This window comes from Anopheles moucheti, chromosome 2 (assembly GCF_943734755.1).
Source record: "Anopheles moucheti chromosome 2, idAnoMoucSN_F20_07, whole genome shotgun sequence".
In the NCBI taxonomy this organism is placed as follows: domain Eukaryota; kingdom Metazoa; phylum Arthropoda; class Insecta; order Diptera; family Culicidae; genus Anopheles; species Anopheles moucheti.
The window spans coordinates 68,621,438-68,743,333 of NC_069140.1; the positions used below are offsets into that span (position 1 = coordinate 68,621,438).

At 41.0% G+C, this 121,896-nt stretch overlaps 7 protein-coding genes and 1 non-coding gene across 10 annotated transcripts; 4 read left to right on the forward strand and 4 right to left on the reverse strand.

The window, feature by feature from the left end:
* The first annotated feature begins 30,120 nt into the window (after positions 1-30,120).
* Trnal-cag (transfer RNA leucine (anticodon CAG)) lies at positions 30,121-30,203 on the forward strand. Its single transcript has one exon. It is a non-coding gene; the product is annotated as a tRNA-Leu (tRNA).
* A 10,319-nt stretch (positions 30,204-40,522) lies between these two features.
* On the forward strand, positions 40,523-60,666 carry LOC128297051 (uncharacterized). Its single transcript, XM_053032605.1, has 4 exons — positions 40,523-40,970; positions 58,686-58,821; positions 59,496-60,006; positions 60,083-60,666. Exons 1-4 carry the CDS (start codon positions 40,898-40,900, stop codon positions 60,293-60,295), a joined length of 933 nt encoding a protein of 310 aa, XP_052888565.1. The 5' UTR covers positions 40,523-40,897; the 3' UTR covers positions 60,296-60,666.
* A 960-nt stretch (positions 60,667-61,626) lies between these two features.
* Positions 61,627-62,682, reverse strand: LOC128298315 (ubiquinone biosynthesis O-methyltransferase-like). Its single transcript, XM_053034065.1, has 2 exons — positions 62,438-62,682; positions 61,627-62,361 (listed from the first exon to the last, which is right to left on the reverse strand). The coding sequence occupies exons 1-2, from the start codon at positions 62,680-62,682 to the stop codon at positions 61,719-61,721; spliced, it is 888 nt and encodes a 295-aa protein (XP_052890025.1). The 3' UTR covers positions 61,627-61,718.
* Positions 62,683-63,087: 405 nt separating this feature from the next.
* Positions 63,088-66,181, reverse strand: LOC128304912 (nucleolar complex protein 2 homolog). Its single transcript, XM_053042158.1, has one exon. It carries the CDS (start codon positions 66,061-66,063, stop codon positions 63,184-63,186), a length of 2,880 nt encoding a protein of 959 aa, XP_052898118.1. The 5' UTR covers positions 66,064-66,181; the 3' UTR covers positions 63,088-63,183.
* Positions 66,182-66,461: 280 nt separating this feature from the next.
* On the forward strand, positions 66,462-67,520 carry LOC128296795 (ubiquinone biosynthesis O-methyltransferase, mitochondrial). Its single transcript, XM_053032279.1, has 2 exons — positions 66,462-66,595; positions 66,657-67,520. Exons 1-2 carry the CDS (start codon positions 66,543-66,545, stop codon positions 67,462-67,464), a joined length of 861 nt encoding a protein of 286 aa, XP_052888239.1. The 5' UTR covers positions 66,462-66,542; the 3' UTR covers positions 67,465-67,520.
* On the reverse strand, positions 67,422-68,107 carry LOC128296796 (uncharacterized). The gene is made up of 2 exons (XM_053032280.1): positions 67,967-68,107; positions 67,422-67,900 (listed from the first exon to the last, which is right to left on the reverse strand). The coding sequence occupies exons 1-2, from the start codon at positions 68,074-68,076 to the stop codon at positions 67,558-67,560; spliced, it is 453 nt and encodes a 150-aa protein (XP_052888240.1). The 5' UTR covers positions 68,077-68,107; the 3' UTR covers positions 67,422-67,557.
* A 328-nt stretch (positions 68,108-68,435) lies between these two features.
* Positions 68,436-72,907, forward strand: LOC128306534 (coiled-coil and C2 domain-containing protein 1-like). Of its 2 annotated transcripts, none has more exons than XM_053044072.1 (5): positions 68,436-68,616; positions 68,709-70,841; positions 70,913-71,064; positions 71,669-71,804; positions 71,896-72,907. In XM_053044072.1, exons 1-5 carry the CDS (start codon positions 68,557-68,559, stop codon positions 72,013-72,015), a joined length of 2,601 nt encoding a protein of 866 aa, XP_052900032.1. In that variant the 5' UTR covers positions 68,436-68,556; the 3' UTR covers positions 72,016-72,907. The 2 variants fall into 2 exon arrangements, with proteins under 2 accessions (XP_052900032.1, XP_052900040.1); XM_053044080.1 differs by having other exon boundaries at positions 71,714-71,804.
* A 158-nt stretch (positions 72,908-73,065) lies between these two features.
* On the reverse strand, positions 73,066-120,876 carry LOC128296902 (uncharacterized). Of its 2 annotated transcripts, XM_053032426.1 has the most exons (8): positions 120,816-120,876; positions 120,034-120,355; positions 102,032-102,091; positions 99,375-99,532; positions 91,202-91,520; positions 89,722-90,075; positions 79,448-79,657; positions 73,066-73,998 (listed from the first exon to the last, which is right to left on the reverse strand). In XM_053032426.1, the coding sequence occupies exons 2-8, from the start codon at positions 120,163-120,165 to the stop codon at positions 73,744-73,746; spliced, it is 1,488 nt and encodes a 495-aa protein (XP_052888386.1). In that variant the 5' UTR covers positions 120,166-120,355; positions 120,816-120,876; the 3' UTR covers positions 73,066-73,743. The 2 variants fall into 2 exon arrangements, with proteins under 2 accessions (XP_052888386.1, XP_052888387.1); XM_053032427.1 differs by lacking the exon at positions 79,448-79,657.
* Between the last annotated feature and the right edge of the window lie 1,020 nt (positions 120,877-121,896).

A 121,896-nucleotide genomic window follows, 5' to 3' on the forward strand; every position in this document is an offset into this window, starting at 1 on the left:
TCTTCTCCTTTCACCGTGCAAGATCCATTTGAATCCTATTGGCGATCAATTTAGCTCAATTTTGTCTGCCCAGCTCCGGCAGCTAATGGATGGTTCGAAGGTGAATGTGTGAATGTTCTGGCTTTCCTGGCGAAAGCCATCCTCACGATGATCTTCGTATGCTTTTACCACTTTTTTTGGGGCTGCACGGTGAAAGAAAGAAACTTTCACTAGACCGACGTCTCATCTTCGGGCCGGTGCACTTCGCGGGATATGGCACATTTTATTGTCTGAGTGTCACATTAGCAAAAGAAGATGAAAGAAACAAGAATCCGCACACACTCTGTACCGACGACCACACGGTGCGTTCGGCAAGGGTTTCGAACGAAAGGGACCCACGTTTCTGGTTGCCCACCCAGCGCGCCGGGGTCAATTGTCGTGTAAATTTTGGGTGGGAGAAGGGTATGAAATATCGTTCGCCATTTGATGCGATTCCCGATTAACGCCTCATTATTTAACTCCCCCACTAATTAGCGAACGGATGGTGGGCAGTTTGACCAACATGATCATTGATAGCGGGGTAGTAAGGCCAACAAATAAGAACCGAGCGATGGTTGAATTCGAATTAATCGGTTATCGGAAATTTATAAATGGTATGAACTGGATGTAATTACATTTTCCTTATGTATCATAAATAATGCAACACAGACGTAATCCAGCTTGCACGCATGATCACCCGTGTATCAAACATGAGGTGTAAACATAATAACGAAATGTTTAAAAAAAAGTTTCACAATTTTTTTAAACGCTATAAACGGTAAATGCTTTAATATATTCTAGTTGTTGTATTTTCATTTTTTTTTCTTTAAACAACAAAGAGAAGAATTAAATATTCAATAAATACATGTTAGCCTTCAGCCTTCATAAAAATATAAAGATATTCCTGTGTTAGTTTTAGAATATGTTTTTGTAATAAACTTCATCTTTGTTAGAATGCATTTGATGTAAGTAAGTGTAAGAGTGTTAAGTTTGCTGTTTGCTGATAAGTGTTTGAGTTTGCCATCGTAAGATAAAAAAAATCAGCGATAGTCTCTCGTATAATACAACTTCCTACTAAAATTTAACATCCTGAATAAAATCCCACGATCGTGCCGATGGAATATATATTTTTCTTGATTCGAAAGGAACGTATCTACAAACAAAAACAAAAAAAGTACATCGGTTCAACACACCGACCAAACAGCTGTTTACCTTAAATCATTGAGTGCAAAAAAAGTGAAAGAAAGGTCAGAGCGCATCCATCCAGCCCAAGAGAAGGGACACATCAACCCGAACATCGGCTTCGGCAGCAACATCATACGCCTCAGCAGAAGGCAGCTTTAAAGTGATAAATTAAGAGTCTCCAATCTGTGGGCCCTCCTCCGTGCCGCTCGCTCGCTGGGACAAGCAAGCGATCCGTTTTTTTTCGTGTTATTTTATTTATTTTTTCGGGCACAACTCTTTCACAACCTTCCCATCGCATGGCACGCTCACAGCAAATGGCGCCATGCTAGGCAAACAGCATTCACCCTTTTGCACCCACCAACACGCCAAACTCGATAGCGCGTTGCAGAACCGTGGCAAACTTCTTATCATGTTTGGCGGCATGTCCAAATGGTGGTTGAACAAAATTTTTGCAAAACTAGTTCCTCTCTATCGTAACGCGACGGTGAACACGCCCGCATGAGGGATTCGTCCGGAAGGTGCGGGAAGAATGGAATGGAAAATGAAATAAATCGAACTCGACTACGAATAATGTGGTTGCTAATTAAAACCGGTCAACTTGCTGAACTGGCACAGTTCCGCGCCATTCGATATCCAGCCATTTACAACTTGAAGGAGATGAGCGAGCGGCATCTTATGACTGTTATGGAACGGTTATGTCCGATGACGCGGAAAGGGCGTTGGTGGTGGATGCGAAACAAGCGCACGAGTACAAATCAATTTACAATTTAAATACGGCCCCTTTTGCTCAGATCCCATAGCATTCGTTATAATTTCTATGTTGCTCGTTCGGTTCGATCGTTTTAACATGATCATCGCAGGTTGATCAGCTGGGTATGGTTATTCGATAAGGAACAGCAATACTTAATCGTTGGAACTATTAGTTTACATTGGATCGTACATTAAATCGGGTTTTATCTTTTTGTTGCTTATTGACATTTCATTACGTTACGTATTTTTATTCTAGTATAATATGAAAAAAGATGTTTAACAGATCCAAAAGAAAGAAAATGTTAAATGGCCGATGAGTAACAAGCAAATGTTTCAAAAATTCAATAAAGAGATAAATCAACATTATCATACCGCTCATGTATTTATTTACATTACATTCACAATTTTATTTTAAATAAGAATTTATTGAAATTAATTAAAGTAATTTCTGTAGCTTTAATGATTTCTGTAAATACATTTATTTGCTTCTGCTCAGTAGAACAATAGCTAAATGTTAGGTCTTGTTTTTCGCAAAACTCTCATCTCGCTTTTCTTTCCCAGGCATGCAACAAACTGCCACACACCAAAAACCATCATGTCACGGTAAATCATGAGCGAACAAGCTCATAAAGTTTAACCCGCGCGAGTATTGCCCATTGGTCACCAGCCCGATTTCAATCCCAATCCCGTTTTTGTAGATGGATGGGTTTTCGCTCCAGCAAATAAAGCGAATGAATTGATTCGCAACAGTCTAAAATGCGATTACATCTTATTTACGGGCTTTACCGAATCGATCGTATTCGCTCCGGTACCGAGCAGTATTCCCGGGGCGTTACTCGATCGAGCGGAACACACACGAACTACTCAAGCTGTTTTGGGTAGTGTTTTTTTTTGCGTTACTGATAGGTAAAAGACTTCAACGTAGTACACGCGAGGAGCGTATGCATCCGCGTACCAGCGGAGGCCGAATACAAAATGGTCATTAGCATGACGTCCAAATGCTTCCTTCTCTGGTTCCTTACCGCTCACCTCCCCCCTTTACATGGGGTTTTGTTTTTGTTTTCTTACTGTGTTCGAGTGAAACCCTTGGTCGATGTCTGATCGAATCCATCATCATGGGATCGAGTGGAGGAAAATTCCCACAGTAGCAAGTGGTAGACAAGGCGCCCAGTGTGTAACCTCTGTAACGGTTGTGGCAGTAGAAAAATAAAAATCAAATAGCATCCATCAGCGGTAACAGCAACAAAAGCCAGTTCAACAGCGCGCGTCTTTAGTCGCGTCAATGAAACAGTAAATTTGCGTGCCAAAACTAATTAACTCACCATCCACCCGTTCCCACTTTTTTCTCGCAGTTCGATGTTTTCTTTCGAATGATGCGTCGTAAAATGAAAGAAAAAGTCTTTCCTGAATATGCTACGACAAAGTTGAGGTGCTCTCGCTTGTGTAAAATAGGATAACCACCATTGCCGGCAACCGAATCCGAATCGATTTGGGCCTGCGCTTGGCGGAAGATCGAGCGAATCATATTCGCGCTCGGAACGCTAAGGTGATGATTTTTTTTTGTGTGTGCAACCATCTGCTATTGCAACGCGCGTAATATGACTGTGATGATGATGATCGATGACCAAACTGTTCGATTGAATTTTTAAACACACCATAATGAAGCGTAAAGCGTTTGGCAAATCACACCTGAGCGGACAAAATGGCCCTATGCCGGATGTTGAAAGATGTTTAGATACTGAACATTTACACATACGTGTATGAAGCTTTTCAAGAAAAAGCATACTTATGTCAACCGATTATATAACGGGAAAGTTTGTTGGTATAGGTTCCGATTGATTTTTGTATGTTTTAGTTGGTAAGGAAATGACGTTTAATAAATGGCCTTTCGGAAATAATTAAAAGCATTAAAAATATATAAAATAGCAAAAGAAACTCTTTACAAGATACAGATGTGAAAAATTTTAAAGTTACTTCAGTTTTATTATTTAAGTTGTATACTTAGACAAACTAAGCAAGTGTTATTTAAAAAAAAAAACGATGTTTCAAAATGAACTATTTATTTAAAAATTTCTATAAATCATAGCATAATATAGCAAAATTCAACGGCCAAGTACACTAGGGATAAGGTGACTTTTCACTGTTTCGAGAAAGAAATGTCATCAAATGAATGTGAATTGTACAGTAGATTAGGTTATCTTTAGTTCTAGCCGTTCTTCTTGAATAAAAAAAGGCAAAACTCATTTTCATTTTAAATATAAGTAAGTAATTTTGTCTCTTATGTTATCAGCACATAAACATTTATTATATCTTACCCAAATTTTATTTTCTAGGCCTACAACTTATTCCTTATAGAAATATAAAACTTTTTTTTTCTTGCTAATGAAAGTTGCTACAATTTCAATATTGAGTGAATCACCTTAACCCAGAAGCCAATAAGAAAAGACTTTTGCGTCTTCACACCAACAGGGAAACCGCTGCTGCCGTTAATCGCCCATCACGGCAACCGTTTCAGCTAGCTGAAGTGTGTTTTTGTCGATTAAGATTCAAAATATGACCATTTAAGATTATTACCAGGCCGGCCACCGTGTGCCTGCCAAGATTCCCGGATATGTGTTATCTGGGACGTAAATTACACGACCCGGCCCGACACTAGGTGCTAATGGTTGCACGAGATTGGGTAAGTACTTCGAGGGGGTTTTCTCTTCCTTTTTTTTTCTTCTACTTCACCATTAGCACACGATAGATCGATCGTTCGATAACCTGGCCGGTGCGAAGGTCTTGCGGGTAGTGTGGCTTGTCCGGTAAATGTGTTTGCCTTCCGTGTACGAAAAGCCAATTCGTGGCATTACCGTGCCGGGTTTTGAACCGATCGAAACCGTTCAAGCCCTTAAGTAGGGCGTGTGAGCCAACCTTTTCGTTGTTGCCGTTGTTTATTTTTTTTTTGTGCCTGCACCTTCTTTCGTACTGTTCTAATCACGCCGCACCGTTTGCATTTGATCCGGAATCGCTCACCTGCGGACTGTACACATCCACACAGGTCCGGATCGGTTAGCAATCAAGTCCTCGTGGTGGACCGCGCCCTCGTACACCTTAAGAGGGCACTCTCGCCTCTTGCACGCCTTGGTGAAAGGGGGTTCTTGGTCAGCTTCCGCGCTGTGGCAACGGCCTCGACCATCGGTATTGACAGCTGAGAGTAATTGACTTCAAAGTGCGCACGTTTTTTTTCTTCTTCTCTCGAACGCCGGCCCCACAGGGTTGGACTGATGGTGACCGCCAGCGGTTCCTTCGACAGTGCACAATGAATAAAACAAAAAAAGGCTTCCCCAACCCAGTCACAAACGGCTCCTAGAGCACACTTCTGGCTTCGGTACCGAACCCCGACTGGAGTGGAGTGATAAGTGCAACCCATTCGATGCAGTGCGCCCGTCTGTGCTCAAACCTGGTGAAGGTTTCTTCGAATTCAATTTGCATAGTGTGTAGCGTAGCCCTGGTTGGAAATTGCTCCAGTTTTAAGCCACGAGTAGCCACACCGGCTGCGAACTGGGAAGTTCACGGTCATGTAGCATGCCTGCCATGGTTGGCTTAAAAGTCGCCAAGAATATGGCCACCGCAACAGCTGAAACAGGGCGAGACGTGTAACTGTGTGTTCTGTAATGCCTCTTTTCGCTGTGGCACCCCTAGAAAAATCACTCTATACTACTTTTACTTCTGCGCCGGTCTGTGCGCATTTGCAGCTAATGTGGATTTATACTCCTCGGCTGCGGTTGTCTGCGTGTTACAGGTGAGCCTTAAGTCGATCTCCGTGCAATGCCGAATACTGGCCATAACAATCCAATCCGATGCACAGCCGGGTACCCGAGCTTGAATCACTGCTGCACAGGCTACTGGATTTGGCAGCGACGTAAGCTATTGCTGGCCATTTTTTTCCTCCATCCTAATGCACGTTTGGAAAATTTATTATTTAATCCCGGCACATATCACCATTAAACACCGTTCTAGAGACAGGCAGCACTATTTAATCGTGCAACATTGTAGCGCAAACTGAAAGTGATCGCGATTGGAAACGAGTAATCACGACGGTAAAACAAAACACCAGATTGACCACGTGCTATGACTGATTTAAGTTAAAAGCTTACCAGCAAGCTAAAAGCTAAAACAACACATAGTTCAAGGCATTTTAGAGCTACTGTCAAAAGAGCTGTTGTATTTAATTTCCGCCATTATTATATGATGCTTCTACGCTGAATGGTTCTAATTATAAAATATTGAAATGTGCCTAATTGAGTTTACTAATACTTTTACTAGATAAATTACTTCGAAAGAAAAAATGATCAGACTGTTCATTTTTTGTTTCTTTTATTACTTTTAATTTGAATATGTTTTGTAAAGAAACTAAAAAGAAGACAATTGTAATTAAATTGAATTCAACTGTCATAAACTGTGTTAAAATATCTTTCTTTCCTCTTTGAGTACACCTCATAAACAAATCATTGTCGACTCCTGCGAAATGGATGTAAAGTATGTTCTCGAGCTCGTTCGAAACTAATCTTGACAACACGCCCAACATAATTTATATTGCGTTCCAGCTAAACGATCGCCATAACGATCGCCATGTAAACAAAACAACAGAAACGAAACGTAAAGCCGCCAACCGTGCACGAGTAATGGACGGACCATAAATCATGCTTCTAACCATTTCCCGATTCTCCGGTCAATTGATATTCATCGCTAATGGGAGAAAAACGACGATCAATCACAGGGATGGCTTAGGTCTAGGTCTAACTAACTGCATCACCTAAAGCTGGCCTAAGGGTTTGAAGTGAAGCAGTAAAGTTGTTCTTAAGGTGCGTTTAGTACACGGCACGCATACATATAGTGTTCCTTCTCGAGGCTGCGCCCACGATCGAATTCACCGAAAACACACCCTTCCATTTACTAACCGACTCATCGAGAATTGCACCCAATGAAGCTAAGGATCGGTTGAAGATCAACTTGCCGCTGCGTCTACTCATCCATCTCCCCAACTGCTCGTCCTGCTCATAATTGTGGTCTCGGAAAACCTTGCAAGCCCTTCGACTGGTTGTGTAAGAGGAAGAATACGTTTGACACGCAAATCAGTGCTGTCAAAGTCGCCAAGGAAGCCATCATGCCATTGCCATTGCTGTCGCTTGCAAGAAGCCGAAGGCGCCCGTTTCGAGGACACAGCCTAAGCAAATGATGTATTAGATGGTGATACCTTAAGCACAATCGTAGGGCTTGGTCACAGCTATGCCGCATGCCATTTTGCGCATACGGCGTATGATAAAACGAGATCTGTATTTATATGCGACTGTCAATTCAATACAAAAATACCAGACAAACTCTTAGTTAGATCATTCAAATAAGACGTTTTTGAGCACTTATTACAGCTTGTGCTTTTATTTTGACCAGAGTTAAATTGAAATATTATTTGTTTATAACGGAAATGGGAAAATGGAAGATCAATAATGGTTTCGAATAATGGTAAATGGTTTCGATAGAGAGATCGGAATTATATTTGAAGCAATACAATTGCTGTCCGATTTTTCAACCACAGGGAATCTTTCTTTGCATGTGTTGGTGTATTCGGCCAGAGATGGCAATTATTTTTTTTGAGAAGAAAAGATTAGCCAACTTTGATGGACAACACAAATCTTTTGCATGCAATCTTTTGTTAACCGCTTAGATGTACTGAGGAAACGATGTCTGATATCATAGCCAGAAAACGGTAAACATACTCATAAATAAATTTGTATCATTTGAACACGTCACACGGGCGAATCTGTATTTATTGCTACTGTATGTGATACGGGTAAGATTTTCAGTTAAATATTTGTACCTTGTAACCATACCTTGCAAATTAGTTGAATTTTATGACACAAAGTAAGGTAATACCGAATATGGTTAGGGAAAATTCATCTAAATCGGTCAGTCTCCATGTGTCAAACTTACTTACCATTAGTATCAACTTTCAAGTATTTTATTATAGTACTTTATGAACTCAAGCCCAATGTGCAAATTTAACAGAAAAACGCAAGCTATTGCGGCACCGAAAATCATAAATAAAGCATTTAATACGATATTGGATATCGCTAAATTGACTTTTATAAACGTTAATGAAACCAACTGGCCCAATTTTAAGATAAATGGTTCTGATTGGTTAATAATAATGGTTGATTTAAGATAAATTAATCATAACAGAAGTGCCACTCTTTCCACCCCTCCTCATTATAAAACGATCCAGTGATCGCGGCGCTCGGTGTTACTCGTCACTATTATGAATGCATCAGGAAGTGACTGTTCGTGTATGTTCTATCAGATAAATACTGCGAAACTACATCTCATTAAATTTTATGGTTTTGTTATTATGAGTTTAATATCTAAATTCTATCCAATCTGCATACCCACACCATCGCGTTAACGGCAAGGTGTGGAAAAAGAAGGACAACCTTGCGAAACCGGTCATCAGACGGACAGAATCCGCGGCCGTGTCGGGTTGGCAGGCGGGTCAACAGGCTGGCGCACCGCGACAGAACTAGATCAGAACCGTCATCGAGAGTGTTCGGGTTGACAGTACGCAGCGTGCGCTCACCGGTTGGTTACCCGCCGGCAGCACCGACAAGAACGACGACATCGACGATAAGATCGCGTGCAATACGCGATTAACCTTTCGCGTCTCCGACTGACCAAAAGCGGGCGTGCGCCCGCTCACCCGACTGCAGGAGCGGCCGTGCCACAGCGTTATTCGAGACAATATTTGATCGATGGAAAGAGGTTGTAGATCGCTTTCGCGATCGCGACTGCACTGCAAGGGACTGAAGGGAGTGATTGGAGCGGTTTGGGTGGACAAGCTGGAGTGTTAAAGAGTACATCTAGTGCGGTGTCTCGGTGGGCATAAAGCTTTAGAACCAAGTACTCGTTGAATCATTCATTTCAGCACATTCTCATTTCATATGAGGTGCGAAATAGTGATGCCTATGTTTTTGCTCTCATATTTATTTATTTGTTCAATCATTTCCCTTCCTAACGATTCAAATACAGACCGAGTAGAATATTTTCCATCTGTTAGTTTGACGGTGATCGCGGTTCGACTGAGCATAAATCTTTTATTTATATACGATTATAATTGTCCTTCTCCGTAGCGGGTGGAGGCGTTGGTTGACAACAACATCCACCGAGGTTCACAATAGGCTGATGAATGGGGCGCCACATATTGCAAAAATAGGGTCATGAGTGGCGCCCGCTCCACTCAAGCAAGCTGTCGAATTGCAAACGCCATAATGCCCAAAGCATTATGCAAACAAATCGAAACCTAATCTGCGCTGCATGGGTAAGGAAGGGTGTCTCACTTCCTTTTTTTTTGGGATATGGAAGTTGAGTTCGATCATCAGATGTTTCTGTTTTTATTAACTTGCTGAAAGTAGAGTTTTTTGCGCAAATCTTGAAAACTCTTCTTAATTTTGTTGATAAAATATAATAATAAAAAATATTTATGGTTTATATAATGGATAATTATTTCTCAAAAAATAGTTTAATAAAAACGTTTATCTGTATGAACAATTAAATTAATGTCTAATTTAAAATTGTGGTACAATTGTTACCATAATTGCTTATTAAACCTTTGAATTTCTCGGAGTCACTTAGTTGTTTTTTTTATTCTAAAATATTAAACAATTTTTCAATCCAAAATCTTCTTCTACATGTCCACCACGTCACATATAGTAGGTTAAAATTAGACACATCAAGGGCTGGATTAGATTATGATAATTTCTCATATTTATTTGCAAGATAACAATATTGTTTGAGCTTCTTAAAAAAATTCTACCTTTATCATATAAAAGGTAATTGAATGAATATGTGGTCAACTTACAGCAAATATTTATAAACGGGGAGGCATTTCCGTTACATTTAGTATTTTACCAAAAATAGACATCTTTTAAATCGAGCATGCATACACTAGCGAGAAAGGATTACTTTCCATAAATTTTGCTCCTACCACAATTTGCAAACGTTTCAAGCATATCACCCAAAAGCCCTTTTACACGACCATGAACATCATTATGCACACCGTTAAGCCAAACTACATTCAAAACGGATGAGTCGATCTGGTTTTTCCATCGTCTCCCTTTCGGAACTTGGGAAACTTTTAAGTATAAAACATCCGTGAAATTGCGATAAATAATATGTCGAGGCGAAACCAATGCAAACCAAGGCAAGCGAGCGGTCAAACGAATAAATATATTCACCAACTGGTAAGTTTATTTCGTTTACCAGCAGAGGCAGAATGCAAGGCAAGAATGCAGGAGTTTAGTAACCCTTTCTCTTCCTGACGAGTAAGGTAAAATTTGTAAAATTATTAGTATTATGTTATGCAAGAACCATTCAGAAAATCAAAGTACGAAGCAACTCTTACGAGCTGCTACTTGTGCCTATCTGAGTGCTTGAAGTAATAAATAATATTTATAAAATTCTACAGTAGTTTGAAATAATTCTGCTAGATTTTAAATATATTAAAGAGAAAGCATCGTCTTGTTGTCAGTATTTGCATAATATTGTATAAAACTCCAAACAGAAGTGATTACTGTTCTCTTTTCACAAAATGCTTCCTTCAAAAAATTATAAAGCGTATCACTTTCCGACACTTTATCCATGGATTTTGGCTTCATTTGCCTGTTTTATTGTTAGCCGTTGTCGCTGTTTTGTTGGTCATTTGCAAAATATGTGTATCACGCTTCGCCGGAACGGGACTACAGCGAACACGGAGCAAAATCATGATGTTAAGATTTAATTCCCCATCGTACCGGACTGCCAGTCCTTGCAGTAGTATAATAATTCATGAGTTGCATTTATGAACAATTGGAACGGCGGAGTGAGCGTATTCAAAAGACCACTCCATGGAGCAGGAGATGGGGATTGAATGAAAAGTTCCAGTAAAAAGAGAAGAAAAAAAACTCCAACCAGCATCCGCACGCTAACTGCACGACCATTGTGCATCGGGCAGGATCACGGACTGAAACAGTTCGGTAGTTCCCCGAGGACGGATGGACCGAACGCGACAAACACGTCCAGGTTTGTGGTTGGTAAGCGACGTTTCTTCGCGATCCGTACACCTCCACCCGGTCCGGGATCGTGGCTTAGCTTCTTAATGTTTTCTTAAGCCACTCCATTCGGTGGTTGGTTCGTGCCGGGAGAATTTGCTCGATGCTACCACTATTACCGACACCGCCCGCGGAAACAAACGCCGTCCGCCTGTGGGAAGCGGGTTTTGGTCCCGTTCGCTAATGACTCACCCAGCACGTGCTTGAAGGGATTGGACAAAAGTCACATTGGAACCCGAAAGCACAAAAATAAAAAAAAACTATATGGAAAACATGAAACGTTACACCCGACGCTGGCTGGTTGACCAGACAAAAATATGAAAAAGGTTTTGCTCCAGTTTTCCTCTCACTTTCGTTTTAAAACGCTTGTGCTTTCTTGTGGTAACGGTGGTGCGACTTTTGGAACGGTTACATTATGCTGTACGTCAAAGGGCAACCGGTAATGGTTAATGCAGCTGGAAAGGTGAGAAAATGTAACTACATTCACTGTGCTCTAAGACATGCCTTACTTCAAAAATCGTTTGATTCTCTTATTGTGCATACTAAGCATATTGCGTGAGAATGATTAAAACGAATTCGTATAAAATAAATATAGTAAATAGTAGTAGGAAAAATAGTATAAAATAATGTTCAATGGGTAAATCTAAGCCAATCGTTTAGTCAAATGACTGATTCTGGATCTATTTGAAAAAACATTCCAAAATTAATTAGAATCACACTATCCGAAAATTATTTTCCAAAGTTTCATTTAGGTTATCTAAAGATAAATGAATCTACAAAGTATTATTCGTTATTTTTTTAGTGAAAATAAGTGTCTCGCTGGATATATCCATCTTGCGTGACACTTCAACTTGAAGAGTCTCTATTGACTCACTTTACTTTCTGGAGATTTTTGTTGTTAATTTTTCGTTCATAGATTCATCCAAAGAAAATAAAACAGACATAAACGATGATTTTCTAATTTACACTTCATTCATTACACCTTATAAGCCAAGTGTCTTATCTAATTAACCATTGGAATTTTTAATTCAAATTAATTATTAATTACTGACGATTACATCACCGCTCTCCATCTTTTCATGTACACGACCATCAATTGAAGGCATAGGAAATCGCGCACAAAGCCAAAGTGCCACTTAAACGCCACCGCATAGTGTAACCGCAGAATTCCTTCGTATACAAATCATCTTAGTACGCCCAAAGCGCATGTGCCCAATGACGATATGTCGAGCATATGTGGTCCTTCTGACCAGTTTAGCCGATTCGGCGAAAGAAGTATGCTTTGGCCACCGTCATCACTATCATCATCATCATTACCATCATCGTAGAGTCCAGCAGAGCTCGTGCGATCTCGCCATCTTGCAAGCCTGCGTAGGTAACTGCGGCGGGCGGCGAAACCATAAAAGCCAAATCAATCACTTATGGGATTTAATAACGCCACAAAGCTGGTCCGAGCCAAACGAGAATCGAAAATGCGGGCAAAGAAAAATGGGCAGAAAACACACATAGACAAGAAACCTTCGCATTGCATTATGGAAAGAGGAAAAGCTAAACCTGACCACGAAGGGAGCAAACGCACACCACACACAGGTATCGCCTTCCCGATCAGATGGTCGCGTACTTCTTGTAAGTATCCGCACACGCTACCACAGCAGCAAGTTGTGGTTTTTGATTCGTTTTTTTTTTGTTTCGGTCCCTTCAGCCACCACTCAATCTCGCGTGAAGAACACGAGCTCCCGCGAACAGTATCCCTCGCTGAAGCAGACACCTTACGAAAGACACTTCAACAATCCAACAATCCAGCGAACGATAACAGATCTGGACTGCATGGTACGAGCAGTACGAGTGCCAGTAACCGACAATGAAGAAAAAGGGCGCAATGGAAAGCCCGATAGAGAGACGATAGCACGTTGAAACTATTATTAATTAAATAAAATCAAATTACATTAATCAGAAGTATGTTTTTAATTCCTACACTTTCCCGCGCGCGATTAAAATCGATCGCGAGCTCTCATTCAAAAAGGCGTAACCACTTTATGTCAAAAGTGGGCATTCTTGGGCAGTACACTACGTTTAGCCTACACAGTTGAGGTGCTCAGTGACGAAGCAGCAGCAGCGGTTACCGACTGGTGGGCCGATTGCTTTCGAAGATTGGCTCCCGATCGCCGATTGCTTTGATATAGACCTGCCTCTACAAGGAGTGTTTAGTGGATGTTTTCGGGCGTCTAGCTCTCGTTCGGACCGGGGTGGACGTCGAATGAGGTTAGGATCGTTCAGAATCGACGATCGACGGCAAATTGCCGGTAGCACCAATCCGATCACTTATCATCCAACTGTCTCCGTGTGTCCGTTTTTGGGATTCCGACGGCCCTAGCGGCTTCTTTTTCAACCACCTTTGCCGCTGGTCCCCATGCCTTCCCAAGCGTCCCCATCCGCGAATGAACCGCCCCGTCCAGGAACACTTGTCCCCACCGGTTTGCCAACGATATCGCTCTAAATTGGCTATAACTTAATCGGTTGTTAATATGGCGCACCGCAGGTGGTGCACCGGACCGGACTTTTGATACCGTGCCGAGAGTTTCGCAGCTGTACAGGAGGACTTTGTCTCGAGCCACATTTTAACTGGTGCTAAAACAGTCCTGTCTAGTGTAGAGCCCGTTATCAAAGATGAAAGTTTTGGCACGCACGAAATCATTCTCTCGCAGTGCACGATCGCTTTTAATAGAAACACAGCGTTTGCGCACGATTGGGTGAGAAAACTCCACGGAAAGTTATAAGCGAATTAATGGAATGTGTGCACAACTCAGGCGCATGTTGGAATTTAGAAGAGTGCTGTTGGATAATTGGAAAGCATGCCGTATAAGGTGACGATAAACAGTTTCAACCTTTCAACTTACCTTATGGGCCAATGTGTCTCAACCAGTACCAAATGCGCCCTCTGGCGGATTATTGATGTTGAAGCATTCAGACGCGAAAAGGTAGTGTGAGCAATGCTTTGAGCGTCTACTATCCGTTGATTCTTTCACATTTCATCTAACGCACCTATCGTGGGACGGTTTAACGGCTTCGAATAATTATTATTGATATCTTTATGATGAACCTGTCATAATACCTGTCATCAGCTGTCATAAAAGTGTTAGCAAAGTCGTTTTAAGATACCATTCGGTGGATTTTTTTATTCGCTCTCTTTCCCTCTCTGTTTCGCTTCCTTCCATTGTCACCTGTTATCTTTTTTTTTATTTCCAGCGCCGCGATGCGTGTGCGGTCAAGCGAACACCCGTGTGAAGTATGTGCGGCCGGTGTGACACACGCTCCGCACTTATCGTGCGTTAAGGTTCTTCGCATTTTCCGCCTGTCGTTAAATTATAAAATTATTACCATTGCCCCCTGTCGCAGTGGACCATCAAACGGTGAAGTGTTGAGATGAAGAGAGATGAAAAAACTTTGATCGTTTTCAGGTGCATGAGCGGTCTCACTTACAGGTGTGACGTTCTTGAAGCGGTAGTTTCATCCGAAAAACGTATGAAAAACGAGTCTCTTCTACGAATGACCATGGCCCTTTAGTCAGTGCTTAAGAAACAGAGCAAATTTAATCGTCTCCTATAGCCGGTTTCCCTGTTTCTACTATTCCACGTTTAAGACACACCGCCCGTTGTGGTTTGTCGCTCCGTTTAAAGTGTCGTAATGGCTTTTTACTTGCATTACGGTTTGAATTTTTTGTCCCCTTCCTTTTTTTGCCTTGCCTTCCGCCTAGTCGTTCTGAGCAGAGGATTTAAATTTAATGACTTACTCTAATGAATTATTCAGACCGACCACGCGTAGGAACCAACGTGTCGATCGCAGCGTGTGCTGGGGAGTGTATATCCACATAAACACGTTGGATTTCAGAGAAGCAACAGCAACAACAAAAAAGCTGTAGGGTGTGTTCTACCGGGCGTCTTAAACAACGAAACTACATTCGCAGATCGACTGTAAGAAGATCGTAGGACTTTTACTTTCGCGCTTGGGTGCGGTTCTTCGATGAGGAGTTGGCAACACTGTGGAACAGTAGTTGCGCTTGGCTGATGTTCGAATCCTATTAACTACGTGCGCATATTGTTTCACCAACGAACCATTACTTCCTTTGGCTTTGCGGGCCGAAAACAAAGCGAGACATTTGTTTTAATAAGTTTGGATGTAATCCAAGATTGAACACGACACATACTGAGAACAAGCTGCTTTCTATAATCCCTTCCTGGAACCTAAGGTACTCGAATATGCATATGACCTCTAAAAAATCAAAGAGAAGTGTTTAAATAATTTAAGTACCATCTTAACATTTTCAATAATAATTCGCATTAATACTACTGATTATCTCAAAAGTCTTGTTGTGCACGAGTGATAGATCCATCCGGAATGATGGCGGAGTTATTAAACTCAATTTACTGTACTATCTTTTACGTTTAACACAATTGTTATGTGATAAAAGCACATAAACACACTTTATGCCTTAGCCCAATAATTCATTCATCATACACCATGTGCTATTAGTAACTGCAAGTTTAATCTGGTTAATTATCACTTCATTAACACTATTCTTTTTCTACATGAAGTTCTTATCTCAAATGCTATGTTAAAACACTTCGCAAAGTCTTGCCAACTTCTATATGCTACAATCGGAAAAAGTGAAAACATCTAAACGCAATCGACACCTACATGGTAATCGGTGCGATTTTTTCCTCCTCTTTGCTTCATGACGTTTCGTTTACGATCACTTTTTGCGAGCTCATTATTCGGAGTAAATGGAAAAGACGGCGTCTAATTGCTATAATTCCATGTATGCTGCATAAAAAAACCAAGAGCTCAAGGTCATAAATTCCATTAATTTTGGAGGCTATCATTGCGTTTCTTTCCGAGTGTATTCTTTTCAATTTTGTAATGAACGAAAATAGTATGGAAAATATTTAAAAACATAAGTTTAATTACAAAAAAAATATAATATTCGTTTTGAATTCACTGTTCGTATAACTCACTTTTTCATTAAAATTTTTATATTAAAATTGGGTGTTCTTCTTGACGTTCGTATCTCCAGAAATGTGTTTAAAAATAACATCCCGCAGAAGGAAATCATTAAAACCAATCGACCGAAAAAAAATGACCCAAAACAAGAGATTGCGTATCTGATTACCATGCGTCGTGATCAAATCTTCTCGAACCATTTAACGAATCGATCTTACGGAAGGTTAATTGAGCCGTTTTGTATGTGCCCGTAACGCTTCAACAGCTTGCTTCACAAAATAAAACGGACCAGCGTTTCGTTCGTATCTCCGTCTGGGTTCATCACAACTATCAAATGTCACGCGGGCAGGATGTGGTGGCAATCCTGGCTGTAGCGGGAATCCTTGGCGCTGTTTTTGCCAAGCAAAAGGTGACGTTTTGTTGGTTCGTTAAGATACGGATCTACCCGTTTAGCACACGCGCCACAGCGCGGGCGACGTGAGTCACTACATTCGGTGAGGTTTGAAGTAGAAGCAACACTGCTCAGAAAAGCGAACTGACGTTTCCCACCCTTGCATAGGCCTATTTTTATTCCCCCTCTTGTCGGTAAATCGGTTTTCATACGGCGTGTTTGGCGATCGGTTCAGTCGAGGGACTCGAGCATTGGGGACCCACAAATCGTGTCAGCCGGGATGGGAAGAAGATCATCTTCGTGATGATGCCGGCGATGAGCGCCAGCGCCCCAAAACACTCAAATCCCAGCCCAGCCCAGCCGTTCCCAAAAACGATACACGGCACAACACGCCTTCACGGCATAAGGTCGCGCTGTCTGTTAGGATCGTGTCGTGAACCCTCGTCAGCACCATCAGCGATCTATGGCGCGAACTTGTGCGATCCCACGCCCCGCGATCTTTCGTGTCGTTTATGTGGCCTTTCTTTCCAAACCCGCCTCCCAAACGCCCGGCCGCCATGCACCGTGTGTCGTTAATCAATCAATAGCTGGCGCGTCTATGGCAAGGGTGGCAGCACGACCCATTCTCGATTCCGGCCCATGCAGACACACCAAGAAGCGGCCCCGAGAAGCGATCCAAAAATTACATTAGGTTACATAAATCTTTAGCTTATTAAAAACGAGTTAAGCTTTCCGTTTCGTTTCACCCGCTTCTTGTCTGCTGCTTCCATTCTCTTCGTCTTCTATTGCTTGGGAAAAAGTTACCCTTATGATGGGAGCCTATTCGCAATCACCCTGCGTTCCATCTTTCTTCGAGTTGAATCTTGCTGGTGCTGAATTGATCGGAAAGGCGCTTCCCTGCGTGATCGGATGGGTGTAAACGGCGCGGTATGCAACTCCCAGCAACCTTTTTAGACTACAGGAGAGTAATGAGTTTTCTGGTGACCATGCACTGAAGATGACACATTTCAAAAGGTGGAGCTGCTGCCTACTCTTCGTGTGTTGGGTCACCAAGACCCACAAGAAAAAAAATTGTCACACGCATCATCTCGTCACATACAACAAAAATTAAACACCTCTCGCACACTCAGCACCGTCCCTTTATACACCGAGCAACAAGCAGCAACAATTTTGTGGATGACCCCGACCAACTCAGAAGCCATCGAAAAAAATGCTGTTACTGTTTACGATATTGATCAGCATCTGGCTGCTGCTTCGCTTCACTGAGGTGTTTTTTTTAAACCCGCGCATAGTATTAAATTGCATCTCGTATGGAAGAAGCTGCATCCACATGAAAATAAATGACTGAGAGTGAATTTTATGACAATATTCAAACCACTCGCCGGAAACTGAAGGACGTTCGACAAGATTCATCGTTTGAATAGCGTAGTATTATGCTAATTATATTTCTTCTACAAATACATTTTATCCATTAAGGATGTACAACTTCGAGCGCTCGTTAGTTATAAAACTTGCTTTTAAGAAAGAATATGTGCAAAAGTTTAATGTATAACAAAAAACATGAATTAATATTCACTCAATGCTAAACATTCTCAACTAAAGCCATGTTCTTTTGTTAATATTGCGGTATAGAGATAATTAGATTAAATGTATCTTGATTAGCTTTTCTTCAACATTTTTTATTGACCAAAAGCTATCAGTTTATTGGCGGTTGTTAACAGACGAATTATATCCATCGATAACGACATAAATCTCCCATTGTCCCTGCCAAATATTTTACCACAATTAGTCCCATCCTAATACCCCATAAATCCCATCGGGGGCAGGTCGGTTCGATTCAACGACAGCCGCACACGCGAAAAGAAGAAGTGAACGCAACCAACCACGATCGTCTTGATAAATGTTCGCTGAAAGCAGAGAAAAAAAAACACTCTCGCATAAGAACAACAACAACAAAAAATCATGTCCCCTTTCGGATGTGAAAAGCCACGAGCAATAAAATCGATGGATCTTCTCAATTTTGCAAACCAAGCAAAAAAAGGCCGAGGCACATCCTCAGCAATATCTCGCCGAATGACAAAAACCCACCAGTTGCTCCGTGGGCAACGCTGGCACTAGATCGATTGGGGCAAAATTGTAAACGGGTGCTGCTGTTACTACTACCGCATCAGCAGCAACGGTGCTACTCTGTGGGTCAGCGAGGGAAGCAACTCATGGGGTGATAAAGTCAACGGTTATGAATATTCATGCCGTCGTGCTTTCGATGCCGATGCAAAGGCAATATACATATTTTGTGAATAACTAAATCTGATGGATGATGAGTAAAGCGAACGGAAAAGTGCGACCCGAGCGTGAAGATGAAGGAAAATTGCAAGAGAAATAAGGGAAAACCTGCATCGGAATAGTGACAAAAACTGTTGAGAGTGAGTTCTTCTTGTGTGCTGCAAAGTTTGGCCGGTTTCACCTCGGCTTCTGTATGCAACGAAGATCGAGCAAGGATGGCAAATTAATATCAGCAAGCTAACGGTGTCCATCGGTTGTAGGTCATAAGATAAGATGTTGCAAATGGAACATATGAAATCATTTTTTAGACGATCTTAAGAATTTTATAAGATGCAGACATCTTCATCGGGAATATTGAAAAAGTAACAAAAAGGATTGTGCAAACATACCTTGAATATTAATGTGGGCTTAAATGAGTGCCACTGGTTTCCTGATGAAAGATGGTTTGTTAAATAATTTAAATTGTTGCAGGAAATTATAACTTCAAATCGATGGTTATTCTGTATTCTACAATATTGTTAATTTATGCCATAATAATATCAATTAGGTTCAAAATGGAAAATGTCATCAGATTACATTAGTCTCATGTTTTCATGACATGTGCATTTGTTTATTATATTTCCAAAAGTATACCATTTAAAAGAAGATTCGTTTAGCATATTTTTCGCTTTGTTAAACGTTCTTATTGGAGATAGGGATATGATCAAAATTGACTATCCTTTTCAAAACCCACCTTGGAAAACCCATCACTTTCGTTTCAAAACGTTCCTCTGCGTCTTGAACATAGTGGGTTCAATTTTTTTCTGTTTTTTTGGTTTGGATTCCGGCTAGTTCTCTAATCCGCCCATTATCGTGCGTACGATGCAACCTTCCGCCAAGCCTTCCACCGTCACGTCTGAGCTTGTTGGCAGGCTGGCTACCGCAAAGGTCATTTTTAATGGTCACTTAGGAGGGCAACAAATTTTCGAAAAAAGGGGAAAAAACGAAGAATGAGAGGGTCGGGCTTAGTGGGAGGAGACGACACAACCATCTCCTCCACGGGCGCTAGTACGGCGTGGTAATGAGTTTTTGGAGGAGTGTATGATAACAAAAAAAATCTCGACTTCCATACGCACCGACGCTGATGAAGCAAAATAATGGGCACTTCGGTGTGTTCTGTGCCCTTGACGCCAAAGAAGCTCTTTTTTTATCCGCTCGTTCTTACCTGAAACATATTAAGCGACGCATTTGGGGTTGCGATAATGAATTAAGAGATGTGTCAAAATTTCATGCCAAATTTTCCGTCTATACCCAGCATCTTGCAAAATAGAATAAACCATTCCACCGTGTGCATGCTAGGCGTTTGCAAAAATGATGGACGAAATTGTGCAAAAGCTCTGCTCGCAACACGGCGCTTTATACTAATTCATCTTCTTTTAAGCTGACAGGTTGCCCCTTTAGGATTTGGCCCCCTGTCATGAACCGTTTAACCCCGAACGCTGCTAATAAGCAGCTGCAACCAGCGCCGACGATGGTAGGCCCGGAAGAAATATTCAAAAGAGGCAAAAACACACTGAACCGATCGCACACGTTTCGTACGTTTACATACGACCGAGTGAATGCATACGCCGTGAGGTTACGCCTGAATAAATCCGGCTAAATCGGTTAGGACCGGACCAGATTTCTTGGTGCAGTGACTCTGTTACTATTTGGATTGATTTTCTTCTCGCTTTTACGTTTGCATTAGGCTTTGTGGTTTTCAGTTTAAACTCCATTTTTATGTCCCCTATTTGAGAAGCCTTTTTTTTCACCCGATAATTCAATAGAAACAAAATTAAGCTTCCAAACTTCTGAAGGCACGGAACTGTCATGACTCCGTTCGTTGTATTCCACACGAGAAAAAAGTACCTCACGAGCTCACGAGAAAGCATTGATTTTGCTTCGTTCCTACAGCAGCACCCACCAACCGTCTACCGAATTCTGCATCAACTCTGCAGCAAAAAAAAATCAAAGAAATATAAACGAAAATCTAATCACGACATTCATCTTCTAATGTAATTAATGCGAAAACGTGTCGTTCGCGTTACGCCGACGATGATGACGGTGACGATCGTCCGCAACCGCCCGCATCGCGAACCAGGGGATCGGCCCCATGAAGATGTAGGTGAGTTTTAGCTCGCAGATGTATCCCACCAGTCGAAGATTGCTTCCAGTTTTCGGGAGGGCCTCCACAGCGCAGCCCGTCGAAACGGTTCCGTTTTGGATTGAGCTGGGTTGGGTCGGGCGGTGATTTTGTTTCGCCTCGGTTCTGCCGCCTTTTAAGCAAAACGGGCACACCTTTCGCCTTTTTCATACGTTTTTTTTGTGCCAGCTTTGGTAATGGCAGAACTCGTATGTGTAGTAACTGAGGGGTTAAGCTGTGGTGTACATTAGCGATGATGTTATAGCGGGTAAACAGTGGATTAAGTTGCCGCCCCAGAAGTTTGGGTGGCAACTAAATACCCGAACAATTAGTTAATGTTGCGGGAAGGAACGGGCAGGAGCGTTTGTTGACGATTAACAGCTGAAATAAGTGTCTTAAGTGCATACAACACAAACGTTTATATAAAGTTTTATAGAACTTTTCAAAAAAACATTTTTGTGGAATGTTTTTGGTCATAAATTACATTTTTTTAATACGCTCGGGAGTAAATTAATGATTTATTTTTCGTGAATCTCTTCAAATAAATCTCTGGAAGTGAAATTTGTTTGTTCGTTTTGCCTTTGTCGAAATTTACGAAACCACTGAGATATGCAAAAGTCTTTTTGCTTGGGTTATGTATAGAAGATCCGCTCCAATGAGAAGCTTTAAAATTTGCACAGTTAGCAAACATTATTCAAGCCATAAAATATGCATGGCTTTGCATATATAAGTTCTTTTATATCATTCTTAAAAACATATGAACGAAATCTCACAGTTAAGTATTCGGTATCGAGTAGGCTTAGCAGCTTAGCTTGAATTCCCTTTAAACAAACTCTTTTCCACAAGTAACCCCAATATAAGCTTTAGCATGAAAAAAAATTGATTTTGCACATTTTGTTCAGTGAGTTCAGACGGTTTCAATACAAAAACATCGCAGAATGATATGCAATATTTTTCTTTTGGACCACCGTAGAGAATTTTAATTGTATGAAGGTGGTCCAAGCTGTAAGCGAAAGGCAAAAACATACCACTTCGAATGAGAGCAAAATCACCTGCGTAAAATCTCACCTTCATCGTCTATCGTGTGGATCGTACATAACCGCGAGCTTCTTTTTACAGGTTCACACAGAGCTAGAACGAACACTTCAAACATACGTACACTTTGAACCGGCCTGGTACTTCAACTACAATGCGTTCTTTATCAACCAATCATAATGGTCGAGTGACAGACGATCGTTTCAGTGCAATTATTGATATGCATATTTCAAGATCAAGTGTGTGTTTGTGCCGCTCAAGACACTTGGTTCACCTTTCAAGGCCATCACCAATCTGCTGGTGTACCTAGTCAGCCAAATACTAGCCGGCGATGCCCACACTCTTTACTATCTTCAGGGCTCCCCTTGACTAAACCGAACGACAAAGACCCGACCGACTAATGAGAGTGGCAATTGTCAATTACGGATTGGTTGTGCCGTTTTATTTCATCGATAAACGCTACCTAATAATGACAGTCGTATTTTATTGTCACATATGTACGCCCGTTTGATCGTCTGTCCTTCGGTTGGTCCAGGCGCCAAGACGTCAGGTGGGAGTGGGTTTGGAAGCTGCCGGGTCTGGCAGGAACTCTGGCGTTCCGTAATCGTATAGCCACGAGCACGAGAACAGGTGGAAGGTTTCACCGACAGTGGCACATGGCACTGATTTTATTCAGCCCGATCATGATCATGAGTGTCCTCAGCCCCAGGGAGACCCAGCAGCTTGGCACGGTAGCTCCAGTATCCTTTCACCGATGAGGTGCCTTCGAGGAAGGACGAACGGGCAAGGGGAGACCCTGGAAACCTTGACCGTAGTAGACCGAACCATAGGCGGTAAGAGATCCGTTTGCGAACTGGGCAGGTTGCAAACAGAAACCTTTTGTGTTGCTGCACTGCTCCCTCAGAATGCTTGGCAGGAGTTTCGAGAACTCCGGCCCGAAGTAGCGTAAAGTTACCTCCACACAATAGAACAACAGCACTTACCATGTAAACCATTAAAATTCCAGTACGCCGTATCAAAATGATAATCCTTGTGCGGTGACAGTGACGATGTCCGCAGTATCAACCCCGTTGTGAGACTCCAGCGTTTTGGTGAACGATGGCGATGCTGACGATAATGATGATGAGGGAGGGAGAATCACCGATGACGATCGGTTACTGCAGCAGTACCGCATCGAAACATCCGGGAGAGTGTAATCCACGATTAAAGCAGAGGTCTAGTGAACCTGTGCCTGGTGCTAGCGGTAGTAGCAACAGCAACTGCACTATAGGAGTATGCGGATACCGACTGACAATCACCGCAACGAGATTAGCATTAACGGACAATCACACACCAACACGCACACTATTTGATCTCTCTCTTTCTCTTTCTATCTTAGCACATCGGATTCTGATGCAAGAATCTTCTCCCCGACCACACGCAATTTTCACACTTTGCAATCACACCGTCTAGCACGTTGTACCAGGGGTCAGTTGGGTTTGGATTTGGGTAACACGCATTTACACTCAGACACTCAAACGCTTGTAGCTTGTATCATTCAATCTCTTGTACGTCGAACATGTATCGTAAGTGACTTCCGACACTACTAGTCCTCTAGTTTGAAGGATTCTGACGCGGTGGACGATCCGTGAAAGTTGGTAGCAAAATACGCTGCGTGTGCATATTGTCAGCTTGAGACAGACAGTTGGTTTCGTTAATGCCCTTTTAATTGGTCACTGTCGTTTTGGAGCCTGATCGGGTCAGAGTGTACACACACCGAGGAAACGCGACGCTTCCAGAACCTCGAGAAACTGGCCAATACGGTTTTGTTGGAGCACGGGAAAGAATAGTAATCGCACACCTTAGTTCGTACCCGGTAGGAATCGAGGTTTAGCATACGAGTTTACCGGACAGGTACCGCTCGTTGGTACGGCAAGCGAGCGCAACGTGTCTGCGGACGACTGGTTGGCGGCAACTTGGCTAGAACGTTGGAGCGTTCGCGACCAAACGTTCGCGATCTTCGAGGTCTCCAATGTTTCGGTGGAGACCACAGTTTTTCACGATCCCCGTTCACACCCAGTAGTGCCCGGCCGTGGAAACCGGTACCAACGTGCGCGTACGTGAAACTAACTGCTAGCACGACAGCCTTCTACCTGCCTCCCTGCGCTTGCATGGGCCCTTTCATGTAGGGGCATGTATTATTATTCTTAAACCTCCCAGCAGCAGTAGCCGGAGTCTTTTGCACCATTGGCGGCAGGTTTTGTTGTTTGCAGCGGACACAACTGGTTCGGTGCGATTTGTGCAGTACCTTTCAAACAGGTTCGCTCCGATCGTGTGGCAAAGGCGCGTTAGAGTTGTTGCCTTCGCGTTGCGTTCAGATCTGCGTTTTTATTCAATTTTTTGTTTTGTTTTGGTGCTATTTTCAACGTTGAAAACGAGAAGGAGCACATGGGCCCCGGGGGTAGGACTGGCTTTTTCTGCGGCTATATTCAACTTCTACTACCGGAACTGAAGGGCTATGTTGCAGGGTTTCGATAACGGAAATCTTGCTTGAGCTTGAGATCCTACGGTGAAGAACGCCACTTTGGAAGTTTAGGAGGGTAAATAACTCTCACGCAGATACAAGTTTGAGAAGTTGAGGTTTGGATTTTACGCACACCAACACTACGCATAACAAACACTACTCTACACTCCTACGGGTCACTAAACGCTATCGATTTCCTTAAATCACTAATACTGGCCTTAATCGATAGTGAGTGTTTTATTTACATCGCGAAGCAGCAGAGAGCGTTGATCACCTCAGTGAATAATGTGGGGTTTATTTAAGTTTTATTTCTGTTTTTATACCACAATACCGCACAACATTAATCTGGCATGGTGCTCAAGGAGGGTTAAGACTTCACTAACCTTTAGTCAATCACTTAATCACATTTAGTATGCTTCGCATCATCACCACACTACTGCAGGTTACGCACATTATCCACCGGCATAAGAACACATTGCAAAAGGACAGAACCTTAGACAATCACATATCCTGGTCTAGAACACACATATTGATTACCATTCACTTTAACTCCAACGCTGCCATCAACACTAAACTACACGGGAAGGGTCAACATGCATCGTTTCGTTGAACCACTCCCTTCTTCGCGTTGCAGATTCGTTCCGTGCGGGAATGGAACATAAATTGATCCTAATTCATGCGATAATAACAGTAATCTTGCCAACCAGCCTCATCAGACGTCGCGGCCAGGCTACCGGAGATGCCGTAGTCTCACGAGGGCTTGGCCGGGCAGGTGGTCTGGCTGAAGCCTGACCGTGGTGTGTTACATGCGGCTCGTTTGCACTCACACTTTAATTGTTGTAATTGCAGGTATTTACGTTTTGGAAATTTGCATCCTTCACGAGCTTCCGTGAGCACTTGTGGACGAACGAGTGTGCATGTATGTTTCTGAAATCCGTTCCGTTTCACCGCACTTAGCAATTGATGAATGAAAATGGGTTTACAAGATTTTCAGCTGCTCCGAAGGACATTCGAATGAGAAGAACTTGCACACGATACAGATAGAACCGTTCACACTACGTTTGGGTTTGATTACTTTTCTTGTGTTGTTACAATGGCAACCTATAGGTACCAGTTACGAAGCCACAACAAATAACTTCAACGACGTGTATGAAGGAAACTCTCCATAAATAATTGAGAATTTTTTTATTCCATTAAGAATCGCTGGAGCTCAACGACTCCATGTTCTTTGTTCTTTACTCATAAAATTGGTAGAAAAAATGGAAATTTTCCACCCTTCGAATGTTCGAACTATATCCGTCCCGGTAAAGGCCGCGCACGTGACTGTCCGTTTACAGCGCGTTCAAATCACTCAGCGTAAGGCATATCGCGCGCGTAAGTTCATGATTGCGTTGAAAAAACAGCATGAATCACATGCAACCATAGCGGTAAGTAAAGGATGCACAAGGAGACGCAATTTTGGACGGGAAACGATGCAAAAGCGCGTAGTGGAAACCGAACCGCCACAAGCAAGCTTCACGCGAAACACGTCCTGCCGTCGCGCGGGACAGCTCAATACTGAAAATGAAAAGCGCAAAACAAAACACAAACCGCAAACCAGCCGACGACATGCGGCCGTACAACTCGCCCAGCCAGTGGTGAGCTGCACGAGCGAGCGAGCGGCGAACCTTCGAAACGAGGCGCTGCTAAGAGTTGTTGGTTTCGATCGTCTCGACCACTGTAGAATGGCCAGAAGTCAGTCAGTCGGTCGATCGGTCGAACGGGTCTGTCGTCGTGGGTGCAGTTGTTTGAAACGTTGGTACAGCTGGCGAGGGCACGGGGAAATGGAAAACTGTGAGAAAAAGCTTACCACCCGCCACAGGCGCACTCAGCTGAGCACACTACAGGTGAGACTTGCAGACTTCTCCACGAGCGAAAGGGAACAATATAGAGACAGCATCCATCGCGAGAAACGGAACGGTATCTGGCGCCGAGCTTATCCACTGCGGAGTAAGAGCTTTAAGCAAGAAGAAAAGCAGAGAACATGAGAGTAAGTTATTCGTTTCTTTGAGAAAGAGATTTGATATGGTAGGACAGCATACATTATTCTCCAGCATACAGCATCCATGTTTTGATTCGATGAGAGACTGACATACATCAGTTTGTGTATGACCGATCGTATATCTTTATCTCTCCCGAGCAACAGGGATGTCAGATTGAATCACAAATTTTAAGCAATTTAAATCACTTTTGATATGGAAACACCTTCGTACAACTGTTTAACATAAATAAGCTTCACTGATCGTACGACGAATGAAAAAAGTTATGCTTTAACAGCATAACGGCAAAAAATTAATATTTTTCGTCTTTTCCATTTTACTAAAATCCGTTAAACAATACTATAGCATGTTCGGTATGGGAAGCTTTATAAATATTTGATTGAATGTGAAGGTCACATTGAGATTTAAACATTTTTAATGTATGTCTGATGCGTTTACTTTCAGAATAATTATTAATTTGACACCACTGGAAAACTGCAATTTTATTCACTTTGCTTCAAAAGCGAATCCTAAACCACGTTGTGGTGGATTTAATTTTCTCTAAAAACCATTCGGATTGCTTTCTACCAGCCACGTGCTCAGATTTTAATAATAGTCCTATGCAATGGCCATAATCAGTGATGCATATTTTTTCAGTAAAACCTTGTTCGAGGTTTACAAAAGGAGAATTGTTATCAGCCAAATTATTAGATGAGTGTTATGACAATTGGATTACACCGCCAGACACCAGATAATGAAACCTCGTGAAACAATTATTTTATTTATCAAAGTCCTTACATTTGAAATCAAGCTCTATGATTCCATGATTTATATTGAAAATAATGTTTAAAAACCCAATGATCCAATGCCTAACGTTATGCACAAAACTTCAATCACATAAGATGTCAAATGCGTTGAATAAAAATACATTTCGCGGTTTCAACCGACCGTTGTCAGTACTAGCATCTTCAAAAACATCAAAAGAATAGCAAAAAAATATTCGATTTGCAATCCACATCAATGACACATTATTTACTTAATTACTACTAATTTTGAAGTAAATACCAGAACACCTCTGTTCTTAAGAACGATTAGAGAGATCATCAAGCTACATAAAGTCAAAGAAACCAAATGTTTGGGGCACCGACTTATAGTCAATTATGATTAAAATATCATCAATATCTCTTAGGAAGCGACAGGATGGTGTCAGTTATGTAATTCGTCGTTTAAAACTCTCCGCTTCTTATCCCACATCCAATGCTCCAGATGGAATGGAAAGGACTTCAATCGAAGCACGAAAAAAGGGTGGTAACCGACGATTGGGCGATGAGCGATGGTGTGAAACATCCGAAAGGTTCCAAAAATTTAGTAACTCCCGCTGTCACCTGTCCCACTGACAACTCCAACATAGCGGCGGAACATGATGCAGCATGATTAACGATCTTTGCAAACAGCTGAGTGCTTGACGTTCAGCGGAATTGCAGACCAGCAGCATCAACGGCAAGAAATACACACACAAAAATCACCTTGTGGTTAAGGGAAACACAGCAACAAAAAATGGACAACTCCCTTCTCTCGTGCCAAGGGTTCAACCGAGAGGTCTCGTCGACATTGACCCTACGATGTCAGCGTGTTGGCGTGGCAGACGGCTCCTCGGTGAGTGTTTGGCGAAGGAAAACCTTCATCCCTCAGCCCCCGTTCGGGAGAACCGGTTCGAGTGACGTTGAGATGGTACCAGCCTTTTCTTCTGATGCAATTTCTTGCCTGATGGATTCCAGCTGGATTCGCTCCCGCAGTCGCTGCTATAAACCGGTGCCGTTCCGAAAAGTGCCGTTTTAATGCTAATGATGACCATCGCTTTCGCGTCCTTTCACGCGCCACCGAAACGCACCACCCATCGCATTCCCTATCCCTGTCCTCTACGATACCTAATCGTGTTTATTCTCGTTGGGTGATCGTAGCTCGCGCTAGGTGTTTGGAAAGGTTTTTCTTTCACCGAAATTGATTCCGCCTGCACAGGCTGCACTTGGGTTGGGCAGAGGTGGATCTTCCTCCCGCATCTTAGATAGCCTTCGACGGAGTAAAAGAAGCGGCGCATAATCGAACGCGAGTCAGGGACGATCATCGCGACCGCGCCGGTTGCATCGTAGGTCAACGAGGTGAGCAAAATCAGCAAAGCCACTGCCAGTAAAGTGAAAGGGTACGGTGAGCAAGAAAACTGCGCGGGAAAATGGATAAAATTATTTGCTTATCAACTGTTGCCGCTCTTTCAGCTTCACGCATTACCTCTGCCGGAAGAGGTTGAGACTTGCACAAATCAGTAAACTTCGCACCAGCTACGCCGTGTGTAGGTGGACGAACAGGTTCCTTCGGCAAGCAAGCAGGAAAACCCGCTACGAAAGATGCACCGCTGTCGGTGAGAAAAGGGTACCTACTCCTCCGCATCCAATGGGCGAGGAAAAACCGGTTGTTTCTGGTTGGTTGTTTATGCGCCACTTTCCAAGGAAAAAAGTGTATTTGTATGTGTACAGTTTTTTTTTTCGCGATCTGCATTTCCTCCTAAATCCACCTCTCATGCTCTTTACATTTGGCTGATGATTTGATTAGGAGGAATGTTAGGCGGAAGAATACGGGCACGTTCTTTCACTGTGTGCCCTTTGAGAGCGGGAAGAAGCTTACTCAGGGGTACCATAAATAGCGGATTTTCAACGGGTGGATAGTATGCGTAGAATGCATGCGCGATAAATATACACCCGGGTCTCCGAGAGATGCTTCGCCATGGAATCAACCAGTACTTTACCACTGTACTGTAACGATTCAATGCAGAAAAAAGTTTGAAAATAGGCTTCCGCGTGGCTGTGTTGTTTGAACGTTTGCTTAAAATAGTCGACATAGTGCCGATTGCATCCTTCTGAAATGGATTTGATAAAATATTTGTTTTTAAATAGAAAATATTGTTTAAGAGAAAGTAATTTGATTTTTTTTAAGTTTAAAAATACATCAATGTTCTTTTTCCAATTCTGAAAGAAATGATAAAAGTTTCTGAAAATAATTTAAGAAAAATGAAAAAAAAAACAGTGGATTCACAGTTACTAAAATTTCTAAACAGATTTTATAAAACTATAGTAAAAAATGTAAAACGATGCTAAAATTAAATAACTTATTGATTAAAAGTATTTACCTTGATTATCAGCTGAAATAAATGACATGAGAGATATTCACATATCACATTATCAGCAATGATGTTTTAAGGAAAGAATCAGTTTACGCAAGACATGTAAGAATTGTAGCAAACGTTTTTCAAATTAATATATCCATTACAATTAAATATAAACCATATTGATGCTATAACTAATGAAATGTTGTTGTTTCATTCATATTTAAATCCACTCCTTCATATTCATTCCTCGCCATTCGTTCCGTAAAGTTCTAGTAAAATAACACGTTTAACACAGTAAAGTAACTTCTGAAATAAAAACCTTTTCGCACATTACGCATGATCTATTTCCCCAACATTTCCCCAGATGCTCCGCGTGCAGTACTACGAGTGATTGCAGAAATACTCGCGCTTTCGGGGTGATAATTTTAGACGCTAATCAAACAAGAGAGAATTCGGTTTTGCCTTACCGAATAGAATACTCATGTGATCATTGTAACAAGTCAGGATGGCCGAGCGGTCTAAGGCGCTACGTTCAGGTCGTAGTCTACTCTGTAGGCGTGGGTTCGAATCCCACTTCTGACAACTGCAAAACATTTTTTGTGTAAGCATATTTCAATAAATAATAATAACTTCAAATATTGTGTAAATACTACTGTAACAGTAAAGCAACGTAAAAGCGTGACATAAGAAGAATAGGATTTAGCGTTACAATTTGAATCTTGTAACTTGTAATTGTAACTTTTTTAATTTAATTTCTAACATGTTTAACTGGCATTACCAAACCTTCAACACTTATTATTTGATAACTTAAATTTTGTTTAAACTACAATAAGGTACATTATTCTAAATAAAAAAAAACACTTAGCAAACAATATAACAATTACAATTTCAAAATACTACTATGAATGTCGTTCTTATTAATGTAGCATATAGGAACGTATTTTTTAAAATTATTTTCCCTTCTATTGACCATAAGCATTTTTTAGCACGTTACTGTAATGAGACAAACAGTATTTCCTGCAACATTTCAAGATTGTTGCATTGGTAGTTCGGATCCGTACATTTCTTCCACGTTCGGGCTTTGCTTCTGCTGAACCGACAATTTTGATGGGAGCGTGGATGAAGTGCCACTTCTGGTGCTCCCTTCTCCACTTTGAAATCGTTCAAATGCACCCACAAGCTAGGACAAAACATATGAAAGCAACAGGTTGGTGATAGTCCGTCCGACGAAGCAGTAACCGAATAGTGTCACGCGCGTTAAAGCGCATGCTCGCTGAAAACGACGACACGAAGCAACCTCTACCAAGGTAAGCCCGCGTGTCAGTATATGCTGAGGAGCGATTGCATCAAGATCCAACTCGGTCACAAAGGAAAACCGTTTAATTTATCGACTATTAGCGGTATGGGTCGCTACTTCCGTCGTGTACGCATTGTTGATAGGAATGGTAAAGAAGCATTCTTTTCGTGCTGATGCTGTGGTGCATAGACGTGTATTGGAGGGAACATTACTTAAGTGTGCCCAGAAACGATGCCACCCAAAGAAAAGCCGGTCATATCAGCCGGACAGGACAAAGGAGTCTGACGGTGGTTTCGTTCGCCTCTGGTGAATTAAAAACATTTACCGCAACGATTTTTGAGTTGTAAAGAGTGATCATTAAAAGCAATCTCTTTGAACTTACGTCCGCTTAAACACATGCAATATTACTTTTTAGAAAAACATCAGCAATATATCATTTATACATCGGCAATAATTTCTTTATCTAGATGTGCTGTAGACGCATGCGACTATGAGGAATTCGAGTCACTAATTCCAAATCAGCAGAAGAACTTTGCAGATTGATTTGACACTTTGTTATGTTTTTATCAATCATTTTAGTTTAACAAGGCTTAACGAATTTTTATATTTCTATTTTTTTATAACTTTTGGATTAATTTATAATATTTTATTTACTAAATATTTTACTCATCATCAGCGTACCAGCGGGTTGTTTAATTATTAACAATTATAATCATAATGGTCGTAATGTTTCTTAGTAAAAACAAGGTTAAACTGATAACACATAACCATCTTCATGCTTTGAATAGAATCGTTGCGCTAGAAGTTTCTTTTTTTGCGGAACAATGCACCATTTTCGGTTGGCCCTAAATCGATAAGGAGTAGCAAAATTTCAAGTACATATTTGTAATTCATTTGTCGTATTGCAGATGTACTTGGGTTTAGCTTTCGGTGTTTTCCTCCCCTTTTGGTTGTGTACATGTCTTACGAATTGAACTAAAATAAAAATAATTTATAGTTTTTCCTACATTCTATGCATATGTGTAAAGCTTTATACACATGACTATTTGCTATAATTTTATATTCACAATATTACTGTGATTTGAAACCATCATAGCTTATTTTTGCTGCAATTTACACCACATTTGTATTCCACTTCGCTCGCTATTTAACATTCATCCTTCAGAAATGAATTTGTCAGCAACATTCATCGTTGGCAGGCTTGGTTGTTTTAACTTGCTCCATTCAAGAGAACTCCTTTTCCAGGAGAGAGTGAGTTTTGGTTTGCAGTTTACATTGCTCACTTCGCCCAGCAGAAGCATTCCGTTCCTGATAGCAAACACCCCAACCACACGCATCCTCCGGGAGGCACGATGGTACGTAAACGAAGTCAGTGCCACTGTATGTGGTAGAACTGCACAACAATGGCGACCGAGTGGGCGAGTGGGCGAGGTGCCAGTTGTGTTTACCTTGGTACGGTTACGCTTCGGGTGGCTGCACTTCATGGTCCAATTGAAGGTGCCCAACTCCAACTCCACACCTCCCACTCGCATTTCCTTCTTAGCCCCAACCATTCACGCATTGCAGTTTCGATGTACCTGCACACTGCAAATTCTGACCCGATGCATCTAACACATCGGTTTGGCTCGCCGCTCGTCTGGCGGGAAAATCTAATCCATATTTCAATTCGGCTTTGACTCTTTGAACCGCACCTTGGCTGCCGTGCCCGTCGTCTGGTCTGGCTTCAACTGGCCAACACCGGCGACCTTGTCCCAGGGCGTTGGGCTTCGATGGGCAGACGCATGAGACTGCCCAACTCTGTACGCGTGTGTAAATGCATCGATGCCACTGTGGCGAACCACAACTGGCATCCGGTGTGGGTCATACACACGAACAAACACACACAGGCACGCCGGACGTTGGTAGGAAATGCGTACTGGAAAAGCAATGCACTTTCACAAGCCTTACATCTCGAGCCGTAGTATGCACGGAGCTTTGAATTGAACTTGGTTTCGAGAACGTTAGCACGCATTTTCATGTACCACAGTTTAGCCTAGAGAAGGTTTATGCCAGAATACAGCATAAACAAAAGTGACCGCTGTTGGTGTTTTGCGTCCGTAAAGGATTCGGGGGTACGCCATGCGCATCACTGATGCAGCGCATACACATCTTGTTTACATGGGTCTTGGCTTCTAACGCATCTTTCGATGTTGTGTTTGCGTTTCTTCGTTGATGAAGCATTGCTCCCTTCCTTTGCGGAACAGTACCAGTCAATGAAAGGGCTGATGTGTATAAAATTAGCAAACAATGCCCATGGCGGTTGTTCTTTTTTTTCTAGATGCTTTGCTGTGTTTCGATGGATCAAATTGATTTGAAATGGGCACGAAATAAAAAAAAACTTTGAACCAGATTTTTCGGAACACCTTGGTTCTACCCTATGCCCCATCATAGTGCAGTGAAATACCAGAATCGTGAAAATTTCAGTGAACGATTTGATAGTTTCTAAAGTTTTTACACAATTTTACATAAATATTGGGACAGTTTCTGTATTTGGTTTTATTGCCCAGCATCAAACATACTAAATACCAACATTGCGAAATCTGCTCCGCTTTCCCACCAACGAGTATCAAAAATTTGTTCTTCAAATTGCATACATTTAGGCGCAAAAATCAAATGAGGGCTACGGTGACGTATTATCAGTATAATATCTATACAGCAATTTAAGTCGCTACATAAAATACATCAGAATATATTTCCACGCACCTCTCAATAGTTTTGAATAAAACAAAATCACTTTTTGGCAATCTGACAAATCTTTACGTTTTCGTATTTTTCTTAGCCTTTAAGTGACAAAACTAAAATTTGCCAAAAGCTCATCTCTATCTCTAATATACATTACTGCTTTATAACAACAAATTCGTGGAATGCCTTTAAATAATAATAAAATTTGAACATTCCATAATTTTAATTCATTTTTAATCTTAATGAAAATTTAATTATTTTAGGTTAATTTTAACGTACATATTTATGACTTTTTAAAATTATTATTCTTTAGCTTTGTTATTTTCTTATATTTATCAATTTTAAGTTCACTCACCAAAGTAATGATTAAAATTTACACGTTTTTTAAGTTGAGTTGAAGTTAATTTGGTTTTAATTGAAGCTTTCAGTTACTTTCGTTATATCACCATATCACCAAGCACTTCCGGTAATAGCACAGCCGTGCATTTCGTTGCTTACTGTTGCCTCAGCGCGCGAAGCGTCTGAGAACAGAAGCGAAAACAGCGTCTGAAGGATTTTTATGTGTGCCCGCCATAAGTGGCTGAACTAAAAAGACTTACAAATCCTCCACAGTCAACTGCTAACACCATTAAAAGGAAGCATTTCGTTTCACTATCGGCTTTCGTCACGCCGGAATGAACTCAGCTGCTCTTTTTTCCACCTGCAGAATGTTCGTTACAGTGAACTGTACAAGCAGCACATGGTGATGCTATACGTTGCATGATTCTGTGAAAAGCTCCACGCAAACTGTCAGCCGGGTGGAAAAATTTAGATATCCAAATTAAAGCCTCGTCTCCAAATCATCCCTCGGTCGGCGGTATTCCATTGCATTGCAAAGGACATCCAGTTAGCGCCCCAGAAGTGCAGGAAAAACTGCTCTTGGCATCGGATCGGGGATGTTCTAATGAGCGTAGGCATTAAACAGGAAACCGGAGATGCACATCGACTGCGTTTACTTTTCGTTAGCATCAGCTGAGCGGTTGACATGCTACTTGTGCCACATTCTAGTCACTCATACTTTAAAATTTTATTATACGGAACGTCTGCACAAAACGAATCGTTATTCGCGAATGGTTCGACTGAACGTTAAAGGTAGTGATGGTAGTGATCCTTAAATGGATGCTTAATGACCGATTGAATCTTAACCGATCGGACATTTTCAACACGTGCACCGACACGAGCACCACTGAATGTTACAAATGTAAGACAAATGGCTTTCCACTCGCAACCGGGCGCCTCCACCAATAGTTGCAATGATGTGTCGAAGTGATTGTGAAGAATAGAAAAACGGGAAAATTGAGTACAGGAACCATAAAACTTATGACCCTTGAACTAAGGATAAGAGCCCTCGGTTCGATTCGTCCTGCTTGCTAGGTACTAGGTTGGAAAAGCGTAAAGCACGAAGTGATTGGAATCGAACGATGTCCAACAGATTTCTTACTTTCACGGAACGACTTGAATAAAATGCATCGATACAGATCTACCACCAGTGTTATATACTGTTAAAGTGGATAAACTTTACACAAAGTTTTGGAGTCACATTTTTTTCGTTTAAAATCCCTTTCAAAGTTTTCACAAAGCTTTTTTGTCTTATAATGTATTTTTTTCCAAATGTCTTCTTTAAAAGGCACCGTTTGGGCAAGCAATTACAACCATAAACAACGATCGATAAGGCGATAAAGTCATCGGAGACAGCACCCATTGGTCGGTTTCGAGTTTGGTGGCAAATTTATGGTAATCAATTTGGAACCGTCTCGTGTAGAAGGTGGAGAAGTTATGCTTCTTCTCTTATCGGTTCTTCTATATACTCTGTCAGTTATTTCTACGATAAGTGTGCGTTCAAACTACATTTTTTACTCGCATTGAAGGGAGCGTACAAAGTTGGTGAAGCTTGCCGAATAATAAAGTTTGGTTCATCGTGTTGGTAGGTTAAGACAATTATTTTATAATTTCATTTAATAATGTTGCATGCGGTATGATATCTTTCAGATTACTGTTTATGTCATTGTGATAATAACCTGATGATGGTTGTTCTTTTAATGATGATTGTTTTAAATTACATTTAACGACATTTAAGTAAAGTCGGACACTTACGATTAAACAAGAAATTGGATATAAAATTATATTTTAGCTTTTCCCTTTCTCCAATATTTCAGATAAACTGTTCTGCTATAGTTAGTTCGAATTACATCAAAGTATTAGAAAAAAACAGGGGATAAAATGGTTGTGTCATATTTTTATTTAGTACCTAAATGTAGACCTGAATAAAATTGTTTTTCTTTCAATTCTTTCCATGAGAGGATTCTGATTGTTTGGTTATGATACTATTTAATATAACGGGTTTTATTTAAATTTAACTTTAATTTTAATTCAACATTATACAAACATATTTAAACGAACGTTATATTAAATATTATCATTGCTACATCCTTAAATAAAAAAAAAGTGTTCAAAAAAATGTACGCCTCAATTGTCTGATTATGATTGTCTTAATTTATATGCATCCGAGAGGTATGTAAAGTTACCAACTTTTTAAATTGATGATGGTTTTATAAATAGATTCCTACTGAAATTTAATGCTAAAAGCAGAACATCTATTTCGCACTTAATCCTTATTCTGCATTATGCTAAAGACTTGCTTCATCATTCTAAGAATCTAGAATCATCTCTTAGAAAATCGAACATTTCGAAAGGATACAAATAATTGCCGACTTTCTCACTACCTCCATGCCCGTAATTTCTTCATTTTCATAACTCCTTTACACCCTCGAAAAATTACATTCCTTTTTTCGCTACTAAAAATCACAGCATAGTGCAGTCCACTCGTTTGAACTCGAATCAAGCGAATCCATCCCTACTACGCCTTCCCTTCCGTTGACGTTGAAGTGTTAAGGTCTCCCTTTACAATGGTGTCTCAAATCGTACACAAGGTGTAGCAACTTTTAAAAACGCTCCAAATGCATCGCAGTGCTGAAGGGATATTTTGTAGCGAGCATGGGACGAAAAGGTCGAACGGGAAAATGATGGCGTTTATAAATCTTCCTACTAGCCGGAATCCGATGCTTCCACGTTGCGAACCATGGAGACAGCTGTATCGCACCGTCCATTTTTCTTTCCCGCTGCTTACTGCACGCGTAAACTTCTTACCATCTGAGCAACCCTCTTGCATCGAACAGGAGGGAAAAGTTTTTAATTAAAAGAAATTTTATGTTCCTTCGAGGTAGTTCAGCTTCCTTTGATTCCCGCCAAACTACGCTGCCAAACGGAGAGGCACTGCTGAAGGAGCACCGATCGCAAATTAGAGTGCAGCATTGTGGGAGGAATAGTGAAGAGAACAGACGCGAGACGGCAAGAAAAAAAATTAACGGATGATCTTCGATCCAGGAATTCAATCCGAACGCAGCGGCGGTCCGGTGTACAACGATGGATTTGTTGCTTAATTTTCCATGCAGTAATTACTGCCCCGAAGGAATTTGTTTCGTGGCGTTTCGTGAGCGGTAGGTCGTAAGGAAAGCTTTCGAGTAGTACAAAGGCATCAAATTCATTCTATGCTTGATCGCCTCCCGAAATGTGAACAAAGTTAAAAGTTGTTGTTTATCACAGGAGGAGTACTGTTTTTATTTAAAGAAAACAGTGTTTCCGGCTCTTTATTTCTTTGTAAAAGAATAAAAAAGTGGTTTACTACATACAAAGATGATTTAATGTTTTATGTAAATCAAAGATGTGAAAAGAACTTATTGTGATCTGTTCAACATTTATTATCTAAAGTAAACCAAAATTCTTTATTTTTGAAGTAAACAGAACCGGAGCAGAACAAAACATATTTCTTGTGAAAATGATGTTATATTATTGCATACTGTTTAGGCGCTTAAGCAAGAAACGTAGCAACTGCCATTTTACTGTCCCATGATTTAAATAATGCTTCGATCTGTGCAAAATAAAAAAAAAATCTATTTCATTCCATAAGGAAAAAATCGGTTTCCTTTTAAATATTATTCCTTTTTAATTATATTTGCCATATTTTCAAGCAGACAAGTAAATCAACCAAAAAATTAAAAACTTAAATAAACCTTAGCATTCACCATTTCTTTCATACGCAAATTCGTGCTTTAATGATTGATTCATGTCGTACCAGTATTTTTCCTTCCGGAAATCTTCCTACCCATTCCATTTCTTTTGCGAGAAATCATTCAAAATAATGAAGCACAATTCGTTACTTCCTCTGATACGAAACATAATGACCTGTAGGGTGATGGTAAAATAACAAACAACAACAGAAACAGAACAAACGCTGATTTATGGCAATTCGACTTACGAAGATAACGAGAATATATTATTTAATGCGTTTGAAGACGAACTTCGCTTTAAAACAATAGGTACATTAGAAGGTCTCCTTTGTAGTCTGATATATAAAAAATATGTGACAAAATACAAACAAATATGTCGTTCTGAATTATTTTCAGTTTTGCATTTCATCACTTATTTTAATAGATACAAATTAAGTTTTACGTCTTCCAACCCTATTATCACAAAACTTTTCATCTTTGTACCCCGAATTTCATCAATTCATACAATGGTTTTTCATTCACCTTCATACTTCTGATCCTGTTTACCAATTTTTCCTATCAAGACAAACACTTCACTGTCACTCTCATTATTGCAACAATTCTCCCTTTCAGGAGTGGTTGTGGTTCATTTTTCAACAGCTGACTTATTGGACATTGGATTTCGGCTTAGGCAACGATGGTCATTGTTGCGGTGCTACGCTGACATTGAGATGCCTATGGAGGCACCTTCAGCTAAAGTGGTGCATTTATGTCATTCTATGCATACCGAGCGTTCTGGGGCTGGTAAATTTATAGCCCACATCTCAAGTTCATTCCAGAACACGCAGCACATTCGTCTGGTTCGGTTTTCAGTACACGTCAAAGTGCCATTCAGATGCATAATCCTTGCATATTTATATACTCAAGCAGAGAGCCTATGCTTTTAAGAGTGACACTGTTGTAGTTTTCTCGGGAAAATGGCCAGTGAAACGGTGAATCCACTAAGGACGTTCCATCTACGCTCAGGACCCAAATTATGGTGGCTCTGTGTGCAACTTAATATGCATCCTTCTGTACGTTCGGTCCACCATTTAGAATGATGTCTCCCACCAACGATACAATCAGTACATCACATCTGTCGTGGGGTACATTGGCTTTAAAAGTGGTACCTTTTACACTTAGTGCTTTGGCATGGAGAATAGGAAAAGCTACACAATGTCAACAGTAAACGATTATGGTTTCGTTTAATTGTCAGCTATTTCTTGAATCGAGCAGAGATTTTCTATGCCAACTTTTGGTGAGTTCACGTTGACATGAGCTTAGCATGGAAGTGCATGTATCAAATAATACTTACTATCTGTCAGCTTGTGTGGCTCTGATGTAAGCAAGCATTTAGATACATTTACTTACATTTGATGTATGCTGTGTTTGCAAATGTTTGCAAAAAAGTTAAATAGTCGTTCATATCACATATAAAGGGAAATATGCATATAACAGTAACACATCACTTCAGCTTATACAGAACGAACCGTTTGATTACAGAAACATAAATAACCTCGTGTACAACTATATGATAATTATTACCTATTATTTATAATTGACAAATAAACAACATCTACAACAAGTATGTATTAGTTAACCTAGCACATGAAAAGGTGAGGCTGCAAAGGATCAAATCTAAAATAGTTTAAGATTGCTAATTCGGTAACGGCGTTAGCATAACGCTGTGCTACATATTTTCTTGTCGTTCGACGAAGCGACGATGATTCATTCCGCCCAACAGGGGTGTCAAACTCACAATCAGTTCAATTCATTACTCCTGAATACATGTGCAAAAAAACTTAAAAAACAGTCTAAAACATGTAATTAATCTTAAAACTAGTTTTAATGATACGAATTTTTGATTCTTAATTAAAGAATCATATTTTAATTTAAATTTGAAAATAATGCACAAAAACCAGTACTTCTCCGAAATTGCAATTTTTCCTTTCTTCAATCCTTAAATGTAATGTAAGTATGACATAAATCAACGTAGTAAACGTCAACGAAAAGGGAATGCAAAGTAAAATTGTTCTACACAATACGACTCATTTTAATTCAATTACTGATTGACACTAGCTGATCCGCCTTTGAACACTGTTTTATCTTATTGATAAAAAATGTGAATAAAACTGAAAGTTTACTCAGAGGACTCAATTGTGAGGGATTACTTCGTTTAAGAAACAAAGCTATAAGAAAATTATACACCCAATACAGTACAGTAGAAATGCCATTCAAAAATTCGAAGGTAGTGAACAGCAAACTAGTGAGTGTATATAGCAATAGCGTGTAAGGAATAGGTAAATTAAACAGCTGTTAGCACAGCCAACAAATAGAAGCAACGCGAAAGCGTTACAACCAAATCGCACGACTTGTCGCATGAACTCGGTAGGCATTGAAAATATAAATATTTCGTCGTGTTCATTTGGCGCCAAAGCAAGAGAGAAATAGCGGTTAGAGCGAGCACTTCGGAATTGTGTACAGCGTTTGGTCAAAGTGTGGCGCTTGGGAAAGCATCGATAGGAGCATTCCCTTAATAACAAACATGAAACTCAGTAACCAGTCTGGTGTCGTTGTGAACGGTTGACAGCGCTGCGTCTTCAAATACACTCAATATCAGTTCCACGTGTAGCACCGACATCTAGCCGAGGCAGCGTAGAAATTTCAAAACATAACGGCTTTTCGGTTGCAATTTATTGGCGTCATTACCGAAGAAATAAAGCTGTTGGTTGTTTGATCACCTTAACGAATAGAAGACTATTCCCGTTTGGCGTTGCAAACAGAGATGGATTAAAGTTTCATTTCACATCGACAACTATATTCGCGTACCAGTGAAGACCGTCAACTATTAGAAGCCATAAAAATAAAAGCTATCGGTGCAAAGCAACATACTAGTAGTTTAGTGACCAATCGATTGAAAATCACATGAATTCCTTATGATTTTCTATCGCTACCAGAACAAGTGTTTAACGATCGTCATGTGAGTGATCCGAATTTATATGGGTATAGTGATACAGAAAGATTAACTACCGATTTAAAGGCCACACCATCGATAAAGTGATTATAAAACGTGATTGCAGTAGCGGAAAGTGTTTGCAGTATTCAACCCAGGATTAGTAAAAGCTTCCTGCAATATGCTTCCTGTCTTAACAGATTTTAGTACATTTTTCAACAGACTTTGCATAGTGGTGACAGTATTTATAACCGGTAAGTGTCAACATTGCTCTAATATAAATGAGAGAACTAATGAACGTTATATGCATCTATGTTAATTTGTGAGAAAAATCTGAAGGCGAATGTATAAGATACACAAATAAGCCTTATCTTATCTTCAGCGTTCATCTGCAACGCAATACACATTATCAACTCAAGCTGGTAAACCGACGGAGTTCATCACACAAAGTGTTAAATATGTCATATTGCCTAAAATCCGGTTCAAAGCTGTTTGAAGGCCTTGACGTTTTTTTGGCAATCCACTGTGGCTCTATATATTGTGTTAAATAAAAAAAAAACTGTTACATGTGATGATGTTTGCATACCCAATTTCATCCCTTCTTTTTTCGACCCCCACATGATTATACCAATGATTTGCGAAGTTGTTTTGGGCCAGCCTCTGCGTAGTTCAGAAAACTTGCTTCTTGAAGACGAATGATAAGTGGGCCCATACTTTGGGGAATTTTGTTTGATACTAGCTAAAAGCTTGTTACACGTGCTAGCTTGAGTGACCATTCAAGAGTTTTATTCGCCAGGCGACAAGTTCATACGAAAGTACTGAAAGTAATCGCTATAACTATTGTTAAGTTTAGTCTACATTCCTCAGCACTAGCACTATTTTATAGAAAAAAGTTGCATTAATTTTTGTCTAAAATTTATTAGTTATTTAATCAATATCAAAAAATAAACAAAGAATCACGATGTTTGAGTGCCTTCCAGTATAAAAGCTCAAGCAACCGAAATTGTAGCTTCCTCCACTAAAATCGAAGGATCGTACGATCAATTGTGTAATTATCATTCGAACACAATCAACAGCTCACGCCACGCAATTCAATTGAGTTAGGAAATCCTACATCAATCATACTTCAACGTCTCCCAATATTCCCATATGTCTTACCTCTTAGGGTATCCCACGATGCGAACGCTTGTGCATTTGAAGCTGATAAGAACACTTATACACATTTTTTTAGCATGATGGTATCTGCACAGTCATATGATCAATAATTTAGCTAAGATCAGTAACGGTGCTAACTAGCTAATGCATTTATATTTTTATAACTTTCTGTTACACTAAAGTTGCTAATTTCTTTAAAGGGATACCTGTCAAGGGAGAGCTATCATTCAAAAAATATATTCTTTTTGGTATATTTTTGTTGTTTACTGTATATATTTTTATTTTTATTTATTGGAAATGTTTACGTAACATATCGACAAACGATCAAACTATTTCAGTTGATCATTAGTTGAAGATTTTGAATCCAGGACATCTGATTCTACTTTTATAAAAATATATAAGGGTATATCTCCCCTTACAAATAAGGAATATTCAAAATTCTACACAAAAACTATAAAAGGAAACACAGAATAATAAAAATTATATAATAATAGCTTATTCTAGTAATAAGTACAACAACATTTAACAATAACGGGATACTTACCGGGATAGCCGAAAAGCCGGATTACTCCGGAGTTTACAACGAATTCTACTCCGGATTAGACATCGGATTACTCCGGATTTGATTTCGGATTGCTCCGGAGACGACTCCCGATTTAAGATACCGTAAGACGACTATTTTTATGGAGTTTCCTTGCGGTTTTCAGCAATACGGACTGATCGTTTTTAATTACTACAAAAAAAAAATTGTTGAGAGCACATAATCGGTCGAATCGAAGCTACAGCCTGTGTTAATCACTGTTTCATTCACTATGATGATTATGAATGAATAATATGTCCTCTACTTCCACCTGGGAGTAGTTACATTCTTTATTTCTCCATATTTAGATTGCAGCTAACGTTCAAACAATGTGTCATTTACTAAGCTTTCTTGGTAGTGGTTTGAAAATTGTTTCACTGGTACACTCACAATATCACACTAAAGCGACACTAAACGTGCCAAAAGCCGACCAGCAATTGGCAATCAGTTTTAATTTCGTTTTCTGGCTAATCGCCAACAAACTCGGTGTCATACAAGCGGATGGTTAAGTCTTTTGCACACCAACTGCCGGTGCCGACTTGAGAGTCATCGACAGACAGTTTTAGCAACGATCATACCTGTATAATCCAAAGTTGACCGCCAGGGCTGCATAATCGAAGTCGTCTGATACTGTTCAATAATGAATGCAAGTCAGTGACCAACAAAAGTTTCAAAAAAAGCGTTTAACGCGAGAAGAAGAAGACTTGTAGCGAAAAGGAAAGGAATGTTGTATGCTGCTGAATGATACCAAACAGCCAATCACAACCCTCCCAGCAAATCGTACGATATAATGACGTCACGCTGTAGCGACTCACCTGAATCAACAGAAAATGTTACCATCGTGTTGGAGTTTAACATAACATCCATAAAACTGCGAAAGGAAGACTCGAAACGTTTGAAGTTGGTTTTATGGCTGAAAATGCGCGCGTCGGCAGTCCCGCTGGGCGAGCTGTGTATTGTTTTCGCTACGCTGTTTTTTCCGTTTTAAATGCTACAGCTTATGCTTTTTAGGTTATGCAGCAAGCCCTTGCGCACCCAGACAGCAGTGTGCAACTTTCGCTAGGTGCGGTATCAGATTTTTTGCACTACTGTTCCAATGCATACCGGTGTGGATATCGGTGAATGTAAGTCCCGACAGCCGTTGGTTGTCGGGTTTCAGTACCGTTCGATTCGTTATGGAACTTGGCGGTACGTATAGAGAAACATATACTTTGCGTTGGTATAGTTTACCGTGGAGGCGGCAAAGCTACCTGAGAACCTAACCACAATGGAGTCAAAGTGTTGCGATACACGGAAAGGTTTACGGAGAGATTATGTAAAAATTAGAACATATGTAAAAAAGCGTTGACATAGATATAATGAATTAGGATATTTTGTAAACTAAAGTAAATTACAAGGAATATTTAAAAGCCCCAAACTTTTTTTTGCTGCAAGAAATGTACGCTTGTTGAACTCTATCGCTCACAATATGGGAATAGGAACATTGTCCCCACCATTGCTCACCGTGCGAAATGTTTAAGTTGCTAAACTGCCTTCACACAAACACCACAATGGTGCTAAAGCTTTATGGAGCGCCCACCTTTCTGATCGGACACGGTGTGCAGGTAGGTTGCTTGTTCCGCTTTTTGGTCAGTCTTCCTTTCACGTCTACCAAGATCTCGCACTTCGTGTTTCGAACGAGTTGCGTGTGGCAAGTTCGATTAATGCTCACCGAAGCGAGACGCCGGTTTGGAAGCTAACAGCAGAAGTTTCGCTGGCCAAGGTCGGTCACAATTACTTACAGGAACCAGATCACTTGTTGATTTAAGCTGTTAGATAGATTAGTTACTAAATCATCCCAAGAGAACGAACCCTATTCTTCCCAATTAGCGTAGAGTTGGAATATGCAGCAGATGAGCAATTCACTTCACAAATTCTTTTGGCCAGAGCTACAGTTTGCCCGAGTGAAGAAGATAAGATAACTGATGTCGTATGACATTCCGTTTTGAGTGAAAAGGCCACTCTCATGGTCAGATAGCTCTCAAAACAAGTTTCTCTGGGTTCCACGCTATTCTTCGCGAAAAAAGTCATCGACCTCATCGAAAGTCATAAATGGTCAAGGAAACAAAACTTTTCTACAGTTTCTGCAGAATAAGTTTTCTACAGAATATAAAAAATCGTATAGGACGACCTTCCAGATCGCGTTGATCGTTCAAATAATGCGTATTTCAGTTCATGTGAAACATCTTGTACGTCTCAACACGTGGCTCCTATTACCCTGATCGGTTTGTTATGATCGATGATCGTACAGCCATGTCGTTCAAACCTGTTACGAAGGTGCGTTCGCTTGTTCGAGGTGGATCACTTCGTTACAAGGGCTGTTTACTTCGATCACGTGTCAGTGTCGGGCACACTCTTCGTATCAGATCTACTGCTCGGGATTATATCACTAGACTAGACTAGACAACAGTTCCTAATATCAACTATAAAAATATCTGCTATAAAAGTATACAAAACATTATTTCGTTTTAGCACCGAAAACAAAACTGTTTTGGATCTAGGGGCGAGAGTTCTAGTAAATATACCTGCCCCAAACTTCTACACCGTATACATTGCGCATTGTTCCGCATCATCATCCGAAGACTTTTCGTTTACTTCCTGCTTTACGCTCAGGTTTACGGTCTTTCAGGGGCGGCGACTTGTTGGTTTTTGTTTACATCTTTCGTTTGCGAAGTGATTGCGACTGAAAATAACCTTCTAACTGCAAACCGACAGCATCACCCCACCGTGCATAAACGCTGTGCCCTCGGAAGCTTTAACCGAGACTGCAAAATAAAACTGCGACGGACCCGGGTGACGAACATGTGGTGTGATTTGCGCAAAAGCAACCACATCTTGAATGAAGGATGGCAAACTTGAGGCAGTTTTCGCTTACAATAAGTGTTGACCGTGCATTTTTTTTTTCATTCTCCCAGTAGCTTCCTAGTGTGTTATTTCATCTCATTATTTTTTCCATTGATCATCACTGCTTGATTGCCATAATGATGCAAATATAATGAGAATATACAAAACCTTCAATGATCCCTATGTTTTCGAGCGGTTCAAAATAAAACCAAAAATAAAAAAATTGATTACTGACGTCAATGCTATCAAACGTTTGTAAATGGTTTAATTTTAAAATTTTCGATAATGTCTACAAATGTATTGATCGTTTTCATTACATTCCATCACTCATGCTCAGGAAGCTCAAAGAAAATATTCCAACCGGAAAAAAGATTGGCTACGGAATAACCACCGAGTAATGACCGCATAAAAAAAAACTTCGTTGAGAAAATCTACGGCGTCAATCATGCCAATTGAGTTTAATTGAATTAATTCAGCGTGTCCATATTCTCATCACCCATGAGGTACAATGCGAAGAAACTACGTAGTACGCGTAAGGTTTCAACAACAGCCGCCAGTTTGGCGTGTACGTCAAGCAGGTCATTGGTTTGGCATTGACCCGAAAAGAAAACCGTAACTGTCAAAAATGCAACCGCCTTGTTGCCGCATTCCAGACCCTTTTTTGTGGGCTCGACCACAAAAGGCTCCAATGCGTGAGGAGTACAGCTGCACCGTTCCTTTCTGCTATCTGTCGGGCTTCACCCTGAGCCATTCCAGAAGTACTGCAGTCGACGCGGGCATTTGCGTCAATGAACGATTACTTGTTAAGTTCTTCAACCAATCGAAATGACGACGAACGAAGGTACTCAAAACAAAATTCATCAAAAACTGTGTGAGTACAAACACCCTTTACGTCGAGGGAGAATCCCAACTCATTGCTATCCTCTTACCAGAACTGAGAAGACCTCTGAAGAAGACATTACGTCAATGATACTTTTGCTTACCTGGTTTTTCTGTCCATTCGGAGTCAGTTTAATCCGGTTCGTCTTTCTACGGGCATTCGATCATCCATGCGTCAGGTGTATTCACCTAACCTTGCACGTGGAATCCGTTGGAGTGTGCGCCTACCTATAAGTGTGTGTGCAATCGTGGACGAGCCCCCAGTCTTGATTGGTGGAAACACATCGTACGATATTTGTGTGACCGACATGCACACACTCACACACCATCTCGTTACGTTACCCCACTTCTTTTTATCATATAGACGGAATAACGCGTGTGCATGATGCACAGTGAAGTTGTATAGCGGAAAAGTGTGTTGAAGCACGATCGGGCCCGTACGACTATTGAAACGATGCTTTAATTAGATGGCAGCGACGCGCCAATTTGAATTTAGTTGCAGTCCGATGCACATCGGAGATCAACTCATCAACTCGCCACGCTGTTTCGTGTTCGCTACAGCGTGGATCGGATCGGTATGTTTTTGACCACGAGAAGATCGCACTGTGAGCTCCAACGTTGCATGGTAATGAACTGATCGCGCCGTGAGTTCCAACGTTACACTGTGACGTCTCGTTGGTGGGATGCAACATCGCAGTAGGAAGAGCACTGCAAAATTTAAAACCATTGGTGGACTTGACCTACCTTAACGTCTGCTTGGATTGCATTGTACGTTTGAGATGAAGGGCTTCAGATAATAGAATAGACGGATTATTACAAATTAAAGTTTATTGTAAAACAATTATTTCTAATAGAAGAAAATAATTATTTCATTAACTTCTTCTCAAATATTTGATGTTGTTTTTCTTCTATGTTAAGATTATGGTAGCTGAAAATAACGCTTTAAACAATGTTACAGTCTAGTTATTAGAATTGAATAGAAGTTAGCGTTATTAATCAGAGTCAAACTTATAATATTTTAATTTTATTAGTTATTTATTTTATTCTTTCACTAATATCCAAATACATAGTCTCAGGGTCAACCTGACTTAATTTAACTTACTCTTATCGGTAAACTGTCTCGTCATGTGGATCGTCTTATCGAGTAATTATTGTGTAATGTCGATTTAATCGCATACCGACTGGTTGAACCGGTTTAGCCAGTTTCAGTTGTCGACCGTAACACCTATATTTACAATTACAATCCCTTCCGGGAGATATTAACCCACTAATCCATCGATTTAAGTCGCTTAATTAATCGTTGCGAGTATTTATGGCTTATCTTGCCGCAATGAAAACAAGCAAAGCTTTTACTACTATTGTTGTTATTGTGCCTTGATTCAGTTCCTACGGGACGGTTGAAACGTTGTCATTCCTTCGCAGTGTGCTGGGAAGGAAGGTTGCAATAGGAACAGCTCGTCCGTACCACCTGATATAATTAGAGCACGCTCAGCAAACCAGCTTGTCTGAGCGACGTCCTGCAAACAACTACTGAACGTAGGAGAGTGAAACGATGGATGGAACTATTTTTAAACCGAAACCAATTTTGTTATAAGAGAAAAAAAACACACTGTTCACAGTGAAATTTTGTACATGAAGTGAATGATTTGCGATGACATGGTTTTGACAAGGGGCTGTAGACTATTGGCACGGTGAAAATTCTGACCCGATGGCGTAGGTTAGGGTTGTATAATTTTCACAAAAATCCGGAATTCGGTTGTCGCACCAGTAAACAGGCCTGTCTACGCCGTGGAGTGGGACAAAGTTCAGTTTTATCACAATTTTTTCTAGCATGCCGGTTTACGTCACATCGTATTGTGTTTTGCTCCTTGATTGGTACACATATGCAACTTGAAGCACGTGTACATACGTCGTTTGTCCGTGTAAACCGGTGCTAATTGAACTGTTTGTGCGAGAGAAAGAATCTAATAGTAATTGATTGCTAATTGATTTGATTAAGAGGACGGAAAGAGAAAGAGCACAGTTTTAATCTTAAACCGAATGATAAAAAAGTGTTATTCAATTTTGTCTATAGGGGATTTGCTTACTTCTAATACTGTAAACAGTTTTGTGCTATTTTTATACTTTTCCTTTCAATATCGTGCAGCCAGCCGAGAGAAACTGCCAGAAAAGCGCATGTGATGCCGTATGCCAGTATTAATAGCCTTCGAAGACAGCGAATCATTACATGTGGCCTAGTTTTTAATTTTGCATGACAGATCGTTCTGCAACATTGTACGTGTGGGAACGGTTCGCAAGGATTCATTCCATTTCATAATGTTTCCATTTAAAACTATACTAGTGCATTGAAATAGTGAAAATTATCGCTTTGCTTAACCAACGTTTTGGTCCATGGTGATGAAAAATGGTTTCAATTTCAGCTATTTGAATATCGCTTTGGGCATCTGGTGCAGAGGGAAGAGTCTCTGCTATACTTTTGCAGTAATAAATTTAATAAAATTTATGAAAAAAGCTTTTCCCAACATAAATTAAATGCTCTTTCACTTCAAGAAACCAGATTCGTCTTCAAACATCTAGTTTAAAATCCTTTTTTAATAAGAACAGTCTCCCTTTAAGTAGTTTATTATGCCGTAACACATCAACGAGCACGTATAAGCGCACATTTTGCATTCAGCGAAAGTCTTCAAACAATAAAGAGTACGAAGCAATTGTTTCTGGTGCTCCCATGCGAATGTGCTGGGCTACGTTTTATGCTTATAGTTCGTTTGAATGCAACTGACACTGTGCACCTTGCACGTTAAAGGGTGTTGAAAGCGAAACGATGAGTAAAACATTGAAACGGCGCTATTCATTTACACCGACAAGAGAAAGGATTTACAGGTTTTTTTCCATATTGCTGAGCTTACCGATTCATTCAATAGGTCCTCGATGGTTTCTCGGACCATTTGAAGGCCATCCCATTATACTGTGTAATGGGCATAGTTTATATTCTTTATCCTAGCAATGTTTCTTCCATCGACTTTAAATATGGTAGCGATGCTTGTTACATACGCCCTCGTTAAACAGATTTCAGCTCTTCTACTCGTCATTTCTATAAAGTATGTCCGCCTACATCCTTGGCTCGAATTGGAAATAGATTAGGGAACTGATCGTATCGCAAAGGATAATTAATGCACACAACCAGCCTTGATGGTACGCTGGATGCACGTTTACACTATAATTCTCACACGGTGAAAAGTGAAAAGCCCTACGCTCCCGAACAGGTGTCAACAAGTGGGAAAACAGACGCCCCTGGCGCGTGTATTTGCCTCGTACCGATAATAAAAGGTGCTGTTTCCTCGGTATGCTAAGCGTTTCAATGTGGTACAAATTTAACGGAAGCAAACCCCATCCTGGCAGATGTGCTACAGACGGTCATGGTGCGGCTAATGACAATTAGATTGAAATTACTACAAATTAATCGCATGCTTGAAATGTTCGCGTGTTAGGATGGAATGTTGCTGCCGACTGGAAACAATGCCGCAGCAACGCAATGGTTGATTTGGACGCTATCCGCTGTGTTTTTTGGGTCGGATGGAATGTGCTTCTGCACAGTTTAATATACGTTTGAAGAGAACATTCAATGGTCGGTGCTGACTGGTCGAAGTATTAAAGGGAGGAGACAAGTGTTCGGCATTCTGTGAAATACTGGGCGTCTCCATTCGATGGTCAAATTGTCTGCGTGGTTGGGTCGGAGAGAAATTCTTCGAATGGATGAGCAGACTGCACGCTACAAATAGTTGTGTTATTTCAAATCACTTTTATACCATCAAAGCAGCAAAGTTGTATAAGCAAATTGTGATAAAACCCGAACGATATTTAAAACATAAGAATGTTAATGGAAAACAATCCTGCCCTGAAATGTTTTCATCTGCTAATGTGCCTAAAACTCTTTTTAATGTACAGTTTTATGGGTTTTAATCCTCCTAATAGGATTATTTTGACATTGAAAAAAAAAATCACTGCAATGCCCTTGTGCATCTCGTGTGTTGCAGGGTGATTACAAGTAGAGCAAAAAGGTGCAAACACTTGGCACTCCGCTTCTGGAAAGGATTAAAAATTAACTCGTATCCATTTTTAGCACAAATAATGGAGCAAACAAAGCACAGAAAATTATCGTTAGCACCGGTCATGGATTAATATCTGCAACGCAATTGGAACGCAAACCGCTTATGAAGGGAATGAAAAAGAAAAATAAACATCTCGTTTTCACACCCCCTACTCCAGCGTGACGCAAACCCCAAAAGCGACCATTCGTTACAATTTGCTACACGACGACACCTTGACGATTCAAATCCAAATCCTTCTCCACCCACCCCCATCGGGGTTCCCTACACTCCCCCAATGCTCATCCCTTCCGTTTCGCATGATGTGGCAAATTAATAATTTATGCATTAAGTTTACATCCTGCACCTGCAGCAAACGGTACAAAGTGGACGAATTTTGCACCAAGCGGTCGCACTATTGCCGTGCAGGAACATGGTGCTGAACTAGCACGGTAAGGATAATCCAGGCTAGGTGAAAGAAGCGAGAAAGAAAAGCCGTTTCGCAGCAGACCGACGACCGTTGCGCGATGGGTTCACTCTGTCGACATGTACATCCGTTCGCCGGTGCTGAGAGCCACATGTGTTTCCGGCTCTGTTTTGCCTCTTCCGGTACGGGTAGGGACCGGGCTGAGATTTCGCGAACCAAACCAGTACTGGACAGGTTCTTGCATTGTATTGTTAGTAATTTTGATCCATTTCATCAACATAAATCCTTGTCCGTGGTGTGATTTTTTTTCTCTCTCACATCGAATGCCATTACTCAACCATTCATATTGTAAAAGAAATTATTTTAAACAGTGTTGCGCAAATTGCTTAGGTTCATTAAAATGGTTAAAGGTTAAGGGAAACATTTATTTATGCATCTCGTTTTTATTCGCTCCATTCAATGCTTTTTTTTTCGTTTTCCCACCATACACGAAATGGTGATGAATAGCTAATCGTCATGACTCGGCACTAAAAAGTGAGTTGGAGTGTAACAAAAACTCCATTTTTTTTTGTTTTGTCAGTGTTCATCACAACTTCGTAAAGTTTCAAAGTAATAGGCTTGTCTGTGCTGTGCTTCACCGGTGCTGCGTTGTCTTGGTGTTTGCAACTAAACGAAAACAACAAAAAATGGCTTAAAAAAGATAGAACCGAACGGCAAGTAAAAACCATAATCACCAAAACGGAAATGGTTTACGCCAGGGCGAAAACGATTAACATGCAACCCTGTTTTGAGCCTCGCTACTTCGAAGGTGAGTGTGGTCTGTTCGAAGTTGGTGAAGCGCTACCCTTCAACCCAGCTGTGGCAGGGTTTGTGCGGTAGTTTGGCTGCGATCTGAAGATCCGGATGAGAGCAGAATGTGAAAACATATCCATCCTGTTATTCGAACGTTGTACAGGTACGGGCTGTAAAAGGATGACATGGACGGAACCGGGTAAAAGTTTTCTAGTTTGTGGTTTTTTTTATTTAGCCCCATACTACCCTTTGGAACCGGACATGTTTTATGCAAGAAAGCCAGAATGGGGATACAAAAAAAAGGAATACTAAAATGGTTAGCTAGACACAGGAGAAAAAAAAGCCGGTAGAATTAAAAGCGGAAGGAAGTGGGAAAAAATGAGATGTCGGTATTAAAACGATCCTGTTTGCCCGTTAAACCGTTACTTGGTTTTAACGTCATTCGAGTAGCGCCTGAATGTAGATTTTTCATTCCACTTTCCAGTTGGCGTGAGGCCACTTTTCATCGCAATGGATTAAGTCACGCTGTAGCTGATCCTTGCTGGCAGCAGCAGCCAAACGGGCGAAGAAAGGTAGGAACCAAACAAAAACCCGTAACACAATTCCAATGGGGAAATGGCTACGATCAAGCGTTAATTCTTGTATGTTGTGGATGATGTTCTTTTTCTTTTCGTTTGCAAAACTAGATGCAAGGGAGCTATCGGTAGGTGTGAAATGGATTGCTCCATCGTATCATAAATATTATAGGCGAAGTTTGTTGCCTAATTAGATTGTGGTGTTGTGCGGCTTACCATTCTCTTCTGCTGGCCTGTTTTCACTTTATAGATCAAATCACCCGATATCAAGGATTACAGCAGGTGCTTAATGGGGTTAAAGGTATTATAACCGTTCTATCCCCCACGAAACCGGTTACGAAAGCTGACCTCAATTACACGACTCATTCTATTTCGGAGCAAACCCCTTCTTTTCAAGGCCAACTTCCGCGTAAAACCGCACCATTGTGCGGTTCGCATTGCCAGCGTTGCCAAAGTTCAACACGACAAAACAGAAAGACAAACAATTTTGCCACCCCCAGTTGCACGTTGCAGGTTAGGTGCAAAAGTTTTGTTCCCCAAAAACTACGCCTGGTATTCAAATTGCAGTGCTACGGTTTGTTGAGGCGTCTTGAATCGTTTCATTGCAGCGTCACCTGAAAAAGCCCTGACCTGCGGTGGTTGCTTTTAATCACATCACCGTAGTTGCGTCAGTTTATCCTTTGGAAACTCGGTTACGACCTGCACTGGATTGCGCTACCATTATCCGGGATCAACCGGGATGTTGCCAGTGATATACAAACATACAAACAGACCAGTTTTTGAAGCCAGAAGAAGGTGGCACAAGATCCTTGCATTTAAATGTATTTCGCATCTAACCGTTTGTTTGGTTTGCTGTTCGATATGCAACCACAAGCTCGGTGTCCGTTTCACCGCACAAGCAACACCGCATTAATGGAAGAATGGTGTGCAGTTTGCATACCGCTAGGCGCATTTGTCCTTATGATGCGCTCCGAAACGCTGGACCGCTGGGTGGCGGAAAGTTTTCCTCGGAAAAAGAAATGAAGCAACAAAAGCGGGTGAAAGTGGGCGAGTGACTTTTCCACCCACAACACACCCGGCCACGGAACCCCCTGTGCGCGGTAAAGCAGATGCGGCGATTTAGACGACCCGCCGGACTCGGTGAGCGATTTGTTTGCGGTGTATGGTGCAATTGATTTAAATTCTACTGCTCCATTGTAAAAGTAGCTTCCGCCGGGAGTCGTTGCCAATAGGGGGCCAAAACCCGTGACGGACAATCGGTATGCGAACGGGAGACTTCATGATTTTCCCCGATAACGTTCGATACTGAAGCCGAACAGTGTGCAAATGTTTGTCCTCAGCTGGTCTATGGTCCGGTGCACAACAACGAGGTGGCGCATAGGGGGAGGGTATCAGAAAACGGGACGTTGTTTGTGTTTGTGCAACGATGCAAAGGATGAACTTTGTGGTCAGTTTCGTTCGATCGTGGCTGAAAGTATCGGGAGGACAGGCGTTTGTGAGCAACATATTAAAGCGTTCCCAGCCGTACCGAAGCCAAGGACCGGCGAGGAGTTTCTCGGCGTAGAGGGCGTGAGGGCACGCCTGGTGCAGGGCAAGCACGCTTGACTAGTTTGTTGTAATTGTCCCTTGACGATGGTGACGTGATTTGCGATTCAATTGCAATCCAACTCCTTTACCGGCCCGGTTTCGCAAATGCAACATTTGCCCATCATTCGTGCATTAGCGTGATGGCATTGAATATGCAAAACTATCTGTCCAACGTGAATATTTCTGCTGCTTCCACTTACCACTTACCTCCCAAGCTCTCCACCAAGTCACCCCACTAATCCATGCGTGTGGTAAAGGAGGCACGGTGGTGACCATCGGTACGCAGACTGACGGTACCTTGATGGTCATATTTTATACGAAATCAAATGAACTGAAGCCGATAGTCGATGCACGTTGATTCAATGGGTCGTGTTAAACGCGTGTGTTTACTCTTCGGTTTGGTGATCAACCTGTCAAACCGAGCGTGCGATTATGTTGCAAACTAAGCTGATGAGCTCTGGTGCACTAATGACCTCGTCTAGTTTGGTACATTTTTGCCATCTATACTTTTTTTTTATTCATTAGTTCCTGTTCTGCGGTCATGGTCGGGGCAATTATTTTAAAATGTAGAGTAGTTGTTTGCGCAGCGGTCAGCGGTGGTAGCGGTGATGATTAGATGGTGTTTTGTTTGGACAAGCTGCACCAATCTACCAAAAAACGTAAACATGTTTCGAAAATGTGTTTGATGTCGGCGTTATGATAGATTACATTTTTACGAGCTTTGTTATGGTGTGATTTGGTAATTGTTAAAAGAGCACCAACATGTTCTGGTGTTACTTCTATTTCATAGAAAATTTTTAATGCTCTATGTTGATAACCTAAAAAATAAATAGTGAAAATTACTTTTGATCGAATCAAAGTATGCTTTTTGTGTCAAAATGTCGTTCGAATATCCATTGATGAATCTATTTGCATATATTTAGGCGCTTTAGTAAAAAATCTGAACTGTATTATGTTATCTGAAGAACATATCTACTGTAAACGAGCAATTAAGGCATCTCATGCTTGGAAAAATAGTTTCAAGTGTTCATCATTGATATTAAACATCACGTAGAAAGAGCTATTCAAAGGTTATTATTTGAATTCTAATAAGCGAATATATTGATTGATTTTCAATGTATTATTTTAACATCAAACAGTTTCCTCGGCCACCAACAACTTGTTGGTGAAATGAAAATGTTTGAACAAATGTGCTTGCGCGTATTTTGAAAGGATGGTTCATGTATGGTACGAGGCAGTACGTGTGAATGTTTGTGTGTTGTCGTTAAAATTATCAGCCAAAATGAGCCTTTCTATGGTAGGACTTCAGTAATTAAAATCACCCCAACAACCATTGATACATTAATCTACTTATAACCATCCTTACGCCCGGTAATTGAAACAGGCACGAGCACAACGCCTGTTGGCCGGCCGGTTAGTGGTATATTTTCTATCTGAAGAACTCGCCAAAGGGGATTGTGCTTTTTTTTTAACATACAGCGAACACCAAGGGGCTAACGCATGGTGACGAGTGTTGTGACGAGCGCGAGACAAACGTTTGCTTCGGAAATGGCCGCACTCTGATGGCCGTACAGCAGGGTTCTACAGCATGGGGTTGAGTGCAACAAAGTTCCAACGTTTTGTGCCATTATGTTGTGCATTCGTGAAGCGTGTGTGTTTATGTGTGTGTCTGTTGTGTCCATATTGCATATTAAATTTCCGCATCATTTTAATTTTACTCCACTGCACAAGTCACTGCACGACCCCGACCGATGGGGCAAACATTTGGGGTGAGAAAAGGTAAGCCGTGGACTCACATAATTGCAGCAGATCACTGCTGCTCAGCGCACACTTAACAGGCCCGGTGAAGCACTGCCCGGTTAAGGATATGCCATATTGAGGGTACATTTCAACCCAGGCTCATTGCAATTCGTCGCATTCACAGGTTTCGCAGAGATGTATGTGGTCTCTCGCCTGTGTAGCTGCGTTTGTGGCCGTTGCTGTTCTGTTCTTTTTTTCGGCGGTAGTCCCCAAACAGGTACGGCCACTGGCACGGCTCGATATTTCGCCAACAACTTCCCGTGGGGTGCATCCGCTATGTTTCGTGCTGAATATTCATTAATAATGGTTGCAGTTCATCGCTGCAAAACGGGCCGTTTTTCCAGTGCTGTCTGTACAAAAAAAATGTACACGAGTGGAAAGCCGAAAGATCGACGCAGTGGCACCAACCGAGGCCTTGCTCCACGCGCCAGAGAAACGGTTTGGGGTAAAGCAGGCTACACCCGGCCACCGGTTCGGGGCCAGCGACCTAGACGGACACTCGGGGAAAAGCTGGGTGCATGCGGATTGCATACGTTGCTGGGGCATTGTTGCGAAAATTTAAATAAATGATAGCAGCATGCTTAAGCCGGACGTACGGGTTTGTAGCTGTCGGGATCTTGATCCTGTGTGCAAAAGTAACTGCAATGGACCGCGTCCAAAGATTCATGGAAAAGGGACGAATTTTTTTTTTGTGGATTCAACAAGGGTAGAAAAATAATTTACTCCGTTTCGAAGCAGGGTAAGGAGGCACCGGTAATCGACCAAACGACGTGCAATCTGCCTGACCAAGCCAGAAACCGAAACTGAATTGTTACCGTTCATCAGCATCAGCGGCAGTAGTCTCCGAAGAAACCCGCAAACGATGGAAAGCAAAGCACAGCTCTAGTTAAGAGTGCGGCTGAGAAAAATAAAGGGAAAAACGTAACACCCCAAGGAAAGCATCTTCTGCTCGTGCAAACGAAGCTTCTTTGCGGTAGCTTGCTGTGCCCGCCTTACCGCACACAAATTATAATGCAACACATTATCTGTCAAACGATTCCACCAAGGATTCGCGTCCGCTTCCCTCCGGTATTTCGTGTGAAGTGGCGAGAATCATTTGCATTTGTTGCGCCATTATTACCGCGCGAAGGTGTGACGGGCACGAAGCTCAGCAGAAGGATAATCGTAAACCGTTTTTGCGGGATTCTTGAGGTGTTGAGGTTGACCGCTTGCACTGAAGCGGTTTGAGATGGTGGCCGTGCAGAATTTACGGAAAATGGAGATTTAATTGAAAAGCAATGATTGTTGGCTGGTTTAAATTAACGGTACGGGGGTGAATTGAAACAGACGATAATGATCGTTACAGTTGGAAAATCTTATCCATTGTACGAGTTTTACCCAACGACCATTTAGTTAACCTTTTTCGTTATGAAATAGATAACTCTTGAATTACAAATAGTATGTGCAGTAATAAACTTTGTTTAAAATATATATAAACTTATAAATAAAATTAATCTTTAAAGAATTTGAAATAAGCGATTAAATTAAAGAAGAAAGTTTTAAATATTAGAAAAGCCTTTATTATATGATTTGATAATATTCTGCATATTGCATATTGGCTGGCAATTTAAAAAAATTATATATTCAGAAAATAATTTAATTTGCTTCGCATCACCGGGGGCAGCCGATGGTGTATTGGTAGCGGCGCCGCGATCTTCGCACGATAGGACCGGTTCAAAATCCCATTCGGGCCAATTCTCCGTAGCAGTGACTGATTATCCGGCTACGTGGTAAAATTAAATCGGTACGGCCTCGGCCGATCTAACGAATAAAGGAATATAAAACTGTATTTGATTTCAATTTAAGAAAAATAACATTAGTATGTATTCATTCGTATTTTGAACCTGCAATCCATTTGTTACGTTATGTTATAATAAACTGAAAAATTCTAATTGATGTGTAGTAAGCAATAAAAAACACAGTATATAGTATAACAATGTAAGGATTTTCATGTATTTACTCGAAATAATTCTTACATCTTAGAAGATTTCCTACAATAATCCATTCTAACGTTTCTGTATTATGTTGGCAGGTTTTAGATACAAATTCTGTCCTTATTCTACGTACATCTGTGCCAACATACATTGACATTTGTTTTGTGATTGCATTCTTTTCCATATTTTTGATTACGTGTACCGAATCAGCAAAAGATCGGATTGCTTTCCGATCTACGAAATTGTGCAATCGGAACCTTCGCCCCGGATGCCACCAGATGAGCGTTAATGATGGAGTTTGATTTCTTTCATTTTGCTTCTCTTCTTGCAATGTCTTCGAAAGCAAATAGGAGATAAAAAAAAACCCCTTTGAGTCATCATCGAACTGCAACAACCGAACGACGTCAATAGATTCAGATCAGATAGAAGATTTTAAAAGGAAAAATGTGTTATGTTCCCCGAACAAAACCATGAGGTGCCATAATTTGCAAGAACTTATTGCACTTTTCTTTTTGGTGGATCTTCGGAAAAAATCCATTCCAAGAATCGCGAATGAAAGTTGGACAGTGTGTATCCCATTCCAACTGGTGGAAGAAACTTTGCAACCATCATTTATTTCTTCGGTCATGTCCAACGACCATCCGTTTATTATGCGTTCGGTTAAAAACTCCACATTATCGAAGTCAAAGTTGCAACCCGAAGAAGTGGTAGAAGCGAAAAGTTAAAAAAAAAACGATGAAATTTCCTATCAAATCTTGGTCAAGCGTTGCATAGAAGCATAGTTTGTTGCCATGTTTTCCTTTCCTGGGTATTCAAACTAAATTCACAACGGCCACATCGATCCGACACTATTCTTTGGGTAGGGAGGAAAACATCACCCCTTGCTAAATGAATTTTTAATTTGAAAAACTTTCCACCGCTGGACCACAATCAAACGCGACTGAGGAGGTGGTACATTTCCCCTTAGGGGGGCGTGTAGCGGGGGATGGATTGTAGGAAAAATTCTTTCGATGAATTTACACTTTGAGCGTTATTTTTTGACATGCATTTTAATTGGTTCGTTCCACTGCTTTCAATTTCTAATTTTCATTTTTCTCTGTTCTCTTTCCATGGGCTTTTCATGCGACTGTCCTGACGGTGTGCTGACGGTGTGTTCTGGTCTTCCGCAACGTTAAATGACCACACAACGGTACCATGGTATACCCCCGCAATGGGATTTGTCCGGTCTGGCAGTGAATCTTGGACGAATACGGGCCGATAACTGTGGGCAGGAGGAGCTGACCAAGTGTGCCCGTCCGTTCCAAGTAATACAATCGACGACGGATCTGTCCATAGCGACGAAAAAGGAGGATCTGGATAAAATATGCCCGTAAGTTTACGTTTCGCTAATAAATTGTAGTTAGTTGGTCGTGTTCCTTCTCGTTCGTCCGTTCTCGGCACATTTCGTTAGTTAAATCTTGCCCATTGTTCCGCACATAAATCATTCCCTTAGCGCCGCTGGACTTATGGCGGATGTAACGAAGAGCAATTAACACGAAGTGTCATAGCAGATTGTGGAGTGTGGGCTCAGACTTTTTAGTTGGAAGGTGTTAATACGAGGGAATTATAAACCGAAAAGTTCTTTTGTGCAATCGCAAGAAGATTAGTTGGTGGACGAGATTTGGTGTTTTAAATTTGTCATTTGGGGTAAACTGCACATTACACATTCATTTCAGTTTTTCATGTAACCTCAATAAATTTGTGGCTTGTTAAAATGGTCAACAATGTGTGTCTGTTTTTCCCTCTTCCAATAGCAGAAAATTGAGTTCGATACGTGCCAGAGCATTTGGTAGGCCGGTGACATAAGGAATCGATCGATTTAATAGCAACTTTAAACGCAATCATTGCATAGACATGAACGAAAATCAGGACAAATTAAAACCTGCATTTTAGCCATCCACGGCTAGACAGTTACTTTAGAAAATAAATATGTTTCTGACCTCGTACGTCGTTCCAATTCTAATTTCACTATTGTCTCGTTTTACATGAATTGTATCATTTCAGTGATCTAAATAATGGGCTACACTGTATACGCAGCTACACGCGACGTTGTATGACCCTGGAGCAGCGCAACCGATTCAACAAGCTGTACAACGGAACTAACCAATTCGTGCGAGACCTTTGCAATGAGGGTGACTACCAGCGCGAATTCCTTTCACACGCACCCTGCCTACAGTTGGTCCGACCGGACTATGAAGTTTGCGGACGACGGTACCATCACACCGTAACGGCAATAACGCAACAGTTCCAGCCCGAGGATCACCAACACCAGCATCATCACGGACACCAGGGGCCGCAACAGACGGACGGGGAGTTAAGTGATCGCCAGCACGAACGGCGCCATCGGAACCATCGGACGGCCAGCCGCACCGATGAGGATGACGTGCTGAGGGTGTGCTGTTCGTTCATGGAGTATCTCGATTGTTCGGAATCGGCAGCCAGAAATACGTGCGGTCGCGATACGGCCAGGTTCACACGCGGCTTCTTGGACAAGATGTCGTCGACGTTAATCAAGGTGTGTAGCGAACGGAACGTTGTTGGAACTCCCGGCTTGACACTAACTTAATGTGTTGTGTTTCTATCACTTCCAGATGTACTGTGAGGATTACTACAAATCAAACAAATGTCCTTCAATGTACACATCGTCGTCCAGCAGTCGTTGGAGTCAATTACACAGTGCAATACTCCTTCTGGTTCCCACGATCATTAGCTCCATCAGCAGCTGGTCTTCCTTCTGGTGGACGTTTCGATCAGACGCTGCGTTACGGTTACGAAAATGTAACGTTCCAAGCGTTATTCTATAAAATTATCAAACAGCTTAATACCTGCTTTCGCTGGCTATTGTATCATTCGAGAATATTCAGCTAATGTAATTTAGTATAGTATAGCACATAGAACTAATTCGGATTCACTCACTTTCCGTATTATCTCGGCATAGGTAGCAATCGTATCTCCGACGAGGCATTACACATAAATTGTTTCATTCTTGTCTGTTTAGTTAATTTAAAAAAAAGGCAAAGCCGTTATCTTAAGACGTCACTATTACATAAAATGACAAATTAATTTTAAACACCCGAATGATCCGTGCCCGTAGTTCCCCTTCCGTCGCACCATGATTGGCAAATTGGACACAATACAGGCAATGGGGCAGGGCAATCGTTTGAATTGTGCTCTCCATCAAATGCTAGCGCGTCGATCAAATTCGATCGTGAAGATGTCACTATCGCGGCTAGAATCGACCTTAACTACAATTCTGTTTCCACCCGTTGTGAACTTGCAGCACTGATGGGTGCAATTAGGGTTAATTTATTTATTAGAAATGGTCGGTGCTGCGGTTCGTCGTTGGGGTTGGCAAAAAAAGGCAAATAGCAAAATCAATAGAATTGAGGAAAATCAACATGCTGAATCATCAGACAACAGAGATCGCTAGGCCGGTTATCGTTTTACAGCAAAAGCCGACTAGCCCGTAGTTTTGGGTGGCTGCTATCCTTCCACACATGTGTTATAACATATGCCAGATACCGAAGATGTAGATAGTATTCTAGTTAATGTGTTACAGTTACAAACAGTGTAGATCAGAGTATGATTCTGTTAGTTGCTACCGATCATTTCTCTTCTAGGCATAATCAAACGTAACGATAGCTTTGATCAACAAAATTGTAAAGTAAGTAAAGTTACTCGTTTCATTAGGCAATTGGAAAAGCGAGTTGGGGCACGGAATATCTTGAATATTGTCGTTAAATATGAAATCAACATAAAACTTACGCAATAACAAGAAAATATAAATTATCCGTCAAATCATTCACTGAGGCTGTGTTTTACTTATTGATCGCTGACTAAATTTGTATTTGTTTATTTAATTTATGTGCAATCAAGAAACCACCGGGCCCTCGTGGCAATGCCGGGATACGAAAACATGTTCTTACGATACTGATTCAGACGAGGCCAGAACACCTTGGAGATTCTCAACTGCCAATATTGCGACGTCAAAAACATCACTGATTGTTTTTAATCATCTCTTAAACTACTCCATACATATAATTTTGTTGCTAATTTTTTACCAATAAAAATGTATGTCTTATATGTTCCGACAAATGAACTGTATCAATTTAGATGTCGACAATAATCCTTTTTTTGTATTTTTGCAAGAAATTATACACCATTTTGCTATTAACGATTCATCAATTCCAATTTTCCATACACGTGTCTATGTCGTTGTAGATGTGCCTAATCCTTAACCGCATGTATCGCATACGTAAACCTGTAGAACGGCACCCAAATCCATTCACCTTCCCAGAATTTCAGATAGAATGGTCTCATTTCAATTGTACGACATCCGTACGCCTCTAGGATGGCTTCCGTTTCTTCAGGCGAAATAAACTTCTCATAATCATGCGAGCCCTTTGGCAGTCTCTTCATGATATTTTCGAGAACAACGATTGCGAGAAGCCACGACCAGGTTGTCTTGTTCCACGTGCTGACGAATACTGAACCGCCTGGTTTCAGTACGGCAGCGACATGCTTCAGAAGCGTGCTCTTGTCCACCACATGTTCGATCGTTTCTGACAGTACCACCACATCATACTTTCCAACCGCACTTTGCCAGTGATCCTCGAGCGATTGTTCGTAGTAATGGCATCGGTCTTTAATGTCCGTTTGCTTCTCTGCGTGTGCCTTGGCAACCTCGATCAGGTGTCGCGCTGGATCAATACCGACTACGTTCGCGTGCAGTTTTGCAAGCCCCTCCGAATAGATTCCACCGCCACAACCGACATCCAAGATTGTGACGCCTTTCAAGGCATCCGTAGTGTACCGTTGCTTTCGGTCGAGTTTGCCTGCCTTGATTAGACCTTCCACAACCATTGGAACTCTAAAACGAAACACATTCGAAAGGAGAAATAAATAAGTCAGTTAGGTTATCATGCAATCGGTAATAAGCGTCTTACCTCAATTTATTTAACTTATGCAGCAATATCATGGGCCCGGTCGGTTCCCACCAGTGCGTCGATAGTTGATCAAAGGTGGCAATTTGATCCTCTGCCGTGGGTTTCATCGACAGACCTTCCATCAGGCTGAGAAAAGCAATCGACGCTTTTTCGAAACATTTAGCTATCACGAACTGAAAGAACGATAACACCAGCATGCAGATCACGAATCCTTTCGACTCCATCACAGTATCGGTACTCTCCATTGTTTGCTGCGGCAATAAAAATCCTTTTTTTGATACACTTTAACTGCCCTGAAGCGATCACACGACTGATACAGTTCCACATGCACTGTGCACCTTTTAAAGGGTTATTAAAATCGTTACTTTGAACATTGTTGGGTAATGTGGTGCACTAATTGCACCCCACCGACTGCTTTCGTGATGAGTTTTTGGTCTGACCTAACTGTTCATAACACGCAAAAGATGCACGAATTCGTGTAACAAAACATATCAAGTTAAAAGTCATTCATAACCCAGCTTTTTCGACCTTAACATTGGAAGATAGCATGTGTACTTATTTCGTGTGAATTTACAATCAATACAAAACCAAATTTCTCAACGCTTCTCGCCAAAAGCAATTGATCGTTACATACACTTACAGTTTACATGTACTTTTAAGAGAAAGAATCCCTTAAACCTTATTTATTTATTACCTTTATTACCTTCTTGCAACGAATGGTACAAACGATCTAGGCTAACATCTCCTTAATCATCCCACTCATCCAGTTTTAAATCCTTCACAATATCGACCTGATCCGCATCCGTTCCATCTTCCAATGGATAATCTTCTCCATCGACTTTCTTTTCAGGTTCGCTCTGCTCCTTTGCTGATTTCTTTGCGTTGTACTTTTGGGGTACTTCTTCATCCTCCTCATCGCCCTCCGAGCTCATCTCCGTCTCGTCATCGTCATCTTCCTCCATATCGGACATGGATGCATCATCATATTCGTCACCATCATCATCTTCTTCCATGCCTTCAAATCCGATCTTATCATCATCATCGTCCTCGTCGTCCGATGGGAATAGCGTCACTGGACCGTCTTTTTTCAACTGTGGTTTTTTCTTGAGTTTCTTTAGCGTCGGAAGTTTATAATCGCTGATATTCTCCGAATCCGTAGCATGTCGACGTTTCACTGATTCCGTTTCCTTTGCAACGGTAGCATGGAACTTCGTAAGTGGCGTTCCTTCAGCCCGGACCGTTTCTTCCCAGGCACGGATACGTTCCGTGTCTTTCAACGGTATCTCCAACTTGCTGCGTAGCTTTTCCATAAACTCATAGTTCTCCATCAACTTGTCGCTTAGTTGCTTCATCTTGCGAGAGTACTTGTACTGATGGGTCGCTTTCGTGTACTGACGCAGTTGCAATATGATTGGTAAGACGATCTCTGGATAACCGACCGAGGCGGATTCGTTTGCCGCAAACTCCAACACCAATTCGTAGATCTGATCGATTACGGCATCTTTGAAGGCGTTCTCTTGAATATTTGCCGGTGAAAATCGTAACAAGCAGGTCAGATTGACCGGGCGCATGGACAATTTCTTGTGATGCTCATTGAAGCTATGTGAACGTAGAACCTCTACCAGGAACGGGAGTACCGGTATGTAAATATTGGTTTTTGCATTCAGTTGTATCAGTATGCGACAACAGTGAAAACGTAACGGGAAGTACTGTGCAGAGGGTATCAATTTGATGACGCCGATCGTGATCGAGACAAATGGATAGATTAGCGGTTCGAGCGCCTCTCCATGTGCATGAGCCGCACCGAGCACATCTCCCCAAAGCTTCAACGAGTTGATGTACTGCCAGTTGTAGATGTACTGGAAACTATCCTTTTTCTGCAATATGACTGCATTTCGCAAGTGGATGGCCAGCTGACGAATGTATAAAAACATGTGCTGGTAAGATACATTGAAGTTGAGCAGAAACATCTCTGCTAGCGACCGACGCATAAAGTTGATGTTGGGTAGGGTGTTCGGCGAAACGAATTTGCTATTCTTTATGTACGCCAGATACATCACCTTTAGCACGTTGCTGAGGAAATGGGATTGCTGTGCATGCGTGATCTTTAAGATGCACATAAAAGCTAAAACACGGATTGTTTCCTCATCTGCCGTACTCCAAATGGTGATCAGACGTTTTAGAATCGGTTTCGTTAGGTTCTGGTAACATACCAAAACAGGTGAAAATTGATGCAAATGTTTAAGAAGCACGGACATAATATGTGACGAGGATACGTTGTCGAGCAGATTCGTCAGATCGATCAAGTATGTCTTCAGACAGGCTTTTATCTTCTTGAACCGTCTATCATTTTTCAGATCCTTAAACTGTCGCTTCTCATTCAGCGAAAGGTAGCTGCGGACAGCCGGACCAAGGTATAGGACACACGTTTGCACGATCCCGTTGAATAGCGCCGAACCTTGAACGCGATACGGTGGAATAACGCCTTTATCTCCCGTGATGACGAAAAGTGCCGAATTGAATGCCTTGCAGATGCTCCTGATGCCTTTGACGTGTTTTACCGGTAGACTGGTCAGATCATTTGTCCACGCCTTTAACATTTTAAACGTTACCTTCTTGCCTGGCTTATCGTCTTCGTCATCCTCCATGTCACCCTCCTCTTCATCGTCGTCTTCATCTTCTTTCTCGTCGTCTTCGTTCGGATCAAAATCACTTTCATCACTCGCCACTTCCAACTTATTCGGCAACTCGTGTACGTTTCCCTCGTCGTCGTCAGCTGCCTCTTCATCTGACGAATCGGCGAATTCAGAATCCGATCCTTCCATCTGACCGAATTTTAACAATTTATCATCGTTTTGCTTCAAAAAGGCAAATAGTTCGGGATCAGTAGTTTCTAGTCGAGCGAGTGCCTGCTTGTGTTCCTTTTCCAACTGCTTCATGCCCGATTCTGCCTCTGAACCGTCGGAATCGGACTCTGCCACTGCATCGGAATCTCCTGCAGCAACCCGTTGGTTTTTCTTTTTCTTCGCGTCTTTCCCATTGAGGGTAGACGATGGCTTAGCTTTGCTTTTAATTCTCGTTTCTTTTATCTCCTTATCAGAATTCTTCTTTTTCTTCAGTTTGGTGCTTTTTGGTGCATTATCGGTCATGGCAGCATCTTCAGAATCATCCGGCTGTGACGTTTTGCGTTTTGTCTGTTTGTCGTTTTCATTCACTGCCGGTTTTGGACCCTTCGATGTGATTTTTTTCTCCTTAACTTTTTTATCATGTTCCTTTCCATTTGCATTCGGCATGAGAAGCGCATCTTCGGAAGTAGCCTTTTTCTTCTTTCCATCTAGGAAAACCGTCTGTCCTTTCTGCTTTTTCTTTCCGGTCCCATTAGCGGCAGGTTCTGATTCATCTGTAATCATTGCCAACTTTTTCACCTTTTCTCCAACCTTCGTTTTCATTTTAGCGCTAGTTAGATCCTGCTTGTTTTTTGCCTTTCCAATACCATTCGATTTGATCTTACTCTTCGGTTTCGCTTCAGGCTCATCGTCTCCCACATCCGCATCCATGTTATCCAAGAAGTTGTCCAGTGACATGTTTTGGAAGTCTTCCTTCTTCTTCGACGATTTAATCTTCATTTTAACGATTTAAAGACTAACACTACAACAAAACAATAACGAGAAGTAATTTAATTATTGTAATTTATCAACTTTTCGCGAAGTGTTTTCACAGGCCGGTCGCTATCGCACGTGTTTACCGTTTTGACGTTTTTTGAAGCATGCGTATTTTGACAGCACGTTGAATGTCAAATACAGTGATGCCAGTTGAGTTCGTCTCAAAAATCGCCAAAAATGTTTTTTTTTTCTAAATTTTAATTCTTAAAAATTGTTTGCAGGCTTTTCCGAAAATGAAAAGAATTTTTTTCCTTGAATAAACTGAAGAAAACAAAACGCTTATGCATTTAAATATCACACAAAAATGTAAAGCATATTTTGACTAAATTTTCCTTTGTTGGTGCCAACTGTGAACTGTTCATTGTTTGGAAACAACGAACGAGCGCCGGCGATTAGAATCAAGTCTTGTTTTATCGAGAAAAGTCTCTTTAAAACTGCAAACCATGCTACCTCAGCAAAACATTCGACTTTTTCGCTTCACAGTATTGTTGAAAAGGTAAATTTTCAATTTCATTCGGAGTTGTATAAAATGACGCAATATTTCACATATCTTCTAGAACGTCCCGAAGTTTTTCTTCGCCTTCGGAAACTATTCGCACCCAATACAGCAATGTCGATCAACGGGAGGTGGAAAATCTTTCCAAGCAGTCCACCGAATGGTGGGATCCTCAAGGTCCGATCCGTGGTTTGCACGCCATGAACTCGCTTCGCGTTCCGTTGATTCGGGACGGATTAATTACGACTGGAGCTGTTGAGAAAACGTTTGTTCAAAAACCAAACGTACTCGCGAATCTGAACATTCTCGAGGTGGGCTGTGGTGGAGGAATCTTGACAGAAGCACTTGCTAAATTGCACTCGAAAGTGGTTGGTATCGATCCCAGCGAAAAACTGATCAACGTAGCAAACCAACATGCGCAAGACGATACCTCACTGGCTCCACAACAAATTAAGTATCACGTGGAAACCATCGAGCAACATGCTGCCAAAAATGCTGAACAATATGATGCTGTGGTCGCTTCGGAGGTGTTGGAGCATGTGAATGATAAGGTGGCATTTATCGAGCAGTGTCTGGGTGCACTGAAACCGGGAGGCTCTATGTTTATTACCACGATCAACAAAACGACACCTGCGTGGCTGGGAGCCATCGTTGGCGCCGAACAAGTTTTCAAACTAGTCCCCGAAGGTACTCACGATTGGGATAAGTTCATTTCGCCTATCGATTTGCAACGAATTCTCTCAAGCTACAATTGTAACACAATACTTGTTCACGGAATGTTCTACCAGTTTTGGGCAAATCAGTGGTGCTGGACGAAGAACACTGATATAAATTATGCGCTTCATGCAGTTAAATTGAAAGAACTGTAAGTGTTGTATATTTGTATAATAAAAATAATACGCTATCGCTTATTGTAGAGACTATACGTGAATCGAAATAAAGCAACTAATTTATTAAATGACTCAACTTGCGCGTTTGATGTTTAACGGTAGTGGATGCTGCAGTCGCTTTTTATGGTTATCATACTTCTTGTTCATTGTATGCATTACACTGGAGTAGAACCGGGCCATCTCTGCGTCAGGAACGTCTGTTTCCATCTTTGCCTTCTTAGCCGCTTCCTCTTGCTCACGTTTTGCGACGTCTACACCGGACTCGATTTCAATAATTCGCTCTATTTCTGGATTCATGCCACCGTAGCTGATACGGCCTTCGATCAGATTCTCGCACGGCGCATAGCTAGGTTCTATAACATACTTTACTGTTTCCGATAACATTTTATCCGTTATTTCACTAGCATACAGCGCCCTGAAAAGAGGACACATTTGTAGCTGGTACAAATATTTCATTTATTGTTTTAATCACTGTGCTTACCGTCCTCGTTCATTTTCTGCTTCTTTGTCTAGCTTTTCCTTGGTTCGTGACATAAATTTCATTTGCAAAATACCCTTCGAAAGCTGTACTTTATTCATTTTCGTAGACATTTTTAAGCTATTTCGCGTGATCTTGCAGTGAAAACAATTATGAGAAGTTTGTCAACAAATACGACATGTGCGAGGATGTTGACATTTGAGTTGTCAATTCCGTAACCGGTTAACCGGTTCAGACGTTTTTACAAACAGATTATAAAAAAAAAGTGTATTCCATCCACAGAAGGCATTACGAAAGGGCTGAAAGGGATGAATCGAAACTGCAATGTTTAAGTTTTTTCCAATTTGTTTTGTATGAGATATATCGGTCTCCAAATTCCAACGTATTATTTGAATAACCGGTCCAATTTCCAAACGGTCGTCATTTTCACGCACCTGTCATGTGCAATCAAAACAAAAGAGCGATCGCTATTTCGATAGTACGCTCAAAACAAGACGCATGTTAAATTTCTGTGCAGTGAAAAGGACCTTCGCAGTCATTAAAAGTGCAATTAGTGTTTGTGTTTAATGCACGGTCTGTGATTGTGTTGTACAATGTTTAGTTTCAGCAAACCAACGCCACCAAAGCGTGAACGAACGCGAAATCCTGCGGAGGTAAGTTGGTAGAGTGAGAGCAATCATACGACAGCTGCCGCATTAGTCACCACCTTATGTGTTTCTTTGTGCTTTTTCGAACGCGTTAACAGTTTGGAATATTCGGACTATCGAACGACGTCTCAGGTCTTGGCGATGATGTAGATGATGCAAGTGATCCAGATGACGATGCTTTAGAAGCAGAACTGGCTGCCATTACGGCTGGAATGGGTGGCGTTCGAAAGCCGAAACCAAAAACAAATCAGAAAGGAATTGTGGCACCACAAGAGTTGGATGCTATGGTTGCGGCTAGTTTGCGAGACGTCGGTAGCGACGAAGATGCGTCCGATGATGACGACGATGACTCGGATTTGATGAACGAACTGTCAGCAATTACGGGAGGCACGGTCGAATATGAAGACAATCGGTCTGAAGAGGATGTTGCAAAGTCTAAACCTCCTGCAGCTGCTCCAAGGAAAAGTTCATCGAATGAGGAATTGGTTGCTCTTCTTAAAACACGTGTGGCAATGTATACACAGGCCGAAGAGGGTGCTAAGAAAGCGGGAGATTCCGGCAAAGCTAGACGGTTTAATCGTGGGCTTAAAACACTCAAAGACCAATTGCGATTGGCCGAAGCTGGAAAAGCAGTCGATCAAAGTGAAATACCTCCGGAAGTGAGCGTAAAATTAGCAGCACCATCAAAAGATGCTACGGATGATACATCAAAGCCTGCTACTGCTCCTGTTCGTCCAGCGCCTCCACCTCCATCAACGGTCACTCCTACTCCAGATGAGCCAGGACCCTCCCGATCGGCCCCACCTGTGCCACCAAGGCGTGAGGTAAAGCCACCACCGATGCCCGCTCCGTTATTGCAAGATACGGCTGCGAAGGGAAATCCTAAGCTAACCCTGCTGAATGAGAGAAAGCAACTCTACAAGCAAGCAGCACTAAATGCGAAAAAAGCAGGAAATAACGAACAAGCGATGGCGTACGTAAAGGTTCTGAAACAGTTCGATGTGGTAATTCGTGCCGTGGAGAACGGTGAGGAGGTAGATCTTAGTAGAATGCCACCGCCACCCAGTGAGTTTAACACCGCGCAGACTAGCCAACCAGCAGTGCCTTCCGATAGTAAAGCGAAACAAGACGAAAAGATGCAGAAGGAAGCGGAAGTACCATCACCATCCGTTTCTACTACGAATACAGAACAACCGGCTGAAGAAGAAGAAGAGGAAGAGGAAAACTTAATTCAAGCTTCCAGTGTAATGGAAGCACTTGAACAGCGATTGGAAAAGTATATATCCGTCGAACAGGCGGCAAAAGATGAGGGCAACAGTTCGAAAGCCCGTCGAATGGGAAGAATCGTGAAGCAATATCAAGACGCGATAAAGATGCATAAGGCTGGGAAACCGATTCCCATCGATGAGTTGCCGACTCCTCCGGGCTATGGGCCAATACCAGTCGACGGGCCTCCGAAGCCTCCGGTACCAGTTGTGGCTAAAAAACCTGCTCCTTCTATACCGCAGAAACCTCAAGTTGCATCGCCGCTAGTACCGGCAGCAGAGTCAGTGCCAGGATCCAGTAAGAGCTCACCGAAATCAGCTACTCTGTTCGATAAACAGTTAAACCTTTTACTCGAACGTCACCGTGAATACAAGCAGGCAGCTATCGAAGCGAAAAAAGCGGGCGATCTGGACGAAGCGAAGGAATGTTTGCGAGTATTTAAGGGGCTGGAAAAGCTGATAGAGGTAGCGCGTGCTGGTGGTAGGGTAGATTTGACAACGGTTCCGATTGCGCCCTCGAAACGGAACGCACTCGAGGCCTCCTTCACTATCGTGAACTCCGAGGACTGTGATCAGGTGGGGGGAGATAATGAGCAAACTGGTGCCGATCAGGGCGATGAGGGTGAGACACGCATACGGCTGGAGGAGCAACTATCGAAGCAGTTGATAATTTGCCGGAATACTCGTGATCATCATCGTGCAATGGGAGATATTGCGGGAATGAACAAATTTGAAAATCTCGCCCTCAACGTACAGAAAGATCTCGATCTGGTGCGACTGATTCACCGGCAGGGTTTACCGCTGCCAAAGTTCCACTATGAAAAGTTGCAATTTAATGTGGTGAAATGCCACACGGATCTGTCGGATAATGAGGTCGAGATATGTGTGGTGCGCGGAATCAATTATAACGTGCCCAATCCGAAGGATGTTGATACTTACGTTAAGTTTGAGTTTCCTTATCCACAGGTAACGTTTGATGTTCAATGATCATATGCAATGCAGATTTTAATTTATTCGGTTTATTCATTGCAACACAGGAAGACCCATTAAAGGGAAGGACGAACCTCGTGAAAGACACTCACAGTCCTGAGTACAACTACCAGCAAACGTTCGAAATCCAACGCAGCCAGCGCAACTGTCAACGCGTATTCAAGCGACATGCGCTGAAGTGTGAAGTCTTTTCGAAGGGGTAAGATGTATTTCGGTTATACTACACTAGAAAGCTTTTGATGCTTTATCCACTAACCATTCCGTGAAATGTTGTAAATTGCTCAAATAACACTGACACTGATAATGCAAAATTAGCAAGCTAGCAAGTCCCGAATCGAAGCTCCTGTTTCATTAGACGGTTTTAATTTGGGAAGGAACATCACTTTTGTCTGGAACTTGTTAACCACTGTAGCAATATACCGTAAAAAATGGTTGGTCCGATCCCATCCTTTCAGCTTGCATTGAATACACCCGTAGATCTTTGCATGTCCTTTAGCATTCCATTAGAACATGCCGTACGCCATTGTCTAGTGGCTTTTTATTCTATAGTGTGTTTTTTTTCTTCCCCTTTCATTTTATTGTACGCACAATACGTATTGTGCAATGGTACATTTTTTGTTGTTGTTCGGTGTACTACAATGCTTGGCACGATAAACAAAAAAAAAAACAACCACGCACATGTTTTGTGCATGTCCTTCTTGCTACGCGGCACACGGTTGTACCGTGCACATATATCGTGTGTGCATTTTGTGTACGTGTTCATTTTGCTTGTAATGACGGTGATTCGCCCTGCTGCTACCTAGCTGCTGCTGTCACGGTGCATCAACTGGACTTTTCTCCTGTTTCAGTGGTTTCCTGCGCTCAGACGTGCTGATCGGAACGGTGACGGTCAAGTTGCAGCCGCTGGAGACGCAGATCGAAATCCACGATTCATTTCCGGTGAGTAGCAATAGACACTAGCGCATAAGCTCATTTCCAACCGGATTCGATTTTCGCGTGCTGCATTCTCATCGCTTTCACGTGCTTGCAGCTAATGGACGGGAGGCGTACGGTCGGTGGTAAGCTCGAGGTCAAAATACGTGTCCGTAATCCCATCCTGACGAAGCAAATCGAGCAGATTAACGAACGTTGGGTGGTGCTCGATTCATAGACACACTTCCGGGACGACGAATGACTTCCGTTTCGAGATGGCGCGACACACACGCGGGACTTGAAATCCTGAACCAAATTACCGAACTATGTGTACGTATGTGTCTGTGTTTGTATGTGTATATGTGTGTGTGAACCGTTCCAAGGAGGGTACTGGTATGAAAATGCAACAACGAAACGTTTTGTGCAACGGATTGTGCGAAATGTAGTTGAATAAATTAAATGCGTACGCCGCTTTGGCTTTGTATTTTGGACAGACCGTGCAAACCGATTTCGGTCGATGTTAGAATGTGATATTCAAGGAAACCGCTCGCCCGTAGCACTGGGTCAACGCGAGAAACCAACCGTGTGCTATATTTGTGGGGTTTTGCCGGTATCAATTGAATTGAATACAACTACCATCGCGTTCGCTTCTTGAATTACTGCTTGGTATGGGAGCTTGAATCGCGCATGGACATGGCAGTACGTCACAAAGCATAAAGTATGTCCATTTGGCTAATTTGATACTGCACGATGGTGTTACACAGTGCAGAAGACAATGAAACGAACACGCTTACGGTTATCTAATTGTTAGGTATGAAACGAACTTCAAAGAAGAGATACAGTGCAAACCAAAACTCGCACATGCAAAATGAGTCTCGTAACGCTTTTACGTTTGGGTAACATATAATGAAAAAGAAACAATACTTTGTATTACGGTTTTTGATTTTAGTTGAAGTGTAAATTCAAAATTTCATTTAATTCGTTACCAGAAGGTCAGCAATACTTTTTGCTTTTATGTATTTATCAGTAGAAAAAACACTATGCGAAGGTGGAAAACTGTTAACAATTTTCAACATCAAATCAATCTGTAATATGCAAGATTAAATAAAACATGTGATTAAGTACCAGTTAATAAAGCTACGAGGTGAAAAGTGTTAATATTTTAAAAGAAAGAAAGGAAAATTTCTAAGCTAAAAAAACATAACCGTACAAGGTTGTACTTTTATTAGATGAAAATTCATGCTTTTAACATCATTAACAATATGTTTAATCACTAATATAACCAGGATGCAATGTGCGACTATTTCATTTTTTAAATAAAATGTACTGTTGCACATAGAGAACGATTAAATAGCAAAATTTGAAACATGCATTAGACGACATGCATAAGTAGTTACTTATTTGGAATAATGCGTAACGTATCATTAAAGTGCCTAATCATTAAGGGTATAAAGGTGTGTTATCGTTTCTCAATTGGATACATAAATGCATCATATGCGGTTTGTAAGCTATTCACAGTGCAGACTGTACAAGCAGTGTGACCTCAAACATCTGTTACCTTCAACGAAAGCGTTTACTTGGCACAATTCAAACTAAACTCAGCCGTTCTCATCCAGTGAGTACGCGGGAAGGAAATAGAAAAATCTGTGCAAACCGTACGTCACGGTCTGTGTTCGATAAATAAGGACCAACCTTCCTGCTTGGTTCGATTTTGTTATTCTTTTTAAACTGTTCTTTCTAACCTACGCAAAACGATCATTCGCCCGAAATTCCACGTGCATGAAATGGGGCGTCACTTACTGCCGAACAGCCCGAATCGTCTGTCCGTGTCAGTTCATCCAATTCCACGAAAGTTCCACTTCCTTCCGGTAAATTCCACCGTGCCTTGCGTGCGATTTCCGGCCACGCTGTTTGGAACTCCAGCACCGTCACGTGGCCAGAAGTATACTGTACTCCTACCGCCCGCCTACAGCGGACCGAGCGATATATTGAGGCACATTCCGAACGTTAGCACACCGATGAAGCAGACGAGCACGAGAAAGCACAGATAGTGGGCGCTGACGGGCATCCGGAACAATTTGGCTGACATCTTTAGCGAGGACGCGTACAGCAGCACGGTGTTCAAATCTTCGGACGACGTGTTCCGGTGAACGAACGGGCGAATGCTTATCAGATGGCCGCAGGATTGCGTTTGACGGCAGGTGACGGTAAGGCTGGCGGCCTGTCGAAGAGAACGGCGAACGGTGTGTGAGTGGGAGTGAGGCTAACGCAAGGCAGAAAAAGCTACCAAAGCGGCACACAATACGGACGCCCAATTTACGTTCCTTTGCGGAGATTTTTATTGGCTGGTGTGATGCTGGAATGATAGCGATTTTCGAAGCCGGCAGGCCCATTCGGAATGGTTTCGTTAGCCGTAGAATTAAAATTCTTCCCAGAGATTAATATGACAGTAAGCGGAGTGAGGATTTTATCAACAAACTGTTCTAAACTATCCATTGAATCCCTGCGTGGTCCTTTCTGTTCTGTTATTGTGTTAGTTTGAACTACGCAAAATTGTATGATGAATCGTTAGGAGTATTTGCAAATCAATTCCAGACAAATGTTTCATTTAAACGATGACAATCAATGTACTTCTTGTTTCTAACAAACAAATGCGAAACCTAAATTTTCAGGTAATTCCAGATCGATGCAGCGATACAGCAATTGTACGATTTTATGAATCGTACCAATTTTGGTTTGGCATCATGTATTCCAAGGTTCTTGATTGAAAAACAGGAAACTTGGCCACAATACTGATCGAATCTGCTATTATAAAGAAACGATACTGAAATGTTAAACGATCAAAGTATGCCCAATAGTTATTCACTTAGGGACTATAGATATATTCACGCTGTTATTCGTATGTTGGTGAAGACCGCTTGGTGAGCAATTGCGCAATAACAATTGAGTTTACCAATTGTACAGTACAGTAAAACAGTTAGACTGGATTGGAAATCAATATAAACAATCATTCGACTACCCGTGTATCGCGAATTACGCGAACTTGAGATACGAGAATGTGAAAATTTTGACAGTTTTGTGTAGCTTTTCTTTGTGAAATTATTTTATTTTTGGTCAAATTTCAATTTTTTTGAGATACGTAGCATTTTACTATTATAAAAAAATACTTTTGCCAAACTTTGACGTTAATTGTCGATATAAATGATGAAATATCAATTTTGGATGTGCTTCGTAACGTGCAAAGAAGTATTAGATTCCTGAATATTTCAATAAAAGATTTTTAACTAATTGTTGACTCTATTGCGACTGGTCGATTCAGTAATGGAGTGTCCAGAATTAGAAAAACCATCTCTAATTGTAAAACGAATAGATTCGATTAGACATACAGATAGATTATAAAATCGACATGATTCTCTGATTTATAATAAAGTTTGAACTTATTGTACTGTTTCTTGGTTTTCAACGAACATTAACTGAATAAAGTGATTGAAATTTGTTGAAAAGCTTTACAGAAGGAAAAGGTGTACATAATGGCAAAGGTGGATATGATTAACTTCAAGGCACTGCTTGAAAGCTATCGACATTATTATTATTATTATTATTATTATTATTATTATTATTATTATTATTATTATTATTATTATTATTATTATTATTATTATTATTATTATTATTATTATTATTATTATTATTATTATTATTATTATTATTATTATTATTATTATTATTATTATTATTATTATTATTATTATTATTATTATTATTATTATTATTATTATTATTATTATTATTATTATTATTATTATTATTATTATTATTATTATTATTTATTTCATCGCACATGCACGTGTCTTAATGAATACTTAGTTGGTAATGTGACAAAAAGACAACGGACCTAACAAGACGAGTTGGACATTGATGGACAGAAACGGAGACGTTCGCGAAATGCCGGATGGGAAATACCAAAGTCATACACATTGTAATTAGCGTTAAAACTGTACACATTACATTAACGGGATCTGTTTGACCGAAAGTGGTTCTATATCGCGTCGTTTTAATTATTTCCCGTTGTCTAAGTCTCCTGGACTCGACAAAAAAGTTGGTGGAGCTAAGAAGGGCCGGTGCATCAATATCGTTACCGATGAGGCCAGCAACAAACATACATTGAGCCATTGTCCGTCGTACCGTCAATGGCTGAAGTCCCAAGAGCAGGCATCGTGCTGCGTAGTCTGGGCGTGTGTCGTTGGCTCTCCAGGGAAGAAGCCTAATGGCAAACCGCTTCGATGCGTTGGCTCCAGGCATGTATTAAAGGACACCAAACTATACTGGCGTACTCTAGGATTGGTCGGACCAACGAACAAAATAGGATTTTTACGCACATGGGGTCACGGAAATCTTTAGTCACTCGAAATAGTAGGCCTAGCGTCTGATTACCACGGTTAATTCGATTTGTCATATGGGGTCTAAAACTGTTAAGAACGACACCTAAGTCTCTAACACTATCCGCACGTTGCAATAACCTATTCTCAATGTTGTAGTCAAAGAGAATGGCAGATCTGCATCTTGAGAAGGACTTTACTTGACATTTGTCGATGCACAGTAGCAGTGAGTTAAAGTCATAAAGTACAGCCCCAGTTTCCACTCCAATAAGAAGTATTAGTCGAAAACCAATCAGTGTTTAGTGAATGGTACTATCATCTTAGACAGGGATCGATACACCTTTCACGGAAGAGACCAGATGTAGCAAAACTCAATTCAGATGTTGCAAACCAGTTACTAAAAGGAAGTTTCAGCTAAATAAAAGGTTTGATCAAAAACCTCTAATAAACCCTTTCTTTTTTAAAGTGAAGACTACAAACTTGTCGGCAGTGAGTTCCTAAACATGAATTTTTAAAACGTTATATGGCTTAAGACCGTTAGGATTCATTGGGAATTTCAAAAATTTCTCAAATATTCGATCTAATTTTGTCATTTTGAAGCCGATGTGCGATAGCATTACGCTGAAGATATGACCACGTAACAAAGATTAAGTTTTTAGTAAGCTTTATGCAATGTACAATCGAATGTGTACTGAACTGTGCGATAATGCAACCGTAGTCAACTTTCCGAGTTAATTGATCTTAGGAAAAAATATCGCAAGGTTTGACCCAATGGTCGAACTTTAACGACCCCTGCAAAGAACTTATTACATTCCAAGAACTCGTTACAATCAATTCAAAACAGATGAAATTTGATGCATTTAAAGATTATGTTAACATATCGAAAGTGGGTTGTTGGGCATTTAATCTTTCATGCTCATAACCACCTACATCATTCTAATCTCTTTGTGTTGGAAGTTCAACAGTTCTTCACATGAACAAATGTGAAGAAACCGAAACTTGAATCAATAATGCTATAGCCCCCTAATGGATGGATGTTCGTACCTCGACGTATTAAAATACTTCCCGAGAAATTGATGATTGGTTAAATTTCGCTATATGCTCGACAAAAATTGATATCACATCACGAATCAATTTGCAAAATTCACTATAAACCCGTTAATTATAGAATCAATACTAGCTGCTATGCTGAGGTAAATGATTAAAATTACATTTGTAAGGCTACGATCAAATGCATAGAAATTCCACTTTCAACGTTCAGTATGTTTGATGGGCAATGGTTTGGTCGACGAAATTTAATATCAAATGCCAAATCATCAATTACTAGTCGAATTACTCAGCCGCGGTTCACAAACATCATGCAACGATCTAGCTCAACTTCATAACCGCCGTGTACGGGTATCGTAACCTCAGAAACAATGATCGGTACAAAATTGTTGCAACGTAGCACCGGTTGATTAATTTTCAACTATAGCGCATGATTATGGAGATGGTTCGAACCTTGCGCAATATTTAATTGTCACTGGAATGAAATTCGCGTTGCTGTTTCGGAACTGAATGTTTGCCAATGCTGCTGTTACCATCATCCCTGTATGGCGTGCAGTGTCAGCCAATGGTGCAATGTCAGTGTGTAGTGCGCTGCGACAGTGGCTTCCATAAAACCCCGGAGGTCCTGGCGTAGGTTAACAGTCCGGTGGAAAATGGTTCCGTTTAATTAGCTATTAATTAGTCAGCACCCTCATGATAGGATAGGTTATGGTACGTCTTCCAGGTAGCTCCAGCGGTGTCTGCCTATCAAACACGGCCAGAACATCCACCACGAATCGGCCATTTCGCACATTCGGATACCATTATGGACTGCAAATGTGCGTGTGTTGCCTATTAAATGTGGCAGATTCACGAGGGTTTCCGGGCGTGGTGTTTGTGTTGAGCAGTAAAACTCAATTCACACAGGAAGTGAACGAGCCGGAATGACAAAAAAAAACACACACAGCTCGACACAGTGCACCGCATACCTGCATCATTCGACCAGGCCACCAAGAAGAGTGAACGCTGTGCAAAGTTATGCTAATTCAATTCCGCCCACATTTTCGACCGGCGGATCAGCAGTTTTGTCGGCTTTACGTCATCATTGTTGGTAGTGGATGCAAACCTAGGTTTGCAGGAACGCAGGAATAAAAGGGGAAAAACCCTACGCACGCCTTTTTGAAAGCGCACCCGCACCGGCATTGACCACGAATAGTGCTTTGAGCGACTGTTTGAATGAAATCGGGATTAGGGCAAATGATTTTCGGCTAACGCAAATTGAAAGTGGACGAGCTGTGGGTGACCGCGCCTTTTGGGTATATTCACACAATTAGAGATAATTTACGTATAGGCATACATTGCATTTGAGTGACACAAAACAGACTAAAGCCTTGTGAAACAGATGATTTGGAGGGTTTAGCTGATTATTAAAAGGAAATGAAGAGAGGGATCGTATTGCGCTGTCGGGATAAGCTTGGGTGAATTCAAATTCATGTTTTGTCTCAGTAGTGGACGCAATTAATTATTCAAAAAATATCGCAAAACGGCGTATTATTAAAGTTGCAAATTGTCATTAATTATTGGGAGTATCTACGGGAGGGATTAGTGATACAGCTAGGAAATAAATTTGCACATTAAACTATTTATGAGAGCAGCCATATGGCATTTATGTTCATGAATGCCTTACTAACCTTGCAGATGGCTGCACGACAACAGCTTAATCACAAATAAACCAATGGAGCATACAAAATACTTGACTAGTCACGCGTACTCAACGTCCGGAGTGCGAGCACTAACGAGCTTCTACTTATACGCATCAGCCCGACAATGCTTTCGCGGTCAGTGCATCAAACATCGATTTCTGTAATCAATCTGCATTGTGCGGTCCCCGTCCGAGCATCGCCATCAACATATGGTGCGCTGGTGAGCCACACATCGTGCCACTCTCATCGAACGATCCCAATTTCCTCACGGGACTTTACGGTCTAATTGCACGCTAACTAGAACAAGGCCTGCACACAGACGCCGCGCGCGTATGTTGTGCCATTCATCTGCCCGCCTACCCGAGGCTCAATGTTAATCCTTGAGGTAAGTTAACCCCGTTACCAACCTAACCCGGTTAAGGGGTAACGCACGATGCTCGCACATAACCCACGCAAAGCCCTTTTACAACGCGCTCAAACGACGGTTCGCTAGTGATTAGATGATCCGACGGGATTACAGACCGGCTTACAGGGTTTGCCGTGACCACTCGGATGAGCTTACCTGGAAGAACGGCATCAGTGCGATGACCAGCCAGAGCAGAATGTTGGCGAGGCTTGCGGTGAAGATGTTAATCGGACAGGCCGTCATATCGTGGAACAGATGCGCCACGCTCGACACGGCGTAGCTGAGGTTTAGCACGGTTAGGCTCGCGACCGGCAGCGAGATTTTTGTGTTCAGATGGTGAAGCAACTTCCGGAACTCGCAGATTTCCTGTTTATTTTCACACAGGCAGCGCAGCGTACAGGAGTTGAATCGGCGGGAAATGTAGAGCAAAACATGGAAGTGCAGAATGACAAAAAAAGAAGATTTGATCCAAATCAGGTCGGTCACGATGTGGGTAATAAATATAATGATGAAAAAATACATAAATTAAACGAAAGTAAGCCTGACTGCGGCAACTACTACTGCCGTTAGGAACGCCATGCGTTCGTACTTTCGTTTTGATCGCTAACGAGATACCTGGAAGGACTGGAAGGATTAGACTAATTAAAAATCCTTACTGGTACAATCATGCGGCGATAAGGTAACATCGAGGGATAGAAGTTCATTTTTCTCAAACGAATATATTTAGATACCTTTTGGGAAGGAGTCTTTCTATTTTGTTCTAATTTAAATGCAAAATTATCCGTTTAATCATATTCGACGTATTGAATAACATAAACTAATTTCTCTACAATATGGAGAGTGTTAGTGATCTAATAATATAGTGTTTTATTATATTTTCATCTTTTTTCAGTTTAGCGGAGATTTTATACTGAATTGCATTTCAATTAACTAATTGTACAGCCTGCAATGTAGTGCACTTTTAATCCCATAAATAATTTATGCTAGATTAGATTAAATTCATAAAACAAGTTGTTATTAGCTGGACCTTTAACAGGTTTTAAAATTAATGTAAATTTTACTTTTTAATACCCTCCATCTTCTTCAATCTGCCATCTTCCATCTTGCACTTATGAATTGAAGAAGGGGAATATGTATTATTATTATGTATTATGAATATGTATTATGTGGTATTATGTAGTGCATTTAATTTTAATTTAAGTTATTGAAACTTTACATGTATTCAAAATCAGTCTTATTATTTTTTTATGTTTTTTCCAATGTGATCTAGAAGTTATAGCTAAATATTTCACCTTTAATTTGTTCTTTTCAAATAATAGTTCATATCACCGTTTCGTTGATACTGTTTTTACACGTAATAAGAATCGTACGCCAATTAGCGCAATATTTATGAATTCATCGTACCAAAATCAGATTAATGTGTACGAGTAATCCCGACGGTTATAATTTTTGTTGGAATCTTCACCATCCTACACCTAAACGTGCCATCATTCACAAACATTTGTTCAATTTTTGCATCCACCCATAATTGGTCGGGGTGTTGGACGTATGGAACCATCTAAACGCAAGAATTTTCCAATGCTTGATAGCGCGGCAAACCGCAGGGCAGGAATATACCCATGTCCAACGGTAAAGCCTACCGGCCCGAACGCATAGAACGGTCTGGATCTGTTGATTTATTTATTCGATAGATTATGATAGTGATTATGCGGAAAATATCTATAATTGAATGGTCGAATTAGCGCCCGGTACTACGGAGCCGACGGGCTTCGACGTGCATGGGCGCAACGCAGCAACGTATCGCTTTTCCTACTTGGCTGATGCGCTACGTTTCCCGCACGAGCTCGTACCCTGTGCTTCTCAGACTGAAATGAAATTACTTCCCATTCCGAAAAATTCCAGCATTACGGAGGGATACATTGCAGGGAAGGAACTTCTCACGTTAATTACAAGCGTACCATGGCCACGACCGGCTAGACCGGACCAATCGTTGTAATGAGAAAATGTATAGGAGAAAATTTCGATAAATTTTCCGATGGGCAAATTTGTCCTCTGGGCGGTACGGAGTCCGCCAGGACGCGGGGTCTGTTATGCAGCTGTGGCGTTGGTTGCTGGTGCGATCGAGGCATACTTTTAGCAACGAAAGCATTTAATTGAATTCCTGCGCGACCGACGCGAATATTTATGCCGATTATCGGGAGAACGCATCGTAGATTTCGGGTGCTGATTGTTTCCGGCTACAATTACACAAATCATGTGTACGTAAAGCTTGTTTAACTTCTTTCTACACGTGAACTTTGAAGTCCGGCAGAATGAGTGGTTTTTGCTCTGGCAAAACCAATTGAATGCATAATATGACTTGTTATGGATTAAGGTTTTGTTTAAATCAGTTTTATCTGTTCAAATAGAAATAAAGAATATTAGAATAAATCTTGAAACCTTTTATACTTCAACTCCTCCACTAATAAACCTTTAGAAATTGTACCAATTTGCTTACCATTCCCTAAGCGATTTCAAACTTTACCACAGTGTGGTAGGATGGGGTGGCTTTGCCTGCGACCGGTATCATTTCGAAGAACATTTTCCTCAAATAAAGACCGTGAAATGACAAACGAGAGGAATGCAAACCCATTGACCCGTAATTTATGTACGGCGGTGGCTTTAGTTTAGCTCCATTAGCATTTCGTTTCGCTAGCTAGAAACGGTCACGGCCATCATTTTATGGTCATATTTATCCATGCCGGTAGAAAGTTAGCCGTGGAGCATTGAACACTTGGAAAATGTTTTCGCCAGAAGGTATTTTCATGGAAATATAATATCTTGGTCTATCGATGTAGCAGTTGACCTACATCTAGAGCAGGGCAGAGCTAAATTTGAGTGTTGACCCAATGAGCGAATATTGAGCAGAAAACTAATAAATTATTCATCTGCCATTTTAACGCTGGTATCCGTGGGTCAATCTCAGCCGAGCAAGGTTTTGCTGTCTGATTGTCGATTTGACCTTGGATTTTTATTAATCGAATTGTTATTCTTCAAATAGTAACCAAACTATAATTGGAAACGAGATCAACTCTTAATTCTTACTGGTAAATTTTAATTAACAATTTTAGGAGAGGATTATCCAGAGTAAGCCACACACGATAGCTAGAAATATTTTTTCGTTAAATAACGCGTTTACATAACTTTTCACTAAATTTTAAACGTTACAATTTCAATCAAATCCTATGTAACTGTTTATCATCGTAAAACTGTTACGAGAATGTAATATCTCCACATTGTTCTGGCCAGCGGCGGATCAAACGGTAGGCGGAGTAGGCGGTCGCCCAGGACCTCGCCGTGTTGGGGGCCCCAAACAACTTGTGCCGATTGTGCGGTTTTTTGAAAATTTAGCAGCAGAGTTAATTTATAACATAAAATCTAATTTAAAAGGTAGAAAATTGATCGAAAATATCCTTAGATTTTATATATCCTTGGTTAGATAATTTTTTTTTAATTTGATTAGCTATATCGGCCCGGTTACACGGCTACGCAAGAGAAGTATGCAGTGTATTCAAACTCCTTCTTCTTTATCGGCAGGACATCTTCAGGATGTCTAAGCCTACCATTTCTAGTTTTTTTTTTTACTTTATTTACCCGTAGGATAGTCAGTGCTGGTCCAAATGAAATTTTTCGGTGGTCCTGTCTTGTGCAGACCGGCTGCGCTACCAATACACCATCTGGCCGCCCCGTGAACCCTTATATGCCCTTTTACTTCAACCTATTCATGTATTCTATTACTTGAACGGGATTTTTTCATCTGTTCGTAAATGATCCTACCGTTAGTTGCTAGAATAGAAACCATGCTTGTTTTCACTTACGTAATATTTGCCAGCTATTGCCATTGCGATACTCGTGGTGTGGTATTGTTTTCTCTCACCGATTGAACCGTGAAAATGTCCAGCCTACGTGTTTCGAAATAGTATTGTGGTGGAGTATTGTGTTTAGTATTTCGATTGTCACAATTTCTGCAAACTTGCAGCCGGTAATGATGTTATAACCGACACAATCTGTCAGTGTACTACGAAATAGCTAGCATTGTCATAAAATATGAATAACATCATACTACAATCATTAGAACTTTCTTTTCCGTTCGATATTTGATACTTCATGGTTCTTGGAATACCATTTCTGTCTTTCTTGATTATTACTTATTCGAAGCTGGATTGTAGGTTCAGCTTATGTCCACCCATCCCAAACTGTCCAAACACTGCATCAAATCCCCTTGTAGAATACTGTTCAAACTACATTGCTGTAATCTCGGTAACATTTGCATCGTTGTTAGACTGAAATTGTTTTAAAATTTCCAATTCTAAATCCATACGGTTGAAGATCATCGCCACGAAATCGTTGATCTAAATTAAAAAAAGAACACGAAAAAAGATACTTGAAGAAATCAGGTATTGATATAAAAACGATATATTCAGTAAAGAACCTATCATAGTAGTCTTGCTCAAACATTGTAATGCGTGCTGAAAGCGGTCTCGTTTTTTTGCATTGAAAACTCAGTTTGTTTGAGAAAAATTAGTGAGTGCTTTGTGGTGTTGTATCCCGATAATTTGCTACTGACTATCAAATTGTGCCTGAGGAGCACATAGTGTGTTTCATATTGATGTAAATGTGCAAGTGTAAATGTGACGAAATGATCGCAAGTGTTTTCACAATGACCGAAGGGATCGGCCAAAAAATTCCTGGATTTCTTGATGCACGGACAACCGACCTAAAATTGTAGCATCAAACTTAATACGCGAAAATCAAGCGAACGATCGAAATTCACATTAATATGTGCCACTAGAGTTGACCAAATGCTGACAAATTTGCCCAATGACAGAATCAGCTGGGCAACTGTGAAAACCACTATGCCGTTGCCGCGCACACAATTGTTTTCAGATTTCCGATACCAGAAGAGCATGTTTTTCAAGAGGTGACATCTGCAGCTTGGGACAAATTTGCCCATCACAATTGCTATTGCATACTATCAAACACGTGAGAACGATCGCTAATAAGTAAGATCAATAAAACGGAAAGCATCCTTCATTTCGCTCAAACATTTCGTCGGCTGGTACGAAATTCCATACATAACCAGCTGTTTTCCGATTTCCGATACCAGAAGAGCATCCACGCAAGAGGTAGCACCTTGTACAGCAATTTTGCTCGAAAACCGCCGAAAGATATGCAATGTTTAAACGCTAACTTTCCCGTTGGTCGTTAAAAATTTCTTGGAAAACTACCAGTTTCCGAATGTATAGTACCAGGAGAGCATGCACGGAAGAGGTAGCTCCTGGTACTGCGCCGTAAGGTATGCAATGTTAATACACTAACTTTGCAACCAACTTTCCGCCGTAAGGTATGCAATGTTTATACACTAACTTTGCAACCAATTTTCCGCCGTAAGGTATGCAATGTTTATACCCTAATTTTTCATACAAACCAGCTGTTTTCAGATTTCCGATACCAGGAGAGCATGTTGTTCAAGAGGTAACATCTTCCATCCCCCTCCCCTCCTTCCACCAACAAGATGGTGGACAAGATGGCGGCCAAGATGGCGGACAAGATGGCAAACAAGATGGCGGACAAGATGGCGGACAAGATGGCGGACAAGATGGCGGCAAATATGGCGGCACAGATGGCGGACAAGATGGCGGACAAGATGGCGGACAAGATGGCGGACACAAGATGGCGGACAAGATGGCGGATCAAGATGGCGGACAAGATGGCGAACAAGATGGCGGCCAAGATGGCGGACAAGATGGCGGACAAAATGGCGGCCAAGATGACGGACAAGATGGCGGACAAGATGGCGGACAATATGGTGGACAAGATGGCGGCCACGATGGCGGTCAAGATGGCGGACAAGATGGCGGCCAAAAAAGCGGGCACAAGATGGCGGCCAAGATGGCGGACAAGATGGCGGCCAAGCTGGCGGCCAAGATGGTAGACAAGATGGCGGACAAGATGGCGGACAAGATGGCGGCCAAGATGGCGGCCAAGATGGCGGCCAAGATGGCAGACAATATGGCGGACAAGATGTCGGAAAAAATGGTGGCCAAGATGGCGGACAAGATGGCGGCCAAGATGGCGGACAAGATGGCGGCCAGGATGGCGGACAAGATGGCGGACAAGATGGCGTCCAAGATGGCGGCCAAGATGGCGGACAAGATGGCGGCCAAGATGGCGGACAAGATGGCGGACAAGATGGTGGACAAGATGGCGGACAAGATGGCGGACAAGATGGCAGACAAGATGGCGGACCAAGATGGCGGCCAACATGGCGGCCAAGATGGCGTACAAGATGGCGGACAAGATGGCGGACAAGATGGCGGCCAAGATGGCGGACAAGATGGCGGACAAGATGGCGGACAAAATGGCGGCCAAGATGGCGGACAAGATGGCGGCCAAGATGGCGGACAAGATGGCGGACCAAGATGGCGGCCAAGATGGCGAACAAGATGGCGGCCAAGATGGCGGCCAAGATGGCGGCCAAGATGGCGGCCAAGCTGGCGGCCAAGATGGCAGACAAGATGGCGGACAAGATGGCAGACAAGATGGCGGACAAGATGGCGTACAAGATGGCGGACAAGATGGTGGTCAAGATGGCAGACAATATGGCGGACAAGATGGCGGAAAAAATGGTGGCCAAGATGGCGGACAAGATGGCGGCCAAGATGGCGGACCAAGATGGCGGCCAAGATGGCGGACAAGATGGCGGACGAGATGGCGGACAAGATGGCGGACGAGATGGCGGAGAAGATGGCGTCCAAGATGGCGGACAAGATGGCGGCCAAGATGGCAGACAAGATGGCGGACAAGATGGCGGACAAGATGGCGGACAAGATGGCGGACAAGATGGCGGCCAAGATGGCGGACAAGATGGCGGCCAAGATGGCGGACAAGATGGCAGACAATATGGCGGACAAGATGGCGGCCAAGATGGCGGACAAGATGGCGGACAAGATGGCGGACAATATGGCGGCCAAGATGGCGGACAAGATGGCGGATCAAGATGGCGGACAAGATGGCGAACAAGATGGCGGCCAAGATGACGGACAAGATGGCGGACAATATGGCGGCCAAGATGGCGGACAAGATGGCGGACCAAGATGGCGGCCAAGATGGCGGACAAGATGGCGAACAAGATGGCGGACAAGATGGCGGACAAGATGGCGGCCAAGATGGCGGCCAAGATGGCGGACAAGATGGCTGACAAGATGGAGGCCAAGATGGTGGACAAGATGGCGGACAAGATGGCGGACAATATGGCGGACAAGATGGCGGACTAGATGGCGGACAAGATGGCGGACACAAGATGACGGACAAGATGGCGGACAAGATGGCGGACAAGATGGCAGACAAGATGGCGGCCAAGATGGCGGCCAAGATGGCGGACAAGATGGCGGACAAGATGGTGGACAAGATGGCGGACAAGATGGCGGCCAAGATGGAGACCAAGATGGCGGACAAGATGGCGGACAAGATGGCGGACAAGATGGCGAACAAGATGATGGGCATGATGGCGGACAAGATGGCGGACAAGATGGTGGGCAGATGGCGGACAAGATGGCGGACAAGATGGCGGACAAGATGGCGGACAAGATGGCGGACAAGATGGTGGACAAGATGGCGGACAAGATGGCGGGCAAGATGACGGACGAGATGGCGGACATGATGGCGGAGGTGGGTGGTGACACGATGGGAGTGGTGACACGATGGAGAGGTGACACGAGGGGGCAGATGACGGCTAATCGGCTGCTAATAGATGGCTAATCGAAGGATATTCGACCGCCATCTTGCTCGGCTGGTACCAGGTGTCACCTCGCGAAAAACATGCTCTCCTGGTATCGGAAATCTGAAAACAGCTTGTTTTGTATGGAATTTCGTATGGAATTGCATACGAAGTTTCGCGCCATCTACCGTCATCTTGCCACCATCTTGCTCGGCTGGTATCAGATGTTACCTCTTGAAAAACATACTCTCCTGGTATGGGAAATCTGAAAACAGCCGGTTTTGTATGAAATTTCGTACCAGTCAATGGAAAGTTTGAGCGAGAGAGATAAGGGATACTTTCCATTTCGTCCATCTCACTTGCACTTGAGATTTGCAACTATCATCGGGAAGCGCCGGGAAGTGAATGATGAAGGGAGAAGGCGGGAGAGGGGGAAAGAAGATGTCACCTCTTGAAAAACATGCTCTCCTGGTATCGGAAATCTGAAAACAATTTTTTGCGCGGCTATGGTATAGTGGTTTTCACAGTTGACCAGTTGATTTGGTCATTGGACAAATTTGTCAGTATTTTGTCAACTCTCGTGGCTCTGCACCTAATGGATCAAAGAATGCTTAAAACATAATCAATTTTTGAAATAGTTCAGTAAGTAGAAGCTCACCACAGAAATCAACCGTTAATTTTTGTTCATCGCCTAAAACATCGACGTGAGCGAATGATCATGGAGGTAGTCTTTCAACACAAAAACTTGACCTAGCATTTTAGTTTTCAAATGCTGAAAGCTATGCAAATCTAACCGACTGTGCATAACACAAATTATTATTATTATATAAAATTTGCGTTGTTTGTTTAATTGGATACACAATGTTGAAAAATCCACTAAATAATAAATGAACATAAAATCGAAATTAACAACTTAGTAACTCGCTCATTCTTTATGACCTCAAACTGTATGACAGGTGATTACCCCTTACAATGCATCAGAGAATAAGCGATCTTCCGCCAGGATATGCAATATATACGCGGCATATTTACGTGGAGTAATTTGATTGGATGAATTTTCCTCTGCATTCGGCTCCATCTGGGGATCATTCCCATTGATGACGTCATCACTATCTGTGTTTGTCCCCGTGCTCTATGGTCTCGGCTGTCTTCCTCGGCGACGTATCTTAAACATACCATGAGTCCAACCGGCTTCACCCCGTGAAAACAGGATCGGGTACTGTAGTGGACGCATCATCTGGATGGTCTCATACACTGGCCTTAAGGATCCTGTAGCACGATGTTGCAGCACAATCTCCCGTATATTTACCGTGATACCGGTGATATCGTCACAACCACACATGACCCACCTCATCTGCAGTCGGTGCGTTATTCCGGCACTGGTCAATACCTGGTATACGTGAAAGGAGGCAAAGGCGAAGTTCATCGCGAACAGTTCATGCGTTCATACGTATGACTGAACATTCATGTTAGGAGATTGCGTGTGATAAATACTCGCTGCAGGATAGGCAATATCGATTAAGTCCACCACCAACTACTGGTGCTTGAGTGTTTTGTAAAGTTAAGTTAAGATCGAAGAAGTATAACAGAGTGTTGCATGGCGAATATCCCGGAAGCACAGCGAGCGAACCAATTCGATGGCAAAGTGTTCCTTAGATGCTTTAGTTGTAAATTCCACCACGTGCATCTTCGCTAAGCTGGCGCACGTATGATTGTAGCTCCATTTTGAAGAGTTTAGATACAATGGTAACTGGAGTTGGTAGTGATATAGCCGGTTCCGATATTGTATTCGAAGATGGTGATGGCCCTGGCGGACCATTTGCAGAAAATGATTAGGGGCGGCCCAGCGGCGGATCAAACAGTAGGCGGAGTAGGCCCCTTCTTACTGCGCTTTTCGCCTTGTCTCATTTCAAGTCCCCTCAATGCTCCCCTTCCATCCTGTATCGTTTTTAAAATTAGAGGCCCCAACTATAATTCCGCCCTGGGCCTCCAAGGAGATTGATCCTCCACTGGTTCTGGCCATTTCTTACGGCCACGAGGGAATGTAACAGGGATTGTAACAGAAGTAAGGAATTGTGTTGTGCATCGGTTCTGCACATTCATTCTGTTTCGAATTGTCTCACTGTAATTGGAATACATCGATACTCGTTACAGAGGGTTTGTGTAGAATGGATTCGCGAAACACTCGTGCTCGTATTTCTCGTAATTCAGCAGAAACTAAACAAAAATCACGTAAAACTTGTGGTGATAAATTTTACAGTAGCAGTGTCGGCATGTTTAAAGCGAAAATGTCGATCGTTAATGGAATGATGTTGGTTGTCGTGTTGGTGTTTGGATATGTGTTAAGGGAGTTAGAGTATATGCTAAAACAATCAATAGTTTCATGTAGCTTAAGCCTATTCAAAGTCCATAAATAAACACTTTTTATGTTTCGGGTGGCTTTGGAACTAATAGAGAAAATTTAATAAATCTACGAAAAAAAATTAAAATGGATGACGAAATTAAGAAATTAAGAAAACATAAATACAAACAAGCAATTGAACCAGTTCATTTTATATTAACTGGCATACTTGTTTTTGAAGAAAAAGGTTAGAAATAAAACATAGCACGTAAATCAATTAGCAAACCCAATAATTTATAGCAAACTTGTTACAACAAATAAACAACTCACCCGCATCCAGTTCAGCGGTTCGATCGTATGCAGCAGTAGCTTTTCCTTCAGCGCCTTCAGATAACATCGCAACATGTAACACATTAAACCATAACTCACAATCACCACCATCTGTACGAGATCGTGGAAAAACAGCGTTAACGCTAGCAATGCTCTCAACACCTCGGCTGTATGGGTCCACCGTGTCAGGCTGCCAGTCCATCCGAATGATAAAAAACGCTCGAAAACGGTGATCCTATCAACTCCCAGCAGCGTTACGTACGCGATGGAGACGCCCAGCCAAACCAGCCCCAGTCCAAAGTAGAGCCAAAGTGTCAACACCAACCGACGCGGATTGCTGCAGAGGATAAAGACCTGCGAACAAACAACAAAAACTGTAACACACACGCACGCACGATTGATCAGAGACGATGAATTTATAATGTAAGTTCGAAATCTGGTAGCCCAACTCAATCAATTTCGGCTGTCGAACGCTAATTTCCCGTCGGTTATACGCGATGCACGCGATGCAATACATCGTTGTCATCGTTAATGGAATTTATGTTTTTCATTTATTTCGATACACAGTAGACCACTAGGTGGAAAAAAAATTGGGAGTGGAAATCTGAGCCGCTGTTCTCCCGGAAGCCAGTTAATGGGTTTGTGTGAAATTGTTGAGCATTGCGATGTGATGTTCCGATGTTTGCACATTGTACCCTTTAGGAGAAAATGGATATTGAAAATCGGTTAAATCATGCACGATGTAAGGTGAGCCAAAAAAACATCTTTTAACAGGTAATGTTCAGCACACCGCAAACTATATGTAGTGCGGGGAGGGTTTAAAAATGCAACGAAATAAAAACTTTAATTTCGATCTCTTTGTGTACATAAATTTTAAACTGCCGTCAGATGTATCTGAACCGGATGTGGTAATACTGAAAAGAGATTCTCCAAGCTACATGTTGCTTCACATAAACCCAAAGATTTTTTGCATTGTAATTAATGTTTGTTTCACAAGGAGTTTCTGTGCTTTTGTCTTGAATTCTAAAATGTTTTTCAAGGGGAGAATAGCATTTGTACGCTCATGAAGTAGCGTAAATAAAACAATAATTGAAATCAATATAATGAAACTCAAATGGAAATGGATGGATAGAAAATACCCGCACGAAGTCATGGAAAGGCTATTGGAGTAAGCGTTAGATAGAAAATTCGATAGCAAACATTTGAACGAAAAGAAAATATTTGCAGATACACATTTCCCCAAATGATTTATCAATCGATTCTCCCAATTGTTTCCGACAAATTTGATTCTCTAACCCTAATCTCAGCGAGGACGTTTACCGAAGGTGCATGTGCTGTTTGCAAACAAATGATATTTAAAGTACCCATGTGTGATATCAAATCTGTCCCCATTCTGCCTTTGTTGCCGTAGTGCAATGATTGTTCTATTGCAACAAATGCTGTAACAAATGGGATATCTGCTGTACATGCACACACGTACCCGTTCGATGAGACTCTGTAATTGTTCGTTATCGGTGAACCGATAAATGAATACCGCCAGTAGGTAGCCATTGAGATGCAGCAAGGCAGGAACGAGATAGATGAAAATGGCCTCGCCCGAAGCCAACATGCCAAGGTGTTCTTGGTCTGTATTTAGTGTTGTGTTGCTGCTTCCTTCAGTACTATGTGATGTCTGATTCCGTATTGTCCAGTTGGAAAATAGTTTGACGGTTTCTGGAGTCGGTGTGGTGGTTGACCATCCTGCCGGTGTGGTCGGGATGGGTAAAGATTCGTTTGATTCTATAAGCCCATGGTCTCGTCTGGAATTGAAGAGCAGTAGTAGCACAATGCAAAGTTTGTTTGAAGTTAGAAGTTTACTTTATGTCGCTCTAGACGTATTGTTCTATTTTCGACATCGCCAACATAAGAAACGCCAGTTTGACCAATCATGAATTCAGCATGGATTCATTGGAAAATGGAATTGAGTGGTTTATGTATGACAACATTGCGTTGTATTGCAATTTTTGAAACATAACAACGCGATTCCTGATGTTTGTCTGTTAATTTAACAATGGTAATGTGTAGTGTTATATTGACTGTTAATTGTTTTATTATATTTTTGTTTCAAGCACAGGCAATACGATCAATTAGTTCTTCTTCAAATATTTTTTATTTATAGGTCCCAATATTTTTTATTTATAGGTTACCTCAAGAGATTTCGGCTTGATAGCTTAAAAAATAAATTTTTTGAATATTATGTTTTATTCTCATAGCTTATACCTACTTGTATTGCAACCACTCTATGCAATATCTTGAAATTTAAATGATTTAATATAACTGCATTTAAATTTTTCCTCTGGCAAACCCACAAACCACAATCAAGAAAGTATTATTAATGTTGAAAATAATTTTATCAAGCGATAACAGACCGAACATAAAAACTAATGCTCATTTGCAGCTGTACTAAACCTTCAAAGTGCAATAAAACTGAAACCTGCAATCTAATTGGGTATTTGTTTTCCATTCTTCCGTTTTTTGCTTCGGAATGTCAATACGTTTTTTGGTCAAAGTGTTCAGAAACCAAAACAGAGCATAATAATAATTGCTGGATTTGCAATGCAATTGTTGGCTATCTGTAAAGGGATAAGGCAATTTACTTTAAGCTTGCCACCTTGCAGAGTAAAGCGATCCTCTCTAACGATCCAAGCCCTTCAGTAGAATGAATTGGACCACTTGACCGTTAACTTGTCTTTGAGGACAAATTTGTAGTGATGCTCCTACAGCCAGCAGGAGAAGCAAAATATGGTCATTTATTGAAACGTAAGCAGCAAAGGCTTCCCCTTTGGGGTTTTCCACGAAGGTCCACCGTTACGGGCGAGTGAAACCGAAACCACACACAGCATGAAAACCTCCGGCCAATGGAGATGAGTGGAGGGAAATGACCACTGAAAAAGCAAACTAGCAAGCATGAACGCAGCTCGATCCTGCCAAGCGTTAATAAGAAGACAGGAAAGCGCAGAAAGCTTATCGGGGTGGTAAGCGAGTGAGCGACAATAAATGGCACAGAGGAAAAATGAGTGAAAACCGATTCCCCAAAAACAACTTCCACCAGATGACATCGAATCACATCACCCGCTGTTGCACAACATGCCAGTTCGAGGTAGTTTTGAACTTTTGGAGCCGGGTTGGGGGAGATCTGCTAGGAATACGGTGCCCGATGAAATAAAAAGGATAACCGTTTCGCAAGGACGACCAGACGGGCGTTGGGCATAGGGTAGGGTTGTTCGTGACTTTTACGACGACGACTTTTTGATGTTTCATGTTTGCAGCAAATTAAGCAACCGAGGCGCCAATTTGCACCATTTCCGAAGGGTTGGGTGACTATCGACACAGACGGTAAGTAAAGGTGCAACGATTTGGAAATCGATGCGAAACGAAACGAAGGGATATGTTTGTGACTCAACTACGATCGCATTGTGGATCAGTGTTCCTCAAATCGTGGTAGCAACGCATTGATGATTTAGGGACCATATCTGAATGGATATTTGATACTGTAGGATTTTGTGTTTCAAATTTGTCAATGCAAGTTTTTTGTTTATAAAATAAAGATTATTTTTCCACTATCTCAATGCTAAAGACCTAATGGAATTTTCATCGATATCTTATTACGTTCTGTCACAAGTAATCTGAAATTGAAAATGTATTATGTGTTAATTCTCGCGAGGTAGTTTGCAATTAATAATTAACAATGGAGGAGCCGCTTCAATGACGGGCTCTACAAGCTGTACGATGTAATACCTAATTCACTATCATCGCTACGCACTCACTCACTATCATGTACAGTGAATAAGACTCTAATGAGCTGGTCATTCCATGAGAAGCCCTTCTCAGCCAGGAAAGACCTTTAAGTCGTCCATATGGACAGAGTAGGCGTGATAAGCGCAAATTAAGATGGAGTGTTGGCGTTGATGCGTCTGCCAGAAAGGCCGGGATAATGGATTGGTATACGACGGAACTCTACCGTTTAGAGGAATCTTATAGTCGGTTTCGAAGAAGGTACAGTACAGCAAAGCGGTTGTAGCGACTGATAAATCAGAAAGTAAGTAAGTAATACTTAACACACTGATAAATGTTGAAAATAAAAAGAAATCAATCATAGCTCTGAACAAGTTCTTCGGGGTTTTTGTAAACCGTTGTTTTGAGGAAAACACCTTTAGACATTGATGATTTAATTTAGAAGACAATTATACACATTTTTTATTCACCTAGTACGCCCAGACAATTCAATAAAAAAGTCAGCATCCATAGTTCAACATTTAGCTTCTACCTATTTGATAAAAAAATCAAGTTGTTAGCTCAAGTTTGTGTAATTTATTATTTATTTTAACGGCCAGACCGTATCGACTTATTCTAACAAAATAGTCGGAAAGTTAGTCCCTGCTACAGCGGGATGATCCAGATTGAATTTTGTGTCGGCCCTGTCATGTGGGACCGGTGATGCTACCAAATACACCACTTGGCATTTAAAATTTTATATAACTATTTCTAAACTGACTTCTGGCGGCTTAAAATTGAAGTCTTGAAAAGTCTTAATTGGATCAAACTTACAACTGATTTGTAAAACTAAAAAATCACTATTAAATATAAAATTGTTAAATTTATACAAACGTTCACAAATATTCCAATTCATTCCATAGCGTAAAGATTATGAAACGCTGATTGAAGTTCGGTTTTTTTGTTGTACTGCATTCTGTACAAACAAATCGTGAGAACGTTAATGATTTAGTCCAAGGATGTGCATAGCGCTAAAGAAAAGGCCAAAAGAAAGGCTAGAAGCGATGATGATGAGGTTGTAAATCACAGTAATATGCAAAATTAGTAGAAGAGAGAGAGTTATGCGAACAGTATACCGCCCAGTTAATTTTCTTGGCTGCTCGTGGTGAATCACCCAAATTTTCACACTGAGCTATGAACAGAACAACGATTATTCTTCTTCTTTTTTCCTTCGATGCGTCTGAAACATTGCTCCTAATTTCGGAGCAACATTATTGTCCCCAAGCATAATGATCGTAAGATTTTCGTTTCATTTGTGGTCACTTTTTTGCCCGTTTTGTTGCTGGCTAGGGTAGCCTTCCTTCTGCGACACGATGTCTGGGCGGGGGAACAATCTGTTTTCCAAAGTTCTCATGCACTTTCGTTTTTAGCTTTGGGGCGTAGGAGACGATATTCTCACTGGGTTTGAAGTGTCTGTCCGCATATCTTCCCGGTTCAATCGGTTGTTTGCTTTCTGCCATTTCTGTACGAACACAATCCATTTCGCTGAATTGCTTACTCAAACAAGCCAACCGTCTCGATCGTCGGTGACTGTTGATAATCGTGAAAAAGAGACGAGATGATTAAAGGTTTGCCCTGGATATTTCCGGCCAACTCATTCCCAACGCATAGGAACATGGACGAACAAATGTACGATCGAGCAAGTGCTCGGAAACGAGCAGCTGCTACTTTTTACTACAATTGAGAAATTGTTGCTAGAACCAGAGATTTCGTATCCCATGCTCTAACGAAAAACCAAGGGAAAGTTGTATTTTACTCATGAGACGGAAAGGATTGTTTCACACTTGCACGAAAAAAGTGTTCTAAAAGAAACCTGATGTTGCTACAAGCTATCTGTTTTGTCAATTTTTCCCTGCAGTATGAAAATGGTACACCCATTCAAATCGGCACAATGATGCGGGAAATTGGTATCGGGAGACTTGCATGCATTCTTTCGCTAGCTGCATCTGCCGTTTTTATTTGCTCTGTTTGCTGCGCAATGTAATGCACCAAGCAAGGTTTTGCAAGATTTGCACGATGATGGAATTTTATGCGATGCCACCGCACCGTAATCATGGTCATTAGAGGAAATTGAGTTGAAATGGTTCATTATCTATCCGGGGTGAATGTTAGGGATGGTGTTCTGTGTTTTTTTTTCACGTTTTACGCTGTTGTTCGCTTTGGATCGTTTTTGTTTTTACTTCCAGTCTATCGCCCAATTGGATCACCTAACCCCTGTACGAGGAAAAACGAGGTGGTGGACAGAAAATTGTAATCCAACCACCGTTGGAGACAAGTGTGCTGGATGGAAAATGTAGGACAGGGCAGGCGGGAAAAGGTTTTGGTTTATGTGTGTTCTCCCCACATCATACACCTCGTGGTGCCCGCTGGTAGTGGCAATGTTGCACTGAAAAATTGCACTTTCCCGTGTCGTGTGGCATGCGAGAAGTGCAAACATTAATCACACAAAAAACCCCTTATTCCGTGCGCTTTTGTGAGTGGAGGGCAATCCGACAAGGCACTGCTTCGGATGTTTTATGTGCTTCTGGGGCAGCGAGTACGGTTACCCCTGATGGGTGCTTACGGGCGAGTTTATGCTTTTGTAATTCACAATTCCAGCAGACATGCGATGGCCTGGTACCCATCGATGTCCGGGTGCCGGTACATGGTCGGCGCGTGGTTCTGTGCATATCGGACACTAAATGAGCCGAAAAATGTAAAATTGTGCGGTCCGGACGAGTACAGATCGTTGGTAACGGGGTTAGTCATTACGGAGCATCACCATCTTAAAGCACGCAAACGAAGGCGTTTAAATAGGTTCTAGCTTACGGCGGAGGCATGAGATAACGATCAAGCAGTATTTCTCTGGTGTGTGTGTAGGAGGGAAGAATTTCCAGCATACCTTATTTACTGCTGAGGTTTGCTTAATTAACTCCGTCTGAGGACGTTGAATTGGAACCCTTGAGCACGTGGTTTATGAACTGTTATTTAACCTGCATTTGATAACATAATTGGCTATTTTTCTATAGTCGCTACAGGCTTTCGAAATGTGTCATTTTTTATTGAACAATAAACATCAAAATGTGTTACAGAATTTATTTCTTTAAACTAATTAATTGCATGACTGGTAAAGAGGCCGAAGCAACAGAAATCTTTCTTAAAACTATTCTTTCATTCTAACTAACATTCATCATTGTTGGCTCCCAAGCACAACGCATTGCAATTACAACATTACCAACTGGGGCTATATCGAATAAGTAATTATAGGGAATAGGAATTTGTAGGTTAAGGATTTATTGTAATAAACAGGTGAACTTGAGACAACACGGCGAGACAACATAATCTAAAAAGCTTAGAGAAGCGTCAGCAAACATTCTAGCTACTCTCAGAATGTTCTCTTAAACCGATTATATAAAGGAGCCATGTGTCTTTTACACGTGTCAATGGAGATATGATTAAAAAACTCATAGGATGTTTTAAATCTTCGGGACAAGGACAACAGGGGTTCATTAGAGCTATACGGACGCCTTCTAAAAACAATACAGAAATATTCGCAATGTCGTAGTATTCTGGGTGATTTATTAATATATTATTCCTCGATGTTGCGATAGGAAGCATCACGCCAATATGCTGTTGCATAATGTGGCACATGAATTTAATAAAAACTTATGCCTGTATTTTTTTTTCAACTTTGAAAATCGATGCACAACGCAGTGTATGCTTGAAAGAAGTTGTTTCGCTGGAAAATATTAAAAGTCCATAAAATGGTTTTGGATAACAACATCGTTAAACAACATTTAACGAAATTAGCAGAATCTCTTGCGATATTTGCAATGTCTTGCGAACGTGTGCATCATATGCTCCAGCAACATTTGGATATCTTGGGGGAATTGGGAATTGGGTGCCGCGTGAAGTATAGCAGATTATGTCGAAAAATTTATTGCAAAAATCCTTTTTGTATGGTTAGGACTGAGATATACTTATCCACCTGTTACATCAAACAATTCTGAGTCGACAAGACAGAAAAGTACAATAATAATAAAGTCGTCATAAATTACTGTCTTGAGGTACTCCAGAAAGGTGAGTAATGTTACAGAAAGTGTAATGTTAATCCTGTCTCAGACCTTTGGTTTTCACGGACAAACGCCGCCATTGGATCTGCATTGACCTGACAACCTCAGGAATAAAGTCGGGTAAAATGTCTAAATTAAAGAACCAACTTAGATGAAAAAGAAACAAACTTAACATAAATAGATTGGAAATATAAAATATAACGCACGTAAAGGAAAGTGCAAAGGGTGGAGCCTCCGTTGAGTATCCATCATAGGTTTATTCTGTCATGCCCTTTGGGTAATTAGATATTTGTTTCGTGTGTAATAAACCTTTAGTATGGAAAAATAATAAATTCCAACGCCTAAATTGCCTAAATTAGGCATGTGCTGAATATTTACATCGCTCTGAAATTCAAATAGCCTTGTATGATGCAAATTTTCGGTACAAGCAGCATTAATTATTTGGATATTATGCTACGCGATGCTTTCATGCACAAGGAAGGTAACGTACAATTTTAAGTTTATTTTAGTGATATAACGCAAACGCACAATTACTTGTTTGCGAACGATGAAAAAAGTAAACAACATGCTTATCCTTACGAACCAATTTACATCATGTGCGTTATGGTTTATACATATTTATATTGATAATGTAAACAACCTTCGGCACTCACACGGTGTATTCAAATTAGGAACCATACTCTAGCTGGAATGGTTACGAATTTATGTAAATTCTGTTTGCGTAGCACACCTTTTTTAAAGCTGAGCAACATACAATTAATTTCAATTAGAAACATTGTAAGTGATGATGAAAAAGACACATAAAAAGATTAAAGAAAAGCAAAAACAACTTATACAAATAGAAAATAACACTAACCGTGTCTAAATTGATGTGAATGCGTATTTTTATCAGCAAACCGAACGATTGGTCAACAGCACATTACCCACATTACCATGGTTACCGTTGTGGCGTCGTGAAATAATGGGTTTTTATGGTACGATTGTCGTTCTACGCTTTACCTTTTGCCAGCTCGAGCGCTGAGTGACTGGGCTTTGCTCTGACCCTCTTGCTTTCATCCTTTTTGGAAGATTCGCAACGGACCTTCCTTTTGTTGTACCTCAATGTCCTTCGTAGAAAGCAGGAGAAAAAATCCTCTTCCACAGGCAAGAACTCGTTATGTTTGCATTGTCCAAGCACGTGTCGTAGGCGTCGGTTGAATATGCTTTCATGGTTGAGTTTGGATCACGACTTGTTTTTACCGCAGGTGGTCAATGTATTTCAACGTTTGTTACATCGCAGCCGTTATGCATGTGAGTTTTCCACTTGGAGCGAATGGGGTTTCTATCGTTGGTTTGGTGGCCCTTCTGATTCGAACCAGAAACCACGGCAAGTGGTGTTTGCATTGTATGAAGTGCGTTGCCAATGGTACACATTGGTTTATTTCCCACCGGCTAGGTTATCTTCCCACTGGTTAGGACAATGATGTTGTGCGATGTAGTTTTCTCTCGTGGTAATCGACACTCCAGCAACATTGTTATCTCATCTCCATCAGTGTAATATGTCAGTGAATAGTTAATGATGTTTTTGACGGGTTTGCGTTGAATCTCCAGAAAACAAAGTAGCCATTAGTGAAACAATACTTCCAATTGGTGGTATTGATCGAATAATGCATGTCTATGTCGAGTAAAGTTTTCTAATAATAGATCTTTGTTTCCTGTATCTTGCTATTAGGCGAATGATTATGCGTGCTACATATTATGTGCTTAACGTATTGCAATGTGAAAAATTAGAATTTTGTTTTCAATTACCTGAAGCCACACATAAATTGTAACACGTAACCAATGATAAGAAGCAGCAGCACCAGAATAGTTTGCAGATGTCCAACCCATCGGCCAAGCAACTCTACATCGCTGGAGCTGGGCCGAAGCCCAGCGATTGCTAGTATGATAACGTATGGCCGAAGAAACTAAAATTTTGGGAGAAAAACAGAGGAAAACTTATAATTAAATTACAAAATTATCTGTTCATTACATTGAATATTTTTGAAACCGTTGCCTCGAACCAACTTAAGAATGAACGATTTTTAAAATTTATTTTATAATATGCTACAGATGCTACACATTTACGTATGATTCGTTTCCGTAAAACCTTACGATTCTGGTTTTGTTCATGTAGAAGGACTTAAATAAAAATAATAATAAACATCAAACAAACAATATAGCGTGTAAGAAATAACAATCAGTATGGCATATAGCAAAATTAACGCTTTTTTTAACTTTTTTAATGTAATAGTTTTCTTTAAATTATAAACGTATTAGCACTAGCACTAGAACAGTACTAGTAAAGACGAAATGACTATGAATCGACGACTATGATTTCTCCGCAGGTGAATTATTGAATTATTATTTTTGTTGTTGCCATTACACACTTAGTACAACTTCACTTATCCTTCGTTATAAAGTGTGTATTTATAAAATAATCGAGACATTCAATTAGTGGTGTGTCCTGTGATTTATTACTGTAAAACTTTCCCGGTCAGCTTTTTGTTTATGGGGTAAAATTTGAATCAAAAAATAAAATAAAAACAAACGAAAACACTAGCTATGACCATCTAATAACGTCTACACTTCAAATTTAAATTCCGATACTCAAAAGTATAAACTATTTTTATTAGTTCTTTTTAGTTCCTAGCACGTTTAAGTGGTAGTTGTTACTTATTGCATCAGCGCTTTAAAAGAAGTAAAATACTCTTGATGGATAAAACATTGTACGAGCGAGGTAGTTGGCGAGTGTACGGTGCAATATAAAGTTTTCCTCATTTAAAGAGCGTTTACGTTTCGAGATGCATAAACACTAATGATGTTGTTTTGACGTCGAGTAAGATTTATCAACGAAGTTGTTCCTTCTAGCAAACGCTGCACTTCCGTATTTGTTTCAGAGCAACTGCGTCGGGGATGCAAAGCGTAAGATTATGCTTTCTCCGTATAAAAGCAATGGAACTACTTACAGCTTGATGTAAACCTTCCAACGATAAGGGTCATGATTGTATTTATTTCTTCTACGTCTGATGGATTCAATGGAGGTGCATTGAAAAGAAACTTCATTTGGAGAATTTACTAAAGACTGTTGAACTTCAAAAGGCTAACAGTACACTGTATTACAATTGTGTTGTGTTAGAATTCCATAAAAATTGCAATTGATATTTCCAAGTGCAATGAAATTGTTTCAGAGAATGGCGAACGTTCTGAAAGTCCTTGATCAAAATGTTGTCGTTGTCGTTATTTTCACAAATAAATCGGTACAAATAGAGCAAACGTAGATAGTCATTGGAGGAAATTGAACTTTGATTTTTAGATTAGGAAATAAGGTGAAATATTTAGCAAAATTCTTGGATATTGCATGACTGCAGTAGCTTGTATAAATATGTGGGTTCAAAATGTTTCTTCGTAGTTCGCAAAATTATCTGTAAGTTAAATAAATTAACTGATCAAGAGAAATGTTCCAACACTTAATCAACTGCACGATGTATCGGCACGATTATCGCGATTGGTGGAAAGATTAGTAAATTATTTACCCCAGGGATGCTAAACAGTAATTGTTCACTTTTTTGCATTGTTCAGGCACGTGTCGCTATGACGATCGAGTTTTTTGGAGGTTTTCTGCCCTAACCTCCTAAAACTTTGCAGATCAAAAGTTGCTCATAAACTAACGAACATCGTGCGCCTCGTGGTTCGTATTTGCGGTTGTAGTTCATTGTGAACACGGTGGGTAAAGTGTACTGCCGGGAAGGTTTAACAGCGAATTGTAATAAGTCGTGCACTTTCTAAGGTGACAAATTACACAACAGCCATGGGATTTTACATTCTTTGCGGGAACGTCACTTCTCCTTCACACCAAACAAGGTGAGACGATATCTTCTTTAGTGGTGCTCCATCATTTCGGGAGGAGCGTTTTTGTCGTTACAAAGTTTTACTTGTAGCGCGGAATGTTTGGATTTGTTTGCTCGGTGAGCAAGTAGATATGATGGATGGCTGTAAATTAAGTAGTGGAAAGTGTGGAGATTTTACGGTGCATTATTTTTTCAATGTGACTTTCTATTTGCGTCATGTAATTAGTTAATTATCTCTTTTGCAGGAACTTTACAGACAACATTGATGTATTATTTTCGACATCAGACAGAGGCTGAGATAGTGCGCATGAAATGGGCTTTGCTGAGTTGCTTTATTAGAACGAAGATATAGACGACCTGGCTGATCATTCCTACCATAAGCTTCAACAATATTCCACTCGTGAAAATAAGAAAGCGTAAATATATGGTATATTTATTAGCATTCTCGCGCAAAGGAAAGTATTTAATTGTTATACTAATTACATTGTACGGCACAGATTAATCTGAATTAGTATCTTGAAATGTTATGTAAATAATCGTTTAATATTAACGCACTGTTGATATTGTTTCAATTACCTTACGTTTGCAGAAACGAAGTGTGACGGAGGTTGGTTCTGCCTCGGTTATTTCATCAATCTGTAAGAAAAAATGTAAATTGATAGTTTTTCTACTTTTGCTTTAATATATGAGTATGGGCCACATCCCCTTATGGCCTTAAATTCTGAAATTTACCTCATTCTATTTTGTTTTTGAACTTTTGGTTTTCAAATTGTCGTACTTTGATAGTTAAACTGCTCTTAAAGAACTCTTTGAATATTTGAGAAATACTTTCTTCAGTATATTTTTTAAGTAATTACGTATTTAAATGTATTTCAATTGTTATTTACGGATATTAATAATAATAATGTTAAATTGTAATTAAGAAATTTAAAATTCAAATTAAGTTGTCGTTTTCAAAACTTTTATCTTAAGCAAAAAGCTTGACATTTAACGTTTTCAAAAAGAACTTCCGCTCAAATCGCTTTCGTATTATTTGATATTTAATTCATACTACCACCACATTTTCCCACATTGAAACACTTGTGCCAACACATTTGAATAACATCCACGCATTCGCTTCCGTCAAACACCCGTACCGCTTTCTACGAAGCTCTGCAAAGATCACCACTTTTTGTGGGTGAAAAGTGCTTCGCATGGTTGGCCTATACTGTTCATGTTCGAACAGCATTTTACAAAGAATTTTACATCCATCGGGGAACGGTGTTCGTAAGTGACTTTTAGCTCTCAAAGGAACAAAAACTTGGCAAAGGACCAACGTCCAGAAATGTTTTGTCGGTGAGCTTTTTAGGATGCACGGTCGGTAAACAGCAGAAATCAATTTATATTTAAATTGGAGCCATCCTGTACATCGGCGAAGACCATGCATTGAAAGTGGAAAACGGTTTTTAAGTGATGAACTATCTCACATGGTATTTTGGCTGGAATTCTTTCGCGGAGTGTTTTTGCGTTTGGTAGTCTTATAAAAATAAAACAAAACCCTATTGTAAGCCAGTTATGAGAAAACGTAATGCTTAAGTCGTGAAAATTTGTACCAAAAAGTGGTACACCCTCAGGAGTAGAAGATAATACAATGGAAGAGTAAGGTTAAGAAATTTTCATGTGGAATGAATATGGGTTGTCGCCATATAATTATTTCACTATAGTACTTTTACTTATATTGCTATGAATATTTGCTTTACTTGTGAAATTTGATGCACAACAAGTAACCACTTTTACATAAAGTTAGAACACAGTAACTTCCCGGCCGGCAACGAAACAGAAAAATAGCAACGTTTGCAGACCCAAGGGCAGACGATAGACAACACCGGCCATGCTCAGAAATCAAACACCCAGTCACCCGATCCGCAACGTGACTGCGTCACCGTGGGAACAGTGCACCAGCAATGCCCGTGCATTCCGGAGCAGGTAGCAGCCAACAAGTGCTCCGAAATGAAGACAGTCGTATTTTAACCATAGTCGAAGACAGTCGTAGTTTAACCATAGTCGAAGACAGTCGTAGTTTAACCATAGTCGAAGACAGTCGTAGTTTAACCATAGTCGAAGACAGTTGTAGTTTAACCATAGTCGAAGACAGTCGTTGTAATTAGGCTTTAAGTGAAGAAAAATAAAAGTTATTTTTTATGACTTTTAAATAAACGAAAAGTTTAACTGGCGCCCGAATAGGGACCTCTAGTGAAGTATAGTACAGTGCATGTAGTGATCACGTAAGAGTGTAATCACACAGTGTCGCAAGTACCGAGTAGTGATCACGTTAGAGTGTTAATCACACCGCGTCGCGACAACATCTTTCCCGATCGCAAATTGCAGCCGTGTGCACAGGTGCCCGAGTAGCCGGAAGCAGCTAACAACTCGTTCCCGGAGGAAAAGGATCACACCAACACACCGAGAAGGAAGGAGTCACTGGAAATCACAGGAGGTCAGAACGAAGAAATCAGCCCCGTAAGAGGAGGTGAAGATAAGCCAGCCCCGTAAGAGGAGGTGAAGATATGCCAGCCCCGTAAGAGGAGGTGAAGATAAACCAGCCCCGTAAGAGGAGGACTCTTTCCAGAACAGAAGAAAACTATGCAACCAACGAGAAAGAAATGTTAGCCATTGTATGGGCACTTCACAATCTAAGAAATTTTATCTACGGAGCAAAAATTAAAATTTACACTGATCATCTTCCATTAACATTTACCTTATCTCCAAAAAATAATAACGCGAAACTAAAAAGATGGAAGTCCTTCATAGAGGAGCATGACCACGAGATTCATTACAAACCAGGAAAATCAAACGTAGTAGCTGACGCATTATCAAGAATAACTATAGCAAAAGAGATTAATTCTCTTACACCTACGCAACATTCTGCAGAGAATGATGATAGTTCGTATATACCATCAACAGAAGCCCCTATAAATGTTTTCCGTAATCAGTTAATATTTCAAATTGGAAATAATTCTACATACGAGTACATTACTCCTTTTCAGAAATTTAAAAGACACATTTTTACCGAAATTGAATTTACACATGAATTCTTAAAACAAAAATTAAAAGAATATTTGATCCCCGGAGTAATTAATGGAATACTTACAAATGAATCAACAATGGGAATAATACAAGAAATTTATAAAGATACTTTCAACCCAAGAATCATAAAAGTTAGGTTTTCTCAAACTAAAGTTGAAGACTTAACTGATGAAGAAAATCAATTGGAAGAAATTAAAAAATTACATAACTTTGCGCATAGAAACGCAAGAGAAAACTCTTTACAATCAATAAGAAAATTTTTCTTTCCGTCTATGAGAAGTAAAATTAACAGATACGTAAAAAATTGTGAAACTTGCAAATTAGAGAAATATGATAGGAAACCACCCGAGTTCATACCAGTGAAAACTCCAATTCCAAAATATCCAGCAGAGATTATCCATATTGACATTTTTGCTTACAATGCGAATAACTTATTTATTTCATCGATGGATAAGTTTTCGAAATATCTAAAGTTGAGACCTATTAAATCAAAATCAATACCAGACGTTAAAGAAGTTCTTTTACAATTGTTATACGATTGGAATTTGCCAAGACAAATCATATTCGACAATGAATGTACCTTTGTGTCTAGTATCATAGAACAATCAATATTAAATCTAGGAGTATCAATTTTCAAGACACCAGTGAATAGGTCCGAAACGAACGGACAAGTCGAGAGATGTCATTCTACAATAAGAGAGATCGCTAGATGCTTGAAATCACTGAATCCAGATATGAGTTTAACTACTTTAATACAACAAGCTGTATACAAATACAACAATTCTATACACTCTTTCATAAAGGAAACTCCCAAGAGAGTTTATATTGGCGAAATGTCAGAAGAAACGACTTTTAAAGATAGGTCAATAATGAAAGAGAAGCTCGAAAACAAAATCGTAAAATTATTTGAAGAAAAAAATGCAAAAATGAAGAACGAGAAATATGATGATTACGAACCTAATAAATATGTGTACGAAAAAAATAAAACTACCAATAAACGCGAAAGTCGTTATCGTACAATCCTCGTTAAGGAGAATCATCCCACCTACATAATAGATTCTAATAATCGTAAAGTACATAAAATGAATCTAAGAAAAAAATAATTGTTATTATTAAGGTTATCTTTCTAATTCCAGAATTGTCCTCTGCACATTGTATAATGTTCTCCAAGCGGATATCAACATCCACGACCTAACGAACCACCCTTTGGCCATCATTCCGCTAGGAAAAGCTAAAATTAAGATAGGATACCTAAGAACAATCCACCCAATAGATCTTACCGAATTAGGCAAAACCATTTCCCGTACTTTAGAAGATACAACCAATGACGCAGAAAAATTCCCTCTAGAAAGATTAATTAGACTAAAAGTAAATAAGCTCAACGCGACCTTTCTAAAGCTTAAGCCGCACGTAACAAGAGTCAAAAGATGGAATAGCATAGGTACCGCCTGGAAGTGGATAGCCGGAAATCCTGATGCCGAAGACCTGTCCATCATCAACAATACGTTAAACTCACTCATCTTGCAAAACAATAACCAGATACTGATCAACAACGGGTTAAACAAAAGGTTCCACGATATACAAAATGTTGCAAATCATATGATCGACATCCAAACTGAGATTCAAAGAGATCATCAAATCGAGATCCAACAGATCATGAAGGTAGCTAATTTGGATATTCTACAAACCCACACCAAAGCTCTTGAGGAAGCTGTAATAGCAGCAAAACATGAGTAGCGAGTTACTTTCCCTCGAAGATATCAACACCATATCGAAGGTTCTAGAGAACAATAATATATATTACACAACAGCCGAAGAACTCTTAGCACAAGCTACAGCGCAAGTCGTTACGAATACAACACACCTCATCTTTATGCTAAAGTTCCCTCGTTTCTCTCATCAATCCTACGAATATAACTACATCGATTCCATTACAAACCATGATAGAAGAATATTACTAGAAAACAACCATATTATTCGGAATCTAACACATACGTTTGAAGTTCTCAAACCCTGCGTAGAACAAAATGAGTTTTACTCATGCGACAGCGAAACATTGAGAGAACCCTCGAGCTGTACTCATCATCTCATTCAGAAGCAACATGCTGACTGTATGTACGAGAAAGTGTATTCAAAAGGATTGATTAAACGCATAAACGAAGCGAATATACTAATCAATGATGCCGTAGTCGAAATCGCATCGAACTGCAATGACGCACATCGTATTCTAAATGGGTCCTACCTAATACAATTTTACCAATGCAGCATCCTGATCGATGGAGAACTCTTTTCCAGCATAGACGTTCCTATAACCGGTAAACCGTACCACTCAACTCTCGGCCTCATAGTCAACGAAGTCGGTATCCAAGACAATCCTTCGATAGAACACCTTCAGAACATGACACTACAACATCGAGAGAAGCTACACACGATCAGTTTGATCAACAACTCCCTCACATGGAAAATGAATCTATTTGGATCGATCGGGGTAACATCAATTATCTTAATATCAATCGCTGCAATTCTTTGTTTGTTCATCAGAATCAGAAGAACAAAAATCCAGGTGAACATCCCAATGTCTAACGCGCAACATCAAGACGACACCCATGTGGGAACCTTTGTTAGCAGACCCACATCATTTCATGCTATTAACAGACTTTGAGGGCAAAGTCACCTAAGAGGGGAGGAGTTAGAACACAGTAACTTCCCGGCCGGCAACGAAACAGAAAAATAGCAACGTTTGCAGACCCAAGGGCAGACGATAGACAACACCGGCCATGCTCAGAAATCAAACACCCAGTCACCCGATCCGCAACGTGACTGCGTCACCGTGGGAACAGTGCACCAGCAATGCCCGTGCATTCCGGAGCAGGTAGCAGCCAACAAGTGCTCCGAAATGAAGACAGTCGTAGTTTAACCATAGTCGAAGACAGTCGTAGTTTAACCATAGTCGAAGACAGTCGTAGTTTAACCATAGTCGAAGACAGTTGTAGTTTAACCATAGTCGAAGACAGTCGTTGTAATTAGGCTTTAAGTGAAGAAAAATAAAAGTTATTTTTTATGACTTTTAAATAAACGAAAAGTTTAACTATAATAAAATAATTATATATGATAATTTGAGTAAAATTCAAAATGTTGTTGGACTTGCGTTTTACACAAGCACTGTTTGTAACAAGAATAATATTAACTAAAAAATGCAAAGCTAAAATCCACATTGACTTTGTAACCGAATGATTGATCATGAAATATAAAAATGTATACACATAACTAGTGATGAAAAATTATACCAAATAATATATAATCTGACTATCCGGCTACGTGGTAAAATTAGTCGATACGGCCAGGCCGTTCTAACGAAGAAAAAAAAAATACATATATATAATCTAGTTTGATAATTGAAGAGTACAGTGATAAAAGTTGCTTTCGCAAAAAATATAATTTAGAATGTCCTAATACTTGCTAGGATATCCTAGTTGTATTTTATATAATAATAATAAATTATTCATGTGTGTAATTTATTGTTGAATTAGTATGAAGCAAAAAGGTGTCATATAACTTTGGCGATGTATGATGTTTTTAAAGATAATAACGAGCCACTTAAAAAAAAACTTTACTTCATAGTAAGCAAAGTTGCTAACTCGTACTAACGCAGAAGGCACTCGTCTTCAGGACTATGGTGAGTGCAACCACTGAAAAAAAGTAAATGGTAAACAGGCAAGTATTTTCCATTCGCGAAAATGAAATCTCACCTAAATCTTTTTCGAAGCATGATCAAATGTCAAATGTGGTCAGCATTCCATGACCATCATGTTTACGGTATGCCAGTGGGGAAACGCAGCCCTTTTCAACATTACGACTGTAAAGCGGTAGGAGACAGTTTCGTCCCCGTCGGTATATTTTACTAAAAAAGGTGTGAAATGAATGCACTAAAAAACGAAAAAATGCATCGAAAAGACACATTTCACTGCAAATCCCATAAATCAATGCCAACCATCGAGAGGCCTCTTGCCAGTCACCAAGGGCGTGAGTACGCTGTGCAAATGCTTAAAAAAGGCGAATCGAATGATCGATGGACGGTGAATTGGATGATGTTTCGTCGCTCGTTGCACAACGGTACGCTGTTAGTTTTTTCATTCGTGTTTATATTATTTCCAAAAAGCTTCGAATGTCAACCAGAATCTGCATCGAGAGTGATTGGAAATGGTGGTGAGATATTCAGAACAACTTTTTTGTGCTGTTCGGCAACGCTGATGATCTATGGTATTGTTGCGATTCGTAAATGGATGCATAATGAAATTGGATGCTTATCCATAAGGGAGCAATGCTCAAAGTAAAATAGTGTTGAAATTAGTGATAAATCATTTCATCAGGCATTGATTTTTTGTTAAATTTGAAATAAGAGAATGTAAATTTTTAGTTTTTGACATTATCGGTGTTGCACCTATAATTTAGATGTATCTATTTAGATAATCTCTATCTATATTTTTTTGTTTGGAAAATCAGACCCGTAATTGGATAGGGATATGTTAAAGTCAAACTTATGGGACCTAATTCAATTCGAATTAGCAAGAAACGAAGCAAAGGCTGTTTGCTGCTTTTTGGAATAATTATAGGGCGATGGAAACGAATAAGAACGTAAAAAAGAGTCAAAGGCAGGCGAGCAGAGACATCAACTCGGTCAAAGAAGACTTCTACCTATGAAAAAGGATTGGGAGAATGAACGACGTTCTTCTAGTGAATTCAAACTCAAAAGACAACGTTTGGATTTGTAGTTAGGTACTACAGAGGTATCACTCAAACATCCTCCAGGGCAGCAAACCACCGTGACCTCTGTATCTGCTCAATTAGAACAATGTGTTCCGTGACAAGAGTAATGATTTGACCAGCAAACAGAACAATGAAGTTAAACAAAAAAGGTTCGAGAAATCACAAGCATCCCGGTTCGTAAAACCAAGCGTCCTCCATGTAACACTGATTTACACGATCAATATGACGGTTGAACGTGAGACCTGTATCGATCCAAACTGCCAAGTGAAAAATGAAAGACGATTGAAATAGACATTATCTGGGAGGAGGTACAATAAGAATTCGGAAACGTGTAAACTAAATGGAAATGGACTATATACGACAAGGCCGCCTGTTGGCTAGTCACTACGTGTTTTAAATAAACAAATACATGTTAAACGTTATTGATAAAAAAAATCAAATACTAACGGAACAAGGTCGCTGCCTAATAGTACACCAGATTCAGATGGAAAAGGGTAAGAGACATTACGTATTAGTTTAAAACAGTAGAAACGGTCGCATAGGAAAGATTTCAGGCATGAAACGATACAAAGATTAAATTTGAGTTTAGATAGCAATAGGATATTAGTTAGTTTATCCAATAGGATAGTTTAGATAGTTAGTGTATGTAAGTTAATCCAAGCAATAGGATATTAGTTAGTTAGAATATTAGTTAGTTTAGATATTAAGGAGCAAGAAAAGCGAGGTATGATTTGAAGAAAGCGAAATTTAAACTCCATACAGAAAGAGTCAACTTTCTAATAATGATGAAATAAAAGATGTGTAGCACATGAGATGGGAGATAATGGAGCGCTTAGGAAATAAACCAAGTTTAATTTAATCAGACGAATAATTCAAACACCTTGAATGGAGATCGTGAGATTGATATACCGCAATGATTAGATACAAAACAGCGATAATTCTTTTTGAGGATTGAGATAAGACAGGTTTTTTTTCCAGAGCATGACTCTCGAACACAAAGATAAACGAACTAGTTTAACAAGCAAAAGAATAAACACAGAATTACTTATTCAACAGAGGCCTTCCGGACCAGACGCGAACTACGGAATCATTGACAAATGAGACATCACAGCAATATGAGCGGGTTGATGGTCCGAAGACAGTCGATGGTGCCGACATCCGTCCACCCACTGGTGCAAAACAAGTGCCGGATAGATGCTTAGCAAACAGAGAACAAATGTAGACATCGTTATCTGCTGAGAGCGTAAGGATATAACTCAAGGAGCAGGGAAGCCATAACTGCGTATCTGAAAATAGTCTGTGGAAGACGGTAGGAGAACGCAAACAGCGGAGGGTGCTTGGATTTGTCTCTGAATAAGGAACAGAGAGTGGAATCAGATCAGGAAAGATAAAAAAATTTAGTTTGGAGAAACGACAACAATGAAGGAATGCAGATTTGGCTGTATTACTGAAGGATTCAACTGTAGAACTAGGTGCATTAAGAAAGAACCCATTTGATGCCTAGATAAACTTGAACAATTTGTTGACATTCATTTTGCGAAAGTCTAACCTTCTAATCTAACCAGCCAGTCCTGTAGTAGCAGATCTACGGGTCTGTACTAAGACGTTAAATCCGAGGACAGGAAGATAATTATTTAGGCGTCAGATTGGTGCAAGAGCACAAATAGTTGAATAATAGAATAATGTCTAATAGAATATGCCTGAAACTAGCTGTATCTATTGCATCGACAAAATCAGAACACGAATATGTAAAAAACGACGGTAAGAAATAATCAAAAACGAGTAATTAAGTAAGCAAAGGTTTAATTAAATTACTACATATTAAAAGCATGTCTCTCTCCTTCAAGCGTTCTCGCACCGCTGCTACAGATCAATATGTTATTATCAAACAATATTCAACATTTTGAATATTTGCTCCGTCAATTAGGAGAACATTTGATCCAAATCATTCATAAAAAGTGCAGCACGCCGTCATGCTCTAAATCATGCAGGCAGAATCCATAAAACAAGATCACCCAAGAAGAAACAAGATCGTTCGGAAAACAAGAACACAAGATTACCGATGTTTGAAGTGTTTTAGTCTTCGTCTGTTGTACCTAGGGGTACTGTGTTAAATCCCCTTTTCTCCTTCTGTTTATCATTGGTGTTAACGTCATCTCTCCCTCATAATCCTTCCTTCTTTATGCTGAAGATAAAAAAATCTTCTTTCAAATTGCGTCCCATTCAGATTTTCATACCCTTCACTGAAGCACCTTCAGAACCTTGTTAACTTGTTTTCCAAGGGGTACTACTTTAAATTGTTCTTCCTTTGCCCGGAAAAGTGCTCTGTTTTGTTTCCATTTCCATTTCCCGCATAATTGTGTCTATCATGTCTACATGTTTGTTTGGAAAAGTGTGGATTTCGTCCGTGATTTTTAGGATTAACGTAAATAATAAGCATTTGTTTATTTTGCACATTAATACGATATGTGAGCGAATGATGAGAGCTTTCGGTCTCGTTGGAAAGATTGCGTCTGATTTTACTGCTGCATTGTGTCCAGAATTGTTCTGTCGATCAAGTGCACCGGATTCCTAATAAGTAATATTTTGTTTCAAGCCTCTAACTGGATGAGACTGATGTTACGCATTTTTGATCTATTTTTATGCTCTCACAATTTTCGTTCGATTGGTTTAGGCATTAGTGCATTGATAGCGAAGACGATCTTCATATGACAGGACCTTTCCAAAATCCCATCCGTACCAATCCCTCGTACAAAGAAGAGTGTTGCGAACAAAGCTAGCGAAGTGGATCAGGTAGCGTAAACAAGGACAAAGTATTTGAGTGTACACGCTAAACGAAATGCGGAGGCGCACGTGGCGTGTAACAGGAGCTGTCAGTAGCAGGAAGAAAAAAAAAGTCCTTTTTCATTTGGAATCCAGAGAGAACGGGACTGGAATAAAACGATCTTTGATCGCATAAGGCCAAAGGATTGGCCAGATTCAGAGAATTTATTCCGCAAATTTAATTGTGGTAGTCACCACAGTTTAAATCAAAGATCTTTTTTTCTTTCTCTCCAAAACCGCAATTCATCATACGCTGAGAACGAGGCTACCAAATACGCAGAGTGAAAGGGATAAGGACTACGATCGAGAAACGCAGCGTAGGATTGCAGTGTTCATCGATTGTAATATTCACCGAGCGAGCAACGATCCAGCGTACAGGACTTTGAATTACGGAGAAAGCAACTAGTAATAGTGTAGCTTATCATGGAAAGCGATAAGAACGTGGTTCGAGAGAGCGAGACGCCGCATGATACAAAGAGCAGCGTGTCATCTATGATTGAGCGAGCAGAGGAACGGGCGGGGACATCCCGAGCGCCGGAGACAAAACCTCAGGTTGCGCAAGCGTCAGGGCCAAAGAAAAGCGCAACCGCTCGTAAAACGAACGAATCCACAGCAGAGGATAAGCCAACACGACATCATGATAAAAATCTGCACGCGCTTAAGTTGCAGCATGAGCAACAGATGCGTCAGATAGAACTAGCGCACGAAAGAGAGATGGCCGAGATGCGGCTTAAATACGAGCGCTTGAAAGAGAGAAGCAAAACGAAAAGGTGTGTGACAAGCGAGAATAGCGATTCATCCGAAGAAGAAGAAGAAGTGAATGCGCGTATTCGTAGCAGATTAACGTCGTTAACGCGTAGTCAAGAGCGGGCTAGAAAGTTCATGCCCAAAAATCTGCCTAGTTTTGACGGCAAGATAGAAACGTGGCCTCTGTTCTACAACAGCTACAAAGATACGACGGAAGCATGTGGTTACACACACCTAGAAAATTTGCAACGGCTAAGAGAGTGTTTGAAAGGAGACGCATTAGAAGCAGTGAGAAGCCGTCTGCTTGAACCCGAATCAATACCCGGGGTGATCGAAGACTTGCGTCGTTTGTTCGGTAGGCCAGAAAGGCTGTTAAAAATGTTGCTTTATAAAGTGCGCAACACGCCAGCTCCCAATGCCGACAGACTAGCGACGTTCATTTCATTCGGTATCGTAGTGAAACAACTGTGCGACCATTTAAAGGGAGCTGAGTTAGAAGAGCATTTAAGTAATCCACTCTTAGTGGAAGAACTGGTGGAAAAACTCCCAGCAAGCTATAAGATGCAGTGGGTACAGTTCAAGCGTTACAATTGTGGAAAGGCGTTGTGTGTGTTTGCCGATTTCATAGATGAAATTATGACGGATGCGTCTGAAGTGGCCACTGTTGAAGTAAGCAATCCCGAAAAGTATAGATCGAATAAGCGACAAACTCCGGCAAATGTATTCGTACACTCGGAAGTTGCAGGAAGTTCGCCGAAAGTGAAAGTGTGCTGGAGGTGTAAGAGTGAGCAGCACAGAATACGTGATTGTGAGCAATTCAAAGAAGATACAACATCGAACCGTTTGGAATTTGTAACGAAGCTGAACTTATGTAAATCATGCCTAAATAGCCACGGAGGAACATGCCGTTACAGCAAAAAATGCATCATCGATAATTGTACCGAACAACATCATCCTTTACTGCATAAACAAACATCAAAGGCAGTTAACGAAGGTTGTAATGCTCATAGCGACGATAAGAAGGAGACGATTTTCAGAGTGGTAGCTGTGACATTGCGTTCAGGCGATTTGTTCTATGATACAACGGCGTTCCTAGATGAAGGTTCATCTGTTACAATGCTAGAAGACAGTATCGCCGATAAGCTGCAGGTAAAAGGAGATCGTGAACCGTTTACTATTTCATGGACTGCTGAAATGACGCGTCGCGAAGAGAATTCGAGGAGAGTGAATATTCTGTTATCGGCTACGGGATCGTCAGAGCAGTTTGAACTACAAGGCATACGAACAGTGTCAAAGCTTGTTATACCGAAGCAGGAAGTATCCTTTACCAAGATCAAAATGCAATATGAACATCTCAGAGATATACCTATAAAAGACAGATGCTCAAAGGTACCAAGAATGCTAATCGGCTTAGATCATTTACATTTGTTTGCCCCAATAGAATCCCGTATAGGCCAACCCAACGAACCTATAGGAGTTAAGATGAAACTAGGCTGGACTATCTACGGACCAAAACCAGAAACGCAGTCTCGAGTCGAACACATACATTTCCATACGACCGACCAGATCTCGAATGAAAAGTTGCACGATGCTATACGAGATTGTTACAGTATCGAAGAAGCTGGAATTTCATCGACGTTTATCGCAGAGTCAGACGACGACATAAGGGCGCGTAATATATTGAAATCTACAACAAACCGAGTCGGAGAAAGATTTACAACAGGTCTTCTATGGAAAAGAGATAAACGAAGTTTTCCTGAAAGTCTCACGATGGCGAAACGGCGGCTGGCTGGACTAGAGCGGAAGTTAAAGAAAAATCCCGAATTGCAAGAAGCGGTGCATAAGCTAGTACAAGAGTACGTATTGAAGGGGTATGCACATAAGATTACTAAAAAGGAACTAGAAGAAACTCCAGCATGCAGCGTGTGGTATCTCCCACTGAATATAGTTCAGAATCCTCGTAAGCCAGGAAAAATAAGACTTGTGTGGGATGCAGCGGCGACAGTTGGAGGTGTAAGTTTAAACTCAGAGCTATTGAAAGGACCTGACATGCTGTGCTCATTACCATCCGTGATATTCCCGTTTCGTGAACGACGTGTTGGATTCGGAGGTGACATTAAAGAGATGTATCACCAAATAAGGATAAATGAGAAGGACAAGCAGGCTCAACGGTTCTTGTTCCCAACTAACCGCGATGAAACGGATATTTTTGTGATGGATGTAGCAACATTCGGAGCGACGTGTTCTCCCAGCAGTGCGCAGTACATAAAAAACCTGAACGCAGAGGAACATCGCGAAGAATATCCAGAGGCTTGTGCGGCTATACAATTTCGTCATTACGTTGACGATTACTTCGATAGTGCTGATACTGTTGACGAAGCGGTGAAATTAGCTAAGGAAGTGAAGTACGTTCACTCTAAAGGAGGATTTCTAATTAGAAACTGGGTGAGCAACGCGGAAACATTCGGTAAGGAAATGGGTGAAGAAGCGTGCAAAACAATGATCCAGCTAAGTGACAAATCCGGAGAAAACGCAGCTGATCGCGTGTTAGGCATAGTATGGGAAGTGCAAAAGGACTGCTTTCGATTTGTGTACCCTCAAATCATGGACCAACACGAACACCCCACGAAACGTATCGTATTAGCTTGTGTTATGTCTGTATTCGATCCCACTGGATTTTTATCACCACTTACCGTTTTAGGAAAAATGTTGGTGCAAGACTTGTGGAGAGCGGGATGCGCATGGGACGAGGACATTAGTGATGAGGAACACAAAAGGTGGCGAGTATGGAAAAAACAAATGAAGAGCATTGACGATGTGAGAATCCCACGATCGTATTTTGGTGGCGCCGAGCTGCATTGTTTAACGGGAATACAGTTGCACGTGTTCACAGACGCAAGTGAAAACGCATACGGATGCGTCGCGTATTTTCGAATCGAAGTCGAGGAAGAAGTGCGTTGCGCGTTAGTGATGAGTCGAACAAAGGTTGCGCCTTTGAAACAGTTAACGATTCCTCGTATGGAATTACAAGCAGCTTTGCTAGGTGCTAGGTTAGCAAATACAGTGAAAAACAATCACCGGTACTCGATAGTAAAGCAATATTTTTGGAGTGATTCTCAAACAGTGCTATCGTGGATACGGTCAAACCAGCACAAATATAAGCCATTTGTGGCATTTCGTATAGGAGAGATACTAGAATTATCTAGAATTACAGACTGGCGGTGGGTACCTACGCGAGAGAATATCGCAGACGTGCTAACTAAGAGGAGCTTAGAGTGTTGTTTCGAAAAAGAAAGTGAATGGATAAAAGGTCCAAGGTTTCTTTATCAACCAGAATCAGAGTGGCCCCAACAACCGAACGTAGCCATAGACATTAAAGAGGAGCTACGCGCAACTCATTTGTTTCATGACGTGCAGCTACAGGAATCATTCGAGGTGATATCAAGAGTATCGAAATGGTCAGTGTTGGTACGCGTAGTGGCACGTGTGATTCGATTCATTTCAAATTTGAAAAGAAAAAGAGCAGGTTTAGAGATCGAATGTTTTAAACCAACCAAATCGATGGAAAAAATATTGTGCGGTATACGCGAAAGTGCAAGAAAAAGGGCCCAATCAAAGGACATAGAAAAAGAAATGAAATCCGTAAGAGTTCCGTTGAAACAGGAGGAATATCAAAAGGCGGAATGTTTTCTATTCAAAATTGCCCAGGCAGAAGCGTACGCAGATGAACTAAAAGTGCTTATTAAAAATCAGGATCAACCATCAGACGAGAGGCATTCGTTAGAGAAAAGTAGTGAATTATACCGATTGACACCACTACTAGACGAAAGTGGAGTAGTGCGAATGGAAGGTAGAACGAAACTAGCAGAAACCTTGCCCTTTGATTTAAGGTTTCCTATTATCTTGCCCAGAAAGCATGTGATAACAAGAAAAGTCATACAGCATTATCACGAGAAAACCGGACACGCATTTCGTGAAACAGTGAAGAACGAATTAAGGCAACGATTCTTCATCGAACATGTGAACGCTGAAGTTAGGAAAGTGATCAGTGTTTGCACGTGGTGTAAAGTGAACAAAAATCGCCCGACTGTGCCGCGAATGGCACCATTGCCAGTAGAAAGACTAAGCCATCATCAACGACCGTTTAGCTGCGTAGGCGTGGACTATTTTGGACCCGTGGAAGTCGTGGTAGGGCGTACTAAGCAAAAAAGATGGATTGTTTTGTTCACTTGCTTGGTGGTTCGTGCAGTCCACCTGGAAATCGCTCATGATTTAAGTGCGTCGGCATGCTTGATGGCAATCCGGAGATTCGTGTGCCGACGAGGACCTCCTCGGGAATTTATCTCGGATAACGGCACAAACCTGAAAGCGGCCAGCAAGGAAATCGAGCAGCAGATCCGCGAAATAGAGGAAGAATGCGCGGAAGAAGTCACGAATGTTCGCACAAATTGGCGATTCATACCACCTGGAACTCCTCATATGGGTGGCGCTTGGGAGCGGCTGATTAGAACAGTGAAGGAAGTCCTAGGGGTTCTGGTAAGTGGTGCAAAACTAACCGACGAAGTCCTCTTAACTTCCATTTTAGAAGCAGAAGATCTGGTAAACTCTCGACCGCTCACCTACGTCGCTGAGGATATAACAGATGCGTTGACACCCAACCACTTCTTAAGAGGCGTGTCCCCAAATGAACCTCAGCTTCTCCCACCGATTCCTCACTCTGCGGAGGCCCTTCGAAATAACTACAAACGCTCTCAGCTACTGGCAGAGGAGATGTGGCAACGATGGGTAAATGAATACGTGGCGAAGTTAAACGGCAGAACTAAGTGGACCGAAGAATCGAAACCGCTAAAAGTGGGTGATCTCGTGTATGTGGTAGATGGGAAACATAGAAAATTGTGGGTTAGAGGCGTTATAGAAGATGTAATCATTTCTAACGATGGAAGATGCAGACAGGCTTGGGTTAGAACAAAAAGTGGATTATTTAAAAGGGCGACGACAAAGCTAGCGGTTCTAGATATAGGAAGTAACGCTTGATCGACTGAAGCGGTGATCAAGGTTACGGGTAGGGGTGTTGCGAACAAAGCTAGCGAAGTGGATCAGGTAGCGTAAACAAGGACAAAGTATTTGAGTGTACACGCTAAACGAAATGCGGAGGCGCACGTGGCGTGTAACAGGAGCTGTCAGTAGCAGGAAGAAAAAAAAAGTCCTTTTTCATTTGGAATCCAGAGAGAACGGGACTGGAATAAAACGATCTTTGATCGCATAAGGCCAAAGGATTGGCCAGATTCAGAGAATTTATTCCGCAAATTTAATTGTGGTAGTCACCACAAAGAGACTATGCAGCTACTGATAAATAAAATAAAAATCAGAAACGATGTGCACAGACCTCTTGACGTTGTTGTGATGAAAAGAAAAAAAGATGAAACTTCGTCCCGGTGACCCTTTGTGGTTCTCGCACACCTACGACACGGTACATGTATAATGATCTCAGACTCTTGTCTGTGTATACGTAAGTTGATAATTTTTCTTCTATTTTCATTATAATCTTTCTCTTGTCTATTTCCTCTTTTGTATTACCATAATTTAATTTGAAGTTCAGTTCATCCAGAACGCTATTGGCCTGAGGGTAATCACATTCTTGAAACTTTGAACTATGATCTGAACCCTGAGCGGTATGATGCAATAACTTTTTTCTTTTTATTTATCTCTACAACTGGCAAGGAAGGTCTAATTCAGCTTACACTGGTAGAATATAACAGATTTCTTAGTAGTAGTAACTGCAATTATTGTAATCATCACCAACATTCCACCCATTCCCTTCCAAGAGGATTGATCCACCACTGGTTCGATGTACATTCGTTTAGTAGATTATTTCGAACGTTTGCATTTATGGTGATACTGCGCCAAGCATAAGTACCTCTAACGTACAACTCTACAAAAATAGCTGAGCCGACGATTGTACGGTGACAAAATTTCACCAGCAACTACCGAAGAAGTTTCACACACGAACAAAGTGCAGATAGCGAGTGCATTATGCTGATTTGATGAACTCTAGAAGCTGTTCGTAAGTTCTGCAAAAAAAGGTTTTGCGAAGCCATCAGGAGGACGAACGAATGTGCCACAGTTTTCCTATTAAAACAACAAAACAAAAACAAAGGATTATTTTTCAACAAAACTCAAATAAGCAAAATAGCAAGTATGATGCAATATTACCCTTTGCATACACCAATCTTCTATGCTTTCATCTCCATTGCTTTCATCGTTTCATCTTTCCCTTGCAGTCTGTACTTAGTTCTCTATACTAAGTACTTAAAAGAATAAATACGAAAAGAAAAAGTAAACTACAGTACAAAAGTAGTCAGTTTACTACTTGTTGAAAATCTCCAACATGTGCGTAAAACACACTCTTTTCAGCTTACATTCTGTTGGGTTCATTAGGTGCGTTTTGCACGAATCCCTTCAGTTCGTCACAGGTGAGCGTGCAGTCCTGCCGTCGTAGGTTGAGACTTAGAGGATTAGAGTTTTGTTTTTTGCTTGCACCACATAAACAGATTGCTTTTGCACGCCGTTTTTGCTGGGGGCAGCATGGAACCAGAACGGCTTACTCTAATCTCCCGCATTCCGTTGCCAGCTGATGCGATGACACTCAGGCCCTTTCCAGCACGGTCCTATTTATCCTTTTAGCGTCTTGCCACCTGGTTGAGCAGCTGCAAAGAGCCTGTTTTAAAATTGATTCAGAAAATGGTCTCTTCCTTGTTTGCCAGTGAATTGGATGAGCCTGGAATCGCTAGAAACGGTAGCTTCCAAGTTTGTCCGGGAAGTACTAAGCGTTCTACATTGTTCTCAAGCTGGGCGAAGAAAATACAACCAGTGCAAGCGGGATAGTGATGGTGCATTCTTAAGCCACCCGGTTCCAGGGGCAGCGCCCGATTCACTTGCATTAGTTGAGAAAAGCTGACACATGGTTTGCGTTTCATCACTTTGATCTCCCGGGAGCACACGGGAAGTCGTTCGTTTCGTTCACTTTCTTGATGGACCCGCCGAGCGTATGCTGTTTTTCTTCGCATTCCACGACGAAGTACCTGACAGCGAATGGTTTCTCCATTCCCCCCACCTATAAAGCCTTCTTCGCTCGGTAGTATATCGGAGAAGGAGTAACTGAAACATGCACTTACGATCACATTCTCCTCGATGCACTCCATGTCACTGCTGTGCGATGCGTCCGGCGCTTGTGTCAGCACGTTGGGAGTGGTGAAAAGCGACGAGGACGAAACCGCTGTGGCTCCGACCGCCGAGGACTGATCCATTTTTGATGAGTTCTGAAAACTCTAAACTCCACTGTGAACCACTTTCCCGGCTGATGGTGATGAGCTGAATTCGATTATGCACCCTTTCTTGTGTTCGTTTGGTTGCGTTTGAGTGTTGTTCTTGGGTTGGTGGTCTCCAAACTTTTGAACTCGGTGGTTTCGTTATGCTGCCGCCGAGCAGTTGGCTGATCTGTGGAAACAAAATTTTATCAAGAAAATAAAATTATGGAAAAAACACCAAGGAAAGCAATGATGCTCAACCTAATGATGCTTTATGCATTGGGCAAACCAAGCAATGAAGCATTTTTAAGCGCTCATTGCGGAAAGGGGTGGATGAGGATAGATTGAAAATATGTACTCTTTGCCTTGTAAACGAGTGGATTTGGAAACACTTCGATGCGAAGGGTTTGCCCTTTTGTATTTCAAGCGACCTCGAAATCGTTGTCGTTATTTTGTTGCTAGTGAAGATGGAACACTGGTTAGCGTGCATTCATTCAATGCAATCTTGAATCCGAATGGAATCAAGTAGTAGTCTGATGATTTATAAAGTCCAATCGTGTCACATTCTTTTAATTGCAAAATTTATTTTGCAAACAAACCAAAATCTGTACATACATATACAATTGCATCCGGCTACTTGCACAGCTTACCTTTTTATGACCTTTGCTATCAGTAGTACAAGTGAGAGAGAAGATGGCATGTATACTGTGCTTTCACACATTTAATTAATACCAGGTAAAAAATTCAGCACAAACACTATTCATAATTTGTATAATAACTTTAACAAGGTTTTGACATGACAAACATTTGAAAACAAAACTAAATAAAACCTAAAGTATCACAAACACTTTTGATTTACAAAAAAATGTAAATAATTAAGACATTGTGAGTGTAAGGGTTGTCAATCGCCTCGATTAAATTCCAGATTTCGGTTATTAGAAACACTATGCCCTACAAAATCTGTTACATACATGCGTTTACGTTTACCAATATGTCACACGAACATGTCAACACTTTTTGTGACACATTTTCGTATTAAAACTTAAGCGGAGACGCACCAAATTACCACACTCTACATCAATCTTTCTTTGTATCAAACAACACACTGAATCATTTGGCCGCAATGTCCATTATTGGAAGATTACTTGTACAAAAAAAAATCGCAGATAGAGGCAGTTAGAGAGAGAGAGAGAGAGAGAGAGAGAGAGAGAGAGAGAGAGAGAGAGAGAGAGAGAGAGAGGAGACGTCGCTGATGACGATTTTAAAGCAAGTTGCAATGTTAAATGTAGAAGTAAATTGGCGAAATAATCAGCGTTGGCGTTGTCGCTCTTCTTATCGGTTTATTTTTGACTGTTTGGGTTTGCTTCGGACAAAATGTGCAACACAAACAAATTGATTGCTTCAGCTCGGACAGCAAGCAAAAACGGAGATGGATGAAGTGATGCTGTTTGAAATAACGAAAAATAAAGGTGTGTGTAAGTTCAGTAACACTAATCGTATTGCTGGGTGATGCTGTACGTTTAATATTTTTTGTGTTCTAACAATGTTTATTAAGAGTTATTCAAAATAAAACTGAATAAATATTTTTAATAAAATAACACTAAATGAGATCATTCCGTCTCTAACCACGAAGCGTGAAGGACGTATCGAGAACCGCTCCGTGCTGACGAAAGCGACGAGAATTGATAGTCCCAAAAGGCATCGACCCCAGCTGCACGCAGCGCGTGTTGT

What these genes read in the sequence shown, in the direction of transcription:
- LOC128306534 (XM_053044072.1), top strand. Translation starts at nt 68,557, where the DNA reads ATGTTTAGTTTCAGCAAACCAACGCCACCAAAGCGTGAACGAACGCGA. An exon ending in TTGAGTTTCCTTATCCACAG is followed by an intron (nt 70,842 to 70,912) that starts GTAACGTTTGAT and finishes ATTGCAACACAG; the next exon opens with GAAGACCCATTAAAGGGAAG. An exon ending in AAATCCACGATTCATTTCCG is followed by an intron (nt 71,805 to 71,895) that starts GTGAGTAGCAAT and finishes ACGTGCTTGCAG; the next exon opens with CTAATGGACGGGAGGCGTAC.
- LOC128304912 (XM_053042158.1), bottom strand. Translation starts at nt 66,063, where the DNA reads ATGAAGATTAAATCGTCGAAGAAGAAGGAAGACTTCCAAAACATGTCA.
- LOC128296796 (XM_053032280.1), bottom strand. Translation starts at nt 68,076, where the DNA reads ATGTCTACGAAAATGAATAAAGTACAGCTTTCGAAGGGTATTTTGCAA. An exon ending in GCAGAAAATGAACGAGGACG is followed by an intron (nt 67,901 to 67,966) that starts GTAAGCACAGTG and finishes TCCTCTTTTCAG; the next exon opens with GGCGCTGTATGCTAGTGAAA.
- LOC128297051 (XM_053032605.1), top strand. Translation starts at nt 40,898, where the DNA reads ATGCTTCCTGTCTTAACAGATTTTAGTACATTTTTCAACAGACTTTGC. An exon ending in GATCTGGATAAAATATGCCC is followed by an intron (nt 58,822 to 59,495) that starts GTAAGTTTACGT and finishes GTATCATTTCAG; the next exon opens with TGATCTAAATAATGGGCTAC. An exon ending in TGTCGTCGACGTTAATCAAG is followed by an intron (nt 60,007 to 60,082) that starts GTGTGTAGCGAA and finishes TATCACTTCCAG; the next exon opens with ATGTACTGTGAGGATTACTA.
- LOC128296795 (XM_053032279.1), top strand. Translation starts at nt 66,543, where the DNA reads ATGCTACCTCAGCAAAACATTCGACTTTTTCGCTTCACAGTATTGTTG. An exon ending in TTCACAGTATTGTTGAAAAG is followed by an intron (nt 66,596 to 66,656) that starts GTAAATTTTCAA and finishes CATATCTTCTAG; the next exon opens with AACGTCCCGAAGTTTTTCTT.
- LOC128298315 (XM_053034065.1), bottom strand. Translation starts at nt 62,682, where the DNA reads ATGGAGAGTACCGATACTGTGATGGAGTCGAAAGGATTCGTGATCTGC. An exon ending in CATAAGTTAAATAAATTGAG is followed by an intron (nt 62,362 to 62,437) that starts GTAAGACGCTTA and finishes GTTTCGTTTTAG; the next exon opens with AGTTCCAATGGTTGTGGAAG.
- LOC128296902 (XM_053032426.1), bottom strand. Translation starts at nt 120,165, where the DNA reads ATGGATCAGTCCTCGGCGGTCGGAGCCACAGCGGTTTCGTCCTCGTCG. An exon ending in TTCGTTTCTGCAAACGTAAG is followed by an intron (nt 99,533 to 102,031) that starts GTAATTGAAACA and finishes CCAAAATTTTAG; the next exon opens with TTTCTTCGGCCATACGTTAT. An exon ending in AACCGCTGAACTGGATGCGG is followed by an intron (nt 79,658 to 89,721) that starts GTGAGTTGTTTA and finishes GAAAATAAACAG; the next exon opens with GAAATCTGCGAGTTCCGGAA.